The sequence below is a fragment of the Rhinolophus ferrumequinum genome, chromosome 19, assembly GCF_004115265.2.
Source record: "Rhinolophus ferrumequinum isolate MPI-CBG mRhiFer1 chromosome 19, mRhiFer1_v1.p, whole genome shotgun sequence".
Lineage (NCBI taxonomy): Eukaryota > Metazoa > Chordata > Mammalia > Chiroptera > Rhinolophidae > Rhinolophus > Rhinolophus ferrumequinum.
This window is the reverse complement of record NC_046302.1, coordinates 16797617-16903661: the sequence shown is the minus strand read 5'-3', so window position 1 is coordinate 16903661 and position 106045 is coordinate 16797617. Positions and strand designations below refer to the sequence as shown.

Here is a 106045-nt window from a genome sequence, read left to right as displayed (position 1 = left end):
TGGAAGATACTGTGTCTCCCTCAAGAAGAAGGCAGGTGTATCTACTGCCCAGTATAATGAAGATAATGCTCCCTCCAGTGCCAAAGTTGGCTAGATTTGCTTGAACTCGTTATAAAAGATTCAGGTACCCTAAGCTTGGGGTTCCTCAGCTATGATGCAAACCCACTGTATGCCCAAGCACCCACCTGAGCCCCTCTTCATTGCCCCAGGGAGACTTGGGGGGCTAGGGGAACTGACAAGAACATGAAGCTCATGCTGCTTGCTGTACGGTTAGTATACAGTCATTTGGCTCTGATCCAGAAGTCTTGCCAGGAACCATAACACTGTGGCAGGCTAACTTGTAGTTTGCAAGTAGAATGAAATCTTAGATTCTTTACTCTTCTTGACGATGTCCTTATCATCTTCTCAGAACCATCACCGTTACCTAATGTGTTATGGTCTAATGTATTACAGTCCAGTAAAGTGCAGAGAACAGTTATTCCAATTAGTTTAAGCAAGAAAGGACTTTTTCTTAAAATATTAACCTGAGCATAGAACACTTGAGAACTGACAGCTTTGAGGAATGACTCCAAGTGCCATACTACAGAACCATGTCAACCCAGACAGCTGCTGCTCTTCTAAGTTCAGGAAACCACTCAGTCCCAAAGTACCCCGACATGGTGTGAGGATCAGGAGAGTGCCATGATAAGGAAGCCACACAACTACTGGTTCTCTACAGTGTTTACCATCCCTGCTACTGTCCTCTCCAACTTAGATGCTTTGTACCATTCCTCTTGCCACTTATGAACCTCGTGTCTGGACACTGGGATCTCTCATCGCTGCCTCAGAAAAATCACTTCCATAATTCTGTTTGCCAGCGTTAGTACAGTCTCCATCTCACTTCTACCTTCTGTGGGTGCATCTGCTTGGCTGAAACTAAATCATATCCGTAACTCTAGATGCATGGAAGTCTGGGAAATGTAGCTTTTGCTTTCTATCCACTTTACTATAGAAAAACTGAGTGAAATGAAGGTTCAACATCAAGCCTGCCATCCACCACACCTGCAAAGCTTGAGCTGACGCAGGGACTCTGTTCTAGGAAGAAAACAGCCACTGTCATTATTTACAGGCTCAAAACAACTAACTGAGTCACTTATTATTTGGGGCTTCAGCTTAAACAAAATAACCTGTCCACTCTTCATTTAAATTAAAAAAGTGAAGAGAGAATTTAAATATGACAATCAAACGCTACTTGATAAAACATGTTCTCATTTTCATATCACTAGAAATTTTATAATAATTACAGTAACCACATAAATCAGTTTGTTAGTTTTACTGGGTTGCGATTTGAGTTTTCAGTTTCTATTTTTCACTTTCTAACACTTCCACAACTCTCTGCTCAGCAACAAAACAACTCAGGCTTACCTTGGACATACTGTGGGTTCGGTTCCAGACCACCACAGTAAAAAGTAAGTCATTAATTTTTTGGTTTCTCAGTGCATATAAAAGTTACGTTTACACTACACTGTACTCTGTTAAGTGTGCTGTAGCATTATGTCTAAAAAACAATGTACATACCTTAACTTAAAAATAACGTTATTGCTAAAAAATGCTAACCATCACCTGAGCCTTTAGCAAGTCTTTTTTGCTGGTGGAGAGTCTCGCCTCAGTGTTGATGGCTGCTGACTGATCAGGGTGGCAGTTGCTGAAGGTTGCAGGGGCTGTGGCAATTTCTTCAAATAAGACAACATTGAAGTTGGCCAAGTCAATTGCCTCTTCTATCCAGAGTAATTTTTCTATAGCTTAGAGTGCTATTTGATAGCATTTTACCCACAGCAGAACTTCTTTCAAATTGGAGTCAGTCCTCTCAAACCTTGTGCTGCTGCTTTATCAACTTAAGTTTATGTAATATTTTAAAGCCTTGTCATTTAAACAATCTTCACAACATTTTCACCAGGAGTAGATTCCATCTCAAGAAACCAGTTTCTTTGCCCATTCATAAAAAGCAACTTCTCATTCATTCAAGTTTTATCATGAGACTGCAGCAATTCAGTCACATCTTTAGGCTCCACTTCTAATTCTAGTTCTGCTCTTTCCACCAGATCTGCAGTGACTTCCTCCATTGAAGTCTTGACCCCTTCAAAGTCATCCATGGGGTTGGAATCAGCTTCTTCCACAATCATGTTAACGTTGATATTTTGACCTCTTTCCATGAATCACAAAGGTTCTTAATGGCATCTAGAATGGTGAATCTTTTCCAGAAGGTTTTCCATTTACTTTGCCCAGATCCGTGGGAGGGATTACTGTCTGTGTCACCTATAGGCTTACCAAATACAGTTCTTACATCATAAGACTTGAAAGTTGAAATTACTCCTTGGTCCATGGGCTGCAGAATGGATGTTGTGTTAGCAGGCATGAAAACAACAATTTCATGTCTATCATGAAATTAATCAGCTTTTGTGTGACAAGATAGGTTGTCAATAAACTAATATTTTGAAAGCAATCTTTCTGAACAGTTGATCTCAACAGTGGGTTTAAAATATTCAGTAAACCACGTTGTAAACATGTCCTGTCATCCAGGCTATGTTGTTCCATTTAGAGAGTACAGGCAGAGTAGATTTAGTATAATTCTTAGGGCTCTAGGATTTTTGGAATGTTTCAACGTGGTCACCAACTGCATTAGCCCCTAACGAGTCAGCTTTGTTTTCTGAAGCTTCGGGCCAGGCATTGACTTCTCTCCAGCAATGAAAGTCCTAGATGGCATCTTCTTCCAATACGTATGAGGTTGTTTCGTCTACATTGGAAATCTGTTCAGTGTAGACACCTTCGTTAATTATCTTAGCTTGAACTTCTGGATAGCTTGCTGCTTCATCTTGCACTTTTATGTTATGGAGACGATTTTTTTCTTCAAATATGAACCAACTCTGCTAGCTTCAAAATTTTGCTTCTACAGTTTCCTCACTTCTCTCAGCCTTCATAGAATTGAAGAGTTAGGGCCTTGCTCGGGATTAGGCTTTGGTTTAAGGGAATGTTGTAGCTGGTTTGATCTTCTATCCAGACCACTAAAACTTTCTCCGTATCAGCAATAAGGCTTTCTCATTATTTGTGTGTTCACTGGAGTAGCACTTTTAATTTCCTTCAAGAACTTCTCTTTTGCATTCAGAACTTGGCTAACTGGTACAAAAGGCCTAGCTTTCGGCCTATCTCTACTTTCCACATCCCTTCCTCGTTAAGTTTAATTATTTCTAGCTTTTGATTTAAAAAGACATGCTACTCTTCATTTGAACACTTAGAGGCCATTGTAGGGTTACTAATTGGTCTAATTTCAATGTTACTGTGTTTCAGAGACTAGGGAGGCTAGAGGACAGGGAGAAAGACAAAGGAATAGCCAGTTGGTAGAGCATTTAGAACAACACAACTTTTATCAGTTACATTCTCCATCTTATGTGGGTGTGGTTCACGACACTGAAACCATTACAATAGTAACATGAAAAGTCACTGGCCACATCACCGTAACAAATATAATAATGAAAAATTTGAAGTATTGTGAGAATAACCAAAATGTGACAAAGTGAGCAAATGCTATTGGAAAAAGGTGTGCCAATAGCCTTGCTCGATGCAGGGTGGCCACAAACTTTCAATTTGTAGAAAACACAATATCTGCAAAGGGCAATAAAGCCAAGCACAGTATAATGAGGTATGCCTGTACTAGCAGATATTAGGCAAAATAATTAAAGACAGTATCTTTTTTTTAAATTGTACAATTTATAAAATTGTAAAAATTGTAAAAGTTAATTGTAAATGGCATAATGTTTTGTGTTTATTACACTTACGTTTTTACTCTTCACAGTATTTACTGAACAAAAAGTCTTAATTTTAGTTAAGTAGAATTGATCTTTTTCTTTGTAGTTAATGCTTTTGTTTTCTGTTTAAGAAATCTCTGCATATTCCCCAGGGTCATGAGGATAATTCTATGTTAGTTTCTTGAAGGTATTGTTCTAACTTGCACATTTGGTGAAATTCCTTTATATGTATGGAGTAGGGGTCAAGGGCTTTTGGCCTTTTTATTTTTTTCTCCATATGGATATCCAGTTGGCCCTGTAGTATTTATCTAACAGCTGTTCTTCCTGAATCATAAATCAGGTGACCAATCTATTTCTCTATCCTTGCCAATATCGCACTGTTTTAATTACTGTAGCTTTATAACAAGATCTTATATCTATAGTGTAAGTTCTCCATCTTTATAGTTCTCCCAGATTAACTTGGCTTTTTTGGCCTTTTGGGTTCCTATATAAATTTTCAAAACGTGCATTTCCACCAAAAAAAAAGCAAAAAAAAAAAAAAAAAAAGATTCACTGGGCTTTAAATTGGTGCTGCATTCAACCTGTAGATCAATTTAGGGAGAATTAACATCGTCACAATTTTGTTTTCCAGGCTATGAGTACGGTAAGCCACTGCATAGAAATAAAACTGGCATATTTGCAAATGTCATAATTGTGTATGTAGAAGTCCAAGAGCATAAAGTGTTAGAATTAAGTGAATTTTCAAAGGCCACTGGATACAAAATCAATACAAAGAAATAAATTGCTTGTCTGTATACTAGCAACAGTTGGAGAGTGAAATTTTTTAATGATACCATTTGTAATAAAAAACCACTTAAACAAAATCCACTGAAAGATGTGTAAGACATCCAGTAAGAAAATTATAAACCATTCAGAAAAATTAAAGATCTAAATAAGTATAAATGATTTTTTAAAGGACAGCCTTTTCACATAAAATTACTAACATAGTTGTAGTCTGAAGACCTATTGAGAATTTTAGTCTTTCTTTTTAATCCACACTTGGAAATGTTAATCACAGTTGTTCTTTATAATTTTTTCTGCACAACTTAGTTTCTAATTGAACAGTATGTGTGTGTAAAGCTGTACTCAGTGCTTTAGGTATATTATATCCCAACTTTTTTATGCTTTTAATGTTATCATTTTGTGAGCAAGATCTATGCTCACTGCAATAAAGAATTGCAAATGTGCATATGGTAAATGAAGTCTGCCCTTCCTGAACCCTACCTTCACCCCACCAATTCCTTAGTAATCAATATTAAGTTTAGTGTGTTTGCTAATTGATTATCTCCAAAGTATATATATAACTTGGATTTTTGTGAAGGTAGGGAAAGAATAATATAAATTCTACTTCACACATAGAAGGCCTGAAGTTTATTACAAAAAGATGAAATAATCTGTTTTGTAAAATATTAATGAATTGACATATAAGAGCTAAAAAAAATGGCATTTTTCCTGCGCTGTTTTGTTTCCCATAAAGGTTTTTGAGATATTGGAGATATAAGGGGAAAACAGAAAACGTTTAGCACTAGATCATATAATTCAAAATTCTTGAATAGAATAATACTTATATGTTGTTTAATCCTATACATACGGTCCCTTGTAGGTTTACGAAAGTTTCTAAAGAGGATGATTTGGCCATTAAATTGAATACAATGTTTCATTTGCCTGTATCACTGTTAGTGTGGAATCTAACATTTATTTAGACTAATTTTTTAAGAAAGTTACAACTTGCTAACATAGCAAAAATTAGTTTAGCTGAATATAAGGAAATATTTTGGATCTTTCTTCTTTAGCTGAATGAATGTTTCTCAGATCTGTTCCTCATTACAGCTGGTCAAGGTGTCATTGATTCTGTGCGATACAAGTTTTGTTATATGTGCAACACCTTTGCTAACTCTACTCAGACCCAATTCTCTTTCAAAATATATCAGTTAACCACAAGAAGGACCATCTGAGATTAGGGACAAGTGAAGTCAAATGTGTAACTGCCAGAAAAAACTCAAAAATGTTTCGACTACAGCATTTATTATTACCATAATAAATATACCTCAATCTTGAAACTATCAACAAAATGTTTCAAAGTGAAAACACGACTTTGAGCTTTGTAAAAAAAAAAATCTCTTATTAATTCTCACTACAACTCTATGAAGTAAGTATTACCATTCCTAATTTATAGATGAAGAAACAGTTTAACAGGTTTGATCCTCTGTTCTGGGGCACAGTTACAAATCTCAATTTTCCTTCTGGGATATGAAAGTTAACTTAATTTTAAATCAGTCGTGAATTAAATCTTGACTCTTTAGTATATTTCACATGTTGTCATCTATTATTTTTTGGGGGAAACTTGGATTTCACTGTCAGGGTATGGAAAAAATTCCTTACTGGTTTTCTAAGCTTTATAGTAGGCCAAGATATAAAGGAGCATTTCAACAAATGCAAAATAACGCAAAAAATAGGTGTCTACTCTTACTGGATTGAAAGCCTCCGGTTGACTGAATACACCTCATGAAGGAAATAGTAAATGAATTATGAGCCTTATAAACCGTAGACATTATTTCTCCTTTATGATGTCATTTAAGAGGAACTTCATTTGCTAAAAGTCATCTCTAAACAATGTTCAATTGGATACATACTGTACATTTTCATTATTTCATAATACTAAGAAACTAGTATGGGCTTTTTACATCACATATATATTACATTCTATGTCAACTACAGCTAACTTCTATACTGCTATTTCTTTGATAAGAATTCCTTCCTAAGTCTCCCATTGTACCTCATTGTTATTCTAATTACCCATATAATTATACTGCATTAAACACTGCTATCTAAAGACTCATTTATTCATTAAAGTGATAATATTGATATTTTTTAATTCTTTAAACAAAATATTTTATATCTACCACAGAATTAGCAAATGTTTTTATATTGCTTCAAATTGTTCTTTAAAAGAATAAAATGTTAAAAATTTAATCAAAGCTCTCTTTGTGCCTCCATATTCCTATACTCTTTCCTTCTTCCCCAAAAGCAATAACTGCCATTAATAACTGCAATCATATTCTAGCCCTTTACTGAATATGCATACATCCATATATGCGTATAAAGTTGTAGGTGGCTTTCACATTTATATAAATGTCTTTATACTTTTCATGAGTAATATTCTGTAACTTATTTATTTCATTCATCATTGCTATTAATGGTACTTGTAATCTAAGTATTCATTACAAGAAAAAATAGCATTAGAACTTTCTATAATAACAATTGTCTCCCAAATTTAAACATTGCTTTATGTAAAGCTTAGAAATCCTTTGTAATTAGTTTTAAGTCAGCTTCACTATTTTTTATTTTCTAAGCAGAATACATATAAAAATAACATTGTCAAACAAAAAGTATACATTAAAATTCTTTAAATTTTAGTGGCATATCCATTCTAACTGGGCTTTCAAGACAATGTATTTGATATCAGAAAAATTGGAACATCTTCATAATTATATACTTATTGAGACTGTATTTCTCATTAGCTCAATTGTTTCATAAATTAGTCTATTAAATTAATGCATACTTGCACCACAAAAACTCAAAAAGTAAAACAGTATACTATCATATCAACAATAATTATTTTAATCACATAATTTTTATAAGTTATTTACATAATAACTCCTCTAACAATAAAATAAATAAGTGAACATAAAAAAAAACTATTAACAAGGAACCATCAGACTCAGAAACAAGACTAGGATTCTATTATTCATCCTTACTCTAAAGATCCTAACAAATGCAACAAGATAAGAAAAATATTACAAATACAGAAGTAAATCTGTTATTATTTGCTAATTATATAATTGTTTACCAAAAATATTCAAAACAACTGAAAAATTACAAGAACAAGAGAACTTAGTAATACTCAGCCTTCATAATTGTTTTTGGTAGACTCACAACATTTCAAACTGTTAATTACTAATTTTAAATATAAGTATTTCATCTAAAACCTGATTTCCAATAACTCTTTGTTTCTCAAGATAAGTAACACTGAATCATATACAGCAGCAATTGCCTGTAGCTGTTTCTTGATAGGGCATGTGCTTAAGTTCACCCTGTCCCTATCTGGACCACTTACTTGTGTTATTTGTCTGTATTTAAAATCATCTGAATTGTCAAAGCTGACAAAAGATAACATTTACCAGACTTGATACAAAAAAATGTAAAATTTCTATATGGTAAAAATTCCAAAAACAAGATTATACTGTAAATGGCACTGGAGAAAATATTTTTTAAAATTTGAGACAAAGGGTTAAAATTCTAAAAATCTTACCAATCAACAGTAAAAAAGGGGGGGAGGGAAGGAGGGAATAAAAGGAGAGAGAGAGAGGAGGGGAGGGAAGAAGAGATGGGAAGAAAGGAGGAAGGAAGAAATTCTGTAAAAAATAAATGTGAAATAGGTGAAATAAGCCAGGCACTGAAGAACGAATGATCCCACATACTATATATATATTGCCGTGTATAATCCGCTCCCGTGTATAATGCACATCCGTTTTTTGCCCAAATTTTTAGGGGAAATAAATCTTTAGTTTTAATTTTTTAATTCAAATGTTTATTTGTTTACATTTAGGTACTTGTTTTTTGTATTATAAAGGAATTTTAGCATTTATTTTTTAACATACTATGGTACAAGAAAATTTATGTAACAAATAATTTGAAAACACAAGGACAGATACAAGGTACAAGAAATTTCATATACTGGTAATAAATTTATGATATTTGCACATCATGGAAGGCCAAGTACTTCATTGTTGCAAGTTTGTCCTAAGTTCAACAAAACCGATTATCGTATTTCAGGGTATTATTTTGCATACGGATATCATTATTGATTTCTAGCTTTACACTTTTAATTCATAAGCATAAATGAAAGAATTAAAAACATTTATATAGAATGTATAATGCGCATCTTTATTTTTCCCTCACAAATTTGGGCCAAAAACTGTGCATTGTACGTGGCAAAATACAGTATATGAGGAATCTCATTCAAATAGTCAAACTCAAAGAAGCAGAGAGTAAAGCAGTGGTTATCAGGGCCTAGGGAAAGAAGGAAATGGGGAAGTATGGTCAAAGAGTACAAAGTTCAATTATTCAAGATGAAAAAGTACTAGAGATCTACTGTAGAGCATAGTGCTTGTAGTTAATAATATTCTATTGTATACTTAAAATTTTGCTATGACAACAGATCTTATAGTAAATATTCTTATGACACATCAATAAAGGGGGAGGAATCTTTTGGAAGTGATAGGTATGTTTATGACATTATGGCATTGGTTGTGGTGATGGTTTCACGTATGTATATGAATTCCGACAAGTTCACGAACTCATCCTAGAAAAAGTGCTACGTACCTCATTGCTGAATATCACTACGGTCACCTTCGAAGTACTTCCCTTGGGAAGCTATGCACCGATGCCAGCACCTAGTCCACCCTTCAAAGCAATTTTGGAACTCTTTTTCTGGAATGGCCATCAGAGCTGTCGTATTACCCTTGATGTCCTGAATATCATCAAAATGTCTTTCTTTTGTGGACAGAAAAAGGGCCATATGTTAAACCTGACAAGCTCAGGAGACTGAAAATAACCACATAGGATGGCGTGAACATAAAAATATCTAACTACGGTGGGCCATGGCGGGAAGTCACATCCTTGGCCTGTAGCTTCCTTGACAAAGGTCAATCTTTACCTTAAGTGAGGCAGTCTGTCGTCCTTTTGCATCTAAGAATAACATACCCTTGGAATGTCAAAATAATCCCTTTTTCCAGACCCCACAAGGGGCCCACCACACCAGAGCAGGAAACTACAAAATCCCTCATCGTTATCTTGTTCCCTAAATACTGTCTCTCTGTGCTATAAAATGCTATTATCCTGTACCTACCAATGTAAACGAAGTGTGTGTCTCTCCATTTTGCTTTTTATCCAATCCCAGAGATTTCCCCTCTTTGCTTTCTCCCACCCCCTTAATCTACAACCAATGGATTTCATGTAACCTTCCTCCTTTGATTCTAAAGTACAAAATAAGTTACAAAATGGCCATTTTGTGGAGCATTTACTCAATCCGTTGAGACTTTGCTTCCCAGCAATTGTCAGTTTGGCTCAAATAAACTCTTATAAGTTTTTTCTTAGGCTGGATTTTTTTCGTCGACACTTTCAGTATTTCCTTTATTTTTGGGTAAAGAAAGAAATCATTGCGGGCCAGATCAGGGTGAGTAGGGAGGGTGTTCCAATACAGTTATTTGTTTACTGGCTAAAAATTCCCTCACAGACAGTGCCATGTGAGCTGGTGCATTGTCATGATGCAAGAGTCATGAATTATTGGCGAAAAGTTCAAGTCGTCTAACTTTTTCACACAGCCTTTTCAGCACTTCCAAATAGTAAATTTCGTTAACTGTTTGTCCAGTTGGTACAAATTCATAATGAATAATCCCTCTGATATCAAAAATGTTTAGCAACATCATTTTGGCTCTCGATTTGGACTGACAGAACTTTTTTGGTCATGGAGAATTGGCTTCCATTGTGCACTTTGACGCTTTGTTCAGGGTCGTATCGGTACACCCATGTTTCATCACCAGTAATAACATGGCCCAAAACATTGTCTTGCCTCTCCAAAAGGTCTTGGCAAACTTCGACTCTCCTTTGCTTTTGTTCATCGGTGAGCTTCTATGGTACCATATTTGCACACACCTCTCTCATGCCAAGATTTTCAGTGAAGATTTTCCTGTTTCTCTATCGATGTTTATTTGGTCTGCTATGCTTCTCACAGTCCGCCGACGATTTTGACACATAATTCAATGAATTTTTGCAATATTTTCATCAGTTCTTCTGTTACTGGCCACCCTGACCTCTCTTCATCATGACATGTTCCCTCCCCTCAGAAAAATGTTTAATCCATATTATACACTGCCGTTTTTTTCATGGCATTATCCCCATAAACTTGGACTAACATGTCCCTGATTTCACTTCCACTCTTACCAAGTTTAATAAGAAATTTAATGTTTGTTCATTGCTCTAATTCAAGCTCAGATTTTTTTGCGACAGCACACAAAAAACACGCAACAGTAATGAACGCCACTCAGCAAGACACCACCACACGTCAACATGAACACAGCAGTGAGGCACTGATATACCAAGGTTATGAAATCTTACTGAGCTGTTTGTACAGTGCCGCCAATGTAAGCGCATGGTGGCAAGTTCGCAAATGTAATTGTCAGACCTCATACTTATCTCCACACTCATCAAGTTGTATATATTAAATATATACAGATTTTTCTATGTTAATCATGCTTCAATAAAGTGGTTTATTACATATACCAGGGTGCCAAAAAAATGTATACACATTTTAACATGTTATCTGTGCTCAAGCCATAGTTCACCGTAATCAGAAGTGTCTGGATGCTGATGGTAACCACTTTGAGCACCTCTTGTAATGGCAGAAGTCAAACGTGACTTGTACTCATCTTTTGTTATCGGTATATATTGAGTATTACAATTAATACAGTTTTTTCTTAAAATGTGTATACATTTTTTTGGACCCTCTGTATATGGCTGTTAATAGGGAGTTTCACTTTTATGAATTGATCCCATAGAAATGGTCACATGTCTGCTCCAAGATATACATGCATAAGGAAATTTATTGTAATCTAAGTGTGCATTACAGAGACATGAGTGTCCTCTCATCATCATATTTGTGTTTCATGATCCCCTTGAGCATAACTCCAACCCAGGCTTTATTTTGAATAGGCTGTGTCCTTAAAGGAGAATTCAGATGGATGATACTAAAGGGAAAAGCAAAGGAAGTTGGGTGGTAAACACACAATGTGATATATAGATGATGTATTACAGAACTGTGCACCTGAAATCTTTACTAACGATTTTCACTCCAGTAAACTTTAATTTTAAAAACTTAATAATATAAAGTCCTGGCCCACAGAAAAAACAAAAAAGGAAGTTGGTCTAAGGGAACCTGAGGGTGATCTAAACTAATCCAAGATTTGGAAGGAAGATGGAGAGGGTGGGAAGGAGCTTATGGAGGGTCTAGAACCCCCTGCGGATCTTGTATGGGGTTTGTATAAGCATGCATGTGTGAGTACCTAGGCAAACCAGCTACTAAGAACGCAGGCTCTGAGGATGGTTTTAATGGTAGCATCCAAACTAGGTAACAGAAGGATTAGCAGTATTAGTGGCGACCACTTTGGATTAAATTCCGTATCCCTCCCATTTTTTTGGATCAAGATAAGCTCCTGGGTTCCAGTAGAGATGGGGAGAGAACCTAAATAATGACTGATATTGTAGTTACCATATATATTATCCAAACTGGGATACTTTTGAAAGAAAAAAGGGGGTTAATTATACCAAGACAACAAGCATAAACTGGGATATATGGTCACCCTACTGATAATAAATACCTTATCTACTTTGTAAAACAAAGTAGAAATTATATATATATATATATATATATATATATATACACACACACACATATATATGCTATTGTATATAGAAAAAATGCAACATAATTTCTTGTATTTTGAGTGTCATGGAAAAATTTATATCATCACCTTTGTAGTAATAAAAAATTAGAAATCAAAATATCAAATAATTTGTTAACAACTGAATTATAAAATTCTCTATAAACATGATAAAAACTGAAATAGTTTTATATGTACAGATGTGGAAAGATATGTACAATACAATAAAATTATAAAAGGTTTCCTGTGATTTTGTGCTGTCAATTGGCATACTGGAACTATGTTCCCCATAATCCATGCCCTGTATGATACTGGGCTAGAGTTGGCCAAAGAGAAATTTATGTGAAATTTGGAAGTAATGCACCAGACATTACTTTCTGCAGGTCTTCTTGGTTAGATAGGGTGATTATCTTCATTATTATTGCTTTTAGGATTCTAATTGAGAACTCCTTGTCAACTATTATTTCAATCTTCATGATATTTTTTCAAGGAGATTATTTTCAAGATTATGAAACACTGATTGTACAAAAACTCCTTAATTATAGAATAGTGTCCATTATTGTCTTCAAAGCATTTTTCTTTGCAAGCTTCCCCAGAGTCTTTTTTTTTTTTTTCGGTATAGTCTAGTCCCTACTTCAGAATATGGCACTTAAAATTGCCTACAGTGAGTAATTCATCCTTTATAACACCCCTTGAAACAGTTATCTCTATTTTTATTGGCCTCAGGTGTATTAATTACATGTGTTCAATATATTCTTTTAGAATCTAAAGTGTAATTACAGTCAGATTTTACACATAATTACAAACACAATTTATTATAATTGCTTCAGGTGTTACTTTACTTCTGTCTACGGGGTATTTTAAACCTCCTTTCCAATTTCTGATTGAATTTATATAACCATTTATTTTTTAAGTCTGAAGATTTCATAGCTTCCACCTAAGTACCAGCCTCACTCTTGAAAAATCATTATTTCCTGTTTAACTATAACTTCTTTTCACATCAAATCACTTCAGGCTTGAAGTAGCTTCCTGTTATTGAACTTTTATTGACATGGCTCCTTTATGATTCTGGCACTATTGCAGGCCATATTTTTCTACTATTAAGTAATACATTTGACACCTAATCAGTTTTAGAAAAATTTGGAGGAAAAAAATAATCATTTTATGAATTTTCTGCATTAATACAGTACTAGCCTCAATCCTAGTGATTATTACATTATTACCTCGACTCTATGTTACATATATAGAATAAATCAAGCCTTTATGAATGTGGTTTATAATCTTTAGGGTCTGCATAACCACCTCACTACAGTTTTGCTTGGTCACCTTTACAGTATTAGTAGAGGCTAGATTATGTTGTGGTATCAAACAATGCCCTAAATCTCAGTGGCTTACAAAAACAAAGGTTTATTTCTCCCTCACACTACATGTCCATTATGGGTCAGCTGCAACTTTGTTCCGTGTCCTATTCACTCTGGGACCTCAGATGATGGAGTGATCTCTGTCTGGAATACCACTGATAATCATGGCCAAGGAAAAGAGAACATGGAGTTAACTCTTGACACTTCTGCCCAGACACAATACATGTCATTTCCATTCACATCTCATGGCCAAAGCAAGTCATAAGGCCAAGCCTAACATTAAGGAAGTGAGAATACATAATAACCTGATAGACAAGGACAGGAAAAATTAGGGGAAAATAATGCATCCTACCACAATTATTTTATTTTTCATTGGCCAACAAATCATAGTTTTTATACATGTGCACCTCAAATAAACACACAGGTTTTACTGAAATAAAGTAGTTTAATTTTTCTTCTCTATTTCCTATTATGTAGTGTAATCGTTTCCGCTTTTTACTCTGCAACCTATATTTCATAGCATTTTAATGTTGGAAGTGACCTTAGAGATCCAACTCAAGCTATGTATTGTGTCAATACTCAAGGAGGAAATTGTAACATGTTCATGTTCCAAATTATAATTAGACACAAAAAGGATAGAACCCAGGTCTCCCAACTCATAACTGAATGCTTCTTCTATCATATATAGCTTTGTTTCCAAAACTGAGTTATTAAAATGATGTGCTTTTTAATAATCTAGAGTATATGTTATCATTTATCATAAAATGTGATTACAGAAAACATTTAAACGTGTGGGGAAAATAATGTAAAGAAATTCATGTTAGAATATCATTTTTACAACCTATGCATTTGTATAAGGAATCTTTTGGCTGCAAGTAGAAACCCAACCCAAACTGATTAAAGAAGAGGAAATTTATTGACTGTACGGAGTGTGATCAAAAAATACAGTGAATGTTTAAATTTTTAAAAATGTAATACAGTAAAAGACACATTGTCATAATCCCCCTCAGAATACTCCCTCTCACTTCGAACACACTTATCCCACCATTCTTGCCACTTTCTGAAGCAGTTCTGGAAGTCCTCTTTTGTGAGTGTCTTTAGTTGCGCTGTTGTGGCTGCCTTGATGTCCTGAATCATTTTGACTTTGGAGAAGAGCCAGAAGTCGCACGGTGCCAGATCCAGTGAATAAGGTGGATGAGGAAACACTGCAATGTTTTTATTTGACAGAAATTGTTGTACCAGAAGCAGTGTGTGACACAGAGCGTTGTCATGATGGAGGATGAAGTAAAGACAATCATGAAAGAGGACTTCCAGAACTGCTCTAGAAAGTGGCAAGATTGATGGGATAAGTCTTTTTGAAGTGAGGGGGAGTATTTTAAGTGGGATTAATCTCAGTGTGTCTTTTACTGTAATTTTTTAATTTAAACATTCACCCTATCTTTTGATCATATCTCGTAATTAAAAAGTTTAGGAGAGAAGATGGCCAGTTAGCTCAGTTGGTTAGAATGTGGTGCTGATAATACCAAGATTGCTGGTGTGATTCCCGCAAAGGCCACTGTGAGCTGCGCTCTCCTTAAAATAAATAAATAAATAAATAAATAAATAAATAAATAAATAAATAAATAAATAAATAAAAGTTTAGGAGAAAGTTGGATGAGCACGAATCCAGGGGATCAAGTGACGTCAAGATCCTGGTGTCTCTGTTTTCTCCTCTGGGTTGGCCTCCTCACACAGTCTTCTCATGTCACTGAAGCACCAGGGTTATTATCTTGAGGTATAGCAATTTTAGCCAAAAGTCTAATTATTCCGAACTGGGGAAATCCTCTCATTGCTTGAGTCACATGTTTGTCCTTGAAATTATCACTGTGGGCGGAGGGAAGCAGTGTTCTGATTGGTTACACCAGAGTCACGTGAGGTCAGAACCACAAAATTCACTTTCACTGAAAGAGGAGGAAGAGTTGGTTTGCGCAGGAAAAATCAGGGTCTTTTTCCAAACAAAGCAAGAGGCAACAAATGTTTCTCATAACTGCTAGTTGCTCTGGTTGTCTATGGGAAAAACCAGGAAATTTTGGCAAATTTTATATTTAAAAAAAACTGAATAAAAACCATAAAATAGATTTGGTAAATAACATATGGGGATAATTACTATAAGAAATTTTAGCATAAACACGATGAAATTGTCTATGGAATGAAAGAAATCTGAATGTGAAGATCAAAAGTAAATTCGGGGGCTGACCTGGTGGCTCAGGCGGTTGGAGCTCTGTTCTCCTAACACCGAAGGCTGCCGTTTGGATTACCACATGGGACAGTGGGCTCTCAACCACAAGGTTGCCAGTTCCACGCCTCGACTCCCGCAAGGGATGGTGGGCTCTGCCTCCCCCCGCCCCCATCCCCCCAAACCCCCCCAACTAAGATTGAACACAGCACCTTGAGTTGAGCTGCCGCTGAGCTCCCAGATGGCTCAGTTGGTTGGAGTGCGTCCTCTCAGCCACAAGGTTGCGGGTTAGACTCCCGCAAGGGATGGTGGGCTGCGCCCCCTGCAACTAGCAATGGCAACTGGACCTGGAGCTGAGCTGCACCCTCCACAACTAAGACTGAAAGGACAACTTGACTTGGAAAAAAGTCCTGGGAATACACACTGTTCCCCAATAAAGTCCTGTTCCCCTTCCCTTCCCCCTGCCCCCAAAAGTGTAAATTGCGAATGAAAATATATGTGATTAAAAGAGTCTGTTTTTCTTTGGGAAATGTCTACATATTTTCCTCATGTTTCCCTCCCAAAGACACTGCTTAGTACTAATCTTTGTTAAAATGTGTGTAGGTTTCCAGGAGAGAAATTTCTGGTTTTGTTGCTCTGGTTCCCAGGGGGAGTTGGTAGTATGAAAACGAGAGCACCACTATTTTTTGACAGAGCATTCTGTCACACTAAGAAATCGTTTAAGAGCACATGATTTTAAACTAATATTTCTTTTACTGCCACCCAGTTCTCCACTTTAATTTTCTGCTTCAGAGTTCCAAAAAATCTTGCTCCAAATTACATGATATGCAACTCATTTATCTCATTGTAGATTTGTTAAAGAGAATAAAGTGAAATTTTATACTTTTAAGTGCACACTCAATAAAATGAACTTTAGGATGTCTGTCGGTGTTTGAAAGAGAAAAAAATGAATGAAATAAACATAGCTTACATTTTGTTTCTTGAGGATACTGGCATCTTGGAAGTTTACAAGAATCTCAGCCTTTCATTTCAAACTAGTCTAGAGAAACATAGACATTTCTGTACTGGGATAATGAAATGTTTCTTCCATAGTCTCCTGAATTATTTTCCAGAACTAAGTAAATGGCCTCCATCTCAGTGTAAGAGCTGTGAAAGCAAATGTCAATTTCAGAAAAGTAGCTATCTTTTCACATTTAACAATCAAGTTGATCTGTATAGCTTAAAACTTAAAAATGTTAATATAAGTAAATATGCATGGGCACCAATTTTAAATGATTTAATAAATAATTATTATTGAGTTAAACCTTATCATAATAGTTTGCTTATTGCTATAGTACCAGGAATCTCATACTTCAAATTTGTTTACATAATTGAAGCAGCAGGAACTGAGGTTGAAGTGGGAAAGTGATTGAAGGATGTCTTCTGGCTCATTCCATAGTAATGGTACTGTTAGACTTGCCTCACATCAATATCTCTGAATGCAACATGTTTTTGACCAATTTTACATGCTTTTGTACATAGTGTTGGTGAAGTTTTTAGGTAATTTTAGTCTTTTTCGATGGCAAGGCCAAAGACTCATTATAGGGGTCATTTATGGTTTTGTCATCCAACGTCCATTTTCCTTTCTTCTTTTTTCAGCATCCCAATTTTGAGGGATGAGGTGGGAGGAACTTCCTTCTGCTATTGTGTTCTGTTTTGACTGTCAATGAAGGTGTTTCTTCTAATTAAGTGGCGTCATGATTTTTGATATACCTATTGCGATGATTAATTTTATGTGTCAACTTAACTGGGCACCAGGATGCCCAGAAAATTGGCTGAACATTATTATTCTGTGAGAATGTTTCTGCATGAGATTAACATTTGAATCAATAGACTGAGCAAAATAGGTTGCCCTCTCTAATGGGAGTGAGCCTAACACAATCAACTAAAGGCATCAATAAAACAAAAAGGCTGAGTAAGAGCGAACTCCTCCTGCCGGACTGCATGAGCTGGGACATTAGTCTTTTCTTGTCTTCAGACTCGATTGAAACACCAGCTGTTCTTGGTCACATCCTGCCAACTTTGGGACAGGAAATTATGTCATCAGCTCTCCTGGGTCTCCAACTTGCTGATTGAAAATCTTGGGACTTCTCAGCCTCCATAATTGCATGAGCTAATTTCTCTTACAAGAAAATTGGGGGCTACAGGGAAACTATTTAAATGGTGCTGTAAAAAAGAAAACCAACAATTCCAGAATACAGGACATTTTATAATGTGGAACAGGTTACCCCGCTTTTCTAAAAGTCAATGGCATGAAAATAAAGGGAGGAAAGGGAACGAGGGAGCTGCTTTATTTTAAAAGACTTATTTGGCTTAACTACCCAATGTAGTATATAGTTCTCATTTGTATCCTGATTCTAGAAAAATACAAAACAGACAAAAAAAAAAAAAAAAAAGCGGCGATGAAAAACATTTTAAACACAATTATGAAAGTCTGATTATAGTCTCCATATTAGGTGACTCCAAGAAATTATTGTTATTTTGTTAGGTTCAATGATAGCATTGTGGTTATATGAGGACTGACAATTAAGTTCATGAACTCATTCTAGAAAAAGTGCTACATACTTCATTGCTAAATATCACTACAGTTACCTTCGGAGTACTCCCCTTGGGAAACTATGTACCGATGGCAGCACTCAGTCCATCCTTCAAAGCAATTTTGCAACTCCTTTTCTGGAATGGCCATCAGAGAGCTGTTGTCGTATTACCCTTGATGTCCTGAATGTCATCAAAATGTCTTCCTTTCATTATTTCCTTTATCTTTGGGTAAAGAAAGAAGTCACTGGGGGCCAGATCAGGTGAGTAGGGAGGATGTTCCAAAACAGTTATTTGTTTACTGGCTAAAAATTCCCTCACAGACAGTGCCATGTGAGCCGGTGCATTGTCGTGATGCAAGAGCCATGAATTGTTAGAAAAAAGTTCAGGTCCTCTAACTTTTTCACGCAGCCTTTTCAGCACTTCCAAATAGTAAAATTCGTTAACTGTTTGGCCAGTTAGTACAAATTCATAATGAATAAACCCGCTGATATCAAAAAAGTTTAGCAACATCATTTTGGCTCTTGATTTGGACTGACAGAACTTTTTTGGTCGTGGAGAATTGGCTGACTTCCATTGTGCACTTTGATGCTTTGTTTCAGGGTTGAATTGGTACACCCATGTTTCATCATCAGTGATAACATGGCCCAAAATATCATTTTGCCTTTCCCAAAGGTCTTGGCAAACTTTGACTTTCCTTGCTTTTGTTCATCAGTGAGCTTCTACGGGACCATTTTTGCACACACCTCTCTCATGCCAAGATTTTCAGTAAAGATTTTCCTGTTTCTCTATCGATGTTTACTTGGTTTGCTATGCTTCTCACAGTCAGCTGATGATTTTGACACATAATTCAACGAATTTTTGCAATATTTTTGTCAGTTCTGCTTGTTACTGGCTGCCTTGACCTCTCTTCATCAGCAATACGTTCCCTCCCCTCAGCAAAACGTTTAGTCCATTTGAACACTGCCGTTTTCTTCATGGCATTATCCCCATAAACTTGGACTAACATGTCCCTGATTTCACTTCCACTCTTACCAAGTTTAACAAGGAATTTAGTGTTTTTGTTCGTTGCTCTACTTCAAGCTCAGACATTCTCCCAACAGCACACAAAAACACGCAACAATAATAATGAACACCACTCAGCAAGACACCGCCACACGTCAACACAAACACAGTTGTGAGACACTGATATACCAAGGTTATGAAACCTTACTGAGCTGTTTGTACAGTGCTGCCAATGTAAGTGCATGGTGGCAAGTTCATGAACTTAATTGTCAGACCTCATCTGAGAAAATGATTCATACATTTTTAAAGATGATTAAAGAGGCTCTTCAGCAAAGAAAGAAAGAGGGAAAAAAACAGATGAGGCAATTAGGAAAATTTTGAATTTTTATTAAATCTGGAAACTAATGTAGATTTTCATTGTACTATCCTTTACACATCTGGCATTATGATTTTATTCTAGATGTATTTACTTTTATGTAAAACTCTCTAAAAATCTTTATATTTAGGCTGAGGAATTGTTCGAGATTTGAAAAGATTAAAGAGCATAACACTATCTGCAATGAGTGATCCTGAATTGGATCCCGGACTAGAAAAAAATTGTTAGAAAGGACATTTTGCATAATTTGATTAAGGTCTATAGATTAGGTAATAGTATTATTGTATTACTGTTGAATATCCTGACTTTGATTATTGTCCTATGGTTATAAGTGAATGTCCTTTATCTTAGGAATTCACACTGAAGTATTTAGGTCTAAAGGGACATCATATCTGCAACTTATTTTCATATAATTCAGAAAAAATCATGAGAGTGCATTTAGATGATAGCTAGCTAGCTAAAGCAATGTGGCAAAATGTTAATAATTGGTGAATCAGAGTTCTTTATATTATTCTTGCAAATTTACTGTAAATTTGATATTATTTCAAAATAACGTTATAAAGTAGTAATAACAACAACAAAAATTAGTATGAATGAAGGAATCGTATCTTCTTTAAAAAGATCAATAAATTGCAAAAACAAAACAGGCAAATATTATAAAGTTAAAACAAAAAAATTGTCAAAAAGAACCAATAAGCAATCTTGGAAATGCAAAATAAAGTTATTAAAATATAAAAGAATAGGTGGGGAAAACTGTATACTGGACACAATTGAAGAGAGAAGAAAAGATGCAGAAGATAATACTAAGAATTCAAACATAATTTACCACAGAGAGATAAAGAGATTTTAAAAATATGAAAGACCACTCTCCTGGGTATTTATCCAAAAAAATCTGAAAACATTTATCCATAAAGATATGCGTACTCTGATGTTCATTGCAGCATTATTTATGGTGTCCAAGACATGGAAAAAACCGAAGTGTCCTTTGATTAGATGATTGGATAAAGAAGTTGTGGTATATGTACACAATGGAATACTATTTTGCCATAAGAAAAGATGAAATAGTGCCATTTGAGATAACACGGATGGATCTTGAGATTATTATGCGAAGCAAAATAAGTCCAACAGAAAAAGTCGAGAACCATATGATTTCACTGATATGTGGGATATAAAACTGAAAGCAACAAAGGAGCAAGACAAAGGAATAAAGAAACAAAAAGTCATGGACACAGACAATAGTTTAGTGGTTACCAGAGGATAAGTGGGGAGGGAGGTGGTAGATGAAGGTAAAGGGGGTCAAATATATATATGGTGATGGAAAGATAACTGATTCTGTGTGGTGACTACATAATGTTATATATAGATGATGTATTATAGAACTGTACACTTGAAACCTATATAATTTTACTAATCATTGTCACCCCAATAAATTTAATTTAAAAAATTCAAAAAAAAAAATGTGAAAGACCTGATAAGAGAAATGAAGGGTGGAGAATGTTCAACAAAAATCCAATTGTAACTCCAAAAGAGACATTAGGCAATATTAACAAATGTAAGTCCTTAGTTCAAAAGTTTACCCATAGTACTGGAAAGGATACATTAAAATAAATACACACCCAGATACAGCAAAATGAAACTGCATAATATTAAGAACAAGAGAAAATTTTAAGAGTTACCAGAGAGAAAAAACATTACCTACAAGTAAGAAAAATGAAACTAAAAAATAAAGTCTTATCAGCAATACTAGAGGATAGAAGACAGTGAAAGAATATCTTTAACGTACTAAGGGAAAATTACTGTTAATTTACTAATCCCAACTCAGCTAAGCTATCATCAGGAATAATATTAAAATAAAGATATTTGCAGCCAAATATAGGATAAAGGAGTTCATCATTCTTAGAAACTTACTGAAAAAAATATATTAAAGTTGTACAGTACTTAAATAAGACAGTTCGTCACCTATATGAGTATAGTGATAGTGAAAATGGTATAGTTTAGTGAACAGTAAAAGGATTATTAATGTAGTTGATATTAATAACATGATGAAAATTCATTCATCTGAGCAGCATTGTCTTGAGCAGACTGTCATTACCATCATATCATTCAGATTTCCTAGCCTTCTGGAGGTACCCTAATTTTTGTCTATTGCTTGTCGATGCGATAACATTCATCGTTTCTGTTACTGATAATCTCTCGCTATTTGAAGAGTGTTGGTATAGCTGAAAGATAATTGGAATGTGAAAGGGGAGAGAAAAAGGGGAAGGGAAAGCTAGACGCTCTACGTTCTTTATCTTATATAGTTGCAGTCAAGAAACAGTCTAAGGTCTCATGGAACAAAAAAATGGAGGTTTAAGTGTGTTAAAAAAGTTAAAGTAACCAATAAAAGAACTAAAACTTATTATTTTAAAAGTTAGGAGAAGGAGGAAGAAGGGGAAGAATAAGTAGGTATCTCATAATGAGCTATATCCTCTTATCATGAGCTATATTTTACAAGGGGGATTCAATAGACATTGTGTAAACTAGATTAATTAACAAATAGTGTTATACGAACATCATGTAGAATTAGGGAGGTGAGCACAAGGAGCCCTAAAATTGCAAAAGGTGAAAGTCAGTTGCCAGTGAGAAGTGTTGTTAGAGGTGAGGAGAGAGAAACTTTTATTTGTCTTTCAATGTTTTCCTGTCACTGTTTGAATTTTAAACCTTGTACGTGTATCACTTTAATAATTTTAAAAGCAGAGAACATTAAAGTGGCCTTTTTGCCTTGTCTCGCAGGGATCCTATAGAAGAATTTTTGACTTAGGTTAGATGTTTGGAACGAGAGATCATCAGGAAAAGTGTAGCACATGGAAATTTCAGTATTAGTTTTCCTGTTTGTGATGACTAGTGACTTTAAGAAGTTAGAAAACTTCATTCAAGTGAAAGTAAACTTTTTATCCTGGTGTTCAGGCTCCCTACAATCATGCCCCATATGACCCATTCTACATTATCTATCGCCACAGCCCTGCAGATATGACCTCTGCTCTATTCTAGCTAGTGTCCTTCCTATTCTTCACAGGCATAATTATTACTTATCTAAATAATTTTTTCCTACATTTTCTGATAGACTATGAGTTTCTGCAACGCAGGGTCCATGAATAGACAATTAATAAATGATTGCTGAATTAATGCATTTGATTACTATGAGGGTTTGCTTTTTCTGTCTCTCCAGAACCCTCCTGCACCAACTGCTTCCCACTTGCTTCAATTTCTTTTTCTTTTCTGAATTCCTATCACCAACACCTGTAATTCATTTCTCAGCAAATATATAGGATGCCTACTCTGTCCTGCATCTGTTCAGGCCTAGAAGATAGAGAAATGAACAAGATGTAGTTGCTATCCAGATATGAAGCTGTTAATACACAGGCAGTGATCTAATTAAAATTATTAAAGTGCTTCCAAGTACGATATTATCCTGAGTTCTAGAATTGAATTAACCATCAAATATTTCTGAAGGAGGTGCAAAGAAGTTTTCATAGTCTAGATGGAAACATAAACTACATCTGCTATACACATATGTAAAAAAGACAGTAAATATTAAATGTTAAATGAGTGATGCAAAAAAGCAATTGCTTAAAGAGACAGAAAACTTTGTAGTTTGTAAGGTTTAGAAATGTATCATGGAGGTGAGATGTGAAATAAGTGAAGAGTAAATGGGGAGAACTTGATTCTAAGGTAGGAATGAGAGAGAAAAATGGAAGGCAAGAAAGCACAGAATATTCAAGTATCATTGAATTTAATTGATGCAGAAGGTAGTGTAGGTATGGAAATATTGGGTGAGAACAGTTTATTTGTGGCCAGTTGTGGAGAGTTTTGTTTCTGAAAGAAAATTTTTGAAGGTGAAGATTACAGATCATTTACTTCTTCTGTTTTGGGTTCATTAATTAAAACTTCTGGAATTGAACTTAGCCTAGAAGGTAGATGTGTAAACATACGAGTGCTCCTGGTATTTGTTCTGTTCTAGATCTGCTCTATTTGGTCATTTTTTTTCCTGACATATATGTACCCAACCAGCTATTTAAATCTTAGAACATTGAGAACATCCAGGGACAGATATTATAATTTTCCCTTCAAGGGTGAGAAAATTAAACAATCAGGAGTTTTATCACTTGTTGACGGAAAACTTTAAAGCTTGAACATTACTTACAAAAGAATCTAACATTTGCTGACATAGATGTCTAGGTTTCCACCAAAACCCACCTCTCTCTTGCGTAACAATAGAGTTTAAGTTTGGATACATCTGCCCTGTTAGAGACATTTCCCAGACTTCCGTGCAGCTAGGCCAGGTCATGTTTTTACCAATGAAATGTGAATGGAAGTGATTTGTGCTTAAGAAGAGGAATGCTCTTCTTAAAAGGAAATTGCTGCCCTGTAATGTTTCCCCTTCTATTTCTTCTTCTTGTGGGCTGAAACCCAGATATTCCTGCCATGTGTCTTCAACCAAATCCCTTAATGCCTTGCTGCTCAAAAGGGTGATTTCCCGAGAGCTTGTTAGTATCTTAGATGTCATCCTAGACCTACTGATTGAGAATCTGCATTTTAACAAATTCCCGAGTGATTCACATTAAACTTGAGAAGCATTGCTTTAAGGGAAAACAGAGGAACTTCAAGGGTGGAATGTTGGCCTTTGAACAACCTCATGAAGCAGAGCCATTTCTCTCCCCCCACTCCTCCATAACCTGCTACCAATTGAGTTTTGAGTCCTCTTTATTATAGCAGCATAGCATTCATATAATTAATTTGGTTATCATATATAATTTGGGAATCTATATATAGATTGTTAACGTAGCCAGTAGAAAAGCTGAGAGAGGCCTTGCTCCATCCCTCAAATCAGTCTGCCTGCTTAGTAATGAAAATGGCTAGCCCTCCTTGTCAGGATTTTTGTAACAAAAATAAATGTGACTAAGTTTGTTTTCAGCACACTTCTCACCATTTTGGGAATCTACATATAGATTCCCAAATTATTCCCAAATTACTTAAGGCTGGGCTTTTTCCTCTCCAAGAGGTTATAATTTGGTAGAGGGAAAAAGACACAGAAATATTAGAATTATAGATACTGTAAGACAGTGTACTATTTGCAGGTGTTTTTTTTTTTTTAAATCCTGTATAAGAACAATGCTCCCCCAAAGATGTCCATGTTCTAATCTCTTAAACCTGTGAATATGTTATCTTCTATGCAAAGGTTTTAGCAGATATTATCAAGTTAGTGATTTTTAGGGGAGAAGATTAGCCTGGATTATTGAGGTGGGGCCAATGTAATCACAAGAGGCAGGCAGAGGATCTGAGTCAGAGCAGGAACCATGAGGACAGAAGCAGAGGTTGGAGTAGTGCCATTGCTAGAATGGGGCCATGTGACAAGGAGTGCCAGCAGCCTCTAGGATGTGGAAAAGGTAGGAATTAGCCAGGGAGCCTCCAGAAAGAGTGTAGTCTTGCTAACACCCTAAGGTTAAGACTATTCTTGGACTTCCATTTGCCAGAACTGTAAGATGATAAATTTGTGTTGTTTTAGGCTACTAAATTTGTGGTAATTTGTTAGAGCAGCAATGGGGAACAAAAACACAGTTCTTCATTTTGGGCAACCTGTGCCATGTACCCCAACGTGTCTGTGTGGAAGGCAGAGCCACACACATTGGTCAAGTATATATTCTTGCTCAAGACACGGAATCTTACAGGAGTGAGGTCGACACAATTAGAAATTACTCATGGAGCTGGTGACAGCAGTGGCTAGACTGTTCCTGTGGCATGATCTTGCCTATGGTTCCCTGCTGCTGTATCTCTTGGTTCCTATCCATTATCTGTGCTCGGTTTGGTTTTCTTATTGATTCTGTTAGCTTACCCTATATTCAACCAATCAATTCCTTCTCCGGTTTCTGTTGTTTACAGCCAAGGGCTCTAATTCAGAGAGACATGTAGTTAATGTGTGCATATTTCAATATTCCTGGTAGATTCTCCCTCTTATGAGGGCCCAGACCTTTGTTTGATTCCATCTTTGAATCCACAGCTTCTATACTATCTTGTTCTCAATATAGATACTCAAGATACTTCTATATTGAGTATCTTGTATATTTCAATATATACTTATTGAAAAGGATGAGCCAACAGCTACAATGTAATGCTACTTTAAAGAAAAATAATTGTAGGAGTAGGCTTTACATGTATATGAAAGAGCATTAAATGCTGACTTTAAAGTTGGATACGATTTTTTGCCCAGATGAGGAGGGGGCATTCTAAGCAATACACTGCAGATAGTTCACTTTCTGATATTTGACCACAGTTTTACAGACTTTACTTATTAGCATGCGGGTTAAGATATTACCAATATGTATTCATTATTTAAAGAAGTCATCCTTAAGCAGAAGATTCTATGCACTAGACACACGTAGACCAAGGCTTTGCAACGTATGTTATGTGTAGTAAGATTGCTATAGTCTACAACTCTCACTGACATTTAGGAAGACCAGCTATGTAAAATTTCTTTCATCACATCCTCCCTGTGCTCCATCTGTCTTAAATTCAGATCTCCAGCTCCCTCAGAGGCTAGACGTTAGTTGCACCAAAGTGGGGGGTATGCTGAAAACAAACTTGGTCACATTTATTTTTGTTACAAAAATCCTAAAAGGGAGGGCTACACGCATTTTGATTACTAAGCCGGCCGACCGAGATGAGGGGTGCAGCAAGGGCTCTCTCAGCTTTTCCACTGGCTACGTTAACAAGGAAAAAAAACCCGGCTTCTACTGACCCACCGTTTCGAAAAACGGCGAAAAGACATTTTAAAACCAGACGGCCAGAGGAACACCAGGTTCCCATGGCACCTGCGGCGAGGCGAGGAGGAGCCAGCCTAGCGCCGCTCGGGGGCGCGGGCGGCCACGGGCAGTGCGCAGGCGCGCACCTGTACCGGCGGAGGGGCCGAGCGCCCACGCGCCGCGCCGGCGGTCTAGCGCGCCCCCGCCCATCCTGCCTTCCCTGCGCCGCCCTGGTCTCTCCACCCTCCAGGCCCCGCCTCGCCGCTCCGCGCCTCCTCCCTGTAGTCGCCCTGGGGCTCCGCCGGCGAGCTGCGTGTTGCTGCGTGTTGCTGCGTCATCGCCAGTGGCCGGTTTGAATGAGGTTCTCGTCGCTCTCGACCTGCCGCCACTACCGCGCCTCCGCCTCGGCTGCTGCCACAGCTTCGTCGTGTCCCTTTCCCTTCGCCGCCCTTGCCAGGGGCCAAGCCTTCCTGCGCCGTCGCCTCCCCTGTCGCCCGCCATGCCGCTCTACTCCGGTGAGCTCCCTTCTCGCCTTGCGCCCCGCAGTCTTGCCCGGCACTAGGCCTCTGAGTAGGCTGAGTAGGCCTGGCCTGCGGGGCGGGCGCCCGTCGGAGCGCGGGGCGGGGAGGCGTGGGTGACTGCGGCGTGGAATTGACCCTGTCCCCTTTCTCTCCTTGCCAGTTCCGAGGCCAGCAACGTCAGAGTGCTGCCTCGCCTGGGTCGCCGGGTGGGTGGGGTGGGAAAATGAGTGGAGAGGGGGAGGCAGCGAGCGTCGGCCCCTGGGAGTGGTGACACTGCAGAATAGTTTCTGTCGCTGTCCTAGTGTGCCTGGAAAGGTGAGGGTGTGTCCTGGGGCTTCGGGGAGCAGGCTGGAGGGATAGTTGTGGAAGGGAGAGGCCCGGAGGGAAGCCTGAAGTAAGGGAGGGATGCAGGGATGTGTAAGACGAGCCTGTATCCACCGGCTTTCCGGTAATTACTTCCCTTCGCTTACTCCTGCTGCCTTTGGTTCAGTCCCCTCTTTTGTACCAATTTCTGTGTTATCTCGAGGCAGATTGCGAACTTATTTTTTTGCTTCGTTTTCCTGTCATCAGACATTGTCTTGGGTTTCTACGTCCGAAGCACAGTGATAGCTTTGAGAGGTATATGAATACAGATATCCTCGGCATGGTTTCCTTTTGATTGAAAGGAAACCTTTTGATTGACAGAGGTCTTTTCTTTTTTGTGTGCGATGGTAGCCCAAGGTATTGTCCAGAGGTCCCATTTTTAGTTAATCGACCTTGCTGTTTCCTAGTCTGATTCAAAATGGCACCTAAAATGTATGTGATGGCTCTCTTTGGCTGTGGATGTGTGACTCCATGGCCATTCCTGTCTACCATTCCTTTAGTGAAGATTAAGCATTTTAGAAGAATGATAGGAAACAAAAGACTAATGTTTAATCTCCAGGTGGATTCTTGGTCTTCTAGAATCTTGAATGCTTTCATAATGATTGCTCAACTTCTTTCTATAATTATTAACAGTAGGCTAATTATACAATAATTAACAATAGAAAGGTACTGGAAATATTCCATTTATGCGATATAGAATTGAGGGGCATTAATTAATGGTGAAAAAACCCAGTGTACGCTAATATTTAAACACACAGACTCACATACAAAAAACCAACCCGTCTTTGTTCCCCTCAAAAAATGCCTATACTCACCAAACTTTCTATCTTAAAAGTTGAGTTTCATCTTAAATATTTAATCGAGTCTTTTCCTAATTTCCAAAATGAGGGAATTGAAGTAGATTTCTAAGATTTCTTCCTTTGACTTCTCTATATTGAGAATCTGTATTTTCACATTCTGTAAAAAGGCCTATATTTACGCAAGAATATTTTAAGCAGTGTTTCATAAGTTTTAGTAGAAAATTAAATATCCAGATTCTTATATGGTTAAAGTAAGTGCCATAAAGTTGAATGAACACCTGTGTGCCTGGCACAAAGGTAGTGTTTTTATACATGTTGCTTTGTTTTAGTCTTCAACATAATTCTGTGATACTGGTCTAATTGTCCTTTATGGGTAAGCAAAAAGTTTAAATAACTTGCCCATGATAATACAGCTAAATACATTTCAGTTAGGTTCCTCATCATTATTTCTAATACTGTTTAGGTTTAGTCCTCTCTCTTTGCTTGTACTATTATATTTGTTATATATTTCTAGCTTATCTAGATTACAGTTGTGTACTCTTCAAATCCATTTTCTCTGCTGCTGCTAGAGTGATCTAATGTTCAAACCAGACCAGAGGAGCCTTTATGAAAACCTTTCGGGGTTGCACATTTCCCATAACATAAAGCTTGTGTGTTTTGCGTGACATGTTATCTTCCTTGACTTGATCCTTGGCCTCTTCCAGTTTCATCTGCTTCCCCTTCACTCTGGGAATTACTTATATCTCAGAACACCCTGTATTGCTTTATTCATATTGTTTTTGAATGTTTTTCTAGGAATGCTTTTATTCTTATTCTCTGGCTAACACCTAATTTTTCTTTCAGACTCAACTCAGAGTTATCACTTCCTCCAGTGAATCCTTCCTTACTCATGAAGCATTCTTCTGTGCTCCTGTAGTATTTATAATATTTATGTTGTATTGTTGTTTTAACCTTTTTGCCCCGTTTTTTCCTTATTAGACTAAGTTCAGAGTCTCCTTAATGCTTGTTACTGGGCTTGTTGAATGATTGCTGCGTATATTAATTAAACTGATGAAAGAATTGGGATTTGGAGTCAGGGTGCAATTTTCATATTCTGATTTTAGTAGTTGGAAATCAGGCAGCTGTTAGTTGTGGAATTCTCATTTTGAGTAAGTATATAGTTTTTAGTGGAAACAAACTATGTATGAGGTGTGATCAAAAGATATGGTGAATGTTTAAATAAAAAATTTATTACAGTAAAAGACACATTGCCATTAATTCCCCTCAAAGCACTCCCCATTGTTTTGAACACACTTATGCTGTCATTCTTGCCACTTTCTGAAGCAGTTCTGGAAGTCCTCATTCGTGAGTGTCTTTAGTTCATCTTCCATCATGACAACGCTCTGTGTCACACATTGCTTCTGGTACGGCAGTTTCTGTCAAAAATATTACAGTGTGTCCTCATCTACCTTGTTCGCTGAAGCTGGCACTGTGCAACTTCTGGCTCTTCCTCAGTCATAATGATCATGAAAGGAAAACGTTTATAATCGATTCAGGACATCAAGGCAGCCATGAGAGCGCAACTGAAGACACTCACAAAAGAGGACTTCCAGAACTGCTTCACAAAGTGGCGGGAACGATGGGATAAGTGTGTTTGAAGCAAAGGGGAGTATTTTGAGGGGGATTAATGGCAGGGTGCCTTTTACTATAATAAATTTTTTAATTTAATCATTCACTGTATTATTTGATCACACCTTATATATCCTTAAGTTTTATTTATACATATTTCAAAAATCAGCTGTTTTAGGAGATTGATTGAAAATTTTTTATTGGCTGATTGAAATTTTTTTATATGGTAAAGTATATGCAGCATAAAATGTACTATTTTAACCATTTTTAAGTGTACAGTTTTGGCATTTAGTAATTTACATTGTGCAACCATCATCACTATCCACCTCCCAAACTTTTTCATGTTTCTAAACTGAAATCCTGTTTCCATTGAACAATAACTCCCATATTCACTTCCCCCCAGCTTCCTGGTAACCATCATTCTACTCTCTGCCTCTATGAATTTGACTATTCTAGGTGCTTCAAATAAGTGGAATCAAACAGTATTTGTCCTTTTGTATCTCGCTTATTTTGCTTAGCATGTGTTCAAGGTTCATCTACGTTGTCGCGTGTGCAAGAATTTCATTACTTTTTGAGGCTGGATAATATCCATTGTGTATATATTCCACATTTTGTTTACTCATTCATCTATTGATGAACACTTGGGTTGTTCCCATCTTTAGGCTATTGTGAATAATGCAGCTATGACATGAATATATAATTATCAGTTTGAGTTCCTGCTTTCCATAGTTTTGGGTGTATACCTAGAAGTAGAATTGCTGGATCATGTAGTAATTCTATATTTAATTTTTTGAGCAACTGCCATACCTTTTTGAGCAACATCAAAATGGCTGAACCATTTTATATTCCCATTAGCAATGCGCAAGGGTTCCAATTTCTCCACATCCTTGCCAACATTTGTTATATTCCTTTTTCCTTTTTTTGTAATAGCCATTTGAATGGCTGTGAAGTAGGATTTCTATATTTTTTAGTGCTTAAGTTATAGCTTTGGATTCTTCTTAATGTTTGACCTCCTCTTGATCAGCAAATACACCTTTCAATTCTTATAATCCAGAATCTGTATTCCTTTCCCTGTTTTAATGATGCTTTATTCTCCCAAGAATTTTTTTCCTCTCATATTGCCTTTCTAAAAACTGTCTTTCTCCTCTCTATCCCAACAGTATGTATTGATTTTAATGATTGCTTAAACCCATTTTGAAGTCTGTGAACCTTATTCTGGGAAATATTTCAGTGTGATATTTTGCAGAGATTATTGGAGTAGGATTCAGAAGACTTCAATATTTACTAATTAGTTTTTTGACATTAGTAAATCATCCAACTTCTCTTCAATGTCATTTTCCTTATTTATCAAATGAGAAGTTGGATTAGATCCAGTTAAATTTTATTCAGGACCTACTGCATTCAAGTCACTCCTGATTAGGTGTAGGCATTATGAACATAAGAAGATGAATGACATAGTTTGCCTTTCAAGAACTAGCCTAATAGGTCCCCAAAGGATTGTCTAAATCTAAAGTCTTGTTATTTTGTAAATGAAAAGAAAAATTATGGCTTTTTTTTTTTTTTTTGGCAGTTACTGTGAAATGGGGAAAGGAGAAATTTGAAGGTGTAGAATTGAATACTGATGAACCTCCAATGGTGTTCAAGGCTCAGCTTTTTGCACTGACTGGAGTCCAGCCGGCCAGACAGAAAGTTATGTTGAAAGGAGGGACGTTGAAGGTAAAACTTAGTCCAAAATTTCATTATGTACTATTATTATATAATTAGTGAAAATAATTAACACTAGGAAATGTGGCAGTTGAAGTTTTTTTATTTGGTGAGAGTATATAGTCTATGGGATTAAAATTTTTATTCATGTTACTGTAAGGAGCAACATTATAACCATTTCACTATATTATAAAACACTTATAAAAACATTAATTTTTTTTATTTTAAAACGCACTCTATCATTGAATATCTCTGGTGATCAGGGGAGTGGGGTACTTCTATTTGTTTGTATTTGAGTTTTTTTCCCTATGAGAGTATGTTAAAAGTATTTTATTTTGTTTAGACCTTTACGAGGTCTGTTTGTATTTTGTTAGTAATATGTATGGGGTGGAAAATTTTATCTCTGTTAAAAATATGGAACAATATGGTAGATTTGTTTTATTTAACAAAAAAACTACTACAAAATGTAGTTTTGTGCATACCTTCAAATGTTCAAATTCAAAGTATTTCAACATCATTACCAAAGCCCCGGTTCTGGAATACTGGAAAACTGTTAATTTTTTCCTTTGGCCTTTCTTGCATCCTACCTATTAAAAAGAAGCCCCTTTCTCTTAAGAGTAACCAATATCTAACACCTATCTGGAGATGAGAGAGAAAAAATTTTTTTGTTTAAAAAGAGAGGGAACTTAATTTTCCTCTAGTTCCCTTGGAATGATAATACTGACTACAGTTAAAAGTCCAGGCTTACCAGCATCACTGATGGAAGGGCCACAAAAAAGATGTGAAGGTATTTTCTTTACTATTGTTTATAATACTATTTAAGTATAGTTTTTAAAAAGTATTTTCTTCAAGCGTTAGATATGAAATGCTAAAGAGCTGTAGGTAACTTTAGAGATAAGAGCTAACTACCCCATCATCCAGGGGGTAAAACAGATATTGGCGAAGAAACATTGTTTTCCCTCCAAGTTGTACTATGAGCTTTTTAGTCTTAGTGGACTTGATAACCTAATTTGTGCTGAGCTGTGTACAGGCATACATCAGAGATAGTGCAGGTTTGGTTCCAAACCACCACAATCAAGTGAATATTGCAATAAAGCGAGTCACACGAATATTTTGGTTTCCCAGTGTATATAAAAGTTACGTTTATACTATACTGTACCGTGTTTCCCCAAAAATAAGATCTAGCTGGACCATCAGCTCTCATGCATCTTTTGGAGCAAAAATTAATATTATACCTGATCTTATACCTGGTCTTATTTTCATATAAAAATAATATTAAAATAAGACCGGGTATAATATAATATAATATAGTATAATATAATATAAAATATAATACACCAGGTCTTACATTACTTTGCTCCAAAAGACGCATTAGAGCTGATGGTCCGGCTAAGTCTTATTTTCGGGGAAACACGGTAGAAAGCAATACCAGTACGTCTAAAGAACAGTGTACATACTTTAACTAAAAAATTCCTGGGGCGGCCAGATGGCTCAGTTGGTTAGAGTGTGAGCTCTGAACAACATGGTTGCCGTTTCGATTCCCACATGGGCCAGCGAGCTGCGCCCTACACAACTAGATTGAAGACAACGAGTTGCCACTGAGCTGCCAGAGGGGTGGCCGGATGGCTCAGTTGGTTAAAGCTCGAGCTGTCAATAGCAAGGTTGCTGGTTCAATTCCCATATGGGATGGTGGGCTGCGCCCCCTGCAACTAAAGATTGGAAACGGCGACTGGACTTGGAGCTGAGCTGCACCCTCCACAACTATGTAGATTGAAGGACAACGACGTGGAGCTGATGGGCCCTGGAGAAACACTGCTCCCCAATATTCCCCAATAAAATTAAAAAAAAAAAAAAGTCCATTGCATTCCTATGTACTAAAAATGAAATCTCCGAAAAAGAAAAAGAAAAAAAGTGTCCTTTAAGGAAAAAAAAAATTCCTTATTGCTAAAATATACTAACCGTTATCTGAGACTTCAGCGAGTTGTAATCTTTTTGCTAGTGGAGGGTCTTGTGAAAAACAATATCTGCAAAGTGCAGTAAAGCAAAGTACAGGAAAATGAGGTATGCCTGTACTGGTGGTGTACTGTGGAGAATTATAGAAAAATATGAATAAATTAAATGAAACGGACTACTGATAGCTATCACTTATTGAATCCTTATTTTGTGCCAGGCTTTTATTTTCTTTGATTCTCAACTGTACGCATTTTAAAAATGATGAAAGTAAATATTTTATATATTTTATAAATGAGGAAACTGAGCATCAGACAGCTTTAAGTAACATGCTGTAAGACACCAAAAAAGCATGATTTAGAAGTCAAGCAGATCTGGGTTCATTTCCCACCTCTTTTGACCTTGGATAAGTGAGTCCTCTGACGGGGCATATATAGTTATAATTACTTACGATTATCAGTAAAAGCCCTTAAACTGACAAGGGTTGAACATTATTCCACTTGAAGCAGGGTGTCCAGAGAGATAATTAGTGGCCCCACCAAAGGGAAGCATATTGAGTTCCTGGTACCTTCTGCAAAAAGAAAAGTGTAATATGGAACTGACTTTGTCCTGTGAAGGTAAGGGCTTAGCTTCAGTAGTCCAAACTACCTGCGGACCAATCATGGCATTAACAAAAATCTTGATTTAATTGAACATATTGAAGTAAAAGTATTTGTTAATTGCTTCATAGATGTGAAATTTAGTACTTTGAGAAACATTTGTGGACAGGGCAAGTATTATTAAGGGTTAGTTTGCTTCGGGTGATCCTGTTGACTCTCCTGGTATAATTTTTAATAGCACTTTCTTTCTCAAGAATCTCCTGATTTGGGTGATAAATTATATAATTTCCTTATTTATGTACACCTTATTTCATAAGTTACTCTTCATTCTTATCACATAAGCTAGTTATTAACTCTGCTGGTTTCAAACATAAAACAAACATGCAAAAAATTAGTTTCTGTTGTCATCAATCAAATTTTTTAGTACTTTTGGTGCTGCCAAGTTTACTGTCTTTTAGATTGTGTTTTTTTGCATAGTTTAAGCATTGTTAGACAATATCTTTAAGACTGTATGTGCTTTTTAAAAAAATACTTTTAATTACAGTAATTATAAATACGCTGACCAAAAATTCTATTTTGAACTAGCTTAAAATTAGTTGATTATTAAATTAGGCTTGGATTGTACAAGGTGGTGAAATGCTTTTTGTATGTCTTTAAAACAGGATGATGATTGGGGAAACATCAAAATAAAAAATGTAAGTATTATCCTAAGAACACTTATTTAATGCAGTTTCCTAATTATTATACCAAAATATATTCTAAATGCCTTTTTTCCATATGTATATCCAGTTGTTCCAGCACCATCTTTTGAAAATACTTTTCCTTTACCCACTGACTTATGTTGGAGTCTCTCTTAAAAATCAATTGTAGGTCTATTTTTGGACCCTTGTTTCATTGATATATTTGAATAAACTTGTACTATAAGGTCTTGATTACTAAGACTTTATAACAAGTCTTGAAATAAGGTAACATAAGTCTCCAACTTTTTCTTCTTCAAGGATATTTTATTTTAGCTTGTTTGCATTTCCATATAATTTTAGAATAAGTCTGTCAGTTTCTACAGATGGACTCCTGGAATTTTGTTGGAGATTGCATTGAGTAGTTCTGTAGTTCAGTTTGGGGAGAATGAACATCTTAACAATATTGAGTATTAAAATCCTTAAATATGATGTACTCCATTAATTTAGGTCTTTTTATTCTTTTAGCAGAATTTTGTAGTTTTTCAATTCAGTATAGTAATCTTGCATGGTTTTTGTTAGATTTGTGGAACTTAATGTTTCTTGGCTGTTGAAAACAATATTTAAAAAAAGTTTTTTCAGTGTTCATGGTTAGATTATTTTCATCCTGTGACCTTACTAAATTCACTTAATAGTTCCAGTAGGGTTGTTTTTTGTAGATTCCATTGAGTTTTCTATTTACATAAGCATGTTATGTGCAAATACAGGCAGTTTTACTTCTCCCTTTCCAATCTTTATGACCTCTATTTTTTTTTTTATTGCTTACCTCACTGGCATATAGAAATAGAATTAATTATTGTGTATTGACCTTGTATCCTGTGACTGCTGATTTTATGTATTCGTGTCCTAGGATAATTTAAAATACAGTCATATCATCTGCAATTAAGAATGGTTTTATTTTTTTCCTTTTCAGTCTCTGTGCTTTATCTTTCTCCTTTTTTCTTGCTTTATTCCACTGGTTAGGATTTTAAGCACAATGTTGACTAATGGTTAATAGTGGACATCATTGCTTTTTTCTGATCTTAAGAGGAATGTTTCCAGTCTTGGCTGGAAGTTTTTTACAGATGTTCACCATAGATTGAGGAAGTTCTGTTTCCAGTTTGCTGACAGTTTTTGGCATGGGTGGGAGTTGAATTTTGTCAAATACTTTTTCTGTGTATCTGTTGAAATGATCATTTGTTTTTTTATCCTTTAATTTGTTAATGTGAACTACACTGACTTTTTTGAGTAGGAAACCAACTTCACATTCTTGGGATAAACCCCACTTGGTCATTATGTATTTTCCTTTTTATATATCGCCGGATTCTATGTGGTAATATTTTGTAAAGGATTCTTATGTCTCTTCATGAGAGGTATTGGTTCATAGTTTTCTTAAATTGTCTGATTTTGCTATCAGCATAATGCTGGCCTTACAGAATGAGTTAGGAAGCATCCCCACTTTCCATCTTTTCTGAAAGTGTTGTTTTTTTTCTTTACATGTTTTATAGAATTCGCCAATGAAGGCCTCTAGGTTTGGAACGTTCTTTGTGGAAAGACTTAAGAATTTAGTGTCTTTAGTAAATGTAGGACCATTCAGATACTGTATTTTCTTTTACATCAGTTTTGGTAATTTGCATCTTCTAAGGACTTGGTCCATTTAATTTAAATAGTTGAGTTGACTGGTATAATATACTCTTTAATTCTAGAATCTATAGTGGTGGTTTTTTTCTCTCTTTTTTTCCCCTCGTATTGGCAGATTGTGATTTCTGAGGTTTGTTAATTTCATTGATTTCCTTCCCCCAAAGGATCAACTTTGCTTGTTTATTATTTTATTGATTTTCCCTCTTTGCTTTATTTCCTCCTTTTACTTTGGACTTAATATGTACTTTTTCTAGCTTCTTAAGGGAGAAGCTTACTATTTTCAATATGACTTTTTTGTTTTCTGTTTATCTCTTTTGCCCATTTTTCTATTGTGTGTGTGTCTTACTGATTTTTTTTTTTGGGTGCTCACATAAGTTGTATAATTCTATTTTTTAGTTATCTTTTTAAATTTTGATTATGGTATGTTTTATGGAATTTTTAAACATTTATGTAATTAGTGACATCAGTCCATCTTTTATGTCAATTTAAGAAAATATTTTAACAAGGCAAAATTTTTTTTTGATTCACTTACATGTTTTTATAATTGTATCATATTTTTACATTTACATCTTTGTAATTCATTTTGGGTATGGCATGCCATGAGGTGGAGAACTGATAGTATTTTTTTTCTAAATTATTATCTGCATTACCTCAACATTCTTTATTGTATAATCGGTTTTCTTAATTTTAAATTTTAAATTTTTTGGTCTTTTTTATTATTTTTCAGAAATTTCTTAGCTATTGTCAGGGGTATGAATTTGCTACATGAATGAATCATTTTGCAAAGTTTCAAAAAGGAATTTCATTAAATTTGCATAGTAATTTGGAATCACATCTTTATAGTAATTATCTAGTCCAGAAACCTGTCATGTCATCTTCAATTTATTTAGGTGTTTTTCTATATCCCTAAGCAAACTTTATAGTTTTCTTATTACATATTTCTTGTTATGTTTACTTTAGATATTTGTTGGTATTCTTTCTTTTCTTTTGTATTAGGTTGGTGCAAACGTAATTGCGGTTTTGCAATTGTTTTTAACCTTTCAAACCACAATTACTTTTGCACCAACCTAATGTTTTTTGACTGGCTATTGCTAATATGTTTTTTAAATATTTTGTTTTCCTGAGAGAGTTGTCTTTGGAAAAAGATTCTTTAGTGATGGTTTAGAACTGCTTTGCCATTATCTTATAGAAAGTTTATGTAAAAATAACAGGTGATGATAGAATGAAGATTATTAGATTTCAACCTACCATGTTTCCCCAAAAATAAGACCTAGCCACCAGCTCTAATGTGTCTTTTAATAAGACCTAGCCATCAGCTCTAATGTGTCTTTTAATATAATTAATATAATTAATGTAGTATAATTAATATAGTTAATACAATATAATAAATACCTGGTCTTATATGACATAAGACCAGGTATTATAGTAATTAAAATAAGACCGGGTCTTATATTAATATTTGCTCCAAAAGACTCATTAGAGCTGATTGTCTGGCTAGGTCTTATTTTCGGGGAAACACAATAGGTACTCTCTAAGACTATGATTTTGTTGACCTTATTAACTTCCTAATTTTAATCCTCATCTGGGTATTTTTATCTTTTCTCTTGTTTTTCTTCTTTTTTTTTCTTTTTTTCTTTTTTTTAAAATATGGAACGCTTCACGAATTTGCGTGTCATCCTTGCGCAGGGGCCATGCTTTTCTTCTCTGTATCGTTCCAATTTTTAGTATATGTGCTGCCGAAGCGAGCACTATCTTTTCTCTTGTTTTTAAATCTCCACTTCTGGCTTTTTTTTTTTAAACTTCCCAACCCTTTTCTTTGTTTCATGTGTTCATGTCTTCCAGTTAAGATATTGAGTAAGATGTTCACATTTCAGGATTATGACATTTAGGGGCACAGTGTCTTCCTTGTTCTTCTATTGTATGAAATGTTACCTATATATTGACTATAAGTATTCCCTTGGTTAATGATATGTAGAATTATAAAATTGGATATTTTGAACTTATTTATGTGTCTGGTTTGATGTTTTCCAATAATGGAGATTGCAGTATTCTCAAAATAGTTCAGTTCACATGTAAATAATGGTCACAGTTACATAATAGAAATTTACAGAAGGAGTCTTATCAGTGCTTAGTTTATTTGTTATGGGAAGAAATTATACCACTAAATGTTAACGATCATTTGAAGAATTCCCTCCTCTCCAATATTGTAAACATTCTCAACGTTTTTAATGGCAATATTAATTTTTTTCCTTAGCTTTATTGATATATAATTTATATAGAATAAAATTCACCTATTTTTAGTATACAGTTTGATGAATTAGGTTTTGTACAATCGTGTATCCACCACCACTATCAAGATACAGATGTTCCAGCACTCTGAAAAGTTTACTCCTTCCTGCTCCTTTGCACATAAGCAGGTGACCTCTGGCTTGAAGCAGCCATTTTAGTACTTTTTATTTTTTTAAACAATTCAGGTATATTTACAGAGTTGTGGAACCTTCACCACAATCTAATTTTAGAACATTTCCATCACCCTGAAAGAAATGCGTGTCACTTTTAAAGTCACCCCCTCTTCCCACCTTCAGCTCTAGCACCTACTATTCTATGTCGTGCCTCTATAGATTTACCTTTTCTGGCAATTAGAAGCGTGCAATATGTGTTTTTCTATGTCTGACTTCTTTCAATGGACATAAACATCAACTTTTGAGCATTTTTATGAAATTAATTTTTTTAAAAAACTAGGGAATGACTCTACTAATGATGGGATCAGCGGATGCTCTTCCTGAGGAACCCTCAGCCAAAACTGTCTTCGTAGAAGATATGACAGAAGAACAGTTAGCATCTGCTGTAAGACGAACCATATGTTATATAGTTGATCACTACTTTTTAGAAGTACAGTTACTAAGGTGCCTCTCAGAAAGTAGCATCTGAATGTTTTTAAGATTTAATATCAAGATGTATGTTTTAGGCAGTAAATAAGTTTTATTTTTGAAATTGGCTTTAGGGTCCTTCTATAATTGGATAATTCATTATAAAGTCAATTAATAACAATAAATATGTGGTGGGTAGTCAGCACTATTTAAGTGTTTTATTATTTTTATGGGAAAACAGAGTCAGAATGGTTACGTAGTTTAAATGCTGGGATATTTAAATTCATAAAACCTTCCATGTTAAAAATACATACAGTTTAATCTTAATTTAAATGCAACATTGATTAAGAAACTGGGCAACACATACTTGTCAAATGTTATTATATTATTTTTACCATCCAGCATTTACATAGTACTGTTACCATTTTTTTTTCTTTTTTGAAGAGTTTCTATGTATGTTTGTTACCATGTTCTAATGATAAGCCTGCAAAGGGGGCAGGATGGACATGACTGTCCTCTTATTATTTTTAAGAAGGGAATTAAAACATAGAATGATTGTCAGTATGATAACAAGTAAAAATTTTGGTTGGGGAAATAAAACATGTTACTTTAGGATAAAGGTGGAACATAAATTGGTATGAACTGGTAAATTGTACTTGCTTCAAAGGGTGAAATTTAGTGATTTATATATGCTGTGTCATTTTGTAAAAATGATTTAATCCTTTTTTTTTTTAAATCAGATGGAATTACCATGTGGATTGACAAACCTTGGTAACACTTGTTATATGAATGCTACAGTTCAATGTATTCGGTCTGTGCCTGAACTCAAAAATGCCCTTAAAAGGTAAGACAAGATAAATGTTTTAAGTCTTCTTTGGGTGAGGGAGGTTCACATTTGGGTGAGTAGTGTTGTTTTGTATACATATATTTTTAGCAGCTTTATTGAGATATAATTCATTTATTGTACAATTCATTCTTTTAACGTGTTCAATTAAATGGTCTTTATTATATTCACCATCACCACATCTAATTTTAGAATATTCCCCTCCCCCAAAAGAAACCTCATACTCATTATCAGTCACTCCTTATACCCCTCCTACCTGCAGCTCTAGGCAACTATTATGGTACTGTTTGTCTTATAGTTTTGCCTGTTCTGTATATTTCATATAAAAGGAATTATAATAACATACGGTTTTTTTGTGACTAGCTTCTTTTATTTAGCACGTTAGTGCTGAATGTAGGTGTATTGATTTTGATTTAATGTTTTTGTTCTAATGCCTTTTTTTTCATTATTTCTGAAATTGGATTTTATTTTCTTCGTAATAATGGGCAGTTAAGGTGTACTTTTTTGTTTTACACTATTTTCAGAAAATGTTTGTTATAGATGAGTTAGACAAGGGGAAAGAATTTAAAGTAGGCTTTATTCATCTAAGTTTCCTTTTTTTTAAGTGCTCCTTTTTGCCCATATAATGCTTAAAGGAACAAGACCAGAAGAGAAGAAAATAGAGAGGTTGAACAACTCTGAGAAACTTGCAGATGAGGGTGTCATAATAAGTCTTTTCAACTGGTTTCTTCTCATTTGAGTTTCAGAATGAATTGAATCCTATTATTTAATTCTGCCTTAATTTCCCTAGGTATGCTGGTGCTTTGAGAGCTTCAGGGGAAATGGCTTCAGCACAGTATATTACTGCAGGTCAGTATCTTAAACATACTACTTTTTGAGAGGAAGTATAGTACTCAATGAATGTTATTTTTCACTTAAAAGTTTGTTTAGTATCTTTCAGTTTACAAAATGTGTTTTATAAAACATTAAAATTGGAGTACTTATATTAAACAACTGGGGGCATACTTTATTATCCAAATTAGAAACCAGTGATGTGTCTCCTTTTTGAAAAACAGTCTTTAGATATTTTGGATTAAATTATAATTTTGGCTTTAAGTTCTAGTAGTAAAGTAGGTTTTGTTATAGTTGATGTGATCATTATAAAAGAGTCTCAGTGGGTATTAGTGTAAAGAACTGGCCTATGGGGAATGAGGAGAAATAGACATTCTTAAAGGATAGAAATAACTTATTTCTTCATTACATGAATCCATGTATCTCTTACCTAATTTTGGGACAGTTTTACAGACGAGCACTATTAAATCATTGGGCTAGATTGATAGGTTCTCACAGCTATTGTTTGTTTTGTTTTTTTGGTAACAGCTTTATTGAGATTTAATTCACATTATATAATTCACCCATTTAAAGTGTACAATTCACTGTTGTTTTTCGTATATTCAGCGTTTTGCATCCTTCACCACACTCAATTTTAGAACATTTTCATCACTCCAAAAAGAAATTATAACCTTTAGTAGTCATCCCGTTTGCCCCACACCACTCCCAGCCCTATGCAGACACCAATCAGCTGTTAGCCTTTATAGATTTCCCTATTCTGGACTTCTCATGTAAATGGAGTGATACAATATGTGGTCTTTTTTGAATGATTTCTTTCACTTAGAATGTTTTTAAGATTCATCCACATTATAGCATGTATCAGTATTTTATTCCTTTTTATTGCTGAATAAGATTGCATTGTGCGGATCTACCACATTTTGTTTGTCCTTTTATTATTGAAAGACATTTGGGTGGTTTCCACTTTTTGACTGTTGTTAAGTATCGCTAAATATTTGTGTACAAGTCTTTGTGTGGACATATGTTGTCATTTCTCTTGGGTTAATATCTAGGAGTGGAATTGTTGGGTTATATGGTGGAGTGGAATTGTTGGGTTATATGGTAACTATATTTAACCTTTTGAGAAACTGCTAGACTTTTCCAAAGCAGCTGCATCATTTTACATTGCTCCCAGCATATATGAGGGTTCCAATTTCTCTATATTCTCACTGACACTTGGTATTGTTTGTCTTTGATTGATTATAGCCATTCTAGGGGTTTGAAGTGGTATCTCACTGTAGCTAACCATTAACTTTGAATACTATAAACAGTAGGTTTCTTTGCATCATTTGGAGTTAGAGAGATTTTCTTCTTTTTTTCTTAAAGTAGATTATTTGTTGAATTAAGTTTTTAATGAGAAAATGTGATCAATTATATCTAGTTCATTTGATTGCTTGTGTATCTAAGAGTAACTCAGAATTTCAACAACTTCTTTGGTATCGCAGGCTTGTTGTATTGATGGGAATGAAATATACTGTTCTTGACTTTTTTATTTTGAATTAAATTTAAATTTACAGAAAATTTGCAAGAATTCACCAGTTACGAATTTTTTGTAACATCTGGTTCATCATTCTCTATAATGCATGTTGTTTTTTTCTGAACTATTTGACAGTAAGTTGCAGACATGGTTTTTATTACTGAAAACTTCAGTATGTATTTCCTAAGAGTAAGGTCATTCATAACCACAAGACTTACCATTTTTCAAAATCTGGGAGTTTCACACTGATAACAGTACTCTGAAATACAAGCTTTATTTAGAGTTTGCCAGTATTGCCCATTGTGAAGTTGTTTTTCTTTTTTGCGTCTGGAGCCAGTTTAGGATCACACATTTCATTTAGTTGTCAAGTCTCATTCGTCTCTTTTAATGTGTAATGTGTTTTTGACCTTTTTTCAAACTAATGAAATACTTTGAGATACTCTGTTCATGGTATATATTAAATAATCTTAAATAATCTTTGAGTAGCATGTACTTTAAAGTGTTATTACAATTTAGGTTTTTTTTTAAATTTTAAAAATAATTAGCTTGATAGTAATGCTTAAATTGCAGCCCTCCAAAAATATTTTTCAGTGTGTTTAGTTGTTTTATTCAGGAGCATTTTATTGAGCACTTGCTTTGTGCTGAGATCTTGGAGTGTTTGCTGGGTTTCAGTCTGTATACAGACTGATAACATTTCACATCTTAGTTAACAAAACAAGTCGAGATAAGCTAGATTGGAGTTTTGCTGTGCGCGAAATAAGGACAAGATATGGTAGCTAGAAATCAGCAGAGGAAAAAGTATTCTGAACTACCAAGAGCAGGGCTGAATCCATGACCATGGACTTAGGAATTTGAGAGTGGAGGAGCAGTGGAAAGATTTTGAAGAAGGCAAATCAGTTTTGGTTCTTAGCTGTTCAGTAGAATCAGGAAGTATGTTTAAGGAGCCAGATTTCATATATTCAGGAGTTCAGTAGATGGGAACCAAGTATGGGCTTAAAGGGGAGTAGGGTGGGAGTGGTGATCCAATGGCCTGAGAACAGCATAGTGGCAGAGCAGTAACATTATACCTGTTTGATCCTAGACAAAGGTGGTTCTCTATTGAATGAACATACCCTGCTTTGAGAAGACAAAGGCTGGCAAGGGGAGAGAGGGTCGGGCAGGGCTCAGAAGTTGTTTATAGCTAGTGATTGCAGTATAAAGTCTTCTGGTGAGTTCTTTAAGATTTAAAAACAAATCTTATTAGGAATTCAACAATTGCAAAATGAATCGATATACTTAAAAATAGTTATTAAGCAGTTTTTTGTTTATAGTAGTTGAGATTTGATTTACAGTAGCATGTATTAAATATGCCACTATTTTACTAAAGTACTGTTTGCTTTGTGTTTAAGCCCTTAGAGATTTGTTTGATTCCATGGATAAAACTTCTTCTAGTATTCCACCTATTATCCTACTGCAGTTTTTGCACATGGCTTTTCCACAGTTTGCAGAGAAGGGCGATCAAGGACAGTATCTTCAACAGGTAATCAGGTCAAGGTTCTTGGCTTTCATTTTGTAAATGTAACACTTAGGTTTCCTATACATACTCTTAATTGGAGTATATTTGGAAATACAAAGATCAGTCCTCTCTGGTTCACACCACTATTAGCTCTTGCCTGTTGTGGTGCAATAGTCTGTTAACTGATCATCTTGATCCTGCTTTTGTCCCTATGCCGTGTTTCTCCATACAGTCCCCAGAATCCTTTCTAAAATGTAAATAAAATTATGTTGGTCCCTTGTTCAATACTTCCTAGTACTTCTCTATCCCTAAATAATCTAAATCCTAAATAATCCTAAATAATCTAGTTCCTGGCTACCTCTCTGAACTCATCATGTGCCACTCTCCTTGCTCACTTCTCTCCAGATGCACTGTCTTCTTGCAGTTTTTTAAACCCTCCAGATATCCTCTTTCTGCGGGGCCTTTGCTCTTGTTTCTTTGGCTCTCAGATATATGCATGGCTTTCCCCCTTACCTTGTTCTGGTCTCAACTGCTCAAATAGTCAAGGTTTTCCTTAACTATCCTGTTAAGATAACATACTTTCCTTCCCCTGATCACCTTCTGCTCCTGTATTGCCTTTTTTTCCTTAATAATCTTCCTCTTTACTTGAATTTATGTTATATTTTGTTTATCTATGTTTCCCATTAGGACTTTTTCTATTTTTTTATTGCTATGTATTCCTAGTGTCCAGAACAGTAAATATTTAGCATAATTAGGAGTTCAGAAACATCTCTTTTATGAATGAATAAACTATTTTGGAATGTTTCATTGTTTTGAAGATACCTAATTTGGCTTAACATTTTAACAGCTTCCACTTCTTTAAAGAAACTAGTTATTTTGGAAGGATTCTATAGACCAAACATTGTCACAGCCAGGAGTACTTACTATGTCATTTTTAAATTTAGGATGCTAATGAATGTTGGATACAAATGATGCGGGTATTGCAACAGAAATTGGAAGCCATAGAGGATGATTCTATTAAAGAGGTAATTGAAATATATTTGTGATTTAGATTTTCATTATACCTTGATTCAGCCCCACACCAAAGACTTGAAATAAATTCATCTTAATAGACAGACATGTACTTGAGTACTATTTAGATGCTTAATCTGTAGTTAGAATTTGAAAGGTTGAATTTCACACTTGAATTCAATTTATTTTTATTAAACTTAATTAATATTATTGAACATCTGTAGTCTTTTGGTAATGTTTTTTTGAACAGTAGAAAGATTTTACAGAAAGAGATTACGTTTTAAAAAGCTTAAATATGTATTACTAAATGATTGTGGGGGAGAAAATGTACATTAATATCTATAGAGTAAAATTGGAATTTTTATTTCATTTTAATTTTTGCAGACAGATTCTTCATCTGCATCAGCTGTGACACCTTCTAAAAAGAAAAGTTTAATTGATCAATTCTTTGGGGTTGAGTTTGAAACTACGTATCCTTGTGAGCCAAGATGTGTATAAACTACTCAGCTTACACCAGAAGTGAATTGATATAGTGTTGACTGATTGGAATGGTGGGTAGGGTATGAAGAAACATTCTTCAGAGGTTATGATGTCTGAGAAACATGGAAATTAGGAATTTGGGAAAATAAACCCATTGGAATGATCTTGAAGTTTAGATAAATGTACACTTTAAGGATATTCATTTTTTTCTAAGAACATCTTCAGCAGAATCTACCTCATTAATTTGCCTCATAGAGAATTAATTTTTAATTATATAAAATGGAGTGTATTAATTATATACATGAGATTGAACCAATTCGTAAAACTAGAATTTAGGGAAGTTCTGTTTTCTAGGAGATGGGCAGAAACTTAGAAAAGATTCCTGTTTATGTGCCTTTGGGTTTTTAAGACCATTTAAATAGCAGCTTATATTTGTTTAGAGTTCATTCTTTTAGCATACATTCATTACTTAGTATTGTTGGTAAGTGAATGAACGTTTTTATGTATGTTGAAATAAATCTCTATTGGGAGACCACAATATTTTAAATACTAATGAATGATGCTATTAACTTTAATAACATTAGGATAACTTACTATATTCAAGATTATATGATAAATTGAATGCCTGTTAGTATATTCCTTATCTGATTTTGCAAAGCATGAAATGTACAGAATCTGAAGAAGAAGAAGTCACTAAAGGAAAGGAAAATCAGCTTCAGCTTAGCTGTTTTATCAATCAAGAAGTCAAGTATCTTTTTACAGGACTTAAATTGGTAAGGATAATTAGAGTTGATCCTCATTTTTCACAGGTTCCATATTTGCACCTGCTTGGTAAAATTTATTTGTAATCCCGCCATCAGTAATCATGGTGTTTCCATAGTCATTCATTTTCCATGTTCAAAGTGGCAAAAAGTTTGAGTTGCCTGACACACACTGTCCCACCTGCAGTCCAGAAAGGTGATGCTCTGCCTTCTGTTTCAGCTCTCATCCTATAAACAAGTGTCCTTTTTGCAGTCATTTTAGTGCCACATTTTTCGCATTTTTGTGCTTTTTGATGATTTTGCTGTTTAAAATGGCCTGCAGGCGTAGTGCTGAAGAGCTGCCTAGGGTTCTGAGTGCACGAGGGCTGTGACACACCTTAAGGAGAAAATAAATTTTCTTAGATAAGCTTCGTTTCAGGGATGAGTTTTAGTGTAGTTGCATGTGAGTTCTATGTTAATGAATCAACAGTATATATTAAGTAAGGTGTCATTGTGCAGATTGTATTGATTGGTTGAGTAATATGTGACAAGAGGCTTGCAGAACGCCTTTGAGGGTATTATGATGTGGGTATATTAATAAGTATGCCGTATAAGCTGGGGTTGTACTGTGCAAATCAGGACATATAGTCATTCTGCTATTGTACTGTATTGCACGTGAGGTCTTAGAATTTAATTGATGTGTGGCTTAATTGATGTGTGGCAGAGCCAGCTCTAGAACTGGCTTCTCTAATTATTTAGTTATCCCTCTTTCCCCAGTGCCATACTAAGGAAAGCACTCCAATGAGCAGATTGATAAAATAGAATAGTTTTGCTTGCTGACATTAATTTGACATGGTTTGGGGAATATGCACAGCTCTTGAAGGATAGGTGATGAATTAGGGCAGGGATTACATTGATAAGATAATTTGTCATCTGGGAGCTCGTATCTACAGTTTGGGATATGATGGGTTAAGGGAAGGGTTACTAAACGTAGACTTAAGAAGCAGATAAGATAAATAGTGATATTCTTTGCTGTGTGGCACAGAGGAGAGGTGTGAAGCATAATGGGCTTCTGAGAGAAGTTCATTTTAATTTTTATAAATTAAAAATAATTTAACGTAAGCTAGCATTACAAATACTAGCTGACCACCAAGAGTCCTATGACATATGTGTATTAATGGCGTGCACGGTTCAGGGCATCAAAACGTGAAGTGTAAGTGTTAATTGGAGTGTATGGAATGTGTTGGCAGGGACTCTCCAGGTTGATCTTTTCTTCATAATTTCATAAAATTCCAGGAAAACCAAATATACTTGGAACTTGTAGATAATAGTGGGTTGGTAATAATAGGTATAGCTTACCTGATGAATAACATCGTACTGGATACAGTTTCTTAAAAAACATATGAGATTTTGTATTTTTTGCCTTCGTAATTTTTTAAATGCTTTATCGTCATTTTTTCTGATTATTCTTGAGTAATTGGCTTCACCATTTCTTTACTTCATTGCTGCTGAATAAACTTGATTAAATGTTAAAAAGCTACTCCACAGTGATTCCTTTTGTAATGAGATTAATAGTTTTTAAAAATCAAACTTTAAATAATTATTTACACAAGTTTAACATGCTTGGAATAAACATTAACAGTAAATTGTTTTAACTCTATGTTTGTATTCTCAAAGCAGAGCACATTAGTAGTGCTAAATTTTTTTGATATTAGAAATAGTAGGTAATGTTTATTGAACAGAGACTATATGCTAGTTTTCCAAGTTTTCTACATGTACTAACAACAGAACTATAATTAATATTGACACTTTCATCACCATTTACAAATGATGTCCAGAGGGGATAAACTATCTTGCCCAGTGGCACACAGGCCGTAAGGAATAGAAAGGCAGACATGATCATTAAGACATATAAAACAACCAAAGGCTTTCTCACATACGTTAGATTAACAGATTTTTTTTGTTATGACTTTTATGAAATTTAACAATAATTGATTGGTTCTGGAAGACGTTTAAATATAAAGCATAAAGAACATGGACTTCCTACATTCTCTTAATTTTCCTCTAACATGAGTATTCTAATAAACCATAAGTAGAGGAATGCCATAAAAGGTTTTCTTATGTCATATAAAATGCAGTATAAACTCTCAGAATCTGAGTAACATTTGGGTCATAATTAAAAAGCTTAAAACATTTACATGCCGATGAGTTCGCACCAGTATACATTTTTTGATGGCTTTTAAGAACTGAACCATATTTAAAAGTCTTCCCACGTTGTCCTCATTCAAATTATTTCTCATTGGTGTAAATCCATTGATATCCTTACTGTGTATTGTCTATTAAGTAGTACTAATTTTTAAAAGAACCAGGTGTGATTCTGTTTTGCAGAAAAGTATTATTTAAAACTAACATTTGGTTTTCTGTTACTTTTTTTTAGCGACTTCAGGAAGAAATCACCAAACAGTCTCCAACATTGCAAAGAAATGCTTTGTACATCAAATCTGTAAGTTGTGCATTCCTTTTGAAATTGAATTCCGTTTCGTTAAAAGTTTTCCAGTGAGTTAATGTTGCCCAGTCTTTGTTTTTACCAAACCAAGGAATTAAAAACTTGTGTGGTATTCGCATGTAAATAGGATTTCTTTCCATTTTCTCCTCAGTCCAAGATCAGCCGGCTACCTGCTTACTTGACTATTCAGATGGTTCGATTTTTTTATAAAGAGAAGGAATCTGTGAATGCTAAAGTTCTTAAGGTTAGTAATGAACACTTTAGTATAATAAAAAGATTAATTATTCTCAGAAGGCAATCCCTTACAGTAGATTTCTTTATTCCTTAGGGTAAACTTTCTTTGAAATACTATAAATAGGGAATTTATTACTTAGACAAATGGTTCTTAACCAAGATGTGCATTGGAATTGTCTGTTGTCCATTTTATTTTGAATCATACGCATGCTTGGCTTCTCCCCAACCCCCAGTATCTGATTAAGTGGTCTTAACATTTTTAAAAAGATTTCCAGATAATTCTGATTGATGCCCTCCATTCCCCATTAACACTGCCCTAGACCAGGTTCTCAGCTCCAGAGATACTGATCTCGTAGATTTGGGGTTAGAGATGGGGAGGGTACAGTAGAGCACACTGTAGTCTGTTCTAGGCGGTTCCTTTCTTCCAAGTGAAAGGAGAGAGTGTTAAATTATCGGTGCCCAAGAGTGTAGGGGCCAGCCTTAGGAGGTAGCTGTTACTGAGCCATAGCACTGCTACATATCCAGTCTCTGATCCTTGAAAGAGGTATATATATAATTCTAGCCTCTTAAGCTGAAATTCTTAATACATTTTCAAATATACCTAGTGTTAAATGAAAAGGCTGAGTGTAGTTGAAGTATCTACTAGTGTTAACTTTATATATTAATATTAGTTATTGAACTATATCACTGTTCCTGTGTAAAATTGTATTTCAAATTTCATAAAGTCGTGTGTGACCCCATTTGTAAATTGACTCCTCTGCTGGTTTTAGATATCCATTATTTTCACAACAACTGGTCTGATATTTCTCAAATGCTTCTTTTGTCATACAAATTTTGGTAACTCCTCTGTGGTCAGTTTCATGGATTGAAATGTTTAATGGAGAAAAATATTAAAAAATTTTTTACCTTCAAGTTAGGACAAGATTGAAAATAAGCACGATGATGTTTTCAACTGCATAGATATTTTCAAGCAATTTTTATGCATTTTATTTTCAACTTGAGTTGAATTATGAAAGTGCTACTTGAAAAGTGTGGTAGGTATTTTAAATAATTACTTTTATGTCTCTTACACTTTATTTTGTTTCTGGTTTGTATGTAGGATGTTAAATTTCCTCTTATGTTGGATGTGTATGAACTATGTACACCTGAACTTCAAGAGAAAATGGTCTCTTTTCGATCAAAATTCAAGGATCTAGAAGATAAAAAAGTGAATCAGCAGACAAAGACAGTAGGTTCTTATTGCTGATTTTCTAATCTTAATATTTTAATATCCAATCAGTGTTCAACAATTACTTTGTATTGTTAATCTATTAGTAAAAATGGATGACCCTGTGTTTTATTTAGCAAATGCACAAATCCCACATAAATTGATGCAAGCCTTTAAAGTTTTAGGTGTATTTTAGCATAAGAAAAAGAACTATAGTTATGATAAATGGGTCCTTTATAGTGGAATAAACATAATATTTTCTTTCCCCCTATAAAATCTTGCCTAGTATTTTCAGCATATTTTATTATTTTCCTTGTAAGACATGGAGTTATTTTTAGATAGACTTGGTTGTACAACATATTGATTCAGTTATTCTCACTGTGACAATTGAGTCATATCTTTTAATAAATGCTGCTAGAATTCCTGTAGCTGCTAAAATTATAACCTTAACCTTAACAACTTTGTGTTTAACACGTTGTATTGTCTTGGGTTCAGATAAAGTGCAGTTGAATAATTATATGTTGCATTTTTTTCTTCAAAATCAAAATGGTATTTGCTGGTAATTAGAAAGATTTCCATTGTGATATTATATAATCTATCAAATTTTAAAATAGGTTACTGTGAGAGAGAAAGAGAGAGAGAGAGACAGAGACAGAGAGAGAGAGAGAGAGAGAAGCAATTTTTTAAAAATAAAACTTTATTTTGAGAAAGTTGTAGAATCACATGCAGTTTTAAGAAATAATACAAAGATACCTGGAGCATCTTCGACACAGTTGCCCCAGTGGTTACATCTTGCAAAACTATAATACAATATCACAACCAGGATATTGACATCGATACAATCCAGATACAGTACATTTCCATCATTACAAAGATCCCTCATAGGAGTATTGCCCTGTTGTAGCCAAACCCACTTTCCTTTTACTCTTACCCTCTCCTTGATTCCTCACAATCACTGTTCTCCATTTCTGTAGTTTTGTCATTTCAAGGAAGGAATAAATGGAATCATATTATGTAACCTTTTGGGATTGATGTTTATCACTCAGCATAATTCTCTAGAGATTAATTCTCTGGAGATTGTTTCATATAGCAATAGTTTTTTTTTTTATTGCTGAATAGTATTCCATATGGATAAGGATATACCACAGTTTGCTTAGCCATTCACCCATTGAAAGACAGATGGTTTCCAGTTTTGTCTATTAGGATTAAAGCTGCTGTAAGCATTCATTTAACCAGTTTTAGTGTAAACTTAAATACTCATTTCTCTGGAATAAATACGCAGGAGTGTAATTGCTAGATTGCATGGTAGTTGTATACTTAGTTTTTAAAGAAACTGTCAAATGTTTTCCATAGTGGCTGTACCATTTTAGGTACTCATCAGCAGTATATGACTAATCCACTCTGCATTCTTGCCAGAATTTGGTGGTGTCACTTCTTTATTTTAGCCATTTGATAGGTTTGCAGTGATACCTCATTGTGGTTTTAATTTGCATTTCCTTAAGTTGAACATGTCTTCATGTGTTTATTTCGCATTTGTATATCCTCTTCGGTGAAATATCTCTTCATGCCTTCCACCCATTTTCTGATTGTGCTGTTTTGTTACTCTTGAATTTTGAAAATTCTTTATATTCTAGATATTAGTCCTTTGTTGGATACATAAGTTGCCAAATATTTTCTCCCAGCCTGTAGCTTTGTCTTTTTATCCTCTTAACGGTATTTTGCAAAGGGAAAGCTTTTAATTTTGATGTAATTCATTTTTTTTTTTTTTTTTGCTTACTGTTGCATTTGGTGTCATGTCTAAGAAACCATTGCCTAGTCAAAAGGCCTTGAAGATTTATGCCTATGTTTTCTTCTAAGAATTTTATAGTTTTGGTTCCTCCATGCAGGTCTTTGATTTATTCAGGGTTAACTTTTGTATATTGGATCAGGTACAGGTCCAAATTCATTCTATTACATATGAATGTCCAGTTGTCCCAGCACCATTTGTTGAAAAGATTATTCTTTTCTCATTGAATGGTTTTGGCACCCTTGTAGCGAATCAGTTGACCATAGATGTATGTTTCTGGACTCTCAGTTTTATTCCACTGGTTTATATGTCTGTCCTTATGCCAGTACCACAGTCTTGATTAGTGTAGTTTTGTAGTAAGGAGTGTAGCAAAGTATGAGCCTTCCAACTTCTTGTTCTTCTTTTGGCTCTTCTGATTCCCTTGTATTTCCATATTTATTTTAGGATCACTTTGTCCATTTCTTTAAAAAAAACAAGTGGAATTTTGATAGGGATTGCATCAAATCTGTAGATCAGTTTGGGGAGTATTGCTATTTTAATAGTATTAAGTCTTACAATCCATGAACTTGATGGATCTTTCTCTTTATAGGTCTTTTTTTCAACAATGTTTTATAGTTTTTAGTGTAAAAATCTTGTGCTACTTTGGTTAAATTCCTAAGTATCTTATTCTTTTTGATGTTTTTGTAAATGGCATTGCTTTCTTAATTTCATTTTTGGACTATTTATTACAAATGACTTTGTATTGATCTTGTATCTTTTGCTTTGCTGAACTGGTTTATTAGCTGTTTTTTCTTTTTCCTCTTTGAAAGAGATTGTGTAGAATAATTGGTGTTAATTTTCTTCAAATATTTGGTAGTATTGTCTGGTACAACAATCTGGGCCTGGAGATTTCTTTTTCACGAGTTGTTAAATTACAAATTCAACTTTTATACTGGGGGTGCCAAAAAATGTGCACATTTTAAGAGATATTATCTATGTATTACTTTTAGAAGTTGAATTAATTACGGTAGCAATGTGTGTAGTATGAGGTTTGCTCAAAAGATGGCATTAGTCAAAGGAATGCTAGCGTCATTCATTGTATTACAATTTTCATAGTTTTTTCCTTTCTTAAAATGTGTATACATTTTTTTTGGCACCCTCTGTAGTTATGAGCTATTCAAATAATCTGTTTCACTGGGTTTGTTTTGGTAGTTTGTGATTACATGGAATTGATCCATTTCATCCAGCTAATCAGTTTTATGTGTAGAATTGTCCCTAGTATTTATTTTATTATTCTTTTGATGTCTGCAGGGTGTGTAGTGATATCTGTCCCCTGTTCATTCCTGATATGGGTAATTTGTGTCTTTTTAACCTCATTTGTCAGTCTTGGTAGAGGATTGTCAATTTTATTGATCTTTTAGAGAACTGGCTCTTTGTTTCATTGGTTTTTCTCTGTTATTTTTCTGTGTCTAATTTTATTGATTTCTACTGTTACTTACTTTCTTCTACTTGCTTTGGGGTTATTGTGCTCTTCCAGGTTTTTAAGGTGTGGGAGCTTAGGTTTTTTTTAACACTTTTCTCTATTTTCTAATGTATGCATTTAGCAGTTCTTTTACTGTTTCCTACAAATTTTATTATACAGTGGTACCTTGGTTTTCTAACGTAATCCATTCCGGAAGACCATTAGAGTTCGGAAATGTTCAAAAACTGAGGCGCGGTTTCCCCATAGAAAGTAATGCAAAATGGATTACTCCGTTCCAGATCTTTAAAATCAACCCCTACAACTGAAAATTTAACATGAATTTTACTATCTAATGATACCATAGATCCATAAAATTTACGGCGTTCACAAACTGAAATGTTAGTCAATGGAGACGTTCAAAACCGAGGTACACTGTATTATATTTTCACTTTCATTCTGTTCCTTGTATTATTATTATCATTTATTTTCCTCGAGACTTCTCTTTGACCTTGAATTATTTGTTAATATCTTTAGTTTCCAAATGTTTGGAAATTTTTGTTGTCTGTTAATTGATTCTAGTTTGATTCCATTGTAGTGAAAGAACATACTTGTGTTATTTAAATGCTTTTAAATTTGTTGAAATTTGCTTTATAGCTCATGATGTGATCTATCTTGGAATATGTTCTGTGGGCACTTGAAAAGAATGTGTGTTCTGTTGTTGATTGTTCTGTAGACATTGATTAGATATGGTTGATTTGAGATGTTGCATTTTTCTATAACCTCGCTGTTTTTCTGTCTAGTTCTATTAGTTGTTGAGAGAGGATTTGTGAAGTCTTCAGCTAATGTTGTGGACTTGCATGTTTCTCATTCAATTCTGTCAGCTTTCGCTTTGCATGTTTTATAGCTCTTTTATTTGGTGCATACACATTTAGGATTGCTTTGTGTTGGTGGAATGACCCTTTTATCATACAATATTCCTTTCTGTCCCTGGTAATTTTCTTTGCTCTGAAGTCTACTTTATCTTACATTAATTTGCCACTGATGCTTTCTTTTTGTTAATGTTTGCATGATATACCTTTTTCCATCCTTCTACATTAAATTTTCACAGACTGTTATATTTGGAGTGAGTTTCTTACGGACAGCATATAGTTGGGTCATATTCTTTAATCCGTTAACCTTTTATTGATATATTTAGACCATTTACACTTAATGTAATTACTGATACGGTAGTGTTTAAATCTATTAAATCTTTATTCTGTATTTTCATTTCTTTTGCCTTCTTGTACATAACTTGAACATTTTTTTAGAATTCTAGTTTGATTTATCTATAATATATTTGAATGTATTTCTTTGTATAGCTTATTTGTGGTTGCTATAGATATTACATTATATATACAATGTGGGGGCTTGGGCTGCCGACCACCCATGTAGTCAAAAATCTTCATATTATTTAAGTTCGTCTTCTGCATTCTTAAAATGTGTATACATTTTTTTTGGCACTCTCTGTAGATTATTATTGCAATAATTCAACTTCTCTTTTTTGAGGCAGTTTTTTTTTTTCCAACAAAAAACAATTTTATATGTGGTTTGATAATATTTGGTAAAATTATAGAATTGGGTTTTCTATTTCTACCCTAAAGCACTGTTTATACGTACTACTATATGCTCTAGCCTTAGTGGTTTAGTGTTGGTTCTGTAATCAGACGATCTGTTACTATACATACAAGACTGTATATTGTTAAAGTGTAGGACTTTTGGGTTTCCTGTTTTGTGTTAATTGTAGTTATATCACTTTACTAATTTGTAAGGCAGACCATATTTTGTCTTTGCCTCGTTGCTTTGCACTTGTAAACGGTAAATATCGATTGAAATGAATGCAGGTATTCCCTGCTTTCTAAAAGTTTGCGTATACCTCTGTGATTTTACGAAAGACATACCTGTCTTTGCTAACCAAAAGAAATCCAAGGATTTTCACTTTTATAAGAAAAGCCATTACTGTACTACTGTAGGTCTTTCGCTTACAGTAAAAGTGAAGTAGTATAATGTGAACTTTCAGAAAGCAGGAGCTGCTCTTCGCTTTATGCCATTTTGGTTTATGAAAGTTTTCACAGGAATGCTCTACTTTCACATAGTGGGGAAACCTGTACTCTTTGAGAATGCAAATTTTATTTCAAATATCATGGTTTAAAATTAAACATATTTTTCCTCAGACTGACAAAAAGAGTAGTCCCCAGAAAGAAGTTAAATACGAGCCCTTTTCTTTTGCTGATGGTAAGTGAAATCTTCATTTCAATTGAGTTACCGTGTGTGTCCGCGTGTGTGTTACTTTTTAAAGTAAAATTAGTCTTGCCATGTCTTTTTAGATATAATGCTTTTTTTTAAAGTTGGGTTTCTTTAAGTATAATTTATGTTAATATTACATACAGTAAAAGTCACTCTTTGAAGCTTATAGTTCTATGAATGATATACTTCTTAAAAAGTCTTGAGTGAACAGTAGTATCTTACTGGATTCTAATATTAGAATAGTCTTCTCTAGGCTAAACTTTAGAGTTGTTCTTGCTTGTTATTTAGCTTAAGAAAGTACATATCTGTTCATTGCTTAATATTAGTGGATTTATATCTTTCTTTAGACATTGGCTCCAATAATTGTGGATACTATGATTTACAAGCAGTGCTAACACATCAGGGAAGGTCTAGCTCATCAGGACATTACGTATCATGGGTGAAAAGAAAACAAGGTAAAGATTCTACTTTTTTCAATTGTTACATACTATTTTAGCAGTTTGTTTAGTATACATTTTATAGCACAGTGGTTCTTAAACTTTTTTGTCTCAGAACCCCTATACATTCTTAATTATTGAGGACTTTTCCAAAGAGCTTTTGCTTATGATTATATCTCTTATTTACTGTAATAGAAATTAAAACAGAAGTAAATTCATTTAAAACTGACAGTAATAAACCCATTATATATTAAAATAAATAACATTGAAAAAATATATTTTCCCCCAAAAACATTTAGCAAGAAATGGCATTGGTTTACATCTTTTTAAGTCTTTGTCTGGCTTAATAGGAGACAGCTAGATTCTCGTAATAGTTTCTGCATTCCATCTGTTACTTTATCCACATTGTGTAGCCTATGGAAAATTCCCGAGCACACTTGAGAGAATGAAGGGGAAAAGGCAATTAATCCTTTAGTAGTGTTATGAAAAAAAGTCATAACTTTCACGGAACTCCTGAAAGGAGTCTTGAACCTGAGTAGTTCCTGGACCATATTTAGAGAACTGTTGATCTGGTAGATGGAATACTGCTGTGCATAACATTACTTGGTACCTTTTTTGAAATGGAACTCTGAAAAATTGTGTGATATTAACTTTATTTTCCACTCTTGTTCTTTAGATGAATGGATTAAGTTTGACGATGATAAGGTCAGCATTGTGACACCAGAGGACATCTTGCGGCTTTCTGGTGGTGGAGACTGGCATATAGCTTATGTTTTACTCTATGGGCCTCGCAGAGTTGAAATAATGGAAGAGGAAAGTGAACAGTAATCTTCATTTTAGCTATTTATGCTTAGGTGTGAAATAAATGTTATTTGTTGATCATTTCTATAATCCAGAGCTTTAGAGGAAGATACATAAGTGGTTTCCTTTCCCCTCATGTGGAACGAAAGAGGGCAGAAGCAGACCACTCCGTGTGTCAGCCTAAAAAAATTATAGAAAAGAGAAAAATGGCCTTTGGACTGTGCTGCCCTGTATTAAAGGTGGCAGGAAGACATTTTAAAAAGCTAATTCCTTTCATTAATTTTTTTAAAATTTCTGAGTTGAAATGCCTTTCAACTATTACCTTCTATGATGGTTTTTTCCCTGCCCTTTTCAGCCCAAGATTCAGCAATGTGATGTTTATTGCACACCTGTTACTGTTATTTGTTCTTGCATGGTTCACACCACAAGTGATTCAGTAGCTGTCCATCCTTTGCCTTACCTAACAGATTTTCCCAGGAAGATGGAAAGGAAGTAAGTGTTGCTCTCATTGTGCTCTCAGTGCTGCTGTCCACATCCCATGGCAACATGGGGACAATCAAGTATTTGTCCAGCCTGATAGTTGCTGGCTTTTCATGACTTTAAAATAAATTGTGATCAATAGTACATTTGATTATACATTTATTACTGTCTCTGATGTACTATGGTTTGTACATTTAACTTTGCATTGGTTTTGTAGTAATCAACCTTAAAAAATGTTGACAAGCTCTGGTTGCTTATTTTTAGAAAAATGAGGATATTTAATAAAAAAAAGGGAATTAACAGTTTTTGACCTCAAGTCTTTTGTCTCTAGAGTGTTGGAGCTTGGCTGAAGTTCAGATATGTTTAATCCTAGTTTTTGCAGATGGTTCGTTTTAATCTGTTAAACATCCATTTAAAAATGTTACCTTCTGTGTGTGCTAGCATTATATTCTGTTTAAAACGAAATACAAAGTTGTGAATGTAATGGAGTTGTTTGGATGCTGAATGCAACGATGCTATCAGTAAGAACTGTTCCTTAGCTCCGTTAGTGTTTCTTTTTACACTCCTGTTGAATTCCCAAAATCTTAATGTCTATCTCAAAATTTAGTATCAGTGATTTTTAAAGTGATAGAAATACCAATAGTATGAGGTATTTCAACGATAGATTTCTTTAATATTCTAATTAGTTCCTCATCTTTGTTTCAGGAGCCTTGATTGATTGCTAGAGAAATGATAGAATATTACCTAAATTGTCTCTGATTTTGAGTTAGATGTTTATAACAAAGTTTTGGGGATTATCATGAAATCTCATCCTTACTTATGCAGTTTTAATGCTCTGCAGAACACAGCACTCAAAACTAGCAGATTCGTAAGAGAATAATGGCCATTTTCCTCTCAAGTTTGAACAGTGTGGTATAATCTGAGAACACTACAGGATGTAAAATAAGCATTTCAGGGAAACTTATTTGTAAACAGCTTCTTCAGAGAAACTTAATTATTGGCAATCAGTACTTGGTTTGCTTTGGGAGAGGGTGTAGAAGAGAATGGGGGAAGGATGAGACCATAAGACTTGTAATGTTTCTTTTATATTGGTATGATGCTTGTTAAGTTTGCAAGGTTTTTTTTTAATTCACTCTTATTTGGTCTGAAGAATTTTGAAGATATAAATTTAGCAATTAAAATTTATAGATTTTCTGATTTGCAGGATGCTTTAACTACTAGATCAGGTGAGGTAGGTTTAGAACAAAGTAAGCTGTGTATGAAATTAGAGTTTTAAAATTATAATTAACTCCTTGTCATTATAAAAAACTTCATTTTATTTGATCAAAAAAAGCATTATTCCAAAGATTTTTTAAGTATAAGAAATTGGACTTAGACCAGTGTTATTTTAAACTAATAAGGCTACTTTAGAATTCAGCCTTGCATATAAGGTCTCTGAGAGCAGGTGAGAAAACGTCTTGACTCGCGAGTGTGCCTTATGTGCTGTGCCACTAGCACTGAGGCCCTTTTGATATTAGAGCTGTACTGTACACTGTATAGCTAGTGACATTAAGCCCAGGCAAGAACATTTTTAGTGTAAGATGCATTTAGTAGCTGCTCTTCAGAATTCAAAATAAACAATGATTACTTACTCTTAGACCTCTAAAAGGTAATGCTTATATGTGCGAACAGGAGAAAGTAGATAGTACTGTCTCCAGCCATTACTACATAGTGCTTTTTTGCTGTTTATAGGGTGCTTTCACAGACATTTCATTCGAACTTCACAACAATCCCTGAGGTATGCATCCCTATTTTAAAGACTTGAGAGGTTAAATAATTTTTGTGAAGCTAAAAGAACTAGGTTTTAGACTTGACCCCATTTCTTTTAAAGTTGGGGGTTGGCGAACATTTTCTATAGTGGGCCAGATAGTGAACCTTTTCATATGTGCAGCCCATAACATCTTTGTTGCAACCATTTAACTTTGCCGTTGGAGTGTGAAAGAAGCCATAGATAATACTTAAATTAATATGGCTGTGTGCCAGTAAATTTTACTATAAAACCAGGTTGTGAACAGACCACTGTTTGCCGATCCAGTTAAAACATAAATAAGACTAGAACAGGCATATGGTTTCAGAAAATGGTATTCTGGGGTTTTCAGAATAGCAAGTTAAATTTTGTAACTACTAACGGCATGCAGGAAACTAATTTGGCACAGTGTATTTTATAGGAAACACCAGGTCCATAAATACTGCTTATTGACTTCATTACACATTTCATTTATGACAAAAATATACGATCTTGAGGTCACTTTATTTTGGCCATTTTCCCAACCTGCCTCCTCCTTTCCCCCAAACCCTGAGGTCAGTTATCAAGAGCCAATATGTGTTCTGTTGTTCTTGGAGCACCAGCCAACTGTACAACTGTTATAAAAATGTTTATTGTTTACCAAAACCAGTGGACCTCTTATCAAATGCTGCTTGGTAACAAAATCTTATCACAGTTTTAATAAAAAAAAAATAAGCTAACTATTCGTCTCATTGTCATTAGTTAGACTTTCTGCAAGGTCACTTAATCCAGACTTAATCAGTGCATTAATCAGATTCTCGGGCGTTGCGTGTACTCCCTCTTGATCTTGCCAGGCAACCAGTAGCTGCTTAGCTCTCATCTTCATGTCTTCGCTGTCACACTCAATCTGTCTAATTTCTGAGTCTTTCATTTCCAGGTAGGGAGCCAGAATCTTCCATTGTTCACCCAGTTTGTTGGCAAAGACCTCTATTTGTTCCCCTGTTACAGGTTTGTCTCGCCGAACATCAGGACCTATAAAACACAGGGAATGAAATTATGTACGAAGTACAAGGACATGTGCAATTCAGAGTATAACACAGAACTGGGAAGATGCCACTGAGATATTAATCACCTTTAATAAGGTTTATTTTAAAAGGCAAACAATTCCTTTTTTTAATTTTCCATGGGTTGAATACTGTTCTTATTGATCATGATCAGTAGGAAATCAACCAAACCTAAAGTTGTTGCCTCTATTATAATTGTGAAAGTTTCTCCTGAAACCAGCTGCCCCTTCTAATCCCCCCGCCGCAAGAATTAAGAGGTAGGAATGAGTCACCTTTAAAGAGAAGTACCTTCCTTCTCATCACTTCCAAATTTTATTGTGTAAAATATATTTTAAAAGTTATGATCAAGCAGTGTTTTAAAATTCCTCACTATAGAAACAGCTGAGATAACATGGTAAAAGTTGAGAAGTAGATCAAATTAAATAACGTACCTCTCAACAAAGAACCCCAATCTTTTCCAATTTTGTAAAATAGCCAAGAAAATTCAATTCTTACTTTCATTTTCCTTCAGTAAAGCATCATTATCTTCCTCATCTTCATCCTCACCTGTTTTTATTTCTTCAGAAGGAGGCTAAAATGAGTAAGAAGAATGTTTACAAGAATGCCAACTTTTAAAATAACTGAGGATCCGTTTTGTTTAGGTAAGAGTGGTTGTGACATTCTAAGTACAGGGCCCAAACTTTATCCCTGAGAGTGTTAAACGTGAATGTCAGGTTAAGTGTCCCAAATAGGTGACAGGGTTGACCTGGAGAAGGAGTGGACAAAAAGACCTGAAAGTGGGAAAGTCTCCCTTTGTCCCCCAACGTAGGAAGAAAGGAGCCAGTAAAAAGTATGGTAAAATGACTTTCAAATACCGAGAATATAGTAACAATGGTCTAGAAAAGACTGGGGGAGCAACTGTCCTTAAAAATTCTTGAGTAACTTTATTTGGTTTCATGCACACTATTTATTTGGTTTCATTACACCAGACGGTAGTAATACAATGAGAAAATGGTAGTGAAAGAGCAGAGTAGATAGGCCAGGTTGCCTCTGCTACCCTGTCTCTGCTAAAAGTTTAATGCATTGATTGACAAACAGGAAAAACGATAATAGTTTACTTCAAAGTACTGCAGACTTAATTATATTACATGCTGTATAAAAATTATTAAAGTTACTTTATCAGTTTATGTATTTCCTATAAAATGTATACTGAAGTGCATTTTTTCATCATTTTAAAACATGGGGTATATAATTTTTTTTCACGATTAAACTCTGAACTTAGCTCTTTGCTCAAATAGTAGTTTTAAAGAACATACCGTCAACTAAAGGATACGAAAAAAATTATAATACTTACTGGTAATTCCTTCGCTAGCTTTATTACCATGTTTTCAAGATATTCTGGCAAACTTTTAAACTGCTGGTTTGTTGGCTGGAAGAAATGAGGGCTTCTCCGTGCTAATAATCTCAGGGCTCTCCAACCATAATTTGAATTGTTCACAGCCCTATAAAAAGAGATGTCAGTCTTGTAATTTCTATATTCCCTTCTACTTAATCTAATTCACCATGTGAAATTCTGTAAGGTAAGTAGCTGAAGGCACCCTTCCTTTCATTCTGACCATAGTCCTAAAGAACCTCTCAGTATGCAGTTCACTTAATAATAGAAACCAACAGAGTCGGAAGAGGCAGGTTCATTTGTAGCAGGCACATTTTAAAACTTTATATGCAAAGTCGGTATGTGTCCAATACTGGCTAGATGCTGTATGTGCAGGACAGGAATCAGCTACCTAGTTATTTAAAAGAAAAATTCATAATAGGTTCATTTTGTTCAGTGAGTTGATATCCATACGGCAGTCACCTACAGGTATTTTATAAATCCAGTGTATTTTATAAATTCAACACTGAGGTTTGATTGTTGAATCAACATTTAGTTTTTCTATCTGTGTAACAGCTAAACTTCAATTTGCTTAGTACCAACCTCCATAAATAAAAATGGCTCCAAAATTAAAAGGGAAACATCCAATAGCCAACACAGTAAGTAATGATGCCAAGAATAGAATCATGAACTGTTCTCTAATGAAGCAAAGCAGTAACAGGTGGGACAAAGGAAGGTGCGAAATGGACACCTCAGGAAAATTCTAAACAATGTTCCTGAAAGAGGCAAGCTGCAGAAAAATCCAGAGTACAATTTTTTTCCATTTGAGTTTCTGCAAGTCATTTGGAAGTTCCCCTCCAACACCCAAGTTATTAGAGTAACAACCTGGTTTATTAAGTCATCTCTTAGAAATGAGCCTCATTACCTCTGAGACATGCTGGCACCTGCAAAACTATCCCTAGACAGTGGGGAACAAGTTAACACCGTGCTACGAGGCTTTGCCTGAACAGTTAAGAGCCTTTCTCTCTGACACATCTCTGCTTAAACAATTTGAATCTTTTAAGCATTTACAAAATTCCCTGTCAATTACACATACAAACTTTCTTATTCTCCAGAGATCCATACCATCTAAGTTTTTAAACGAATCTTAGAGAACTATCACTTGAAATAAAAACCTAACTAGCCTCACCAAACAATAATAAGTCAATATTCATTCAACAAGTCCTCGTTGAGCTGGGCACTCAGGAGTTGTGGAGAGTGTAAGTACACCCTGAACAGCTGAGGCACCACAACACTGCAACTTAGGGTAGGGTCCCTGAGGCCAGAGGGAGTTTCCTGGTTCTGCCATTTACTAGCTGAGAACTTCAGGAAATTATTTACCCTCTGCCTTAATTTCCTTAAAATTGAGAAAAGAACTGTTTCTACCTTATAGGTATATAAGGTAAGTCCTTAGGAAGTACCTGGCACACAGTAAATGTGGAATATGTGGCCAAGCATCATTACTGACAAACACACAAGGTATAAGATTATGATTTCAGGCAGTGTTAAGGATGAGAAAAACATGAGAAATGAGAATGTCAGATGTGTGCTATGAAATAAATATAACAGGACTGCATTACAGGGGGAAGGGGAGGAGCTTCTTGGTCAGGGAAAACTCTCAACATCTGAGATGAGAGCTGAAGTGACAGCAATACCAGGAGGGAAGTTTCAAGCAAAAGGAATAGCAAGTGCAAAGGTTCTGAGGTGGAAAGACCTTTTTAGTTGAACAGGGCTGGTCTGGTTAGAGCAGGAGAAAATAGGCAGAGATGTGGTTGGAGAGGTAGATGTCAATCAGATCAAGGAGGTAAATCTTTTAGACCCCAGTGGGGAGGTTGGATTTCATCTTCATTTTAATAGTCACTGGGAGATTTTAAGCAGGAGAGCTGACTTGTGAATTTAAAGATCAATGGTTGATGCATGAAGAACTGACCAGTCACTAGTTAAGAGGTTACAGTAATTTTAACTTAAAACTGGTCACAGCACTCTTTCACACTGAGTGCTAATTACATGTCATGCATGGTTCAAAGTGAATTTTATTTAATCCTCAGAAGAACCCTGTGAAATGGTACTACAGTGGTACCTCGGTTTTCGAACATAATCTGTTCCCGGAAGTCCATTAGAATTCTGAAACATTTGAAACCGATGCATGGTTTCCCCATAGAAAGTAATGCAAAATGGATTAATCCATTCCAGACCTTTAAAATCAACCCCTAAAACTGCAAATTTTGCATGAATTTTACTATCTAATGATACCATAGATCCATAAAATTCACGGCGTTCGTAAACCAAAATGTTCGTCAACAGAGACGTTCGAAAACCAAGGTACTACTGTATTCCTATTTAGTAGATGAGGAAACAAGCAGAGGGATTAAATCAACCCCAGTAGTCTAACAGTAAGTGGCAGAGTGCTGGGACTGGACCCCAGGCAGGCTGACACAGGGCCCTTGCCCTTAAATCACAACGTCGTAATGCCTGTTCTTTAAAACCATACGCTGTGTGGTGTCACCTAGAAGATTTAGACGAAGAAGCTGAGACCGAGTCCTGAAGTTACTCCAAAACTGCAGAGGATTGGTGAGCCAGCAATGGAGACTGAAGCAGCAAGACTTCAGGAGGAGAAACAGGAGTGTAGTTTGATGGACATCAATAGAAGGAAACATTATCTAAGGAGGGAGAGATCAACTGGGGAATGATACTGAGAAGTCAGAAAAAGAAGACGTGACCTTGGTAAGAGCTTTTTGACAGAAAGACCGCCTGGCAGGAATGGGCTGAGGAGAGATGGGGAAGTGAGGAAATAAAGGCAGCAATTATCACTAACTGCTGGGAGATACAGGCATACTCAGAAGATACTGCGGATGTAGTTCCACACCACCGGAATAAAGTCAATATAGCAAACAAAAGTGCTGTCATTTTATTTTTGCTGGAGGGTTTTGCCTTCAATATGTAAAACATGTGACATCTGTGGAGCATAATATAGGGAAGCACAAGAAAACGAGGCATGCCTGTAATGTGATTTGAAGGGGAACAGATAAAAAGGTGACAGTTGGAAGGAGATGTAAGCTCAAGGGGGGCTTCTTATTTCTCAAATGTGGATCATTTTAAGTCGTGCTTGCTAGTCAATGGGAAAGGGCATCGGAATCAGGATATGTAATGTGAACTTAGTACATAAACACACCTAAGAGGAAAAGCACTACTCCTCTATCAACTGTCTCCCTTAATAAGCATTCTAATATACATACAATTCCTAAGAAAAATATTAGAGAAAATTAGCTTGTGAGAAACATTACTTACTTATATTCAGTTTCAACCATGTTTTCAGGGTCCGCCTGTTCAATGGCTTCTTCAAAGAATTCCTCCAAAGTCGGCATGTATTCCCTGGGTATTAAAAAATAACTAATGAGGATCATGTGTGTTCTTAAAAATACTTGTAAAATGGTGGCAAAGATTCTGATGTTACCCATAATTGAGTTACAGTCAGATTACTTAAGAACTCAGATTTTTAAGGCGGTCAATGACTAAACTTCTCAAAGGGGACTAAGGGGGTAGTGTGGTACTACACCATATTATCTACCATACACTGTGTAACGTGACACTGTATTCTACACTAATGTATGACAATGTTACTGCTCACAGGGCAGTCGGGCGGTTACTGCCATGTTTCCCCGAAAATAAGACCTAGCTGGACCATCAGCTCTAATGAGTCTTTTGGAGCAAAAATTAGTATAAGACCTGGTCTTATTTTAATATAATACAAGACTGGGTCTTACATAATATAATAATAATATAACATAATATAATACTGTCTTATATTAATTTTTGCTCCAAAAGACAAATTAGAGCTGATGGTCTGGCTAGGTTTTATTTTTGGGGAAACGGTAGCATTTGAATTTCACCAGCAAACAGGAAAGTTTCATGTCTCCATTCATGGGTACTTTTTACTTTAAACCAGAATTAAACCAAAACTAATAACCAGACATACTAAGATCCTAAGAGTTTAACTTGAGCTGATTTTAGATTATTATCATGATAACATGGTTGGTTTTTAATTGCATCTTCTTGAATGTTTTTAGAAATAGAATTTTGATAAATAATATCCAAAGATCTGGTATCTTTGACTAAAATGAGAAAAACGGCTCTCTAAAGAAAAATCAAGCATCAAATCTTATGACTTTCATTACAATAACATGCTAATTGGTGAACATTACAGACCTGTAAGGTTTATGAGTTTACCACCCTCTTTTGTCCTACATGTCACACTAGATAAAACAGCTCAGACTAACATCCCAACCACTGATTCATAAATGTTTGGAACAATTTGCTAGTTTTAAAATGACTGTATTGTAAGCAATCAGGAGCAATGTAATAAACTTTCCCTGCCTTTGCCTTACCTGTTTCAGACTTACAAACACTACAAGTACAGCTGAGAGTACCCAACCGACCCCCCCCAAAATCTCGTTCTCTTCTCCCCACAGAGGTAGCCACTCTTTTGGATTTATCATTCATGTGCTTTTTTAAAAAACTAAATTTGTTTCGAATCTTTTCAAATTTTTAAAATAGAATTCTGCTTGTACCCTTCCACAACCCTGATTTACTTGTTTCTTGACTTTTCTATATTTACTTTTTTCCTTAACTCATTTGAAAGTTATACATTCTATTGCTTTTACATACTCAGCAAGCATGTTTTACTTGAAGTCCAGGTATTTGTTATCTCTATTTTCATCTGTAACATTCTTTAATTCAGATCACTCCTTGTATTATATAACTTTTATTAAGTATGTTAGTTCTACCTTTTTAAATAACCCCCAATTGGTAATATTACTGTTTTATACAGTGAATTCTTGATGAAATTTATTCATATTTACCAATGTCTTTGTATAGCAATCTTTCTGCAACTTACATTTTCTGGGTTCAGTTTCTACCTGACAGCCTTTTAAAGTAAGACTGCTGATGATAGAGTCTCATTGTTTTAGTCTTAAAGTAACTATTTCTCAGTCACTCTTGACTGACCCACTGTTTAACTTGTTACAGAATTTGGGATCGATATTTTCTCTCAACACTTTGTAGCTATCATTTAACTGTCTTCTGGTTTCTTTAGTTCTTGAAGTCTGCTGTCAGTGTAATTGTGCTCCTTTGCTGTGGTCTGGTTTTTCCCTCCGGTGACTTTATTACAATGTGTAGAGTCAGTTTATCCTACTTAAGATCTATACTTGAACATAAGAGTTTATGCCTATTCTGTCATTATGCCTGAGCATTGCCTCTTTCCCATTCTCTATTATTTCCTCCTCCCATTGGATGTTTGTTGGACTTTGTCACTCTGTGGTTCTTGACTTTTGCACTTTCATATTTTCTAACTCTTGATCCCTCTGTACTGCTTTCTGGGTGATTTTTCAAATCATTAATTCTTATTTCACCTGTGTCTAGTCTGCTATTTAAACTATTAAATTTTGTGATTTCAATGACTATATTTTCTTATTGCTAAAAGTATTTGTTTTTTCAAATTCATCTGGTCCTTTATGAGAGTGTCATGTTCCCTTTTATTTTCAATTCTTTCTTTCATGTCTTTAATTATCTTAAATATACTTACTTTATGTCTTTACCTGATTGTTTTAGTATCTGAAGTGGCTAACTTCTGTTGTTTGTTCACCTGCTGGTTGTACTCATAGTAGACTGTCTCCCTGAATGTTCGTTCAGATTTTTATCTGTAGGATCCTTGTGTGGCTTAGGTTGAAGGTGTGACCTCTGGAAAGCTTTCTACCATTAGCCTGGGACTTTTCAGTTTACTCCCTTAACTTGGGGGTTCCTTTACACTGCTGGTAGTATAAATTTAAACTGTAAGACTGAATGACAGCAGGCTTGTAATTATAATTTCCCAGGGAATACTTTTTTCCTTTTCACCCACATCCCAGGTAGAAATGGACAAGCTTCTCTGTTTCCTGTGCCTCCACCTCCCACTCTGCCCTTCTTTTACAGATAATGTAGTGTGTGTCAAGGGGCTCAGCTTTATTCAGGGAAAACTCAGTCACAAATTCATGCAGGCCTAAGGCCTTAACTTCTGTCTTTCTGTGATTCCTAAAACCCAAGTTTCCTAGTTCCCAAAAGTGGGAGTCATTCTATACTGTTCTCCAACTAGAAGCAACCAAAACATTAGTTCATACTTTGGTTTTTAGCTCCCTCTTCTATCGTGAATCCTTATTTTCTTGTGATTTCTGAAATGATTTTTATTAGCACTTCTAGGTGTTTTATGATGAGAAGCCAAATTCTGCTGTCAACCACAATAAACTTTTACATTTCTTTTGTACTCTCCTTATAGCTGACAAAAGGCTCCATTCTACTTAATATTTGAGAAAAGCAATATTTCATGTGAAACATTTGAAACTTGCCTTGTCTCTGATTTACAGGCTTCCATATTATCAGGGCAGAGATTCCAAAGCCTTGTTAACTCCTCACTGTAAAATAGATACATAAACAAACACATTTTTAATGGGAACCTCAGATGTGCACATCTTCACGTGCTTTAAAACTCTAAAAATACTTAAACAGTAAAAATAGTTTTAATTTTCTTCACTAATTTTTGATATTTAGCAAATTTTCTATATGAGCATATACTGAATGATAATCACCATTACTTTTTTCTAAAAATACTCAAGCACAGTATAAAGCAATGAATAGTTAACTAGAAGGTAAGAGAAATTCAAGGATTATAGTAACCTTGCAACAACTAGAAATGAGCTGGATCAATCTAACAGCAACTGTATTATGTGTGATGTAGAAAGAATGCCATAGGCTAGAACCATGCATTCTGGAAGCAGGAGACAAAATAGAAGTTTGTCCAGTTGTATGAACCCACAGAAGGGGCCCTATAGTTTGATAGGGAGGTGTTTTACTTTAGTCACCTATATACGTACCAAACACAAAAACTGGAAAAACACAGAAACTGAGAGTTCTTAAAGTAACATCTTCAAAATATAAAAATAACTAATAACACCCCAAATAACGGAGACAAGTTAACCTACTTTCCCATCAGAATCTTTTTGTTGGGTCCTTTCCCTAGGAAGTCCTCTGGTGCTGTTCTCTTCCATACTACTCTTGTTGGCTTGGTATCTGATGTTCTGTGGTGAACAAAACATACTGGGATTACAAATGGACAGCAGACATGGAAGAATGTTTAATGTAAAATGTATTGTTTTCTTCCTAAAAAAGATGGAAGCTTCATATTATTACAGAACACTCATCAGATAAAAGGCAAAAATGCCACACGGTACAAATTACAAGAAGTGGGTATACAACATTTTTTTCAATAATTAGTTATAGACCAATTTGTTCTGGGAACTTAATCATAAGAAATTAGAGGTAAAAAATTCAAACAGAAGTAAATCAAAATGGTTGTATCTTATAGAACAAAACTTACATTTTTTAATATGAAATACATATACCCATCTGTACATAATATAATGTCAAATTAAATTTAGAAATGCCATTTTCATATTGCTTGAGATAAGTATATATTTACTACCTTTCTTTCACAAAACTTGGGCAGCCTTCGTTTTTCCATGAGTTCCAGTTTTCTTCAGTGTTTAATATATGCTGGGAAAAACAAAGACATTACATTTGCATATGGAAGCCTCTGAAATTCTATTTGGTGCTAAGAAGGCTATGTAAATATAAAACACATACCTCTACCATCTTTGAAAATCTTTCTCCATCAGGTGGGTTTTCAGATAGTAGCTGTGATTAGAAAGAATATACTAAGCTTTCAACAACTTTCTGCATCATAGGAGTGGTTTGTAGGCAGGGAACCAAGAAGTGTTTGTGGTCTTGTACCTGAGCTTAACTTTATCCTTATTTTCCTATTTGGGGCTGAAACAAAGAAAATTCTAAATTTCCATTTTGTTCAATCATGGGTTTGTTGCGTGTTGAACTTACTTGATAAACTGATTTTGTAGTATCTTCAATCCAGAGTGACTGTTCATCAGTTAAAACATAGTTTGAACTAGGAAACAAATAAAAGCATGCTTGAGTAAACAGCAATATGTATTCAATTTCAAGGTTTATTATACTGTCTTAAAAAACACAAGACATACAAAAGATAAGTTAACAATACTGTACATAGTGTCAAAAATTACCAAGAAAAGCAATCACAACTGAGAGGATTGTAAGAGGAAATTTTGCACTTCATCCTCAAGATAAGATGTGGTTGGAATTGTATAAAGGAGAATAAAACATTCAATTAATTTGATTAACTGAACAGAGCAATGAATGTTTCCTAAAGTAAGTTTAATATGGGATGAAAACCTCTGAGCCAATATTAACATATTCCTCTACGGGATGCATTTAGATAAAGCAGTTACATTCCTTTAAACTGCATTCAAAATATAATGAATAGGGTTCCAACATGGGCCCAGCAGTATGGCTCCTGCAAAGGGTCTTGAGAAGAAGGGCTGTTCTGCCATCAACCAGGTAGAGACCAGAAAATAACCATCAACATTCCAAGCGCATCCACGGAGTGGGTTTCAAGAAGTGTGCCCCTCGGGCACTCAGAGAGATCCAGAAATTGGCCGTGAAGGCAATAGGAACCCCAGATGTGCACACTGACACCAGACTCAACAAAACCGTGTGGGCCAAAGGAATAAGGAGTGTCCCATACCACATCTGGGTGTGGATGCCCAAAAATGTAATGAGGATGAAGCGAGTCACCAAATAAGCTCTATGCATGGGTTACCTATGGACCTGTCAGCACTCTGAAAAATCTACAAACAGTTAATGTGGAAGAGAACTAACTGATGATTGTCAAATAAAGTTACAAATCTGCCTTTGAAAAAAATTGAATAAAAAATATGTAAGGAATAAAGCCCGCCAAACCCTGCATAAGGAGGAAGGCAGCCCATTACTTCAGCTCTCATATGTATCAGGTGCTTTAGAGCACCCAATCCAATAAATGTTCATAAACTACCATGTGTCAAGATCTGAGCAATTCCCATGCATTATTCATTTAATTGTCAAAAAAAGTACGTGTGCACATTTAAACAGACTACAGAAGCTCTGATTTGCCTAGCCACAAGCCTTAATTCAAGCCTAGGTCTGGCTCCAAAGTCTTTGGTCTTTCCACTATGCTATACCAAACCTCCACAACACACAGAAGGATAAGAAATAACATTTTTGAGTGCTTGCTACATGTTATCTTAAAATTACAAGTCTGAAAGAGCTGAGGTGCAGCTAGTGAGTGATGAAAGTGGATTCTGAAACCAGCAGGTAGTAAAACCAGGTTGTTGCACAACTACTACAATACGGCTTTTCAAACTTAACAAAAATACCATAAAGTAATAGTGAACACTACTTCAAGAACGGACAAGACAGGAGGAAGTGCTCTGTGCTACAGGTGGAGGTGTCCAGGTAGACAGTACAGGTCCTGATTAGATTTTCTGAAACCGCAAAGAAACGAACCCTCCCTCCCTCCGAGCTTCATACATTTACTCTTTTTTTTTTCAGACAGCTCCATACTTTGTGAAAGGATTACCGGCTTAGTTTGCAAATTGGGTTTGGAGAAGGTCTGAGCGAAGTGATATGGGGATGATGAGTCTGGAGCAAAGACCTCCTCCCACCAATACAACTGAGAACTCCCAGGAAACCCCAGGGCTCGGCAGGAAAGACTCCCACGGACAATGGATACAGTCACTGCCTCTTCTCTAAAACAAATGTCCTAACCGCTACGAGTCTAACAAAAGCCCCTGATTATCTAATATTGCTGCAAAAGAAGTGTTTTAAAGATGTGACCCTTATACATAAAATGAGCCCAACATGTAATAGAAATGCATCAATAAACAAGTCCTTCTCTTTGTGGTTTATAAATCCTTTACTACCCATTTAACTTACCTTTTGAATTTGACCTGTCCCTTGAGATATTGGAATAAAATGAGATACTGCAGTAGGATGTGTCGACGAAAGTTACTGTCGCTCAGTTGTAAATCCATCAACTACTCAAAAACAAGCACATACACAAAACAACACATTTAATTCAAGTTTTGCCTAAAGATACAGGCTATGCTAATAAAGAAATGAAAGATTTCACTTCAAAAACATTTGCTAAGAGCTCACTGCAGGCGAGGCATTCCTGCATGCACCCAGGATGGGGTAGCAAATCTCCGTTTGGATTCCTTAATCCACAGCTGGATCAGTTATCACTCCCCGCTGCCCAGCTCTGAAGTCGTTCACTCACAGTCCTCACTGTGACCTGTCCCAGGGCTGTCACTCAGTTATCCCAATACACCGAACATCTGGACCTTATTACCTTATGTACCTGAACCGCTCTATTTTCTGCCTATTAGTCCCATCCTGTTTTTACCTATTTCAGTCTAGATAAACGGTCAGGAAACTTTTTGTTAGAGGGCCAAAGAGTAAATACTTTAGGCTACGTGATCCAAGAGGCACATTATGGATATTATGTAGGTACTTATATAAACACTTAAAATGTTTAAAACAAAAGGAAACAAAATGGTGGTGGGCTAGATGAGGCCGGTGGGCTGCAGCTGACGGACCCCTGGTTTAGACTTCCTGGTTTCTCTTTTCAACATTTTCTTGCCAACTTCCTCAACACCCTTATCCCACACTCTGTCACATTGACGGGGCAAACGGCAACCTCAGATCAAACCAACTGTTACCCCCCTTCGCTGTACCAACATGAAGGCTTCCAATCTAGGCTGCAAGAGGAGCTGCTTAAAACTCTTTCTTGTCTCCAATCAGCAATCTTAACTTACTCTCCAAGGCTATTCTCTCCTATCCGCCTCAGCAACTATTTCAAACCCTTTCCACTTACCCAAAACACCACTTACTACATACACCCCTCTCATGCTTGATAACTACCTCCACCTTCAATGGGGAGAAAAATTCATTAAACTGGAAGTTTCAGCTGCACTTACACGCTTGTTTTCCTCATTTTTGTCACAACATCTTCACTGCTAAGGAAATCCTTCCGTCCGGACATCCCAGTCTTACTAAGTTAACTGAGTTCCATCAAGTACCTGCCCCGCACCTGCATCTTCAACCCTTTCTTTACAAGCGCCTTTCAATTAGCATTAAATAACTTCCCTCAAGGAGATCCTACAGCCCCCACTTGCCCTCCCTTAACAGCAAAGATTCTTGAAAGAACTGAATACACTCATGGTTTCCAGTTCACCCTCAACCTGCGTTCTGGTTCACCAATCCACTGAAAGTGTTTTTGACAAGATCACCAATAACATTTGTTGTTAAATCCAATGAACACTCTTTTCACAGTCCTCATCCTGCCTGGCTTCCCTGAGGTCATACTTTCCTAGTTTTTCTCCAATCTCACAGGTTATTCTTTAGTCTTCTTCCCCTCTTCTCTCTTCCTTCTCTCTTAAATGCTGGTTTTCCACAAGATTCAGTTTTATGCTTTCTTCTCTTTCTAGCCTATACTCTCCTTCTTTACCACGTATAAGCTGATAACTGCCAAATCTACACTTTCAACCTAGATCTCATTCCTAATCTCCAGTCTGTATACTCAAGAAACGACTACATATCTCTACTTGAATGGTCAACTGACACTTGGTCAGATTTCATGGCCAAAATAAAACACACCAGTTTTCTCCAAAAAGTCTGCTCTTCTCCAATGTTGGCTAATTCAGTCAGAGGTTCCACCGTCCGTCTATTTACCTATGCAACCCCAGGAAAAAAGCAGCAACTATAAACCACAGGAGCAAACCTAAACTAGAGTATGTGGGAAGAAAGAAATAGGAGGTACGAAGACTGAGCCAAGAAAGAGACTCGCAGACCGTAAGTTGTTCAATCAGTCTGGAGTGGAGAGAGAACTACTACTGGCTTGAAGAGATGAACTAACATGGCAGGGCCCTGCTTACTAACTCTTCATCTATCTTGGGCTTTAACTCTCCACACCACATTTATTTATGTTGGAAAATAATGTGTTCTGATAGAAACAACGGATTGAAAACAGGAGTCGACAAGACTCAGAGGTGGGATCGTAATAGTGTGATCATTCAAGCTAATTGCTTCCCATCATACGTAAGAAAACTAAGCCCCAAGAAGTTAAAGTGACCTCTGGAAGGTTGCACAGCTAGTGAGAGAGCTAAGACTAAAACCGACACAATTGTTTCTTTCTTCCATAATATGTATTTGCTAGTTCTGCTTTGGTTATTTTTAAAATTACACCATTTACATCATGCAATGGGTCAAATATTTCTTTGTCATCTTTGTTTCTTGAACAAAGGGCCTTTTACTGCACATCTTAGGTCAGGCCTCAGCCTTCCTGACACTATTTATTCGAAAAAGACTCACACTATTCTTTCAAATTATCCTTATGCTTTCTGTCAATAAATTGTACATGTAAACAATATTACCGGTAAAAAAAAAAAGTATGAAATCTTCCATTTCTATCACTTTAACCCAAAATACTTGAAAAATCTGTGCTAGAAAACAAAATATTAAGAGCACTGTCATGAAATAAAATCTTACTAATTTGTCATCAACACACCAGCTGAGATCAAATTATCCAATTTTCAAATTATGAAATTTTTTAAATGTTCAAAAGGTAGTTAAGTAATACAACCTCCATGTCCCAATATCTAGTTACATATCAAATCCTAACATTTTCACTTGATCCACATTTGTTAAAAAACTAGGACATTGTCGAAACTGTTGAAGCCCCCTCTATAACCAGCCCCACTATAGTTTTAAGTACTATCATGCATTTGGTGTTTGTGATTCCTATGCATATTTTATACTATTAATACACATGTAAGTATCTATAAATATCAATGTATTTTGCATGTTTTTGAACTCTCTTGTATACATATTATTCTGCAATAAGCTATTTTCACACTGAAATTTATACTTCTTAATACATGCAGCTCTAGTTCAGGAGTTGGCAAATTTCTGTTAAGCGTCAGTTAGTAAATTATTTTAGGCTTTGTGGATTGTAAGGTCTCTGTCACAAGTACTTATCTCTGCTGTTGCAGTGAGAAAACAGCCATAGAATATACCGGGGATGCCAAAAAAATGTATACACGAGTTGTATACATTTTGTTATCGGTATATATTGAGTATTACAATTTTACCACAGTTTTTTCCTTTCTTAAAATCTGTATAAATTTTTTGGCACCCTCTATACATAAATGAATGAGCACGGCTGTACTCCAATAAAATTCATTTACAAAAATAAAGGAAGTAAGCCAGATGTGCTGCCCCCTGCTCTAGTTGGTTCATTTTCAGTGCTTTATAGAACTCTGTTGTATAACTTTACCACCCAGTCCTGCTCATGAACATTTAGGTTGTTTCCAAACTTACATTTACAAACACGTAACTTACAAATAATGAACCTTCTTATATATTTTCTTTGTGCTCTTGTGTGATTCTCTAGGGGCGACATTAGGAATAAAAGTTTTAACTTCACTAGCTATTATAAAATTGTTCTACAAAGTGGTTGTATGAATTTATACTTCAACTACTAGCAGTGCATGAAAGTTTTCCTTTTACCACACCTTTGTCAATATCATTTATTGTCAGGTTTTTTTATTTTTGTCAATTTAATAAGTGTGAAATGATTATCTCATCAGTTTAATTTCTTTGGCTACTAAAGACATTTAGCATTTTTTATAAGCTTATTAGCCATTCAGGTTTCTACACCTGTAAATGATCTGTTCATACCATTTTCCATTGGGTCGTCTTTTGATCAATGGAATATTCAGAATGCTAATTTTTTTCAGTTATGTAGGTGGGTCAATGTTTTCTAGTTTGTGGCTTGTCTTTATTTGTCTATGATAACTTTTACTATTCAAGACTTTTACATTTTAATATTAAATATATTGATTTTTGCTCTCATGATTTGTGTTTTGTGGCTCAAGAAATCTTTTCCTACTCTAAATGTACGTATTTTAGTTTTTCTTCTAAATGTTTGCAAGTTTTACTTTTCTAACGAGGCTTTTAATTAACCTGGAATTGAGCCTTGTGCACATACTAAAATATGGATGGAATTTTATTTTTTCCATATGGATGACTTGTCTAAGCAACATTTATTAAGAATAATGCATCTTTTCCTCACTAATTTGTAATGTAACCTCTTCTGTATATCAAACTTTCCTATAGTGTGGCTTTTCATTGTTCCAGTATGGTTTTCTTCTTTATCCCGGTACTGATAATTACTTACTGTTTTAATTTCTAGAGCTTTATAGGTCTTAATATCAGATAGAACAACTGTTCCCACCTTCTTCAAATTTTTCTTAGTTGCTCTTGGCTTTTTGCTTTTCTATAAAAACTTTTAAGATCAACTTTTCAAGTTCCCTCAAAAAACCCATTTGTATTTGATTCAAAATATACTGAAATTATAGATATATTTGGGAAGAAGAGGCTCTGGGTCTTCCTATTTATAAATGTAGTCACACCTCTTCACCGCTGTAATTTTCTCCATGAAGATTACCCTTAGGTATTAGTTTTCATTGCAATTTTGAGTAATGTTTTGTAATTGGTTACTCATAGGAACACTACTGATGTTTCTCTTGTTATCTTGCTGAAGCCTCCTTAATTCTAATAGTTGGTTCTCTTGGATTTTCTCCGTAGACAATTATAGTGCCTTCAAGTAGAGACAGTTCAGTATTTTCTCTCCAATATGTGTAACTCATTTTTCTCTTATTGAAGTGACTAGCTTCTCCATTGGAGTTTTGAACAGAAATATGGTTAATAGAGATCCATTCCTTATTTTTTTTGGTATTTGCCTGATATGTCTGTCTCTTTCCATCCTAAAATTTCAACTGTTCTGAATTGTTATTTTAGGTATATATTGTGAATACCTTCGAAAGTTTAATCATTATGAACAATGCTGATGCTTGCTATAGTGTTTTTATCAATCTTTTTAATCAAGGTAGAGAAAATCCTTCTATTTTTGTTTTTGTAATGAACATTAGATTTTATTGGGATAATTTTCTTGGTATCTGAGACATCTGAGATGAGCATACAGTTTTCATTTAAAAACCTTTAATCTGTTAATTTGGTATTACATTAATCTTTCTGAAGTTGAACCATACTTACATTCACAGGATCTTATTTAGTCTCTATTTTAAAAAATAACTACATTTGATTTGTTGAGTTTTTAAAATATTTTTTTCATCTCTATTGATAAGTGAAGTTGATAAATAAATGTTACATTAATCTCATACAAAGACCTAGGTTATTTTTCCTCTTTTTCTAGTCTCTGAAAATTTTCATTTACAATAAAAATCATCTATTCCTTGAAGTGCTGATATACGCCTAAAAAAACTCTGGGCCTTTTTAAAGGTGTATATCATTTGCAAGGTGTCATTTTGATTACTGACTGCTTCTTTAATAGTCATTTGTTTATTCAGGTTTTCTATTTCTTTGTGAGCCCACTGTGGTAATTATTCTAGAGAATTACAATTTTGTTAGACTTAAAATTGGCAGTTGTTTAGAATATATTTTCTTCTACATTTCAAATATTTCTGTATTCTCAAGTACATTCACTTTTATTGCTAATCTTTTCTGTTACTTTTCCACTTTTTCCCTGGTTAGGCCTGCTCTATAAAATTTTTCGTTTTAAAGAAACAACTTTTAGCTGATGTGATCTATAATTTCTTAGTTCTATTTCATTAATTTGTGCTATCACTATTATTTCTACTTTCTTGAGGTTTATTTTGTAGCTTCTTGGATTGAATTCTCAATTTGTCACTCTTTCTGATATTTTTCATTAATACATTTAAAGCTGTAATTTTCTCTTTGCCGCTCACTTTATTTGTAACCCACACACTTGACATATATTTACAATTTTGTTATAAAATACCTTTATAACAAATTTAGAATTTCCATTATGATTTCCTCTTTAACGTCTGAGGAATACTTTTCATGTTTCCATACATTTACCTCTCTTTAAACTATCCTTTTTATAGGTGTAATTTGTACTGTGACTAGAAAATGTGTTCTGCATGATATGGAATATTTCAAATTTGCTGAGGCTTCCTTTGTGACACAGTACATAAGTCAAACTTTGTACATGTTCCATGTATACTAAAAAAAGAAATGTATTACCTCTATTGTATGGGTTTCCAAATATATACTACATCAAGCTTATTACTTTTATTGTTCAAATATGCCATATACTTACTAATCTTTAGCTTAATCAATACATCAGTCTTCGATGAAGGCACTTTAAAATATCCCACTATAATTGTGAATCTGCCAACTTCTCATAATTTTACAAGTTTTTGCTTAATATATTTTGAAAACATATTGTTAAGTATTGGTATCTTCTTGGTGGCTCGTTTCTTTAATATGTAGTGTCCTTTACCTACTTACGTTTTTTGCCTTAAATTCTATTTCATTTGGTATTAATATAGCTTTCTTTTTTTTTGGTATTTGCCTGGTATGTCTCTTTCCATCCTAATATTTTAACCTTTTTGAATAGTTATTTTAGGTATATATCCTCTGTGGATACAAATTATTACATGCTCTATATTCCATTTGTTAAATTTCTCTTGTGTTTTTTTCCTTTCCACGTTTTAAGCTTCTTAGGCCTATTTTTCTCCCTTCTTAATGCAAACCAATGGAATTATAAAGCTTAGCTATGCATGCCAAGTGAAGGGCAAGAGTTTAAGATGCAAAACTCTTTAAAAGGAAAGCGCTGCTTCCCTGGAAGACAAGTGTACCATGACAATCTAGTACATGGGAGGCTGAGAGCATTTGTGTAAATGTAAATTTGTATTACTCTTGAGCCCTTAGTGAAGTACGCTTCTGAGCTGGTTTAGAATGTTTCTTTTCCTTGGAATAAAAGTGCTGTATAATCTATAGTTTGCCTAATAATTTCTGATAAAAATAATGTATTAATTTTTAATAACTTCTTGTGACTAAAAAATAAAATACAGATGTCTCAGTATTATGTTTAGTAACCGATATTCCTGGAAATCAGTGTTTGCAATCATAGCCTAGACAACACAAAAAAAGTGGCCCTTGAATTACAATGCCACTTTCTTTCTAGAGGAACTTTCATATTAGAAAGAAGGTATGATAACTTAGAAAGACTCTATTTTATTTGTAGAACCTGTGCCTATCTGTAGTTGCCATCTGATTGGCCTGTCTCTAACTATAAAGGTTGTGTTATCCTTGCCATGTATCATCTCCTGACTCCTAAAGTAAACTTTGACCACATTCATGTAAGCAAACACAATGCTGGGCAACACTCCCATCTGATGGGGTTATATGCTTCGTTTATAACCAAGCATATGACCCCATCAGATGGGAATGATGAAAGACCTAACCTTGTAATGACAAGAGTGCTTCTCTAAACCTGCTCACCACTGAAATGATGGGCTATAGAATTATGCTCTAAATAAGTGTAAAGCTTTAGATGTTACTTAGGCTAGCTTGCACTGAGAAGTCCCATCAGACTGGCATATATTTAGGTGGGATGGCCTTTTCAGAAATCCTGGGATTAAAACATCACACAAGGTATCATCGAGATGCTGGAAGGCTTCTTTGAGTGGAGCAGTAAATCTTGTAAAGTGGTGCATGCTTTTAATGCTATAGGTAATATAAATATTTTCACTTGGATACTGAGTAGTAAACACTGGAATCCACTGGAAAAATATAAGGAATATACAAGTAGGATTCTTATATAGACCTAAATTTAAGATTAAGTTATTGCTTATGAGGCAACAAAGAACTGAAGATGCAAAAACATTACATGCCTCACATTTTCAATCTGTCCTCCATGGCTCTTAACTGCTCTTTCACATTAACCAAAACATCTGTTAGTGCTATGTTCTGGGTGAGTATCTCCTCACTATCTTCCATTCACATCCTGTCCAATCTATAGTTTAATTCTGTGTGCTGTACTTTGGTTTCAGTGACCATATTTTTAATTTCCAAGACTCCCAATTAGTTGTAATAGTCAACTCTATTTCATTTCTGCCGAAATGTTTCAGTTTCACAATTTCTTATTTCTCAATGGATGTTCTATTATCAATGATCTCTTTGATTATCCAAAACATAGATATTTTAAAGTCTTGGTCAGGCTGTGTATCTGGAATAAATACATGTATATCCCAATAGTTGATTCTGATGGTGATCTTTCTTAGGGTTTCTTTAGGGATTTTGGAATTTTAACTTATCAAAGTTTTGAATGAGAGGCTTTAGCTTTGGGATGTTTGTTTATTGCCCCTCTCTCTCTCTGCGTATACCATTTCCTGTCTAGCAGTTTTCCATTTGCTTCCACCAGGACACCTGGCCACATCTAGAAAAAGTTTTATGATGACTGTTTTTGGAGCAGCTGTTTCATGAGTATATTAGGGATATCACATATCTGGTCACAGAACAAGCAGACGGACACCTGTGCCATGTTGACTAGAAACTTAGAAAATCCCCTAGCATTATATTTGAAAATTTATTTATTAAACTGTATAAATAAGATAAACAGGGAATTTTTAAATTCCTTATTTTTACCTAAATGGCAAATTAACTGCAAGATATTTTCATAAATGCAACTTATATACTAACTTGAGGTTCAAAATATACAAGGTGTGACCAAGTAATATGGTGAATGTTTAAATTAAAAAAAAAATTTATTACCGTAAAAGGCACATTGCCATTAATCCTCCTCAAAATACTCCTCCTTCCTTGGAACATACTTATCCCATTGTTCTTGCCACTTTCTGAAGCAGTTCTGGAAGTCCTCTTTCATGAGTTTATTAGTTGCACTGTCATGGCTGCCTTGATGTCCTGAATTGATTCAAAATGTTTTCCTTTTATGGTCATTTTGACTTTGGGGAAGAGCCATAATTCACATGGTGCCAGATCCGGTGAGTAAGGTGGATGAGGAAACACCGTAATGTTTTTATTTGACAGAAATTACTGTACCAGAAGTAATGTGTGACACAAAGCCTTTCTGTTGTGATAAAAAAAATATGGTAAATGCTGCTGTCGAGGGCTATCCAATGGAAAGGCAGGGATTTTCAATATGGAAAGTGGTGCATCAAACCTTAGTAACAGTGTATGACAAGTTTCAACTTGTTCTGTGCAGTCAGTTGGGTATGAGCTATGGTTGAGAGAAGGTGTGTTTTAAAGAGTTCCATAAATCATCCTCCATCATGACAATACTCCATGTCACACATCGCTTCTGGTATGGCAATGTCTGTCAAATAAATACATTACAGTGTGTCCTTATCCACCTTCCTCACTGGATCTGGCATGGTGTGAATTATGGATATTCCCCAAAGTCAAAATGACCATGAAAGGAAAACATTTTGAATCGATTCAGGATATCGAGGCAGCCACGACAGCACAACTAAAGACAGTCATGAAAGAAGACTTCCAGAACTGCTTCAGAAAGGGGCAAAAACGATATGACAAGTGTGTTTGAAGCAAGGGGGAGTATTTTGAGGGGCATTAATGGCAATATGTCTTTTACTATAAAATATACTTTTAATTTAAACATTCACTATATTGTTTGATCACACCTTGTATATACTTCAAGAGTAATTAAACTGCATTTATTCTAAAATAAGTTCATAAAACAGACAATGCAGAACAACCTCTTTCACTTTTGGTATCATTTTAGTCTTACTTGTGCATGAAGAAATAGGACTCTCAAACTAACGTTTATCAGCTTTAACCAAAGGTAAGAAACATTTTCTATTGAACTTAACTTAAAAAGTGTATCAATGAAACAGAATAAAAGACCAATTTTTATTATGCTTCATAAAAAAGAAAGATTTATACCTTTTCACTTGTTAAAAATTTTGCAAAATATACATGCTCCCCTCCTGTTTTCAATTCTTCCATCTTTTTCCTTGAGGCCTGAGTATCATCTAATTTATAACTCTTAAAAACAGCTAGAACTTCTTCAGAATACTGCAAAATAAAAATATCAATTAGTTTTATTTGGCATTGTTGTCCAATAATTTGTTGAGTGCTTTTCTGTATCAAAATACCTAGAGTTTATTCCCAGTTAATGATATATGTATATTTTAAGGCACATTAAACAAGAAAATTATGATAGCAAAATGAAAGTAAAACTATTTTCTATGAGATTTCATGGTATTGTAAGAGTAGGAATAAACTCTCTACTCCCGAAGAAACTGCATTTCTTATGCAGTTTGTGTGGGGGCAAACAGAAAGGAATGCTTTGCAAGTGTACAGAAATATACAAGTGACATAGCTGTTTAACCAGCTATGGAAACTCTCAAGCATTTCTTGTGCTAAAGACTGCGACAAAATAAAACAATGATGTCAAATCCTATCTAATTGAAGGGCAATTCCAGATGATTTCTCAGTCACCACTTAATCTGGATTTGGATGGTGGCTAAAAAAAGACATTGCATATAATATGAAAACTTAAAAAATAACACAGAGCTTACATTTCTTACTTTTAAGAGCTACCTATTAACCTTGGATTTTGTCCTTGAAAAAGGACACCTGATCTTAAAGTAGTCATAAAAAAAAATACAGAGAATTCTTATAAAAAGGGCTTAGCAAATTTTTTCTATAAAGTGTCAGAAAGTATTTTAGGTTATATGGCTCACGTGGTCTTAGTTGCAAGTACTCAAATCTGCTATTATAGTACAAAACATCAACAGATAATATGTAAATGAATGGGTGTGGTTTTGTGCAAATATAACTTTGCTTACAAAAACAGGCAGTTTGCTAGATTTGGTCCAAGCCCATAGATTATAGACCCCTTTTCTAAAAGGAAAGCTGAAATAATTTTGTGCAAAGTAAAGACAGGATGTATTCTGTAAAAAATTAATTCATGTTAACAATACTCACTATGTAAAAACATAAAAACAAAACTAAGGTTGTAATTACTAACTTTTAAATCCTCAAGTCATTTAAAAACTCCACAAAATTGTTTAGTTTACGATGTAGCTTCCATATATTGAAACAAGTATAAAAATGTAAGAGGCAGAATTATAGTAAAAAGTATGCTGGACAAGATTCAAGTTTTGGCTCTGCCATTAGCTATAAAATATTGGGCTTTTGGTAGTCTGGGATTGGCAACTCACCTTGAGAAAAGTTTTCCATGAAATCTTCTCATAGCATTGCACAGGGTTCCTGAAGTAATCCTGAAGTGACCAGAATTTTCGATACAGGTTGTAATCAATTGGAATGGAGCTAATAAAATAAACGATATATTAAATAAATCATTTAAGTTCCTCTAGAAATATCTAACCGCTCTTAACTTTTCTTGGGTCACAAACGCTTTTAATAAGTTGATGAACGCTATGGTCTCTTTCCCCAGAAAAGTGCACATTCATAAATACTTACAAACGTTTATAAATAATTTCAGGGGAAATTAATAGACACTGTTTATCTACAGTGATGGAATCCCTGAATTTTGGCTGGATACATGATTATTCACAATCAAAGACTGTTTCCCAACCTCTCTTGCAGCAAGGTGTGGCCATGTGATTAAATTCTGGCCAATCAGATGACAGTAGAAGTCATATGTGACCTATGACTTGGGCCATGTGTACTATTTTCCTTTTTTCCTTTCTGCTGGCTAGAATGCAGGTGTGATGATTAGCTATCCTGGACTACAGGGAAAAGAGCAAACACCAAAAGATGATGGAACAAAAAGTTAAAGGGAACATGGGTCCCTAGGCAATCTCCCTAAGGAGTTCTTCTGTATTAGCCCTGAACTGACTGTTTCTAGACTTTTATGTTAGAAAGAAGTCAACTTCTATGTTGTTTAAGCTAAAGTTAATTTCAAATTACATTAAAAACCATAGGCATTATATCCTAACCAACACTCTAAGTTAAGAAGTCCCAGTATGAGACAAACACATCAGGTACATAACCACTTAGTGTTACAAAAATAAGCCCTCTCTTTCGTGTCTTTGTTATGGCATTACTACTTCTGATTGGACTTTGTTACAAATCTAGTGTCAATATACATTCTTTTAACTTTCAAATGAACAATCACTGTACTATAAAATGTTTTAATTTTTAATGTTAAAACAAACATTTCAGACTTTTTAAATCAATGAGATTGTTTTTAACAAATTCCTTTACATCATTCAAAACAACCGATTAAGTCTGTTAGTATTAACCACATATCAAAAATCTTGAGATACCGAATATTTCATGTTCTTAAATAGCCACAAAAATTTTCAGCATCACTGCTATAACATTAATTTTGTCTGTAAACACAGTTGTGTACCACCTTAACTCCATTCTTTGTAAATAAACCTTAAAATAAGTTGAACCTATGCATTGCAGTTAGTATATTTTCTAAGTTTCATGCCCATATAAACGTGCCAAGTAAGACAAATTTTATATGGAAACGGGAGGTAGGTTTAGGGATCCACACAGCACCATGATCTTAAGAGTCCTGTCATCTCCATTCTGGCCAATAAGAGGAAGTAAGTTAATCTCCCACTCTTCATTTTTGGGATGGATATATTGAAAATGATTTTTCCTGATGCCTAGGGAAGATCAGGGACAATACTATCATGCTTTGAAATGATTACTCTAAAATAAAGTGAGCATAATTTTTACCATGTACTTTTTAAAAGTTTTTGGAGGGGAGATGAATGTTTAAAAGACTGAAAGATGCCTTAGTTTCTTTATAAGAGTTAAAAACGTATGAAATAATTTTATTAGTGTAAAATTCAGTTTTCTACCAGAAGTCTGAAAAGGTATATTAGTGATCTAGGAAAGAACAAAGGAAAAGTATTTAGCAAAACATATGGAGGCACATTGATAAAGAATCTCACCACAGGAGTTTAATTCATATGGTTAAGGGGATAAACTTCAAGTCAATGTCATGAAATATCCACTTAAAGAATAATTTTTTTAGTTTACATTTATATCAATTGGTGTATCAATTCAAGAAAAACATACAAACATCTACACACATAGTAACACATCACTTATCTTACATTCACACTTCTGACAACTGCCTGGAACAGAGCTGTGAACTTGGAAATAATTGAAAAAGCCCTTGGTCTACAAGGAAATAGCAGTCACAAAGCTCATGCATTTTATTTTACAAAATAGGCTTATAATTATGCTTACAATGGCTTACATTACCTGTAAAGTCAGGTAAATAATTTAGCAAGCTTAGCTAATTTTGATAAAAGAATGCAAAATTTGCTGCAGTAACTGCCAGTACCTCAAGTGGATTTTGCTTCAAAACAATAATGAAGAATACTGACAATTTTTAATTGACAAAAATCTAGCTCCTGAAAAAGTTTTATCAAGAACCAACAATACTTGAAAGACATGTTAACTTTTGCTTTTTAAACTCTTCCCTAGTAACAACCCTGAGAACAGGAAAAACAATTATCTGAACATCAACTATTCTATAATCAAAGCAACTTCAGTATCTAATCTACAACAGTAGGATTATTGGTCTGGGTTTCTCTGGATTAAAAAAATAAATAAAAAAGCCGCAGAAAATAAATTTCCTAAAATGTGAAAGTAAAATAGAACAAGAAACAGCCATATACAAAACAAATTATTTGTACTCATGAAATAATACAATAACCAGTATTTGTATAGTTCTGTATACTTAAGAATGGTTTGGAAACAAAACTGTTTTGAGTATATACTAATATGCATACAAATCTCTCTCTCTCTCTCTCTCACACACACACACACACACACACACGCACAAACACACATTACTCAGTTACCACATATAAGGATAAATATCTCTTGAAGTACCAGGGAAGTTTGTCTCGTAAGAAAACTGGGAAGTTACCTCTAATTAGAGAATGAGAATTATATAACCATTATATGTCCCTTTTTGTCTCAGTTGCCGGGAAGCTCATAGCTAATTTAATGTTTAATACCAATAACAATCTATTCTAAGTTGCTAATTATAATCTACCTGTAAAGGTTTCTGATCTCTCTCCTCTTATCTTTACGAGTAGTTGCCCTGGTATGTGTTTGAAGTACCTCACAGAATATATATATTAATTACTACTAGGAAATTTTTACAGTTGAGGACTAATGTTTTTTTAAAAAATCCTCTCTCGATGGTTCTATCTCTCTCCACCAGATTCTGCCCCCCCTCTCTTTTCTTTCATGGCTAAACTTCTTGAAAGATTTGTTTACATTCAATGTTCACGACTTCCTTACCTTCCTTTCATGTTTCAACCTCTGCAATTTGCCTTCCACCTTCACCATTCCAGATACTTTTGGATTTTGTATTTATCCACACAAAGTAAATGTAACTACTTATTATATTACAAATTACAGAGTCACTATCTAAAATAGGATGTTTTGCAACTATTTTAACCAAGATGTTCTATAAAAACATACAGTAGTCTCTCCTTATTTGTGGCTTCCCTTTCCATGGTTTCAGTTACCCATAATCAACCATGGTCCAAAAATACTAAATGGAAAATTCCAGAAATAAACAAGTTTTAAATTGTGAACTGTTTGGAGTAGTGTGATGAAATCTCGCGCCATCGCGCTCCATCCTGCCCAGCACAAGAGCCACCCCTTTGTCTAGTATATCCGTGCTGTATATACTACCCGCTCATTAGTCACTTAGTAACCATCTTGGTTATCAGATTGACTGTTGCTGAATAGCAGTGCTGGTGTTCAACTAACCCTTATTGTCAGAAGGTCAATAGTAGCCTAGCTATGTCACAATGCCCATGTCATTCACCTCACTTCATCTCATCATGCAGCTGTTGTATCACCTCACATCACCACAAGAAGGATCAAGATAGTACAATAAGACATTTTCAGAGAGAAACAGACCACATTTACATAACTTTTATTTCAGTACAGTTATAATTGTTCTTTTATTATTGGTTATTGTTGTTAATCTCTTACTGTGCCTTACTTATAAATTAAATTTTATCACAGGTATATGTGAGTAAGGAAAAAGAGCATATATAGGGTTTGGTACTATATGCAATTTTAGGCATCCACTGGGAATGTCTTAGAACACATTCCCCACAGATAAAGCGGAGGACTACTGTATTTTTTAAATGTTAAGTTGATGATTTTATAGGATTTTACACATTGAAAATTATTTTAATATAAAAATTTTTACTGGTGTATTTCAGCCAAATCTGAAATGGACTTCATATTATAGATACATGAGTCATGTGTTCTTTATAAACTGCTGTCTAAGAAAGTCTGGTGATATAGCTGGTCACAAAGCAATTCCTCATACAATTTCTTCCTCTATTCAAAAAACAGTAATTGTGACAGATTGAGAGGCAGCTGAGTGTTGAGTCCTGTTCAAGTGATTTTCCTGCAGCTAGTTTATGAACATCACCAAGGGAGCTGAACTGTCTACACAGACTTAGGCAGGGTCTAACTAGAAAAAATAGCATTGGTCAGAGTTTGTCTTTGGTCCTCTGTTTACATCTCAGGTGACCTGTTATTTTCGAGCCTAATACCTTGGCCCAACACCCTTTTGCAGGTCAGACCCTAAAAGCCTACTCTATCCACATACACATAACAAATAAGTCTCTAAACAACAAAAAACCAAAAAATTATAATAGCTACTAGATACTGAATAGACAGTGTTCTAAGTGCTTTACGTGTATCACTCTACACAACATTAACAGCTACAGTCATAATGAGGATAACAACCAAGTGCCTTCATAGACCACTTCCAATTAGCATCTCATTTAATCCTCTCAATAACTGAAGCACGTAGGTGGCACCACTGCATTTAAAGGCTCTGCAACTGTGTTGCATAGAGGTTAAGTAGTTTGCTCAAGATTATATGACTAGGAAATATTGGAATTAAGCCTGGAGCCACACTACTTTCAATGTTTCTTTGGGGATATATATTTGAATTATTGAGATTTGGGATGATAGGACTACATCTCCCTGTGCAGACACAGGAACCTCTTCTTGATCTTTTGGAAATTCTTTCAATTGTAACTGATGATGATAACTTTTGTCACCTCAGACACCTGGAAGAATGCTAGTGAAAGTGTTTCTTCATACCTTCACTTTCTCTTACTCACTGCTTTTAACCAGCATTAAGAAGAAATTATTTGGAAAGAAAGCATTGGATTATAGAGGATGAGATGAGAAATAGTGATAGGAGGGGACACAGGGGAGAAAAGAAAAATTTCTTGTCCCTCCTGCCTCATTAAATAGTCAGTTCAATACCCAGAGGCATTGAGCCCACAAAGCTACTTGGAAGGGAGAAGGGGAGGAGTGCCCAGGCTGCTTGTAGCTGGTTTTTCAAATGTTATGAATATATATAAAGCAGACTGTTTAAACAACGAACTGTCCACACACAATTTAGAAACCAACTGATATAGCCCATTAGTGATTTAGGATTTACAATTTTAAGTAATATAAATGAAAGTTACAAATAAAAAAATACATAAGAATGATTTCCTACCTCTTTGTCTACCTTCTCACTCTAGTACTCAGTAAGTCATTAAGGTATTATCTTTGTAAATCAAGAAATCTGAACTACTAAAAACTCACCAAGTTGTTGGAGCTTCATCATCTCCCATTTCACCTTCTTCCACATCCATTCCTTCTTCTCTATCTTCAGTGTGCTAAATTAAAAAAAAAATGTACAGTCTGTTGTGAAGTTGTTAGGTAGAAGGTAAATGCTAAAATAATGTCACACACACTGCTGGACAACCATTAGTGAAGATGTCTAGTCACAGTAACTCTCTAGACCTACAGTTTAAAGCAATGGGAATTCTATGTGACAGGGATCTGAGAACTCAAGGGCAGTATGACAATGATATAAGATAGTCAATGAAGACAATGTGAAAAGTTTTAAGCCAGTATTTCTCCAAACATAGATTCGCTCTGGGAATAAAGGATCTATGGAAAAATACGTTTTGGAAATATATGAGGTGTGACCAAAAATACAGTGAATGTTTAAATTAAAAAAAAAAATTATTACAGTAAAAGACACATTGCCATTAATCCCCCACAAAATATTCCCCCTCGCTTTGAACACACTTATCCTCGTTCTTGCCAGTTTCTGAAGCAGTTCTGGAAGTCTTCTTTCGTGAGTGTCTTTAGTTGCACCATTGTGGCTGCCTTGATGTCCCAAATCAATTCAAAATGTTTTCCTTTCATGGTCATTTTGACTTTGGGGAAGAGCCAGAAGTCGCATAGTGTCAGATCCAGTGAATAGGTGGATGAGGACACACCGTAATGTTTTTATTTGACAGAAATTGCCACACTAGCAGCAGTATGTGACACGAAGCACTGTCATGATGGTGGATGAAGCAAAGACACTCATGAAAGAGGACTTCCAGAACTGCTTCAGAAAGTGGCAAGAACAATGGGATAAGTATGTTCGAAGAAAGGGCAAGTATTTTGAGAGGAATTAATGGCAATGTGTCTTTTACTGTAATAATTTTTAAAATTTAAACACTCACCGTAGTTTTTGATCATACCTCATATACAATGACCTTTTAGAGAACTGAGAAAATCATTAGTGTATTAAGGACTCTAAAAACTGCAGGAAATAACTCTTAAAGTGAATTTAAGTAGTTTTTATCCCGACCTTTAATTTGACCATGGAAATCCTCCCAACCCCCACATAGAACACTTGTTATCTGAGAACATGATAGGATATGCTGGGTGTCCAGCTCTATATTGAAAAAGATCAAAATAAGTTTACATGGAATAGTCTAAGAAGTACCTAAACAATACATAAAGGTGAAAGATAAGATTCTGAAAAATCTTAAGCAAAGTCAGTATCATTTCCAAATTGACAATGATTACACTTTAAGAAATAAATTAGTCTGATTAAGCTATAGTGAGATATTAGTTATGTCTAATTAATCTTTTAAACTTTATAACTTGCTCCTAATTGAAGAATAGATGCTGAATGTCCAGAAATTTACCAACTCAGGATTGTCTTCTAGATATATCATAATCTTTGAAAATAAAGTTGATTATAGCTGATGTCCTTTTCAAAATCAGTGGACAAATAATGGATTATTTAACAAATGGTTCTGAGATAGCTGGCATGCTGTTTGGAAAAAATGAGATTATAACTAAATTTAGTCCAAACTCCAGTGTTGCTGCTGGGTTTAAAGAGTTAAAAGAAAAAATAAAATCATAAATGTACGAGAAAAAAACAAAGGGACTGATATAATCTTGTAGAATGGAAGCCTTAGCATCACACAATAGGCCAGACACAATAAAACAAAAGACCAACAAATGTTAATATTATATGCAAATTTAAGTTTCACACATAAATACAGTTACAGGAAAAAGTATAAACTGAGAAAAAAATATATCAACATATGGTAGATAATAAATTAATAACATTCCATATGAGCTTCTACACATCAGTAAGAAAAAGACAATTCAACAGTGAATTGGGCAAATGGCATGAAGAGACAATTCTCTTCCTCAATGCTTCAAATCAGCAAAGAAAAATAAATCCCAATAAACATACAGTAAGTTTCCTGACTTCATTAAAAACCAAGGAAGTTAAAGTATAGATGACTTACTTTTCATGAAGCAAAGATTAATGAAAAAGATTAATTAACTTTTCATTAAGCAAAGTATTAATTAAGCAAAGATTGTTAAAAGTTGGTAATTCCCATGTTTGGCGTGAGGCTGTGGGAAAGTGGTAAGCATTCTCTCTGTGCCACTGGTGGTAGTATAAATGGGTACAGCCTTTTTGAGAAGTAACTGGGCAACAGCTATCAAAATCTGATATATGCATATACTTTGACATAGAAATTTCACTTATCACAATGGAAATACCTGCATAATATAGCAATGATATACACAATACTATTCACTATAATGCTGCGAACAATTTTTCACTGTTAAAGATTATCTAAATAGCCACTGACAGTGGACTGTGATGTATCCAAAGCATTATCATGAGCCATGAATCTGAGACATATCTAAACATCTGATGCAAAAATGTACCATTTTGTACTGCTAAAAGAAGAAAGTGAATTGCAGAACAATATGTATGTCCTCATTTTTGGAATAAAACTACATTATACAAAAAGTTCTGTAAGGCTAGACAGAGAATGTTAACAGTGGTTATCTTTGGGGCTTTGGATTATGGGGTAGCTGTACTTTCTATTTTAAATATTTCAATTTTGTTTGCATTTTTAACACAAAATACACATTATTTCTATATATTGGAAATAAAGGCTTAAAAATTAAAAAAAATTTTTTTAAACTTAGAAGACTCATTCATGAGTTATCTCAGTAACAAACTTATAAACATGTTCCGTTAGATCTCATATCAGCCTTACCTTCTGACCCAAGGTGCTTTCCTGCTCATTGGTATTGAAAACAGTGACATTTTCCAGATTAAACTGACTCTGCAAGTTAAGACCTATTAAAAAAAAAAAAAATTCAAAGCAAATCCACCAAATGCCTAAACTTATTTAAGAATATAACTTTGTTGTCATAAAACCAAAATATATAAAATGATAAATCCACAACTAAGCTAAAGATCAAGTCAGAAATACCACTCTTGGATTTTCAAATCCTTTGTAAAATTCATTTCTTAAAGGTGCCTTTAGAGTACATAGAATTCTACATACATTATAACAGAGTTGCTCTCTTATTCATGAATACTTAAGAACAATTTTATATAACGCAATATGTAACTTATAATTTTTCTGAATCAGATAAAAATTGTTATCAAAAAGTGAGAGTATGGAACAATATTTATGGTAAATATATTGTAGTTAATGAGAGCCAGGTTTCTCATTATCAGAAAAAGAAATTAAAAATAAGCAGGTCTACTGGATAAACTCAGAAGTACTAGTATAATGTCATGGTTTTTGCTGTTGGTCATTTAAAAATAGAGACAGTGTGATATGTAAGAAATATATACCTTTGGTTATTCAGATGACCAAAATATATTTCTCAGATGTATTTGGTCTTCATCCACAGTTCCTAGCTCATAGCTCTCAAACCCCTTAGAATTTCCTAAGTGATGAGAGCAACAATGCTGTTTCTCGTTAAAGGGGTGACTTTTGGATCCCAACCTAAGGGGAGAGGGACTGTTTGCCAATATAGCCAAATGGGTGGTTAGAGAACTGGAACTTTCAGTCCCACCCTGTGATTTCTGGGGAGAGAGAGGAGAACAGTTTGACATCAAATCAACTGCCAATGGCCAATGACTTAGTGAATCATGACTATGTAATGAAGCCTCCATGAAACCCAAAGGGACAGCTCGTTGTCATCTTTATTGGAGAGCTTCCAAGTTGGGGAACCAGAAAGCTTCCATGTGCCATCATGCTGGGCTCCAAAGCTCCATGAGAATAGAAGCTCCTTTGTTTGAGACTTCAGCCTATGTATCTCTTCATTTGGATGTTGATTCGTATCTTTTAATATATTCTCTGTAATAAATTGGTAATCCAGTACGTAAATGGGTTTTCTGAATTGTGAACCTTCATAGCAAATTAATTGAACCCAAGGAGGGGTGTGTGGGAACCTCTGATTTATAGCCAGTTGGTCAGGGCTTGTAACTGGCGTCTGAAGTGCAGGGCAGTCTTGTGGGACTGGGCCCTTTACCTGTGGAATGTGATGCTATCTCTGGGCACATAGACAGTGTCAGAATTGAGTTGAATTCAACTGATTGTTGGTGTGGGGAAGCCACCCGTAACCCCCCATGTGGGAAATGCGTCCAGGAACCCCTTTCAGATAGATATAGAAATAAATATAGATGTTTATGTATACACGGGTTTGTATACATACATAGCTTTCCTAGCTATGTTCACTAAGAGGGCCTAGAAGAAGTGATACCCCAGTAGCAATTAGCATATTAGCAGATTTTGGCTTCTAAGTGCCATTCTTACATAAAAAAAATCAGGCTCTTTGGAGAAGCATGTGATTTCAGAGCTGAAACGGGGAAAACATAAGATGAGCCTGGACTATCTTCTCATACCAGGAAAACTTGAAAGAATTCCTAATGGGCAAAACTAGAACAAGTTGAGTAACAAAAGTAAATAATGATACTATGGGATTATAACCCAGAGAATAAATTATCCATGAGTTCAGACTGAAATAGATAATTGAATTAATAAGTAAATAAAGGAGAAGAGACAAATTTTCCCTATAGAAGAATACCAATTAATAAATGTAGAAAGAATGAAAGAAATAGAAAATCACCACCAGGACAACCTAACAACAATCACTGAAGGCAAAATCTACTGATGACTATGTACTACTAAAATCAGTGAGCAAAGATGTAAGGAGAAAAAGAATATTTGCAAAGCCTCAAAGTATCTCCCTGCAAATATTAATTACAAAGGGAAAAATAGTAATTTTGCAGCAGAGAAATATAGTGATCAAGGATAAAATCACTAATAATAAGACATCAACATCATGTTGAAATGATGCACTGAGAAGGGCACACCATCTGTTGGCTTCTTCCTGCAAATCCATAAATAACCTTAATCTAATTATGAAAAACCTCTAGACAAACCTAAATTAATCCTACAAAGTATCTGTATGGAAGATGTTGAGAAAATTTGCCTTCAATGGCTGATGTTATCTTTTGTCTGTTAGCTTTTTGTTCCCCCACATGAGATACTGCATGTGGGGTTCCCTCACGTGAGGTACTGGCTAGTTTTTGTTCCCTCGCATGTGGAGGAATGCATGTGAGGTTTGTCTGTTTGGTCCTTCACTTGTGGAGGACTGCATGTGAGGTTTGTTCCAGATTAATTTTGAGTTGGTTTTTTGTCTATTTTGCCTGCATCAGCAGATGAGGTAGAGAAGTTCACTAAGTTATATCAGAATGACGTGACAGGCACGTTGCTAAGCTCTGGAAGGCTTTGGGCCGATGGTCCCAGGTGAAAACAGTAAGTATTGTTTGTCTTAATGAACTGGCCTTTCAGCCGGATAAACAATATTTTTATCAGAGTAACTGCCGGACCCTCCAAGAACTGGCGATTCCCTGAGGGGGAGGCAGGAACAAGGAGCTTGGCTCTAACATACATCTGAAAAAACATGTAAGACAGACCTCAGTTGGCAGTGTAATTTCATCTTTTGTCACTGGTGATTCTTCATTATTCTAGCATCTTGGAAACTTGTATACAACATGCAGCTTACAATACCAGGAGATGCCCTGACTTCCAGGCATGGACCTGGTGAGATCTGGTTGGTTCCCAACCTCCCCAGTGTTGTTCCCCACAGTTAGCCTTTTTAAGAACTTGTTAGCATTTAGGGAACTTGTATGCAACTTGCAGCTTGCAGCATCAGGAGACACCCTAACTTCCAGCAATAACAACAGCAACGCAACAATAGCAACATTCTTGGGAATTAACAAGCAGCAGTGGGAGACACCTCAGCTTTTCCCACTGAAGACCTGGCAAGGTTTTGATTCCTGACCTTTCCGTTGTTTTTCCGATGGTTTGGTGAGCTTTTGGCATCTATTGCAATAGTTACTATCCTATAAAATTTATTACTGCTTTTGGATACTCCCTACTGATGTTATTTGCGTATTTAGCCAAGTGACTTTTGATCAATAGTAAACATATGTTGAGATCTCTTAAACTTATATGTATATATACTCCTTTGATGTGACATTTTCATCAATGTATATAATTTAGTCTTAAACACTTTTACTTTCTGTCATTAGCACATTCTTTTAAGTGCCTTTGTTTTTTGCTATTACATACTGCTAAATAAATTGATTAGATATTGCTAATAAATTCATTAGCTCCTTTCTAGCGTGTCCTCTCCTCTCTTTACCCCGGTTGTCATTGTAATATCTGACCAGTGCTCTTCAAAAGTGTCAAGGTCACGCAAAAATAAGCAAACACTTAGGAACTCTCACTGATTAGGAAGATTAAAGCAACATGACAACTAAATGCAATGTGGGATCCTGGGTTAGCTCCTTAAATAGAAAAAAGAAAATAGTGATAAAATTGGTAAAATCCACACAAACTCTTTAGTTAACAGTGCTATACCAATGTTGATTTCTTGGTTTTGGTAACAGTACTGCAGTTATGTGGGAGGTTAACATTAGGTTAAAGTTATTTAGGTGTTTATTCTCTTTATTATCTTTGCAATTCTTCTTCAAGTCTAAAGTTATTTCAAACAAAAAGTTAAAAAAAAAGGCCAGACTGCTAGATCAAGTCATTAAGTTAGTGAACAAACCGGGCTGACCATTCAGCATTGACTACTTTAAAAAAACTTTGTCTATTCTCTATTTATTACTCAATATAGCACAAACCATAATTCTCATTAAGTTAAAAATTTCAGTCATACTTTACTACATTTAATGGGTGAGCTACATGTGAAAAAAGCTTTGTGTAGGTCTTGGGATATACCCTAAGTGAATTTCAAGCATGTACAAATGTGAAAAAGGAAAAAAAAAGTACTATAAGAAAATATCCCAAAATGCCAGCCTAACTTACATTAGGGTGCTAGGATTGATTATGAATAGTTTTTTTCCCTTCACTTTCCAATTTTCTGAAATAAGGTTGTGTTACTCTTATCATTAAAAAAATAAAGTATACTTTACTTACATATATGTATGTGTGTATATATATATATATTACATATATATATGTACATATATATAACATATATTTATGGTTACCTTTACCAATGTATTGTTAGTCTTTCAACTAGTTAATAAGAGAAAAAAAAAAGTGGTTTCTCCATGTCTTGTCAATTTAGAAATGCAGTACATTAAAAAAGATTGAAATTGTATTTTACAAAATGATGAGAGTGGAGGCTGGAGATAACCAGGAAGGACAAAAGAATGGCTGGGAATTGAAACCTTGTTCTTATGTCTTCTGTAAATTCCAGAAAAAGAAATCGCAGATCAGTATTTATGAGGAGGCATACTTCACTTCATAGAGATAGAGCCTTCATTACATAGTTAATTGGTGACCAGGTGTCTGGCACTATTCTAGGCACAGGGAATACAGAGGTGAGCAACATAAACACACTGAAAATGCCAGGTGGTGTTAAATGCTAAGAAGAGATTTGTAATCAGATGGTGATGATGTGTGACTGCAGTGGCAGGTTTAAATTAAATGTTCAAGGACAGCCCCTGTGAGGAAGTAAAATTTAAACTGAGACTGAGTGACAGCAAGAGTCAGTAAAGTGACAATAACTCACAAAAGGAATACAGCAGGAACACTTAGTGCCAAGTTCTGAGGTTCAACAGATCTTAATATTATAAAAACATAAAGGTGAGCTGCCTTTATGTTGGGGAAAGAATAGTTTTCCTCAATGGGGAAAGAATAGTTTTTTTTCAATATATGGTTCTGGGAGAACTGGGTATCCACTTACAAAAGAATGAAACTAGATCCCTATCTCACTCCATATACGACAACGAACTCAAAATGGATCACAGACCTAAATGTAAGAGCTAAAACTCTTAGAAGAAAATATAGGAGTAAATCTTTGTGACCTTGGGTTAGGCAATGGTTTCTTAGATATGACACCAAGAGCAAAAGCAACAAAAGAAAACAAATATATCTAAAACTTCATCAAAATATAAAACTTCTGTGCAGCAAATGATACTATTGAGAACATGAAAGGGCAATCCACAAAATGGAATATCTGTGAATTGTATACTCACTCAGTATGGGTCTAGTATCTAGAGTATAAAAAGAACTCGTATAACTAATTAATAAAAAGACAAATAACCCAATTTTAAAAATGGGCAAAGAATCTGAACAGACAGGCATCTCTTTAAGAAAGACATACAAATAACTGGTAAGCACATTGAAACCCATGCTTAACAATCTTCATTCATTAGGAAAATGAAAATCAAAACCACAGCGAGATACCACTTTACACCCACTAGGATGGCTATATAATAAAACGATAAAAGTGTTAGTAAGAATGTAGAAAAATGAAAACTTATGTGCACTGATGATGGGATTGTAAATGGTATAGCCTCTTTGGAAGATAGTTTGGTAGTTCCTCAAGAATGTTAATATGACACAGCAATTCCATTCTAGGTATATGCCCAAAAGAAATGAAAACACACATCCACACAAAACTCTGTAAACAAATACTCATAGGAGCATTATTCATAATAGCCAACAATTTTCTTGTTGTCATCATGACAGATTCTAATCCATTAAAAACTGGAAAAGATTTTCCTGCAAAGCATGTGTTTAACGTATAAAAGCTTACCTGATTTCTCAGATAAAGGGAAAAGCCTGGCCAAAAAGAGTTGAATTCGTCCACAGAACACTGTATTCTGGGATTTTGATAATCTTCTTAGGAGATCTAACAATATATGGAAATGAAGGTTACACAGAAGAGATCATTCTATGTTTATTACAACCATACCCAAGTTTCTTAACCAGTTTGTCGAGAGTATTTTCCTAACGCAGTTCTTAAAATGGGGGTAAAAACTAATGTCACATAAAAGCACTAGAAAATTAGGAATAAAGCAAGTTAACAAAGGCAAGATAAGCTTTACCAATTTTTTTTGGTTTTTCATTAAGTTTCCCAGAACAGGAACAGTTTAATTTAAAGTGAATGATCAGTTTTAACAAATCAGACTGTTATTTAAAAATGAAGATACTAATCTATGTAGAAAATTTTAGTACTTGTGTTTATTTCAACCACCTGTTTTTCTGGCCACATTTACATTTCAAAAACAATCATTTATCACTGAATTACTTACCATTGCACATACGTAGTAAATAATTTTTCCCAGCAGAATAGAATGTATTCTGAAATTAAGACAGAAATTATTACTAGAGTTCAGAAGTTGTTGCACATCCTTCAATAAGTTGCAAGAAGTAAAATATTAAAGAATACTAACATGCACTCAGAATCTGCTATGCCACTTTCACTTTTTTCAAGCAGATAACATTTTCAATAAAATACAAGTATTTTCAGATATGTGAAATAACAAAACATGATACTAAGAAGATGTTTTAAATATGTGAAAGTGTGCATTTTCAAGTAAATTGTTACTACAAAGTCAAATTTTATATTTCAAGTTTTTCACCACACATGATTCTTACTTGGCTCCCCCGAGAGTATTATGTAATTCTTTCATAGGACCAAGTGTTTGGTAATCAGCAATATTAGAAATACAAGCAAAAAAATCTATACTCAACTCTGAATCAACGGAGATAATGTTAGTAGAAAAGTAAACTAAGGCACTTACTGATTTCCAAGTAGCAACATTTTTTTCCACAAAAGTGAATATTGTGTCACACTGATCCAAAGGAAGACAATCCAAAACATCTCCCAACAACACAAATGGCGTAGATGCAGTACAAATACCTACAAGTGGAACACAAGCCAATTAAAAGTTTAAAATACTATTGAGTAAAACAGCCCATGCAAAATCATTCTGAAGAATATCGTAAAGGTACTTTGTCAATCCTAACAGACAAGAAATGGAGGCAACCTAAAAGTCCCCAAACAGGACATATTTAAGTAAGTTTTGGTATGTGCACTCAATGATGATGACAATCATTCTTCGTAATAACACTTTTAGAGCATTTACTATATGTCAGGCACACTAAGTGCTTTACATATACTAACACATTTAATCCTTATAGCACTATGAGGTAGATAATATTATCTCTAGCTTATAGAATGGGAAAACTGAGACACAGAGAAGTTAAATAACTTGTGTAAGTTCAAAGAGCCAGTAAGTGGTAGAGCTGGGATACGAACCCAGGCAGTCTGGCTGCACAGTCTGTTTTCTTCACCACTAAGCTATTCAAAAGAATATAATGCAACCAATTAAAAACGATGGTTATGATGACTATAGTAACTTGGAAATGCTTATTAAATAATGTTAAGTGAAAAGGGAAGGATTCAAAACTGTATGTATATTTCAGTTACAAAAATAATTTTTAGAAAGACTAGAGAAACTAAAACCATATACCAAAATGAATGATAGTTTTTTTAAGGTAGAGGAATTTATGACTAGCATTTTCCCTTTTTCTCATTTCCAAATGTTCTGAAATGTTGCTAACTTGCCTTTGTGCCTTAAAAAGATTATCTTCAAAAACAAAAAGGTTTGATACTGATTTCAATTATTATTAAACATTTAAAAATAATAGTATTGTTTCAGGGGAAAAAATAGTAAAGTAAAAAGTTCTTCATTTCTAAATTCAATGTTTAATCAATGTTTATTTCTAAATTCAATTGTTTATTAAAGCAATAAATTAAAGATTTTCAGAAAAGGTCATTTAGACTAGCTAAAAATATTTTATCTCCCCGCTCCTTCTTTCTTCCAGTTTAAGGTGATGCTAACACCTTAGTGTTTAAGAAAAGTAGCCACTTAAGAAGGTATGTAAAAAAATAAAAATAAATAAATTAAAATTAAAATTAAAAAAAAAAATAGAGGGGACACTGTAAGCCCGAAACACTGCATTAATATGTCATATTCTGAAAAAAGAAGTAATATCCAGCTCTACTGTGCACTAGTAAGATCACATCTGAAATGTGATGTGAGGGACACTGCCTAGAACTAGTGGGGGGCATAAAGCAGCTGATTTCAACTTAATACAAGAGAAATCAAAGAGTGAGCTCCATTAATGGGTATAGAGGCTGTATGATCACTTGCCAGGGACAGTACAGAGGGGAAGCAGGATAGGCCAGAGATGAGACTGGACTAGATGACCTCTAAAGTCCCTTAACATTTAGATTCTGTGATAGTATATGCCCTGGACCTCTGAAAGACGTGAAAGACATACTCCCTCCATTTAGCTGCAGTATAGTTTGGCCTAACTCAACTCACATTTGATAATTATAGAACTTAAGAAAATTACCTAGATTCTACTCCCAAAGATTCTGATTCAGTAAATCTAAGTTAGGGCTTGGCAATTTCATTTAAAAATAGAGATTCACTGGTGATTCTGATGAGCTGGGTTATAGCATGAGTCCCCCAGAACTTTCACAACCTGTGTCCCAGCCTCTACACGGCCCTCGGTGCTTCAACTTAACCTCGGCCACATACACCCTCTCCTCAGTTCCCAAACACCTTGCTATGTTCATACTTCCACGGTTTTGTTTACAATGCTTTTCCTGCCAAAGTAGTCTTCCTCCTCTCATGTGGCAGATTCCTACTTAATCTTTCGAAGCATAGAGTAGACAGCACATCTAAAAAACTCCCCTAACACTTTTAAGCAGGCCACCTCAGCTATGCTTCTGAAGAACACTGTACATGCATTACAGCACTTATCATATCCTCTTTATCTCTGTTATGTACACTTTCAGCTTTCTAAGGGTAGGCATTTTTGTATGTTTTAACCAGTAAAGTGACTGACACTGAATAGAAACTCATTAAGTATCTGTTGAGTTGAATTCAACAAAATATAGTCATGGACAATTTGAAAACATGTCACATAAATAATATAATCTCAAGAAGAAATTTTCCCCACCAAATTAAAATAAATAAGCATTTAAGTGTTCACTTACTATTTGACTAAGTTCCTAAGTCCTCATCTTTCTCAAACAAAGTAAAAGTTCTAAATACCGACTGTACAATTTCAAGTGTTAAAAACATTACCAGTATACAAGAATGACAGGTCAAGGAAATCAATGAACTAAGCAGACGCTGCAAACTGACAGAAACTGGGCAAGGAATCCTCCATCACAGAACTCATTTAAGTATGCTTAGTGAATGAATGAATGAATAAGCATCTTATATAAAAGTTTAACATGTAAAGCCAGAATTTATGAATTATGTTTAAGTTCACAAAATAGCTTGCTGCTACACGGGAAGACCACTTACTTTTTATGTTTCAGTTTTTGTAGGAGTTAAGTATCAAAATAATAAATATGTAAATAATGCTTTACAGATTAAAAGGCACTTTTCACATAAACTATCTGAATTAAATGAGTATTTTCACCAAATTGGATAAAGAACAATTCTAATGAACTTTTTTTACTTTATTTCTTTTTAAAGGAAGGCGCAGCTCACAGTGGCCCATGCGGGGATCAAATCGGCAACCTTGGTGTTATCAGCACCACGCTCTAACCAACTGAGCTAACCGGCCACCCCCCAGTGAACTATTTTTTCATTGGTTTTTTCCTACAAATATTTAATGAGCTCTTACTACATATGTGTTAGGCATTGTGTATTTATTATACTATATGTCTTTTAAAAATCTCTTGAAACTATCCCCCAATGCCCCTACTCCACTTCAATAGTTCCCTATCTAGTTTTCCTGCCAGCAGTCTCTCAAGCCAACTCTTCTTCCATTGATCCTCTTTAGAATAATATTCAAAGCCCTTTACAAATGATACTAACCTAACCCTCCTCCTTCTTTCCTCACCAGTTGCATCATCCTCTCACCCCTCTGCTCCACACGATTCTTTAGCCATGCTGAGGTTGGCCTTGGCATAGCTATTCCCGTCTGTTTCTATTTGACAAATTCATCATCCCTCATATCCCAGCTCATGTTACAACTTTCTTTCTAAGATCTCCCTGATTCCTTTAGACTCTGAAGTTGGGTCACTTCAACCACACTTCATTTCCACTTCAACCACAGTAATTACACCACAGTAAGCCATTTACAAGTCTGTTTCCTCCATTAGCCACTAGGCTCCTTATGGGCAGAAAATATGTTTTATTCACCACTGAATCTCCAAGTCCTAGCTTAGGACCAGGCACATAGTAGATGCTCAATAAATATTTACAATGAATGAAACAACTGGAAAACAAAGAAAGTGCTAAAACGGGTGCTGCATACTAGAGATGAGAAAGAAATGTGAGCTAATTTCATTGGGACACCTTCTTTGTAAAGGAAGTAGGCAGAATTTGATAAATGAACAAAATCAGTGGAGTGGTATAGGGAGAGTAAGTTTTAAACTAAAAAAAGTCATATCCAAGATTACTTTAAAAAAAGAAAACCATACTTACCTTCAGTTACTCCCCCAATAGCAAGAGAAATAATAGCTAAAACATTTTCACATGGTGAATGATTTATCTACCAAGAGAGGAGAGAAAAACTTAATTTACGGGCCACAGTTCAGACTAATTTAATAACAATAAAAACATCCTCTGACATTAAACTGATTATCACGAATATGGGATAAAAATTTTTTCACAGAGATAAAATTACTATTAAGATGAAAATGCAAAAAAAAAAAGAATAGAGTCGCTAATTGTAGAAGTACATGGCATAAGTATTAACAGGTGATTCACTTAAAATACAATGGTCTTAGGAAAATGCTTACATTAGCACGATTAAGGCTGTAAGCTCATCAAGGACAGAAGTGCTGAGGTCATAATTCAATCAGTGGCACAGGGCAAAGGCAGCGCCAGGGAATGGACTGTACTGGTGCATCAATATGTTTGAGAGAGGGTATTAATAGAAGGGACGTAGTGCCTAGGTTCAATAACATCATAAAAACCAGCATTTATTGAGTGTTCATTAACTCATTCTACACAACAACCTTGAAAGAATGGTATTTCCCTTCTCACAAACAAAAGTGAGGCTCAGTAAAACAAAGTAATTATCAATTTCTCACAACATGTAAATGACTAGCTCTGAAGAAGAGGAAAGAATGAGTTTTGATGCAGAATTGTTTGAAAGAAAGGGACATTATTATAGTCATGAGAAAAAGTTCTAGCTTCTCAGGACTCAACCTTCACTTAACCAAAAATAAACTGTTGAAACTTCTCCTTTCATTCGGGTGCCCGACCAATGGTAAATCGATTTTTCACGTTTGATTAAATTTCTCTACTGAAGTTGGATAGGCTCTATTTATTTTTTTTAAATGCTGATGAGAAGGATGCATACTGTAAAAAATGATAGCATGGAATCCTAGTTTCCATGTTGAATGTCCCTGGACTAGATCTTTTGTGCAACTACAGAATGTGTCACTGTCTATATAATAAAGCGAGAGGGCCCATTTTCAAATTCTAGTTCTTGCCCAGGAACACCTCACATCAACTTGGAAAAGGTATGAGTTCTTATACTCTTCACTTGGAGAGGGTTCTCTTCATCTAGTAAAACAAAGTCTTCTAATGATTTAGCATCCGTGCTGTCAAAATCCTTAATTATTACATAACTTCTATACTATGATATAGTCAGCTTTCGCAAAGTAGCAAGCTCATGCTAGAAAATCATATTTAAACACTCATTCTAAGAATAAAAGCAATTTAAAAAAATAACAGAATTTATTAATTTGCCAGCAACATTTTAACAATAAAGGAAAACATACTTACAATTTCTTCTTCTAGAACACCTCTGAAAGCTTGGTCAAGGGTACATTTTTTTTCATTTTCACTATTGAAAACAAAAGACAAGCTCCATTTTTTAAACAGCTCAGGGTAAGTATAAAGATTCAGGCAAGCATGTTTCATGGATACTAATGCCTTACCTGCCAGGTAACTGGGTGAAGGTATTCAACAATGGTTTGATATTTTTGTTGTTCAAGGCCTCTCTGGTAGACTTCTAGAAAAATAAATATAGCAAGTAAGTGGAAAGATTTTTGCTTATTAATTACTGAAAAACATATAACTCATTAAATCTAAAAATGTTTATAACCGGGAAAAATTATCCATCAGTCATTCTATCGGTAGTTTTTATTCAAATGCCACTTACTGACATATAGACTCTCATCATGTTAAACCTGGAAAGAATTTCCTAGCTAGACTTTCTCATTCCAATTTTTCCCTCCTACCATCTCTTTAAATATCATAGTCATGAGAGTATTCTGCTTTTAAAAAAAAGTCTCCAAATGGCTCCTCATTTACAGACGTTGGTTTTGAAGTCTGATAGCTCCTTCTCAAGGTCCTTGAGAAGGTTATCCCACTCAATCTATCCAACCTTATTACCCACTACCCTCTAACACATACTCTCCACTAAGGTCAAGCCATTTTTTCCCTATTTTTCTATCAAGTACACTCTAGTGTATTTACACATTCATGTTGTTCTTCCCACCTGCTTATGCAAATTTTATCCATTCTTCAGGACTCATCTCAAGTCAGACTTCCTTGAGTGAGATAGCTTAGCTTGTTCAGCATAGTCCCTCACACATAGTAAACTGAACAAATACCTGCCGATTGTCTTAGTCATAATTGAAAGACAAAAATACTGAAAAGTCAATTCATTCTGTGAAAATTCACATATGATTCGAACAGTCATCTTATTACCTCACAGGAGTTAGATGGAAATGTCCATTCCTGACTCTGCCAAAAATAGGCTGTGTCAATCTGGGCAAACCCCTTAATGCTTCATTTTCCTCACCAGTTAAATAAAGGGTTGTTGTAGATCCTTACTACCAGTAGCAGCAGTGGAATTACCTGGGAACTTGACAGAAACGCAAAATCTCACATCCCATTCCAAGCCTACTGAATCAGAATTTACATTCAACAAGATCTCCAGGTGATCCACCACACACTGAAGCTGGAGAAGCAGCAGACTAGATGATCTCCAATTAAATGGCCCTTTCCAGGATTAATGTGATCTTGGATTGTCCTAACAATTACTCTTAGAATTTCAAAGCACCAGTATTACAGCAAAATGCCCAGAAAGAAAATCATTCTGATAACATAAACTAGATATAATCTGGTATTAGAAAAACAAACTCAATATTCTATGAGGAAAAAAATAACCTGCACACAAAAAACTACTTACTACAAAGAATCAATTTTCTTTCACAGAATTTTCATTCTGGCATCACTATAACTATGTAGGCAGTTAAATATGTGAGTAGCTGAATGATGACTTGAAACATTGGCACAAATGCTAAAGACAAATAACAGTCAAATAACTTAGAACAGGGGTTCTTTGTGCTGGGTGCTGTATGGGTAACAAAAAAAGAATACTGGCTTTGAAGTCAGAAAAAAAACAGTTTAGTAAATCACTTAACTTTTCAGGGGCGTGTGTCTCATTTCTTTCTCATCTACGAGGGGATAATAAAACCTAGCCTACTTCACAATGCTAAGACTTAAACATGAAAACGCTCTGTAAGGTGTTTCTCAAATGCTAAAGCTACTCTTCTCCAATATGTAGGAATAAATGACATCTGACAACCCTTTTCAAACTGCTCTGTTTGTCTTTTCCCACTTAGGATCTCTTAGGAGTGAGACACTGAGGGTTACAGGTACGGTGAATAGGCAGCCGGAACAAACCACCTGGCAACTAGGAGGCGGGGCGGGAGCCAGTCCTCTGGGCTAAAACCACTCCCGCCCTCCTCTTTCCCCAGCTCGCTTCCAGTTCTGGAGACACCTGCCCGGCTAAGCGAGCGCTGCAGAGGAGCTGGACCGGACGAGAGAGAGTCTGAAGATGAGCCCTTCATGCCGGCGACCAGAACGCGGAATGGAGGAGGCGGACCGCAGAGGATGCGCGGATGAGGCAGGTACAGCGTCTTTTCCACCTCCCAACCCCCGAAGCGGCCGGGAGCCAACGCTGCGGCTTACGCACCTCTGTCTCCGCTTTACCTCAGAGCAAAAGTCCAGTAATTAGAGAGGAGGGCAAAGAGAAGCGCCGGGTCAGGCTTGCACCCTCCCGCTTTCTGCTCACCGTAAACCGCGTCCGCGCTTCGGGTAAACTGAAGAGTGGCGGTGTCGGAGACATCTTGGCTGCGCGTGCCCGCCACCGCGCTGCGGCGCAGGCCGATGACGTCAAGCCGGGAGCAAAGAGATTACCGGCTGCGTACGCTGCTGGAGCGGCGTGTGAGCAAAGGGGAGGGGCGGCTGGCAATTAGGAGCTTCTGTGGAGGTCAGGTGGGCGTTGGAAGCCAGAGTCAACCACACAATGCCCTGTCCCGGTTCGTGGGTAACCTTTGGGGTGACGGCATAAGGGCGGGGCCGCGCCCTGTGAGCTCTGCGCTGCAGGGCGGGAAATAGGTCCTGACGCGCACCGCCGTGGTTTTCCGGGTTTGGGGAAGCCCTAGGTAGCTTAACGGGCGATGCGGGAAGGTAACCGCTGCCCGAGAATCCAGGACAAGGAGGTTATCTAGGAAAGCACCAGGCTGGGGAAGTGTTGGCAGTGGCGGTGGGTCGCGGACCGCGGTCATGCTCCAGGAAGGAGTAGTCTCAGCTCCCGATTTCTGTATCAGCTCTGTAGTTCATAGGCCTTGTAGCAGCAGTAGTTCACCCTTCTGTGAAATAGAATCAGTACTTTCGTATTTTGCCGTGTGCTCCTGTGTATAATGTGCACCCACGTTTTTGGCCCAAACTTTCAGGGAAAAAAAATCTTTCGTTTACATTTTTTAATTCAAATTGTTATTTGTTCACATTTAGGTACTTGTTTTTTGTATTATAAAGGAATTTTAGCATTTATATTTTTAACATTATGGTATAAGAAATTTTATGTAACAAATAATTACAAAAAATAAGAACAGATACAAGGTACGAGAAATTTTATGTACCGGTAACAAATTTACCATATTTATGTATCACAGAAGGCCAAGAACTCTTGGTCGTTGCAAGTTCATCTTAAGTTCAACAAAACTGA

At 35.2% G+C, this 106045-nt stretch overlaps 2 protein-coding genes and 1 non-coding gene across 3 annotated transcripts; 1 reads left to right on the top strand and 2 right to left on the bottom strand.

The window, feature by feature from the left end:
* Positions 1 to 26845: 26845 nt before the first annotated feature.
* On the top strand, positions 26846 to 57798 carry USP14 (ubiquitin specific peptidase 14). The gene is made up of 16 exons (XM_033087705.1): positions 26846 to 27147; positions 31495 to 31640; positions 34840 to 34872; positions 39277 to 39381; positions 40145 to 40248; positions 41039 to 41097; positions 43981 to 44111; positions 45032 to 45112; positions 45483 to 45568; positions 46237 to 46351; positions 48756 to 48821; positions 48976 to 49068; positions 50158 to 50286; positions 55703 to 55763; positions 56123 to 56230; positions 56889 to 57798. Exons 1-16 carry the CDS (start codon positions 27132 to 27134, stop codon positions 57038 to 57040), a joined length of 1485 nt encoding a protein of 494 aa, XP_032943596.1. The 5' UTR covers positions 26846 to 27131; the 3' UTR covers positions 57041 to 57798.
* Positions 38176 to 38283, bottom strand: LOC117012000 (U6 spliceosomal RNA). Its single transcript, XR_004421082.1, has one exon. It is a non-coding gene; the product is annotated as a U6 spliceosomal RNA (small nuclear RNA).
* A 133-nt stretch (positions 57799 to 57931) lies between the features above and the next one.
* Positions 57932 to 105326, bottom strand: THOC1 (THO complex subunit 1). Its single transcript, XM_033087704.1, has 21 exons — positions 105110 to 105326; positions 102963 to 103036; positions 102808 to 102868; positions 101497 to 101563; positions 97780 to 97898; positions 97288 to 97336; positions 96789 to 96884; positions 90926 to 91008; positions 88155 to 88228; positions 82739 to 82847; positions 81456 to 81587; positions 71580 to 71680; positions 69633 to 69699; positions 69384 to 69434; positions 69223 to 69293; positions 68723 to 68818; positions 68090 to 68155; positions 65001 to 65084; positions 61656 to 61803; positions 60818 to 60893; positions 57932 to 60290 (listed from the first exon to the last, which is right to left on the bottom strand). Exons 1-21 carry the CDS (start codon positions 105161 to 105163, stop codon positions 59995 to 59997), a joined length of 1974 nt encoding a protein of 657 aa, XP_032943595.1. The 5' UTR covers positions 105164 to 105326; the 3' UTR covers positions 57932 to 59994.
* Between the last annotated feature and the right edge of the window lie 719 nt (positions 105327 to 106045).

What these genes read in the sequence shown, in the direction of transcription:
- USP14 (XM_033087705.1), top strand. An exon ending in AAGGACAGTATCTTCAACAG is followed by an intron (nt 44,112 to 45,031) that starts GTAATCAGGTCA and finishes TTTTAAATTTAG; the next exon opens with GATGCTAATGAATGTTGGAT. An exon ending in ATGCTTTGTACATCAAATCT is followed by an intron (nt 48,822 to 48,975) that starts GTAAGTTGTGCA and finishes TTTTCTCCTCAG; the next exon opens with TCCAAGATCAGCCGGCTACC.
- THOC1 (XM_033087704.1), bottom strand. Translation starts at nt 105,163, where the DNA reads ATGTCTCCGACACCGCCACTCTTCAGTTTACCCGAAGCGCGGACGCGG. An exon ending in TTTACTACGTATGTGCAATG is followed by an intron (nt 96,885 to 97,287) that starts GTAAGTAATTCA and finishes ATATATTGTTAG; the next exon opens with ATCTCCTAAGAAGATTATCA. An exon ending in AATTTTTAACAAGTGAAAAG is followed by an intron (nt 71,681 to 81,455) that starts GTATAAATCTTT and finishes GTTTTTGAGTAG; the next exon opens with TTGATGGATTTACAACTGAG.